The 116,309-nt window shown below is 40.6% G+C and overlaps 12 protein-coding genes across 12 annotated transcripts; all 12 read right to left on the reverse strand.

Annotated features, from left to right (window-relative positions):
* Nucleotides 1-4,618: 4,618 nt before the first annotated feature.
* On the reverse strand, nucleotides 4,619-18,641 carry KRT23 (keratin 23). The gene is made up of 9 exons (XM_069482512.1): nucleotides 18,343-18,641; nucleotides 17,257-18,002; nucleotides 12,482-12,564; nucleotides 11,682-11,838; nucleotides 10,418-10,579; nucleotides 10,210-10,332; nucleotides 7,256-7,476; nucleotides 6,377-6,408; nucleotides 4,619-4,978 (listed from the first exon to the last, which is right to left on the reverse strand). Exons 2-9 carry the CDS (start codon nucleotides 17,650-17,652, stop codon nucleotides 4,884-4,886), a joined length of 1,269 nt encoding a protein of 422 aa, XP_069338613.1. The 5' UTR covers nucleotides 17,653-18,002; nucleotides 18,343-18,641; the 3' UTR covers nucleotides 4,619-4,883.
* Nucleotides 18,642-37,363: 18,722 nt separating this feature from the next.
* Nucleotides 37,364-44,540, reverse strand: KRT39 (keratin 39). Its single transcript, XM_069481363.1, has 7 exons — nucleotides 43,983-44,540; nucleotides 42,649-42,731; nucleotides 41,823-41,979; nucleotides 40,974-41,135; nucleotides 40,734-40,859; nucleotides 39,185-39,405; nucleotides 37,364-37,804 (listed from the first exon to the last, which is right to left on the reverse strand). The coding sequence occupies exons 1-7, from the start codon at nucleotides 44,448-44,450 to the stop codon at nucleotides 37,546-37,548; spliced, it is 1,476 nt and encodes a 491-aa protein (XP_069337464.1). The 5' UTR covers nucleotides 44,451-44,540; the 3' UTR covers nucleotides 37,364-37,545.
* Nucleotides 44,541-49,862: 5,322 nt separating this feature from the next.
* Nucleotides 49,863-54,996, reverse strand: KRT40 (keratin 40). Its single transcript, XM_069483137.1, has 7 exons — nucleotides 54,550-54,996; nucleotides 53,783-53,865; nucleotides 53,369-53,525; nucleotides 52,394-52,555; nucleotides 52,189-52,314; nucleotides 50,476-50,696; nucleotides 49,863-49,962 (listed from the first exon to the last, which is right to left on the reverse strand). Exons 1-7 carry the CDS (start codon nucleotides 54,994-54,996, stop codon nucleotides 49,863-49,865), a joined length of 1,296 nt encoding a protein of 431 aa, XP_069339238.1.
* A 5,187-nt stretch (nucleotides 54,997-60,183) lies between these two features.
* LOC138391554 (keratin-associated protein 3-3-like) lies at nucleotides 60,184-60,480 on the reverse strand. Its single transcript, XM_069481364.1, has one exon. The coding sequence runs from the start codon at nucleotides 60,478-60,480 to the stop codon at nucleotides 60,184-60,186; it is 297 nt and encodes a 98-aa protein (XP_069337465.1).
* Nucleotides 60,481-66,026: 5,546 nt separating this feature from the next.
* Nucleotides 66,027-66,323, reverse strand: LOC138391555 (keratin-associated protein 3-3). Its single transcript, XM_069481365.1, has one exon. The coding sequence runs from the start codon at nucleotides 66,321-66,323 to the stop codon at nucleotides 66,027-66,029; it is 297 nt and encodes a 98-aa protein (XP_069337466.1).
* Nucleotides 66,324-73,218: 6,895 nt separating this feature from the next.
* Nucleotides 73,219-73,515, reverse strand: KRTAP3-1 (keratin associated protein 3-1). Its single transcript, XM_069481366.1, has one exon. It carries the CDS (start codon nucleotides 73,513-73,515, stop codon nucleotides 73,219-73,221), a length of 297 nt encoding a protein of 98 aa, XP_069337467.1.
* A 14,452-nt stretch (nucleotides 73,516-87,967) lies between these two features.
* On the reverse strand, nucleotides 87,968-88,330 carry LOC138391557 (keratin-associated protein 1-3-like). Its single transcript, XM_069481367.1, has one exon. The coding sequence runs from the start codon at nucleotides 88,328-88,330 to the stop codon at nucleotides 87,968-87,970; it is 363 nt and encodes a 120-aa protein (XP_069337468.1).
* A 2,209-nt stretch (nucleotides 88,331-90,539) lies between these two features.
* On the reverse strand, nucleotides 90,540-90,917 carry LOC138391559 (keratin-associated protein 1-3-like). The gene has a single exon (XM_069481368.1). The coding sequence runs from the start codon at nucleotides 90,915-90,917 to the stop codon at nucleotides 90,540-90,542; it is 378 nt and encodes a 125-aa protein (XP_069337469.1).
* Nucleotides 90,918-94,113: 3,196 nt separating this feature from the next.
* Nucleotides 94,114-94,491, reverse strand: LOC138391560 (keratin-associated protein 1-3-like). The gene has a single exon (XM_069481369.1). It carries the CDS (start codon nucleotides 94,489-94,491, stop codon nucleotides 94,114-94,116), a length of 378 nt encoding a protein of 125 aa, XP_069337470.1.
* A 5,752-nt stretch (nucleotides 94,492-100,243) lies between these two features.
* LOC138392374 (keratin, high-sulfur matrix protein, IIIA3-like) lies at nucleotides 100,244-100,627 on the reverse strand. Its single transcript, XM_069483138.1, has one exon. The coding sequence runs from the start codon at nucleotides 100,625-100,627 to the stop codon at nucleotides 100,244-100,246; it is 384 nt and encodes a 127-aa protein (XP_069339239.1).
* Nucleotides 100,628-105,217: 4,590 nt separating this feature from the next.
* On the reverse strand, nucleotides 105,218-105,601 carry LOC138392375 (keratin, high-sulfur matrix protein, IIIA3-like). Its single transcript, XM_069483139.1, has one exon. The coding sequence runs from the start codon at nucleotides 105,599-105,601 to the stop codon at nucleotides 105,218-105,220; it is 384 nt and encodes a 127-aa protein (XP_069339240.1).
* Nucleotides 105,602-110,320: 4,719 nt separating this feature from the next.
* Nucleotides 110,321-110,704, reverse strand: LOC138392376 (keratin, high-sulfur matrix protein, IIIA3-like). The gene has a single exon (XM_069483141.1). The coding sequence runs from the start codon at nucleotides 110,702-110,704 to the stop codon at nucleotides 110,321-110,323; it is 384 nt and encodes a 127-aa protein (XP_069339242.1).
* Between the last annotated feature and the right edge of the window lie 5,605 nt (nucleotides 110,705-116,309).

Raw genomic sequence — 116,309 nt, forward strand, 5'->3', positions numbered from 1 at the left:
GGAGGTCCATTTCAATGTTAAAATAACTAAAATCCTGGTAGAAAGTTTGGTAGCATGTAAATGGACTAGTTCTCCTTAAATCAGTGGTCGTCACTGAGCAAATAGCAGACTCTTCTATATGCAATACTCTTTTTCACTTATCCATTGCTGCATGAAAAACCACCCCGAAACTTACTGGTTTAAAACCATAACTATTTTGTCTGTTTGCAATTCTGTGGGTCAGCATTTTGGATTCAGGCCTGTCTTAGCTCTGCGATGTCTGGGGTCTCAGCTGCATTGGGCCGAATGGCTGGGGACTGGCTAGAATGGCTCCACCAGAGTCAGTCGTATGTCTGGAGCCTCAGTAAAGGCCATTGGCTGGATTCCTCTGGTTTCCTCTGTGTGGCCTTCCCACGAGGCTAGCTTAGACTTCCTCACACAGCATGGTGGCCTCAGGGAAACTGAACTGCTTGCATGGTAGTCGGCTTTCTAGAGGGGCACCCCAAGAAGATAAACCCCAGTGTACAAGCATTTACTAAGCTGCTGCTTATGTCGTGCTTGCTGATGTTCTATTGGTCAAATCGAGTCATACAACCATGCCCAGAGTGAACGTGGGAGGCACTACAGAAAGGCATGGGTGCTGGTGGGATGGACTCACTGGGGCCACCGATATCTACGGCATGCTCAGAAAATGATACCATCACTCAGTATCCATTTGCTCTTGTGAAAGACAAAATAGGTGCATGTGTAACTAGGGTACAATATTGCTTAATGTCCATAAAAGGTATTGTTGGAATTATGTTATTTTTATCCCAAAGAAATGGCATGCTATATTTTTTCACACAGAATAAACTTTTAAAAGTCTGTATGCTAAATATAATCTGTGTTAAATAATTCGCAAAGCCAACAAACAAAAAAAAATCCAGTCTTTAGTACCTGCCTCTGGCTTACTTTTTCCTTGTAATTATTGCCATTTTTACGCGTAGATTGGTTCCAGCTTAAGAGTGCATACCTTAATTTGGCTTTTCTTTAGTTGATATACTTAGAATTGTTATTTTAAATTTGCTATGAGTTTTTAAAAATATATGATGTTTTCTTCAATTCTGATGTTTCCATATGTCAGAGATGCTGGAATGAATAGGAACAAGACCTAAGTCCCAGGAGGGCTCGGCTGACTTTTCTAGTCTTTTGCTTCCTCTCTCTCAAACAAGAACGTTCAATCAATTGATTTCTATCTTTTCATCTAATGCTAATATCTTTTGATTTGAATTTACATGTAATGCCTTGATGAGCCATTGGAGAAATATAAAATTTGCATTTGGGAAATATTAAAACAATTCAATATTTTTAAAGGAAAATCTTGCTTATGTGTTTCCTGAATTAATTTTTTGGCTGGGTGCGGTGGCTCATGCCTGTAATCCTAGCACTCTGGGAGGCTGAGGCGGGAGGATCGCTTGCAGTCAGAAGTTTGAGATCATCCTGAGCAAGAGCAAGAGCCCATCTCTATAAAAAAAGAAAAAAATAGCCAGGCATGGTGGTGTGGGCCTGTAGTTCCAGGTACTCCTGAGGCTGAGGCAGGAGGATCGCTTGTGCCCAGTAGTTTGAGGTTGCAGAGAGCTGTGATGATGCCATTGCATTCTACCCAGGGCTACAGAGCGAGACTCTGTCTCAGTTTAGTCACTTGGATTAGAAATGTTTTCCCTATGAGTCTCTTATTTGCATATATTACTATTTTACTTGGCTGAGGAAAAAAATCTAAGAGGTAAAGTAGATGAGGAGGCTAAAATAACACGGCAAAGTTTCATCATGGAAACTTATTACAGGGGCCTAACACTTTGGCAAAATATTTGATTAAGCACCTGGAAGAGAGTTTACTAGACTTAGGTGGAAGTATTAAATATGTGTGCAGAGTTTTGTGAAATACTTTTTGAAGTATTCATCTTACTTCCAAGTTTTTATTCAGCTGTAATTCCTGGAAGTTGTTCTGCAAAATGAAACTCTAATCACAAGCATTTGGGAGTGACATAAAGGAGGTTCTTATTTTTCTATTAGTTGTCACTAATTCCTATGGAAAGTATCAAAAATTAGTAATATGGGGAAAATACAAACAAATAATAAAGTGCTCACCTGAAGCTACTGAAACAGTAGGTTCTCAAACTTGGCTGGACACTGTAGTTACTTGGGAATATTTAAAACATATTGATGCCTGGGTTTCAGCCTTCAAAAGTCTTGATTTAATTGGTCCAGAATGTGGCCTGGACATTAGAATTTTCTTATCTCCCCAGGTGATCCTGATGTGAGCCAAATGTGAGAACCCTCCACACTAAATAAACTTTCTTGGGTCCCTTTCTCTTACCCACGTTTTGCTGCCTTTTTATGATACAATGGGCAAATATGTTGACATAAATGTTAAATTCCAAATTAATACTTTATACTTCTCTGGATTAGCCAACTATTTGTTTAGTTGGATTTTGGGCAATAGATTGATGATTGCTATTTTTTCAAAGTGTTTCTGGAATGAAAACAGTAGAATTTATTACCACCTCTTTTATGTGGGTTAGGTGTGCACTGGTCAAAACCAAATACAAACAAAAACTTCTCTGGTTGGTAACTCACCTGAACATGCAGGCATTAATCGATCTATAATTTTGAAAGATTTTTGGGCTGATTTAAATGTGAGAGAAAGGTTGTTCTATGTTACCTAGAGCCCAAAATCATGGAATTGTCGCTTTATTCAGGCGGATGGTTTAATTTCTCTCTACTTGCCTCTTCATAGTGAAACAGAGACAATTTCTTATTTACAGTGTAACCAGCCTCTCCAGTTTGTCTGGGACTGAGGAGTTTCCCGGGCAAACTGGGATGAGCTGGTCACCTTAAATGATACTGTGAAAGTTAATAAGACTTTAGAAGATTTTAGGTCCTTGGATAAAAAATTATTCATATGATATGATTTACTATTACCAAATCATATGCAAACTATGATTGCCAATGGACAGTTTAGTGATTGTTTTCTGGTTGATATTATAATTTTATCTTCAGTTGGTCATTTTCTTTTTGAATATTCTTGAAAAGATTTTCTAGCAGTGCTCAAACTTCACCTTGAGAAAAATGTGTATTTTTTGTACATTTTCTAGATTTCAAGAAAGAGGTAATAATGTCCAAAATGGCAGAATGAATTGGTACATTTTTAAAATAGAGAAAAAATTCATTTTTACATCTGCTTTGAGACTATAGTATCCTATTAATATGAGATTCTCTTTAGTAAAATGAAATAGAAAAAGAGAACTAATGAAGTCTGACGTGGATCCATCCTTGCCCAAAATAACACCAAAAGCAGCCACAAACAAATACTGCTCAGAGAAAACTCCTTGAAGATGTTTGTGTGTTATTTTTGAGCCTCCTTGAAATAATCACACAGAAAAGATAAATTTATAATTTTACACCAGGGAATTCATGTATTTTAGTCAAATCAATAATATATTTTTGCAATGATGTGGTTGTTATCCTGGGTTCTTTTTGCCTGATTTCAGATTGTTAGGGACTGGTTTTCTATTCTTTGGGCATTAAGGATCAGAAACACCAATTGTTGCCCTAAAGAGAAGATGAATCCAGTTTTAACAGAAAATATCAAAAGCAATCCTTTCCAAGACAGTACTAAAACACACAGAATATATATATATATGTGTATATATATATATATATATATACATATATATATATATACACACACACACACACACACACACAATACACACACACACACACACACACACATATACAGGGCATTGCCAATGTGTTAGATGACAAGGGCACTCAATTACACCTACTTTTAGTTAAGCGACTGTTACAGGAGCCAGTAGACCTGGATCTAGACCCCACTGCACCAAGTCAGTGAGTGTTTGAGTAAATGCTTTCACTCCTCTGGCCCTCGGTTTATTTGTGAAATGAGAGGTTTTGACTATCCCGTGCCTATGGTCTCTTAAGTATCTTACAATTCTGTGTACAACATACTGCTGATATCTTAATGGATACGTGGATCTCTACTTTCCTTTTCTCCAGGGCAGCTCCTCTGTACCAGCCTCGGAACAATGACCCACACTCCTAGGATGTGAGAAATGGCATCTTCTTCAGAGGGCAGAGGGACAGAGGAGGTCTAGGCACCCACTAGAGCTCAACATAACACTCTGGGTCTTAACATTTGCAATTTGGATCTTGGATGAATCACTTCCTCTTTTAAGGTCTTAATATTCCTCTGTAATGAGGATTTTTTTTTTTTCTGAATCTCGTTTTCTAGCTTTAAATCTCTTTTAAGCTCTTCAGCTTTTTTTCTTTTTTAAAGAGAGATGGAATAATATTTGGTCATCTCGTATTCCCAGTGAGGCTTTCCAGGCTTCCTTTTCTCTGTTTCTTTCCCTCCCTTTCCCCTGGCAGAAGCCTGGAGATCCCCATGGACCACATCTCATGCCTAGGTTGCATGGCTTCAGGGTGACAATGCTGCCCCGTGTTTGGCTGCCGTGGACATGTTTGAAGAATTAAGATCCCTCTGGATCTTTCATGGACAATGCCCTGAGGAACCCTTGTTAGGATGAGACATTGAGGTACTGTCTTGCCTAATGATGTAAAACAAAGACAGGATGCAGCTGGTCTGGAGTTTTATTGGCTACAAAACAGATGCACAACGGGAAGTAGAGCTTTAAACTCATAAGCTCATACTTTGATTCAAAAAGTGCAATATATTAAGAGCATTATGGGAAGTCTGGTGATAGCATTAAGGAGAAAAAACTAAAAGTTTCTGAGTTTGATAACTCCAAGGTTAACTTTTAGGACTCACTCATTAGTATCTGGGCAAGGGCTTTCCATTGGGGGAAAATAGTTTTTACGACAGGCAGAAATTCTCATTGGCCTCATGCACACTTTTGGATCTCATTCACTTGGGAAAGAATTATTCTTCCATTGATGCTCTCTTGTGTGATGGCCTTGATCTTTGGAGCTGCAGACACTGAGGGAAAGAGCACCAGAGAGGTCAGTCACTGCCATGCTCCCCCGACCATATGAACTGTACTCATTTTGGGCTCCCTACCCTCAGCCCCTGAAGGCTCTGTGCCTTCCAAAATGATCACCAAGCAATGTGGTGGGCTCTGCTGCAGTGAAAAGGGATCTCCCCAAGGAGGGTTTTTTCCTTCCACTCTCCAGGAAATGAGGGTCTCTGAACAGTGTCGCCTTCTGGAGGTCAAGACCTTCATCCTTGGTACACCTGATTCAGGATCTAGTCTCTGACCACAAGCACTGGAGGAGTCCCTTCTGCATGTGTGGGCTTTGTAGCACTTGCCCCACAGATCCTATGAGCTTGCAGAACACTAAATGCCATTCAGGGCACCTCACTTTAAAATCTAGAAAGCATGCCATGTGGGGGATAGGTAAGAAGCGAGGGATGTTTATCATGGCTGTTTTCAAAGATCTGACTTACTCGAATAAGTGCCTTGTTGGCACACCAATAAATCAATTCTAGATCATAGGGAAGGATTGAAACCATTAACAGAGATACAAGGGAGAACTCTGTTAAAATCAAACCTCTCTAACAGAAGACTGGGCCATCTCATCGAGTAATGGGTCCCCATCCTTGGACATGTATAAGGAAAGGCTCAAAGACTTTCTGTCATATCTTGCAGAGGGATAGAGTTAGACCAGCTGTGATGATTCCACCAACTCTGATTATCTGAATCTCTAATGCATGAGAACAGGTTTACCACAAACTAATCAGAAAGTACCACTTGTCCCAGACTCTGTTTTGCTGGAATTTTCCAGTGAGATATTAAGGGTAATCTGAGAAAATAAGTTGGCCAGGTCAAAGATGTTTGGGAATACTGGGTTAAACAAAGTAAAACTTTTGTCATTGTGACTTTCTCTGTCTTGTTCCTTTTCTTCCTCAAAGCAGTATTTATTCCATCTTTAACACATTGAAATGCAACACACCTGCTCAAGAAGAGGGTCATGGTACACAGTATTTCCAACTCTATCTGGCCATAGAACATATCTTTCATGATGCTCTGTTCACATCTTTATTCATTAGTGTTCAACAGAACAGAGTTGGAAAAATGATGTGAAATCATTTACACTTAATTTCCTAGGGGGGTTTAGTTAATAAAGATAAAATACTCTTAATTATCATTTTAATCTTCTTTACTGCTTGTAAAGAGCTTTCATATATATTGAGGACAATAATGAGAGCTCACTTCATTCGGTATTACCTAATTCGTTAACTGAAAATTCCTGACCATTTGGGAGTGAAACACAGGACATTTGGGATTACACTAAGAGTTATGACTGCTACAGAATGGATAAACATGCTCATTCATTAAAAGAATAGATTCAAACAATGAAAGAAAATTTTTTTTACCTTTCATGCACGTCTTAGATTCTTCCAATGTCCTATAAAAGTGATAAAGATTAAAGGGCACTTAGTATTAGCCACAATCCTAAAGACTCAGAATGAACTAACTTCGTTTGCCTGCTTGTAAAGTCTCAGCTCTTTAATGAGGATAATTATCTGAGCTCAGCAGTCTCAAGGTCATGAGTTAATGGGAGAAGCTCCCGGATCTGGAAGGTAGTGAGTACCTCCTCAAAACAACCCTGGGGTCAGGGGAGGTCCACCTAACCTCCCCTCCTTTCAGAGCTGCAGGCTTTGCTTCCACTGGGATTCCTTCCAGGGTCCAGGTCTCAAGCTTGGGAACCCTGAGCTTCTCAGATTGTTCGAGCTTTGGTCCAATGACGTTTTGTTTATATATATATATTTTTTAACTTCTAACTTACCCTTCCTCTTGGGTCATAGAATGTATGTGCCCTTTATATGGCCACGTATTGTCTTTTCCTGGGTTTTCAGAAATATCAGACTGAAAATCTAGACATCTCCATCTCTTAGAAGTCTTTTCCTGCGGGTAAGCTAAAACGTTCCTCATCTTCTTTTTTTGGGAGCCAAAATTGTAGGCATTCCCACAGGGAAACACAATAGCCAAAACCTTCTAGCTGTTTTCTTCTAGAGATTTTAATGCACTAATTTTAACTGTCCTGACTGCAAATCTCAGTGTCCTAGGAGTATTAGCTGATTAATTCACATTTGCTGCTTAATCAAATACAACTTGATATAGGTATCTTTTGGAGAAATTTAACATAAATCTTTCTTTCTCTAGAGTGACCATTGCTGACAGAACCTATCAGGGACACGAACACACACCCAAGAGCCCTTTGCCTACTGCTCTCGTGCCAGACTTCGCCTTACCCTTCGCGCTCTCCCTCCAGGAGCTGGCGGTAGGTGGTGATTTCCTTCTCCAGGTGGGTTTTGATGCCCAGGAGCACCCTGTATTCGTTGTTCTGGCGCTCAAGGTCATGGCGCAGCTGCATCAGTTCCTCCTCGTAGTGGGAGATGATCTCTTGCATGTCCTGGAGCTGGCAGGAGTACCGAGACTGGGTTTCTGACAGCGTGTTTTCCAAAGCAGATTTCTGAAAGGGGAAATGATATTTCTTTCGTTAACTGACTGATGGCTTAATTGATTCAATAACACGTGCTTGTTGAATACTTAGCGTATGCCGACTACTCTTCTAGGAGTCCCGGTGGCTGCTGGGGACACCAAGATGACAAGTAGGCTGACTTACAGGTTGGGACTTTTGAAGCCCATTTTCTGGGCATGAAACTGTTGTATCAGGGAGCTCTTGGCAACTCCGTGGCACTCCTGCAGCATTTATTGTCCGTGCTACCCATCTGGGAATGAGGAATCTGCTGCCTTGCTCTGAACCGTTCTTTACCTCCTATGCTTACGCTTCATCTCTGGCTAGATGGAAAACTCCCAGAAGGAGAGAGCAAATGGGACTGCTGTCTTTGTATCTTCAGAGAAGGGTCTCAAAAAAAAAAAAAAAATAGAGGACATCCAGTTAAAGTTGAATTTCAGATGAGCAATGAGTAATTTTTTGGTGTGAAGCATGTCCCAATTATTGTTCCACTATGGCATGGGACACACTTATACTAAAAGAAATCTTTTCTGTTTATTTGAAATTCAAACTAAACTGAGTGTCCTATATTTTAATTGGGGAAATCTAGCAGCTCTAGCCTCTGGCAATGCCTTTTGATTATGACAATGGTAATATATTATCATTTTTGAAGAAATTCTAAAAGCTGTTAAATGAAGTTTCTGGGCTAGGATACAGAGGACCGGGCTCAAGTCCTGGTTTTGTTTGGATTTAGCACCTGCTTTTCTGGAGCACATGACTTTAATCTTAAAGAGAAACTCTTAACTGTGCAGGACACTCTCACTTTATCATGGCTGCTAGTGCAGGGGGCCCCTGATGCCTTTAACCTGGCAGTTAAACCACATTTCCCTGGTCTAATCACTCTCCTATTCTCCCAGAGGGCTGTTTTATGCCTTCTCCTCTGACAGCAATTAGGACAGGACTGCCCCTCGCTCCCCCATTTCTTCCACCCACATACTCGAATCCATGTCCAGGTACTCGCTTCCCTCCGGTTATTATCCATGAGCTGTCGGTGCTCCGGTCATTTCAGCAATTGCTGCCCTTCTTGCATCATCAGTGTTCTCCTTTCTACTAGATCATGCCCACCAGATTTCAAATAGAATAATTCCTCCCGTCTTACAATTTTTCCCTCCTGAAGCCATATCTACCTTTGGCTATCGTCCAAGTGCTCTGCTCTCTTTCATCTATAGCAAAGCTCCTCAAAGAGTCGTTCGTACCTGCCGTTTCGAGTTCCTCTTGACCTCGCTCCAAGGTAGGCTAGGAAGCCCTGCACAATCTGACTCCACTATGACCCCATGACCTTGCTCTTCCTCCCTCCCTCCCTCCCTCCCTCCTCCCTGCCACTTTCCTCTTCTCTGCTGTCTTCCTCCCTTTGTTCACTCACTGCAGCCCTACTGGCTTCCCTGCTGTCCCTCCAACTCACTGGACACACTGATGCCTTGTAGCTTTTGCATTTGCTGTTCCCCCCTCCTGGAACACATCCCATAGCCACGGAAGCACCTTCTCATTTCTATTAGGTCTTTGCTCACTGTCACCCTGACAGTAAAACCTTTCCTGACCACCTGGCAGCTCCTCACTCTGGCACATCTTACCTCCTCCCATGCCTCATTTCTTTGTAGCAGTTTTCTCCATCTGACATATATTTTGATGATTTGCACATTTACAGTCTGTCACTCCCACTAGACTATAAACTCCTTCATTACCGAATCCTCCGTGCTAAGAATACTGCCAGATAGCAGAGTGCATGAAAACGGGTATACATGCCTTGCCCACCTCGCAGGGTCATTGTGAAATAGTGTATGTTAAAATACTTTGAAAGCTGCAAAGCACTATAATTATTTCGGTGCTCATTATCATGGCCTCTGTAGTGTACATTTTTAAAATAAACTCACAGCCAAGACACAGTGCACATTTCTAATGCCTGTTCACCATCATTGATTCATGAAACATAACAGTAATTTGCCATGTGCATCTGCAACAAAAATGAACAAATTGTTTCCTCTCAAGACCAAGGGTAGAGTAGCACTCAGGAATTATATTGATGAATGGTTAGAAGATTCAATAGACTATAAAGGGAATCAAATGATAGACCATATTTAATAAACATTAAATGCTTATGACACTCATGCAAAGCATTTTCTTAAACCATGAGAATGATAGAAAAGACTTGGATGCAAGAACTTAATCACATACATAATGAATAGGCCAGTACTTTGGAGTTAGCCAGACCTGGACTTGCCACCTACCATGTTGACACCAGAATTTCTTTATCTTGGGAGCTGCAGGGGCAGCCTGGTTGTAAGTGGAGAGGGCATGGACAGAGATTATGGGGGTCCAGAATCCTCCCCACAAAATATCACTGGTTTCACCATTGATCACTTATTAGCTGTGTGACCTTGGCCAATTGACTGTTGGAGCTTTGGTCTCCTCATCTGTAAAATGCGGACACTAAGACTTACCTGGAAAGGTCAATGTGAGAATTAATGATATTTAATACAATGAACCACTTTGCACAACATCTGGCACCATCTGGGCACTCAAGACATGATAGCTCTTATTATCATTCTCATCATGAACAATTTGGATAGAAAGTGGAAAGTGAGAGATTGTCCCAAGGGCATCTGGGGTGTTGTGGCCTAGGAGAGAAATCAAGGAAGGCTCTATGGAGGAGGTGATGTGGGGCCCAGGATTTTCCTAGCCCCAACTCACCCTCTTGTACTGTGCCTGCAGGTCAATCTCTAGGGCCTGGAAAGTGCGCTTCAGTTCATGGATGTCACTTTGGCTTCTCTGAACAACTTCTGGACTGGCCACCTCCTGGGATATGGCCGCTGACTGTGGGAACAAGAGAGACAGAAGTGTCAGCATTGGGGCCACATGGGAATGGAACCTTTGGGAAGTTGGGCAACCTGTCTTTTACCTGCTCTTTATACCAAGTGTCCAAGTCCTGGTGCTTCTTCTTTATTATAAGCTCATATTCTTGCCTCATATCCTCCAGGATCTTAATCAGATCTTCCCCCGGAGTTGTATCCACCTTCACATTGACCTTGAAGTCATTTGGCACATGATGCTCCTCCATTTCCTGTTTAATAACAGAGAAAGCAAACGAATCTGCTGTGACGATCACAAGGCTGGATTATTGTGTTGATTGGCAGCAGTAAATGGATCTTTCAAAAACTCAGCTTATGTGGTCGCTACACTTTTGCTGGTTTGGTTTGGTTTCTCAGTTATTACTTTTTGATGACAAAACATTATATGCATTTTTTCCTCTAATAATTTTACAAAATAAAGAATAGCACGAGACAGGTAAGTGAATAGCCTCTGTGATTACTGACTTTGTCCCTGGTTGAAAATATTTCAGAAAGAATTATGCTTGCACAGTGTGTGAAGTCCTCTTCAGCAAATGTTCATTGGTGAAGTGACCACACAATTAATTAAGCAGTTGAACATTTCGGGTTTTACACCACAGCTTTTAGGAAACAGTTCAGTAAACAAAAGCCAGAAAGTGTACTGGCTTTCCAAATCTTGTCAATGCCTTATGACTCTGCAGGGCTGACGCCCATAGGTTTTCATAAAAACCAAGCAAGCACAGGACAGGTTTAATTAACAATCATTATCTAACCAGCTATTCGGAAACTGGGCTCTTTGATGTTCAGAAGCAATTCTGTTTGCTTAAAATGGGAATTGTTTTTCTATTATTTTATCAGAGTCTCAGGGACTTGAGATGGATGGCAACTTTCTAAAAGTCAGTTAAATGCCCCTGGAAATCAGAATTCTTCATTTTTGTCGTGAATCATATTTATCTTGGTCTGTAGCAGATTCTGTTTATTCTATTGTTCCCCAATTTGCTTCATATTAGGTCAATGAAGGAAGTTCATTCTCACACATTTCTTCTTACAGTATCGTATTAACAAATACATCTAAGTAAACATTGTTTAACAAAACTGTTGACCAGCTCATCATTAATTATAATCGCATTTTGGTTTTTATATTTGACGTGTGAATAAACTTGACATTGGAAAAATTAAATATTTATATTTTTATGATTAGGTAGGTCGAAGGACACTAAGCCTGGCATCCAGGTGGTGGTTTCTTCTGCAGCTATTGAATTGCTCTGAAATGTGCAGGTGAAGAGCTGTGCTCATTACCAGGTGCCCCCGGGGTGGGGGGCGGGGGGGTTCTACCTGTTCGTGGCGCTTCTTCATGAGGATGAGCTCTTTCCTCATTCCCTCCACCTCCTGCTCCAGGTCTGTTGTGATGATGGTCAGATTGTCCAGGGTCTTTCGGAGGCCCTCAAGTTCAATTTCCAAGTCTTTCTTGAAAGAGTGCTCATTTTCATACCTTTGGTTAGGAGGAAGAGAAGAGTGCACCTGTTGTTGGAAGGCCATGGTCTTTGAAAGGATTTACCTTAATTTAGAGGTGAATCTCTTACTTTTTAGGTTTAATGAGGAAAAAATGAATACCTACAGGATACCCTTTCTATGTTTGTTTCATGCTATGCTTTTCTATGATGGTGAGTCCGTGTCAATTTTTACACTGAGTAGGAAGAATCGAATAATAAATAGCCATATACCCATCACCTGGATTTAGCAACCTTTAGTATTTTGCCATATTTGCTTCATCTATATTCCTTGCTGAAGTATTTCAAAGCAAATTATAGCTATGATGACATTTTATCACTAAATACTTCAGAATGTATGCTTTAAGAAAAAGATATTTTTCTAAATAAGTATAATATTTATCATACCTAAAATTAATAATAGCTCTTTAATATCATCTAATTCTTGATTCATATTGAAATTTCCCCATGCTCTATGTTTATATCTGGTTTATTTAAACTAGGGTCCATTCAAGTACCACACCTTGCATTTGTTGTTGCTTTGCCTTTTAATTATAAGATTTTAGATGTGGGTAATGGGAAGATGATTTTCGTTTTCTAAAGCAAACAAACAAAAACCTGTACAACACTGAAGAAGAAACATACTTGAGGCTGAAGTCGTCCACGGCCATCCTGGCATTGTCAATGAGAAGAATCATCTGAGCATTGCTCATCTTACCATCCACTATCTGTAAAACACGCATCGAGAGTTATTTCAGGTGGACACACCCACACAAAATGACTGCATTCTGTTCTCTAGTTTCCTGGGTGTTTGACTGGTCAGCACAGACAATTTCTTTTTCTGGCAGTGAAATGATGAATAATAACCAAATCAATAAATATTTATTGAGCACATACTAGGTGCAAAGCACAGAATGATTTTTATAGTAAGAATTTGTTGTGTAGTCAATTTCACTGTCTTTTCTTTTACATTGAGTTTTGACAGTCTGGGATTGATGCAACTGCTGAAAGAATGATGTAGGAAGGGGAAGGATTTGTAATGGTTCAAAATATCTTCTACCTTTTTAGTGTTATGAACATGGCATAGCATTTTGCTTAAGCTCATTCACATCTGACGATATTAAAAGGACTTTGGGTCCTGACTCTTTTCTTATTGTGACTATTAGTTCAGCTCTCTGAAAGTACGATAATTATTTTAGATGTGAACATAATTCTCACTAGTGATAGCATTCACATTTCCAATCAGTGTTACTGAGCAAAACTGACAAGCTAATTTTAAATGTATTTTATAATAGTCATCACATAGCACAATTTTTTTTTTTGCACAAAGTGACTATAGCCATACATGTAGCTTGTAGGTATGTGTATGTGTTTGTAACTTATTCTTTGATGAGAAGGTTCCAATTGTAGCTATTAAAATATTAACTGAAATAATTCTTTACCATCTAATGAAGCTGCTTAATAATATGTAATGGTGATAAAGCCTCCAGTTAAAGACTTTCACTAGATGGTTATATAATTTTTTATCCTAAAAAGAAAAATACTGTTGAAAGCATTTACCTGAGCAATTGTGTGTGTGTGAGTTTGTGTGTATATATGATTTAGAAGTACTTCTAGGTATGTTATATGCAGAGAAGTCGTGCACATATGATGCATGTCACTGTCTTTAGGAAAACGGGGTAAAAGATGTCTCATTGTCAAAAGTATAATAATACTTTTGCACCAAGTATTGAGCTGAACTAGAAACTGGGAGCTTTTCTCTGTCTGGCTCAGTTCCTGATCATCTGCATGGATTTGGGCCAGTCAGTCCACTCCCTGGGCTTCAGTTTCATCACTTGTTAGATAAGGAGTTTGTACTAGAAACAGGTGACCTTAGAGGTCTTAGCTCTAAACTTCTGTGATTTAGTTGGAGTCAGAGAATCCTGTGACATTCCCATTGTATTTATACAGTTGATTCCTTTATTTAGAAAGGATTTTCTTAGGACAAAGCTATAACTGAATACAAAGGCACCTTTTAAAAATCTGGTCCTATTTAAAGCTCCACTGATCACATGGAATTTGGTATCATGAATGCACAATGGCAGGACGCAGAGACGGTAGGAGCACTGGGTCTGGGACTCGAAGAGCAGGGCCTGGGGTCCTGCTGCCGCGCTCACTAGCTGAGCTCGGCTGCGTTGCGGCGTCCTCATCTATAAAATGGCGATAGGAATAGCCACTTCATCAAAGAGTTACGAAAATTAGAAGAGATTAAATGAAATAATGTAATATAACATATTCTTGGCATATTATGCTCTGAAAAATGAGTTGAAACTGAATTAGTTTAGAAAAGTGTACATTATACAGCTTTCTTTTTAAAAATCTAGCACTTTTGTAATTAGAGCCAATGACTGCATTGGATACATCCCCAGGTTTTATATGTTGAGATGCGTCCTCGAACTTTTGTTGTTTGTGGTGGGAAATAGCTAGGCTGGCTGCCCCTGCCCAAATTCCTTCTTCCTCTTATGGGATTCCAGATGATATTATGATGTCTTTCTTTGCTCTCAGAAAGGATACTGTAGGTATTTCCTTGTCTCCCTACAATGCTGCTTAGGGAAATCCTTACCAATACTCTCGCCTCCAGATCCCTTATTATTCGTATTATCTAAGTACATGCAAAATGAAATGTAACTTCATCCCAAAATGCCTGGGGGCCCCTGGGAGAAGCCTTACTTCCTTGTGCACTGAATTACTGTATTTGACACATACTGGGAGGTATTGCTTGACATCCAGAGAAGCCTTTCCCTATATATTCCACAGAATCGGAAAATAAAAAAAACCATCTGTGGGCTCATTTGGCATTTCTGAGTTAAATTGGGTTAAATTCATTGCAAAGCCCACATCAAACCAACGTTCTCATAGTACGTGAGTGTGAGATCTGAAATGTGCTTGATATAGAGCACATTTAAAACTATCTCCCACTCTTCAGACCTACTTGATAACAGTATTATGATATAACCACTATTTCTGAGACAGCCTTCATGGTAATAAATGGATAAAGATGGATTAAAAAATAATATATGAGACATAGAGTTTGCATTGAATGTTGTAATTAATCACCTGAATTCTCCCCAAGGCCCTGAGTTCCTTCTTTTAAAATCTAGTTGATATATTAGCACAGTATTGTTGCTCCAGGGTGTATGATCTCCTACCATGGAGAGGAAAATAGAATTTTTGACTGTAAACCAAAATGCCAAATACAGTAAGTACTACTGAGACTCATTCAAGGAGTTTTATTTATGATAGCCCTATGGGCTATGTATGAGTCTGGATGTCAGAAGATTGGATTAATTTTTGAACTCAATTGCTTATTGACTTTTTGAGTAATATTTAATATCTCTAGAGTAAGAGTAGAAGAGAGCTGTGTCTACTTAGAGCATTTCATCAAGACCCAGGAAGGGGCAGCCCCAGGCAACTGTGGGATCTCTTTGGGTCTCTGTTTTCTCATCTGCAAATGGGGGAGGTTGGGATAGATGGACAATCTCAACTTCAAAGAGTTGCTTTCTTTAAATGCAGAGAAAATGTAACACCTGAAGTAAAAATCCAGAAAAGAGTGGAATTTGAAACTGAAGAAGCTTCCTGTTTAATCTCAGATCCCAGAATCCCCGGCCATCTGGCAAGCTGCACGGCGCCCCCCTCCCTGAATTGCACCCACTCACTTTCCTCAATTATTTTCCCAAGAATTTGGACAACCACTTGGCCTCAGTCTCCTTATCTATAAATTGGGGACAAAAATATCTGCTTTACAGAGCTGTGAGGATGAAATGAGACAATATGTATGAAATACATGTTGCATGATTAATAATGAAGATATAATGCATTATCTTTATTAATAATGAGTATCATTTTTGTATGAGGTAGGCTGGTCAGCACCACACTGCGGTGGGATTTACATGGCCACTAGAAACAGACCTGGGTTAGAATCCCACCTCTGCCTCTTGCTGGTGGCTTTGAATGGCTATTACACGTTTTTGAGCTTCAGTTTCCTTCCAGGGTTGTTGCGGGAATTAAATTAGATGATATAGAACATTTCCATCATTGCAGAAAGCTCTTGGACAGCATTGCTATGTGTATTAAATACCCAGTGTGATGCCTGGGCATATAATAAGTGCTCAGCAAATGTTTCCCTCCCTTTTCTCCCTTTCTTTTTTTCTTCCTTTTTCTGCTAGCTCCTAAATTATTTGACCAGGCCTAACCTCACATTTCTTTTGGGAGTCACGTTCTCAGCTCTCTAGTTGTCAAAATCTTCTATTCTCTCCATTCTAAAACCAAAGCAACTTTATTAAACCAAAAACACGATGAGGACTGTTGAGTCACCTTGTTTTTTTTCATAAAGACAACCATGCAGTATATAGTTAAGGTAATTACACAGTCAGTTATTAGGTTGATTATTCAATAATTAGGGTTCATTACAAGGACAGATTTATATTATCTTGGTTGGTTCTTCCTACATTCAAGCAAGGATGACTGAGTGTTGTGAAATAATATGGTCCAAATATTAGAAACCTGCGATGCCCTTTGTAGGGCAGGATAAATCATGATCTTACAAAGAATTTTCTGGGACTGCTTAAAATAAGAGGGAAGTTAGGTAGCTTTAAAAAACAACCTGTGAGAGGATTGGATTCCCTCTACTTCTAGCTAATGTTATGAAATGGCCAAGAAGGTATGTGCTTAGCTTTTTCGGGTATTTGGTTAAAAAGTTATTTCTTTTATGAAGAAGGTCTCCATGGCCCATCCCAAGATTCTAAAAATTATGCTCATTTTATTATTTGTTCTAGCAATATGCCATTGCCAGAACTCTGAGCAACTCTATCTTCTAGCAGCCCCCAAAAAGAAACATCCAGGGATGTCACAGTGATCGACCTGCTAGTACAGTGAAAACCTTTAGGTTTAATCTCCAGAATGGTATAACTCAGCCTTTTGTTGGCGGATAACCTCACTGTCGCCAGGACTTTGAGGTGGAGCAGAACTGATGTAATGAGAAAGTAAACAGTCCCCTGGCCTTGTGCACGGAGCATGCGACTCGAATACCAGCCCTTGTCATCACCCTGACATTGCTGGGTCATAAGTGATACTGAACAGCGCTGGTTGCCTCATGGTTTAGATTTTTCTTTTGCTGTATGAAAAATCAGGCCATCTCGTTTTAAAAATAATCTATAGTACTTTTGTAATTTTTGCTGCCTTCTTTTTCTGTGTAATTCACGTATAGGAGATTCGTTATACAAAACAGATTTTCTCAAGTCCAAATTAAAAACCTCTGTGCACAATTACTTTAAGCTCTTTTGCCATTTTCCTAGAAACTGTCTTTTGTACTGATTTCTCCTCCTGGGGGTCCTCTGGCAATGCAGCCCCATCTCGAGCTCCAGGGTCACCCAGCATCTTACCTGCTCCTGCAGGCGGTTGATGTTTTCCTCATATTGGGAGTAATCTTTCCGACTGCCAGGGTCTCTCTGCTGATGCCACTTCAGGATGCGGTTTTCAAGCTTCACGTTGGCCTCTTCCAGGGCGCGCACCTTGTCCAGGTAGGAGGCCAGGCGGTCGTTGAGGTTCTGCATGGTGGCCTTCCCGTTCCCGCCCAGGAGGGAACTGCCTCTTCCAGGCCCCCAAGCCCCTCCATGGGACAGGCAGCTTGGCGTGGTGTAGGAAAGGGAGATGCGGACACCCCCCGCGCCGCCGTGGACGCTGGGAGCCCGGGGGAAGCACCTGGCCTGGCCCCAGCCTCTGCCGGTGCCATGGAAGGAGGCCAAGGTGGTCTGCCTGAAGCTGTGGCTGGAGTTCATGGTCCCATCTGCATTTGGGGCAGGGCTGGGCTCCGCTCCACTCCCTGGCACCACAGAACTGAGCTGCCTCAGACTGCCCTGATGGTTTTATGCCCTTTGCTGTGGGAGTTCCCTGCTCTGACAATTGTACCAACAAGATCATATCATTGTGCAACATGTGTTTCCTCTTGGTCAATGCTAAAGTGCCCTGGGCCTTTACACACATTGTTGTTGTTTAGAACCACATCAATATGACAGTTTGCTTCCTCCCTCCCAGTTGTAACCCGGGGGTGTGGCCCACGACATCAGGTGGGTATTAGTCTCAGGTGTCTTTCTAATCTTTCCGTGGAGTTTTTCCATTGTACATTTATCTAAAAAGGTCAGATCAAGGTCCACAAAAAGATTATTTGGTGTATTATAGATTTTCTTTTGGAAAACAGATACTAAAACCACAAATACACACATCCTCTCCCCACCCCCAAATAAACAAGCCCCAGCTTTAAAGGGAGGGTTTGAGAGACTCATAAAGGAAGAGCCGGCTCTGAACAGGACCCAGGTCCCGGAATAAAACCATTGAGCTGAGGAAACAGAAGATTCTGAATATCTGATGTCTCTGTGGCAGGTGCTGTTTAATGGAAAGTAATTTCAAAGGACTTGCTCTTAAGAACAAACCCTCAATTAGAGTTATAATTAATTAATGAATGGCCGAGCCTTCTGCTTCCAGGGTGCCTTTCATCCCAGCACACCTCAAAACCAAACAACTCCGGTGTGTGCTCAGGGAACGTCCCTTGGCCTGGGAGGAATGCAGCCGCGGTCGGCAGCCCTGTCCCTGCAGTGGCTCTGCAGTGGCTGGGTTCTGTGTGTCTGTGACCCGCGGAGGAATGGTGGAAAACAGGAAATGTGCCACGGGTTGTCAAACGTGCTTGATGGATCTTCCACTTTGTCTGCCAAGGTAAAGGTTAGAGGGAATAAAGAAGTAGTCTGGGGGTGGGGGCCACGTGCTGGTTACTGGCAGCTAGATTTAAAGGGAACTTAGAAATAAAGTGTCAGCGTAAGTTAAATGGAGGTGTACACTATATTTATGGATTGGAAGACTCAATATTTAAAAATGTGCCTTCATTCATTTACATCTTGAGGATGTTGAGCACAAATTTAATGACGTACAGTAGGTTTTAAGGTGGGATTTAAGTGGCAATATTGTGTTGTATGGGAGTTAAGTACTTTGGCTGTGAAGTCAAGGCCTTTAGCCTTCCTGGGTCCAAGCCATTAATTTGACAGATGAGGAAACCGAGGCCTGTGAGGGGTGGGTATGGTGAGGACAAACTACGGGTTAGAGGCAGAGCCAGGACAGGATACTTCCCACCACATGGCACTGTTATCTTGAGTTGAATCTTGACAGGGTCCTGTGTGGCACTTCTCTTTCATAATGATAATGGGACTCACCAGTTGATGTAGCACTTTGATTTCTTTATTTAATCCCCATAACAACTTGGTGTCGCGGGGCAAGGTTGTTGTCCCCATTCGGCAGATAAAGAGTCAGCAGCTCCTAGGGGTGAACGATTCAGAGCTGATTTGTATACACAGTGAAATTGAGCACATGGATTCTTAGCTGTCACTGCCTGAGTCTGTACTGTCCCCTCTGCCTGGAAAGTCACTCACCCCTGCTTCTCCTGTAGTTCAAGAGTCAGCTCCATCCACAATCATTTTCTGAATCCTCCAGCATGCATTGGGTGCCCCTTCTAGGGGGAAGCTGCCTCTTATGCATCCCAAGACCTTGCAGAGGGGCAGACAGCGTGGCATCCCCACCCATGGTGGAAGCTGGGAGCCGCCGGCCAGGCCCAGCCACCTCCTGTGACTGGGATGACATCCACCCCATGCTTTCACCCACCACTGCATTTGTCACACGCCTCTGGGACTGCAGGTTTCTTGAAAGCAGGTTTTACGCCTTCCGTCTTTCAAGCACCAAAGTCTGGCTTCTTGTGGGCATTTTGTAAATGTGTAACTCAGTAATGAACTTTGTAGAGTCAGGATTTTAACTTAGGTCCTCTGATGCCATCACCTCCTGCTCCTTTTTAGGACTGTGAGTTATAGAACCAGAGAGCAGGAAAAAGCCTCTTCTGGGAGTGGGCCCACCATCCGCAAGGACAGAACTACTTCTAATTACAAATAAAACCACAGAAAGCACACCAGCCCTGCTCCTCCTACGCTATGACAAACCTTTATCAAGGAGAATCCTCTAGATGTTTTTCATCTCTCCATGGACAAGGTGGAAAAATTTAGCCAAGACTCAAGGAAGCTTGGGGGAGTGTTAGAAGGAATGCCCATGGTCACGCACACCTCCGACATGAGAAAAAGACAAAAGGGAGATGTGATATAAGGAGAGCAAATGAGGGAGACTTGGTTGGACGTGTGGGGGCAAGCAGTGTTCTGATGCATGTGGATAGTTCTTGGTCATCAAGGTCATGGTTGGTTTCTGTTCCCATGGGCCAGCCTCATAAAGGAAGACAACATCCACTGCTGGTACGGGCAAGGGCCGGGCTAAACACCCTTTCCCTATGTTCTCCCACGAATGTCTACAATGGAATTGATGTTTCCCTGCTCTTTTCAGGTGTGTCTGAGTGGCAGTGACTTAGCCCCATAAATTTGGCGCATGTCTCATTGCATGTCAGTGTGTGGGAGTTTGATTTATAGGGGTTGACCTTGAGCAAAATATTTCTTATATCATAGCAGGACCAGCGTAGAGAAAAACTGGTGGTGAGATTTGAGAGGACTGGGGAGAAACAATCTCTTCTAGTACTATCACACGATGATTTTCCTTATAACTTCTAATGCATGGAGTTCTACCAGATTTTAAAAGAACATGAAAGTACAAGAAAAAAGATTAAAAAAAAAAAAAAAAACAATTCCACCACATAGACACAACCATTGGTGACATTTGGTGAACATCATTTCAGATACTCCCTGTGTACATACTGGAAGACATAAGGATGGCTAGACCAATTTTATAAAAAGGAGCTCATACATTTATTCTACTTTAGAAAGAATTAAGTCAATTAAAATTTTTAAATTGGCAAATAATAAACTAAAATGAATTCACCTTAGTCACATACTTTTTACAGAATTTTTAAACTTTCATCACATTCTTTTAAATTTTACATTTTTAAGAAGAGTAAAATGATCGATATTTGTGGAATCACAGAACTAGGAAGAGGCTCAACAAGAAGTCATTTGTTGTTTGGGGATTTTTTGATAGAGGCCAATCTCCCTGGGGTTATGTGATATCTCATTGTGGTTTTGATTTGCATTTCTCTGGTGATTAGAGATGTTGAGCATTTTTTTATATGTTTGCTGGCCATTATTCTGTCTTCTTTTGAAAAGTTTCTGTTCATTTCCTTTGCCCATTTATTGATGGGGTTGTTTGATTTTTTAAAGTTCTAGATAGATTCTTGTTATCAGCCCTTTATCGGATGTATAGAGAGCAAATATTTTCTCCCATTCTGTAGGCTGTCTATTCATTCTGATGATAGTTTCCTTGGCTATACAAAAGATTTTTAATTTGCTCAGATCCCATTTATTTATTTTTGTTGCTGCAGTGATGGCTTTGGGGGACTTCTTCAAAAATTCTTTGCCTATGCAGATGTCTGAAAGGATCTTCCCAACATCTTCTTCTAGAATTCTTAAGGTCTCATGCCTTAGGTTTAAGTCTGTTATCCATCTTGAATTGATTTTTGTGAGAGGTGAGAGTTGGGGATCCAGTTTCATGCTTCTGCATATAGCTATCCAGTTTTCCCAGCACCATTTATTGAAAAGAGATTCTTTTCCCCAGTGAGGATGTGGAGAGACAGGAACACTCTTACACTGCTGGTGGGACTGCAAATTAGTGCAACCTCTGTGGAAAAGAATTTGGAGATACCTCAAAGAGCTAAAAATAGAAATGCCTTTTGATCCAGCAATAGCTCTATTAGGTATCTACCCAAAAGAGCAAAAGACATTCTATAATAAAGACATCTGCACCCGAATGTTTATGGCAGCACAATTCACTATTGCAAGGATGTGGAAACAACCCAAGTGCCTGTCAATTCATGAGTGGATTATTCAAATTTGGTATATGTATACAATGGAATATTACTCAATTATAAGAAACGACAGTGATCTAGCACCTCTTATGCTTTCCTGGATTGAGCTTGAGCCCATTTCCGCAGTGAGGTATCACAAGGTTGGACGAATAGCCTCCACATGTTCTCGCCGGGCACTAACTGATCAACACTATGGTGCTCACACAGTAGTAATATTCTCCAGGGATTAAGGGGTTGGGGGCGGGTACACTCACAACTAATGGACATGGTGAACATTGTAGAGGGGAAGGGCATGCCTCTAATCCTTGCTTGGGTGAGACAAAGACATAAAATATAACCCAAATGTTTGTACCCTCATAATATCCTGAAATAAAAAAAAAAGTCATTTATTGCAGGTTTCTGCTTTTAGGTAGGTCAACAGCAGATGGCTGAATTTATTTTTAAACTATTTTTAAAGAACTTGAGGGATGAAGGCTACTGCTGCTTTCTTAGTAAATGTCCAATATTTAGTTATTTTTGGGGGGTAATGAGCATTTCACCTGCAATATGGTTTGGTGACTTTTTTTGTGTTTCTGTTGAGTTCAAATTGTTCAGAATCAGAATTATTCTCCTTTGCATGACCTTCTGGATAAAAGATTTTTAAATTTTTACCTTTTCACATTTGGTCCATCTTTCTGATGAACTGAGATGTCATTAAAGGGAGTGGGTATTTTGTAGGAGAGGTTGGGTGGGGAGCGAATGAATGGGGTTGCAAGCAGGGACTTCAGAGGTCAAAAGGGAGCCCTGACAGCAGTTCGTGTCATTAGCTGGGAGCACAGTCTGTTTGTGCCTTTCAAAGACAATCACTCCATCACTGGAGTGTTTTATAGGCACCTCTTCTTTATAGGGTGAGAGGAACGGCCAAAATGACTCCCAAATATATTTTTACTGTGCATGACATTTCAGAACAGATAAGCAGTAGGTCTGCAGGCAAAATTGCTATGTCATTATCCTGTGATTTGGAGGGTTACATAAAAAGATTAGACACTCATAGAAATAACACTGCTTCTGCGTTGCCACCAGATTGGACATTTTATAACTACCTCAGTTTACCAAACTGTGGCCGCGTACAACAGAAAAAAACCCATTTTCTCATATTTCTATTTTTTCAGGAAAAAGGGGCCAACAGATAGAAGATTTGCATTACGAAGTATTCAATACAGTATTTAGAACTAGGAGGAAAACAAGAGTCAACTTAACGTTGCTTCCAAATAGTATCTGTATACAGGGACTGACATACAAGGAAAAATAATTTTAAAAACCACACACAGGTAAAAAAGGTTTTAAGACCACAGAAGGAAATTTTCTCGAAGGGTAGGTAATGAGACAACTATGGTGGGTACCTTTCTTAATTCGATTTTTAAAAGCAGGAAAGAATTAGCAAAGGATGCAGAGGTGTACAGGGTCTTGTAAGTGACCACCAAGGAAGAGTATTTGGGACCGTAAGAGAAGAGTTAGGAAATTCGAAGAGGCAAAAATATCAGAGTAAAGAAAGAAGAGGCAGATTTCAATTAAATAGGGTCTGTATTTATAGAAGCCAAATCATCAAGTATTTATTAAGGTCCTGATCTGTGTTAATACAGTTCTAAGTGATTTGCACACACACACACACACGAATGAAAGACGTTTGCTGCCCATGGTGCATAGCGAACAACTGCCTGGTTATCCCACCCTTAGCTGTCAGAAGGCTTAAAGGCCAAGGCTGTGGCTGTCTCACCTTTTAATTCCCCAGTATTTCCAGCTGATGGCAGGCCCTGGGTAAATGTTTGCTAAACTTGGTCTTGGGAGGAATAGAAAGCAGTAGTGGATTGTGTGGAATAGACTTAGTGAGATGGAAATGAGAAGAAAAGAAAGATGATTGTGGGCAGATGTAGTTGAAAGCTATAAGCTCTCCAAAGGTGTGGGTAGGGAAGGCCAAAGGCTGATATAGGACTCTCGTCATCTCCTACCCCCAAACTATGCATTTGTCTCTAATTTCAGTGTTGGTGAAATTCCATGGCTACAGAACATTTGAATTAAAATCCTCTAATTTAGTTTATTCAATTATTAATTTTATTGAGAGTTGACTATAGAGGTGCTCTGGTTTTGTAAATAGACTAACGAGACACAATTCCTACTTTTAAGGACTCTCCAGTCTCTGAACTTGAGGGTTGGTTTTGTTTTGTTTTTTTTGTGGATCCAGTATTTTGCGAAATGATACAACTTGTTAATGAGGATCTGCTCTGGGGTGCTTAGGAGCGGTTACTGATCTTTATCTATTTTTACCTTGAATTCAGAGTGGCCAGTGTTGAGGGAGACACAGCAATTTATCATCGCCAACAGAGAAAGCCTTTTTTCCCCGGTTGTCAAGATCTTTTCACCTGGTTGAGATGAAGTCATCATCATTTGAGTGACATATTTGTCATTCAATTCCTTGGTATAAGCCTGGGAAGAATGGGTTGACCTAGCCCATGAGACTGGGGGTTGAACCTCATTTATCATTTTCACTTTCAGAAAAGGAGGCCCACCTCCTCCCTCCTTCCAGCTTCCTTTTCCAGCTACACCAAACCTTTCTGAGAAGGCAAGAGATGATGTTGCAGCTAGATAACTTCTTTGAAAAGAGCTTCAGGACAGTCTGACTTAAGCCTGGCTTTAGAAAGATCCTTAAGTCCTTTTGTGCTACTTTTGGCATGCCACCAGGCCTGCTGGGGTGATTTTGTTCATCTAAGGCCACCGAAGAAAAACAGATCCCCACTAATGGGTGGGAAGTGCTATTGCAAGTGAAATGATTTCACTCTTCTTTCTCTTCCTGTTATCATCTTAATCCAGAACATGATAGGCAGTCAAATAAATCCTTTACACAAAGAGTGTTGTAATTAATAATCCTTGAGCCAACCTCAGTGCTCACTGGGCGTTACTTTCTCTTGCCATATAAGGAGACATTTGGAGCCACTGTGGTTTGCTGAGGCATCGTCTCATGCAATTTGCTGAAATCTTGTCCGTGTAGGTTTCACCTTGAGCCCAGCGTGGATCACGTCGTAGCAGGGTCAGTGTCCGGAGGGCTGTGGGCAGGTCCTTGCCCATCAGGATTCTTCCCCACCTGACAATTGTTGGTGTCTGAAATTCAAACATGTATTTGTTTGCTTCACCAAAATATTGCTTCTTAATTCAAAGGCAAACCTTAATTGCATTGCTTGCCTTTGCATTCATTCATTTAACAAAATTTACTGAGTGCCTGCCCTGAGTGAGTGGAGTGGACAGGGTGAGATGAAGCTGGTGACACATGCAGATGCGGGGACGTTCCAGGATTTCTCAGCACTGCTGAGTATCTCGAACTTCAACATAAGAGACGTGGGAAACCACAGGAAGGTTGTAAGCAGGAGAGTACCGAGCCGTGGTCATACTGGTAATTCACAAAGCTCACCCTGGCTGTCTTGTGGAGAATGAATGAAAGTAAGAGTGCGGACTGTGGACAGCTGGGAGGCTCCTGCCCCATCCAGAAGAAAGGCGATAGTGGTGTGCTTACTATTTTTGATTCATTTAGTGAAATATGCAGGGGCATTCGAGTGATAGCACAGCATTAACTACTTTTCTGCCATGAAAAAGAAGACATTATGATAAAATTCAATTTATTACAGACTTTTATGGCACCCGGGTTGTGTATATGCTGCGTGTACTATTCAATGGGATTATATAATAGACACAGTATTTATAATGCTGTCTCTTTTTTTTTTTTTTTTTTTTTTTTTTTTGAGACAGAGTCTCACTTTGTTGCCTGGGCTAGAGTGAGTGCCGTGGCGTCAGCCTAGCTCACAGCAACCTCAAACTCCTGGGCTCAAGCAATCCTCCTGCCTCAGCCTCCCAAGTAGCTGGGACTACAGGCATGCACCACCATGCCCGGCTAATTTTTTCTATATATATTTTAGTTGGCCAGATAATTTCTTTCTATTTTTAGTAGAGACGGGGTCTCACTCTTGCTCAGGCTGTTCTCGAACAACTGACCTCGAGCGATCCACCCGCCTCGGCCTCCCAGAGTGCTAGGATTACAGGCGTGAGCCATCGCGCCCGGCATTGCTGTCTTAAACAGTACAGGTTTGATGTCTATCCTATTCCATATGTTTTTAGACAGCAAGTAGGGTAATCACATGTTTTGTCACAGTATTCTTTGGTTCAAGGCTCTCAACTTGTTTTAAGGACAAGTGACTGCCATGATGGCTTCTTTTTCTCATAGGTGAAAGAAGTGAAACAGCAATAGGAGAAAGACTTGCTTTTCCTGCGTGTGTCCAGTGAGTCAGTGGCAGAGGCGCCCCAGAGCCCAGCCCCTGTAAAACCCCCGCTTCGTATTTCATCCGTGTGCTGACAGAGTCTTCATGCGTGTTTAGTATCTTTGCACACTTACTTCTAGGTTTCTCCCCTCTGTATTCATGAATGCCGTTCTTACCTACTTTACTGCTTATAAATGACTAATCACGATGTGACTTTTAATTTGGGAAGCAGGGTTATTCTTTCTCCTTCTCTCCTTTCTTTTGGTTTAGAATGCTCGCTTTTCTTTCCAGTTTCAAAGAATTTCTTTTCTTTCTTAAAATCACCTTGATGATGATGTTTTCTACATCTTTGTTGCAGGGCAGACTAGTGGAAAGGATTTGGGGCCGGGAGTTAAAGTCCCTGCTCTGTTATTAACCCACCTGGCGACCTTAACCTCTCTGGTCTCCATGTTCTTACCATGAAAATGAGATTACCGACCACCTTTCCTGTAATTTACAGGGTTGTTGTGGGGAGTGAATAAGTTAAGGTACATACATAAGCTTTGTAATGTGTAATAACATATGCTAGCTATGTATTAATAATAGGTATGTACTGTGTATACATGAGCCTTGTATTCTATATGTAATGCAGATACTTGATCTATGTAATCTGCAGGTGATATACACACATGATCTGTGTAATCTGTAGGTAATATACATATACAAGCTATGTAATAGATCTGTAGTGTGCATCCATGAGCTTCATAATCTGTAGACTGCTGTGCACAGATGAGGGCAGAGGAGGGGGATGATCGTAAACACCCCTGGTCTACCTGGTAGTCTCATGACTCCAGAGAGACCAGTGAAGTTCTCAGGAAGCGACAAGGACTAGATTAAAAATTCTAGTGTAAAAGGCATACTTCTGTCTCCAGATGAATTTAAAGAGAAACATTAACTGCAGTTTACATTTTATAAACATAGTCCATGTAAAGGACAGAGTAGATTTATGCTGACGAGTGCTCTGGTTACCAGCTTTAAACTCAAATCCCAGCTCTGCCATCTGCTACCCAACCCCCCAGTCCTCAATTCCCACTGCTGTGAACTAACATTAATACTCAGCCCTGATTGATAGAGTTATTGTGGGAATGAAAGTGGATAATCTATGCATTCAGTATAAAAAGTGCTCAGTAGTACTGTTATTAAAATGTGTGTGTGTGTGTGAGAGAGAGAGAGAGAAAGAGAGAGAGAAATAAGCATATATGTCTCTATGTTCTGGTTTTGGATACAGTTTGCTGAGAAGTTATCTATTTTTTATAGAATGTTCTATACTTATAGAATTTATTTTAATGTCCTTTGTGCCTTTTACATTCTCACTTCTCTATATAAATTATATCCTAAATATGGGTCCCAATTTCTTTGTTTTGGTATAGTTTATTCTTACTCTGATTATGTTATCTGTTTAAAATTATTTGTATTTTAGGATGGGCACTATTTTTATTCTGAGGAAGTTTCCAGAACATTCCATATATTACATTGTGTTATAATAACTGGGGCTTAAGGTAGGGAGGAACACAGGGAACACATCTTAGTTCTTCCCTAGGAAGTCTTGACTTTGTCTTACTTTTCTGAGCAGGAGAAAGACATTCCCGAATGCCTTTGGTTAGGTCTGGCTCCCGTCTTTCCCTTCCATCCCTCTCTCTTCCTCCTTTCCCCCGTGGACCCGGCACTTTCTCTCTCTGTTTGTGCTCTTCTTTCTGTCCTGGAGTTATGGTGGCCAAAACTGTCTGGAAGAACAGAATCATTCCAGCTAGTTGTCTTTTTTCTTTTGCCCTGAGAACATAACAAGTCACTAAGGGAATACATTCTTGCAAAGTGTATATTGATTTAAAGGAAAAAAAAAAAAAAAAAAAAGAGGAAGAGGCAGCATTGTATGGTCTGGAGTTCCACAGTCCCAGGTTTGAATCCAGGCTCTGACACTATCTGTGTGACCCTCTCCTGCCTCACATTCCTCATCTGCAAAATGAGCAGTTGTGTAGAAAATGCACATAGAGAACACTTAACACTTTGGCATGTTGTAAATGCTCAGTAAATGTTAATTGCTATTACTGTTGCTATAAAAAGATGACCCTCCAGAAGGTTATGGAGTATGTTTACATCTTCAAACTGTTAGTTAACACATAGCCTTAAACATATATTATCAATTGTGTTCCCTGAGGCTTCAAGTACAACATGGAAACTTGATTGGTTGGTGAATTTAAACACTTGTGACTTCATTACTGTACACATCAATCTCCAGTTTTGGTCTTGGTGTTTTACAGATGTGGTACATGGGGATCGCTTGTTCTCTCTCTCTCTCTCTCCCCCACCCTTACTCCCTCTCTTGGTTTTCTTTGGTTTAATTGTAAGTAAGAGTGGTAGGCAGAATAATGGCACCCCAAAGGTGTCCACATCCTAATACCTAAAACCTTAACTAGACTATGTTACATGGCAAAAGGGAATTAAGGTGGTGAATGGAATTAAGGTTGCTAATCAGCTGGCCTTAAAATAGGGACACTATCTTGAATTATTCGGGGGGGGGGGATCCAATATAGTCATGAGTGTCTTCGAAAGTAGAAGAGGGAGGTAGAAGACTCAGTGAGTGTTGGAGAAGGAGATGTTAAGAGCGATGTTAAGAGTGATAAGGCTGCTGACTTTGAAGATGGAAGGGGACACAAGCCAAAAATTGTGGGCAGCCCCTAGAAGCTGGAAAAGGCAAGAAAACAAATTCTCCCCTAGGGCCTCCAGGAAGGAGCACAGCCCTGCCCACACTTTGATTTTAGCACATTGAGACCTGAGTTAGACTTCTAAAATCGAGAACAGTAAGATAATAAATTTGTATAGTTTTGAGCCACTAATTTGGGGGTAATGTTTTACATGTAGTGAAAGTAGAAAATTAATACAGCAAGTGTGAGTTTGTTGTGGGGGGAACAGAATAGGGACTGTGGGGGACTGATTTTTGCAGAGGATTAAATCAAGGTGAATGGAATATTTTTCCACATTATTCATAAATATTTTTTCAATATACATACTTAGTATAGATCTAGTGACTTTATTTCATAAAGCCTGAATTAGCCAAACATAGGCAGATTTTTTCTTACTTGCAAATTAATTTATATAATATAGCTCACAAAATTATAGAATTTAAATCACATCTAATTAAACATGTCACAAATAACCTTTACAGAAAAGCATAAAATTGCACAAAATCGAGGCTGTTCCTGAAGACCCAGGACACGTGGGCACCATAATCAGGTCAGATGTGAATTACGGGTCTTTTATATTCAACCCAAGCCCATCTCCCTCCTGCTCTCATCCTCTGTCCACAGCTCTGCAGCTCCTCTGTGGCCCTTCCTCTCAGACAGAGCTCTCGGAACCATGCGTTTCTTCATCACTAATTGTTGTTTACTACACAGGCTTCAGATTGTTGCTATGAAGAGACGGTGCTGTAACTGGGACACAGGACATGATCCCTGCAACCTAGTCCCCTGTACGTTCTGTGCCACTTGGGTGAGCACCACATGACCTCTTGGTTCTTTTCATTCCGCAGTCACGGAGCATTCCTGTTTTGCTCCTTCCTCCTCCTCCTTATTTTGTCTGTTTCTCCCAGCACCTCCCCTGAATTCACAGACATATAATAACATCTTCTACTTCTATCTAAACCTAATACGTTTGATTTCACTTCTGATTATTACCCTCCCCCCAACAATTTTTAGCCTTTCTTAAAAGAGATGCTGGAGATGGACTTTGGATATCCCATCCTATCTGTTTTGTGTCCTGTTAATCTTGGGATGGGTCAAAAACCAGAAAGTCCTCTGCAGCTTTGGCAACCCACAATTGCTGATGAAGCCACAAGCTGTTGGATGTGTGGGCATCTGGCAGCTGTTGTTTTGACCCTGTGTTTACCATGAATACAAGCAGGCTTAGAAAGGAGACCTACGCTTTCCTGATGCTTGTCCAATCAAGACCTCTTGCTTTTATGTCTAGTGGAGCAGAGCTATACTGTGCCAATCTTCAAACAATAAACTTCACATGATGCCAACAACCTAACTGCTGTGGTTAGAAGGAGATGAGATGGATGTGCCATCGGGTTAGGTCATCTGGTCTCCAAGGCAGAGCTGCACAGGGCGATGCTCCTTTGTGCAGTCACAGTGGTCTATGTATGTTCCAAGGCTGGTGAGTTTAGACTGGTGGGTTGATAGTGCACCAGAAACAAATGGGTTCTCAGGAGCTGACTCACAGTAACCTAACTTTTAAGTGCCAGAGGAAACTAAGTCAGAATACAAACGTCTTAATTTAACACTGAGAGATGATCCATTCTGCAACCATAGAGTTCCCAACTATAAATCAGAGCACCTTCTTTGTTGTACCTGAGAATTAGAGAGACCACATTGTAATATGAAGGTCTTTTGGCAAAAATGGAACCAGAAGAGAGATGTGGGGTCTTAAGACATGAGACGTGAAGAACATCCCCAACTCTACATGTGCTTACATGGTTGGGTTCAGTGTCACTCCTTCCTTGATTGGGCTGGACACTGTTGAGTTGTGTTTTTAGGGTTCACTTTCGTTAGACCTCCATGACAAACATTATTTCCTTAACTCTTTATGTCTTTGATTAGGCTGCATATATTACATTGTCATTCTTGAGTAGTGACTTAAGTGATGGGGTATTTGGAGGATAGAAGATATGAGTTTGTTTAAATTTTGACTTCATTTACTAACTGTGTGACAATGAGCAAATTACTTAACTTTCATAAGCTTTGGTTCACTTGTAAATAAAGTGGGACTAACCATAGTATCATAGGGTATTGTGAGAAGTGAGTGAAATAATTCCTGTAAAGCATTTAGTGCCATGTCTCAGACATAATGTTCAATCAATTTCTAATTGAATAGAAGAAGCATTGCTCTTCCTACTTTCTGGCCCTAAGAGACACTGTGGCTTCGGCACGTGTCTAATCACTTTACGTGTTGGCTATTCTATGTCAACTCTGAGAGTTTTGCAGAAGCTCCCCTACTGCTTTCTCTATTGACTCCATAGTTTGACTCCAGAAAAGACTGGGGACATGAGGGGCAAGGACAACAGATGTTGTGCTAGGAGAAGGGCCATCAGTCCTATCTGAACTGCCCTGCCCCACTTCCATTCTCCACAAAAGTGATCTAGTTACAGGGCTGACTTCAGACTGTTCTCCCTCCTCCTCCTGCACTGTCTTCTTCCTACTGGCTGCAAAGAGTGTGAAGGTTGATAAGTTATGAGGTGCCCTTTACAACTGAGATCCATAATATTCTGGAAAATAGAAGAGTTGTACCTGCGTGTGGTGTTTACTTTGGGCCATTGTGGGACTCAGCTTTCTATTAAAAAAGGAAGGTTCCATCCTTAATCTAGGACTTTCATTAGTTATCAGGATGGCTGTGCCTGACTATGCCATTGTTGGTTAGTGCAAGTAAAATAATTCATTAGCTCTAGTGTTGTTTTGCCAGTTGAACGTAAGCTTCTCTAAGCAGCCTAATGCAACCCCACTGACAATGTTACTGGGTGCCAGGTGTGCTCTAAGAACTTTGCATACATCAATTAATGTCATCATCTCAAGCCTGGGAAGTAGATGCTATTAATAGCCCCGTTTTAAAGATGAGGAAATAGAGGTTAAGTAACTTGTCCAAGATCTCACAGGAGGTGGCAGGACTGGGAATCAGAACCAACTGGTCTAGATTCATGTATCTGTTCTTTTTTCTTTTATGCTTTGATACTTTTTAATACAACTTTTTTTAAATTTCAGAATATTACAGTGGTACAAATGTTTAGGTTACATATATCGCCTTTGCCCCGCCCGAATCAGAGCTACAAGCATCATCCCCTAGACAGTGAGCACTAGACCCATTAGGTGTGACTATACCCATCCCTCCCTCCCCTCAACCTGCCTGACACCCAATGAATGTTACTACTATATGTGCGCATAAGTGTTGATCAATTAATACTAATTTGATGCTCTTAGTCAGTGTGTAATTCTGCTTTTGAAACAGAGATGGCCAAAGTTCTCTTCTAGCTTTTTCCACTGCCTTCGTGGAGGCTACTTGTTCTGAATTTTCATCCTGGTCTCCTTTCATCCTCCACTTACAGAGTCCCCCTAAGTGGGTTGTGGTTTTATTTCCCCTCCACTGGGAGACGCCTTTCTGCAACCACAGCACTGTGCTGGGAGGTGGGAGGGGGTGTTGCTTGAATAGTGTCAGTGACGGAGGAGGGTACAGCTATTTTTTTCTGGTGGGTCAGTGGAAAATGAGCTGACAAACACTTATCTCCTTCTGAAGCACAGAGAGACAACCTTTTTACTCTTCCATATAGTTGGGGATAGGTAGTTCTCTACACCCAACTACACCAATTTAGAGAAATTCAGCCCAAAGTGACCAAAGTGTGGTCTCTTTCTAGCTCTTCTGGGTTTGTAGAGTTAAGTGGCTTCTCCAAGGGCCACAAATATAAATACCAAGTAGGTAGGGACAACCCTCTCCCGGGTAACTCTCAGCTACCTGCTGGGCCCACTGGGCCTCCTTAAGGAGCTGTGATATCAAAGATTTTTGCTCCTGGCTTAGGAGAAAGAAGTTCTTGATTTTTTTTTTGTTTGTTTCTGTTTTTTAGAGAAAGAAACAGAGAAGGGAGCCCCCAAACTGCTTTTCTCCTAGAAAATAGTAAGGGAACTTATTGCTGGTGTTGTTTTCTCTAGGTGCCACTGGTATGTCCACTTTGATTGTTATGTTGTTCCAGAAAGCAGGAGGAGGGAAGATCCAGAAAACACATTCAGAAACTTTGCTACTCTGATACTTCTTTGGGATGTTTAGAAATATTGACATATTATACATTTTTCTCATATGTACATAAGTGGTAGTATATGGCTTAAAAGCTTTGCCTAGGAAATCTCTCTGAATATGCTGCTCAACCTGAAAGGATAATTCCAGTTAAAATAAACCTTTTCAGTGTTGCCATATAAGGTTGTTCCCATTTGGACTGGGTGCGTGGGTTGTGCCTATGAAGTCTGTGAATCAGGCATGAACACACTGACCAGATATTTCTAGCCAGCCAAATAGCCAAAGGATTCATTTCCTATAAAAGACATTTGATTACAGTGTTGAAACAATGCATTCCAGGCTTGCTCATACTGATACTGACCTGTGGCTCTGGGTCGTGAATGCTGATTGCCTCAGCCTAAAAATGCTTCCTAACATGGGTGATGCTATTCAATTCTCTTCTGGGACACTTTTCTTTTCTCCTAAATTTTAATCTTTCCCTCTCTCTTTCATTTGGGGAGGGTGTTTGCTTTTACAATGCTTTTTATTATAAAAAGTTTAATTTCAAATGAAAACAGAATTAGGATGAACGTACTCAGGTAACTGGTTCATTTTTCTCCATGCTTGATAAATGGAAATTATAGAACCTTAATTATAATATTAACAACATAGAGTCATTAGCTTCTAAAGTACCTAAAGATCTCATTGATGCCACCCAGTTGGCTTTAAAAGACATGAAGGGGTGGGGGACATTATTTCTGGTGTCATTTCCTATTTATAGACACAGAAAACTAGACATGGCCAGTGGAGTAACATCAGAGCTTATAAAAGAAACTAAGGATATTAGATCTGAAATCTGAAGAGTCCATGGTGAGTGCCCAGAGTCCAATCACAGGGAAGCCAAATGATGCTTCTGAAAACTGGAGCCCAAGGTCACAGTCTTGTGGTCCAGTGTTGTCTCCATTAGATGTCACTCCACGGCTGTGCACTACAAATGTGGTGGGGAGTGACAGGCAGAGGGAAGAACGCCATGTAGCCATGGACCAGCTGTCTTTTTGGGCTCCAGATTCTTGCTTTCTGATACGAAAAAGGCTATTAGCTTCCATCAAAATACCTTCCTAATTCTAAAATTCATGTAGTCTCTGCATTTCTGGATGAAGAGACCAATCCATGCTAATGGCACAAAGACTCCCTGGAGGGTTTCTCACCGGAAGCAGTGCTGAGCCAGCTGGAGAAGGTGCTTTGAAGAGTTGGAAAACAAGCTGTTGCTATTGTGGACTATTTCTGTCCTTGGGGACTGGTTATATAATGTACCAGGTGCTATTTTGACCTCCCTAAGGAAATCAGAATACTTAAAATTCAATCTCATTCTTGTGTGGCATCAGATAAGTCCTTTAACTTTTCTGTCCAGCAGTTTCCTCATCTGTTCGGTGGGGCTGTTAATAGTATCTACTTCATGGTGGTGTCGTGAGGACTAAATGAGTTAATGATATTTATTAAATTGTTATTGATTAACCCGATTTTATAAACAGGTGGATATATATGTAGAGGAAGAATTATCTGTGAGTGTGGTTATCTATAAGCCATGTCAGAATCTAAAAGAGACTCAAAAAATTATCAATCATCCAGATCTTTAAGCCAAAAATCACTCGTCCATTATAAAGCAGTAGCTTTTAATGCAATGCAGACACTTCGGTGAGACTCCTGTTAAAATTTGGATTCCCAGGTCCCACTCCTGGAAATACCAATGCAGGAGGTTGGGGGTAGGGCCCAGGAATCTGAATTCTACAAGCTTCCCAAGGGGTTTTGGCTTGCAGGTAGGTGGCTTTGGGGTCACACTGAGAAATCCTGGTGGAAAGTCACGTAAGGGGTTACCTACCACTAAATGAACTCTTGAAGACAAGTTTCTGGGCAGCCTCTTTTGAGCAGCAGTTGCTGGCATTGACCTTGGGAAGTAAGGGTAGGGAGGCTGGGGGCCGTGTGCTGAGGCAGGTGATGGGGGCAGTTGAAGGGTGAGAAGCCAAGGGTAGGGGGAAGCGTGGTTACTCCCATATCTGGAAGAGCCTAAACCAGCTTTGACATTAAGTGGAGCCAATAAGAAATTTCCAAAATTTTGGAAAACATGTATCTCAGATATCTTGTTTGTTTAGAAATATAATCATGGACCCTCGCAGTGAGTAACAGAGGAAGGATTTGAACTCAAGCTCTAGAGACCATGCTGTTTCCTGATTCACAGTTGTCTTTGGAGCTGTGCTAAAATCATGCTTCTATGAAATGCTTTCTTTCCCTTCCCACAAGCCCCTTTTCTACTCCAGCTGCGGACCTTTGCAGACCTAGGTAACAAAACCTTGAACTCCCTCCCGTGGCTGTAGAGGATACTTATTTAGCTTCCTAATAAAAATCCAGACTTCTTATTCTCTTTAAAAGATTTGCCCACATGCGTACAAGGTCCAGCAGATGATTTTACATTCTCTTACACAAAGAAGACACTTAAAAAAACTGTAAGGCTTCGAGTGGCTAAATCCCCTCTTTACTGTGCAGCTTATAGTAACTTATTTATGTATTTATTACCATGAAAGGCATGGAGGATACTTTGCTCTGAGTGGGAGGAAGTCGTCTTATTTCTGGGATAAATTGAGAATGGCATGCTGCATCACCCCAAGGTTACCTTGAGTCCCGTGAGGTTCCTAAAGCCTAATTTTGTTGGAATCAGAAGCTCAGAGCAGATTTTCATGTTGATGGTGTGTATCAAGATTCAGCCAGGCCTGGCACTGAACCAGACGGGAAGGAAGAAGGCATTGATGGAAATGACTGTCTGGTTTTCAATTTAGGGAATAAGAACTCCCTTCTGTGAAGCACCTTACACATTACAAGATACATTCTCCATCGTTATCCCCGGGAATGCTTCCAGCCGTGTGGCAGGCGGGGCCTGTATTGCTACATCCTTTTACTCAAGGTCATACACACAGGCTGGGTTGAGATTCCGTTCCCAGGTTTTCTGAGTCCGGGTTCCACACTCTTTCCACACTGCATCCTGCAGTCTGAGATGTATGCAATTGAGTACTGACCGGAGGAACCCTGCCCATTCAGATGAGAGAGAAATTATTGATAGAAAAGCGATCATTCTGGGAGTTCTGCATTCCATTTGCTTAGTGTAAGTTGCTACTTGTCTGGAGGAAGTAAATTGCTGAGCTGTGAGTTAAACAACGCGTGTGTCTTTGATGTGGGCATCAGGCGTTGACTGATACCTGATACATACCCTAAGAATTAAGAAATGCTTTATTGAGTAGAATTGTGGGCTTGATCACAGGAGACCTTGTTCTTTTTTTTCTTTTCCAAACACTAAACACTATTAAAACTCCAAAATCATGACTGGATAACTAAATTCATGGAGAAAGAATCTTAAAATGAGATAATAATGACAAAATTAGGTCTAAGTCTATAGCTAAAAGCAAAGATTATATAAAAGTAACATGCGTGTAGTGCTTTTCAGTGTTCAAAGACAATTCTTAAACAATTTCATTTGATCTTCACAACAACCCTGTGAAATAGGCATGATTCTTATTTAACAAACAAGGAAATTAAATTTGATGAAGGCTAAATGTTTTTTCCCCCAGGTCACAGTTGGCAGATGGCAAGTTTAGGACTTCAGGGCTTTCGACTCCACACTCTGCATTTGATTTGGAATTATTTACTAAAACCCCTGGAAATGTCCAATAATTTTTGTAGGAAATGACTTGCATATTCTGTAACTCTACTTAAGAAGCTGTGATAATGGCTGGTACAGAAACAATGACTTCTCACATTGGGACTGCCTTATCCTTGCAAGCAACAGCTATTCACTGTTGCTTTTTTTGTAACACTTGTGAATAAGTCCATTCTTCTCTGGTGAGTAGACTCAAGCAGGAGTCTAAGCTATTTTTTCATTGTCACCCATCACAGGGAGGGAGAGAGGCAGGGCTTATGTCTTGAGAGTTCCAGCTACATGTCCCTTGTCAAACAATCAGGACAAACTCCCATTCCCTAAAGAACAGAAAGAGAAATAGCACACATTTAATGAAAGAACCCATGCTATTTCTTCAAAATGCTCCAAATTCATTCCCCACAACTATATCTGATTCTCAAAGAAAATATCTGGAGAGTCTAATGGTTCACAAAGTTTTGGAGAACATGGACATCTTTAAAAATATCTTAGAGGAGGTCAAGTGTGTTAGTACAGGTAACTAATAATTGCAACAGCAGAGTTCAGTGGGATCCAGACTGGTGACTGTCTCTTCAAGGAAACTAAATATTAAAGGTCTTTTCCCCTGTTCATATACTGTTCCATGTAGGCTTCTTCCTGTATCCAAAGGAGCTTAGAAGGGAAGGTTATAGCTTTTCACCTTCATGCGCCAATGACCAAAGACAATCCTAAACTTGTCTGACTGGCTCTAAGGAGGAACATAAGTAAACAAGGGAGAAACCTGCCCATCAGTCACCTGCGGAGTCAAGCAATGTAGGCCATCTTCCTGGGCGATTACAAATTCATTCCCATCCCTTGGATAAATGTAAGATGTCCTTCCAGCGAAATGTAATTTATTATCTTGTTGGCAGCAGCCAGTTAGGGAAGGAGCAGAATCGAAGCCATTCTACCTGGCCGTGGGGACCCACTGTAGTAGTAAGAAACTAAGTACCTTAAGGGACTGGGGAGTTCTTAAACCTCTCTGGCAGGAGCATGTATTGGCCTCTCTTTCATGAGTGTGGGTCATTTTCATCACCTTGGGGCGTTAGACTTTGGCAGGTCTGATGATGTAGCAAGGCTGCACGTGCTCGTGAGAAGAAATGACCTTCCCATCCTTAATCTCCTTGGTGATGGTGAATATTTTAACCAGTATCCGGGACAGGGGTTCACAGGCACTGCGGGGCTTGAGGACACCACGGGGGGCTGAGGCTGTGCAAACTGGAGCCGCACATTCTGTGGCTCTGGCCTTACAGGGTATGCAAGTGAAAAGCTCACATTTGGTGGCACACGCGTTACAGGGAAGCCTAAGGAAAAAACAGAATTTTAGCTGTGATTGAGGGAAGGCAATAATGGTCATAGAGAAATATGGTAGTGGCTACTTTTTCAATATTTGTCACTCAAATCAAGTACTTCCATATCCTCATGCATGTACTTTATACTATAGTTAGTAGAAGAAAAAAATGATGAGATCCATTGGAAAGCAGTGTCCTAGGTTTAGAAGTATTAGATTCTGTGAGTTTCCACTGCAGTCAAGGCCCTAGCATTGTGGAAAGGATACTGCACCAGCAGTCACAGGCTAGGGCGGAGCCCAGCTGTGTCCTTTACCAGCTGATGACCTCAGGTAAGTCAGTTAACCTTCCTGAACTTTAGTTTTTCATCTATGGCATGGATATAATGGGAATTAAACTCACAGAATCAACAGCGATAAGGAACAAGTTGAGAGCCTTATTATCTGAGGAATGGAAATTAATGAGATTTTTTTGTTGTTGAGGAGTGAATCACACTACTAGTGGTGGCCTGAACCCCACCTACAGAAGGGTCCTCAACACGTCATCAGGAAGCTTCAAACTGCCTTCTGGGTGTCTACAAATAGTTTTCAGGGAATTGGAGTATGAAGCAGTTAACAGCAAGCACTCTTTTTATAAACATAATCTTTCTTTGATAATCTGAGGCACTTTGGTATAGTATCATAGCTCCTACGTGATAGTACTGATTAACATTGTGCTAGTGTAATGTGGGCATGTCAGTTAACAGAATGCTGTGAACAGCATTCACCAATTATTGTGGGGAAGGAGGTCTCCTTTGTGATTGTAACTAAGTCTGTGTCTGGAGTGTTAGTTTGGATTGAGTTCCTTATGGGTTGATAAGCATTATAATTTAAAAAATTACAACTTTTATTTAAAAACAGGGGCGAAAACACACATGTGCATATGCTACTATTGGCATCAAGGACTAGTGGCTAGAGAGAGTTAAGGTTTCCACCTGAGCAGAGTGTTCCTCTAAAGGAACCAGGGATGTTCTGTTCAATGTCATGACAATGTCCTGAAAGTCAGACCTTCATCTCAGTGGGGGAAAATCTGTCGCCAGATATGTTCATCTTTGGGGAAACCATTTTTTCTCTGGTAATTTAAATACTCTAAGAATCTAAATAACGTATAAGGAATTAACTTGGTGCATGGACTCTTCAAAACATCTCAGCTCAGCTAACATCTCAAATTTGGACTAGGTTACAATTGTGGGTCTCCCAACGGCACAGCATGAGAGAGTGTGGATGCCTCTGTCCAAAGCTCCCCATCCCTGGCAAGAAGATCATACAAAACACTCATCCACCCATTGCCAGTGGCAGTACATACATATGTGCATTTCTGTTTCTATGTCATACAGGTCATTTTCGTTTTACATACTTGCTGTCCAAGCCCTCCAGGAGGCTGCGGTACGTGGCAATCTCACACTCCAGCCGGGACTTGATGTCCAGCAGACTCTCATATTCTTGGTTCTGCCTTTCCAGGGCACACCGAATCTCTGCCAGCTGAGCCTCTAGGTTATCGATCAGACACTGGATCTGGGTCAGCAGGGCAGTATAGTGGGCCTCGATCTCCGTCAGGATGCATTCCTGGGAATCTCTCTACCATGGGGGAGGAAAATAGGATTTATAATGATGATGCCTTTAAGCCCAGGTCACCTGTGATTTGTGTCATTTTAACCAGTGGTTTCCTTGTGTCAGGACTAATGGATCGCCAAGCCCTTTTATCACCTTCTGACCAAATAAATCCAAAAGCAAAATTATCAACTATGCCAAAGTTTGCATTCCTTAATCCTCTCTTCTCTTCTTTCTTGATCACCTGATAATCTCCCACCATATTCTCCTACTTAGGAGAGAAAAAATGTCTCAACTTACTACACACCCAGGCATTAAAAAACATCATCATGGCACCTCATTCAATGAGTGTTCCTACCTTAAAAGGGAAGTGAGCAACATTTAACCATAAACAATTCCCTCACCAAATCAATTGCTTTATATATAAAATATAAACGTTGAAACTTTGATGAGTAAAGTTCTTTCCTGTTATTGCATTCTGTAAGTCTATGGGTAATGGTAGGATTTTAGGTTTTAATAACCTATTATTTGCATGATTATCCCAATTTTTATAGATGAGAAAACTGAGGTTCAAGAGGTTCAATGCGTTGTCCAAGGTCACATGAGAAGCTGGTGACAAAACCAGTTTGGGGCAAGGTCTTCCTAATGCCCACCTTCCTAAAACCCTTCCTAGCAAAACATTTAATTGATTTCCTACTTCACAGAGGCAGTACCATGATGCAGAAGCAGTACTGGCTTTGGAATCTGGATTCTGGCTCAGACTCTTATTGCTTTTGTGACTTTGGACAAGTTACTTAATGCCTCAGAATCTCCACGTCTCCATCTGTAAAATAGGTGAGATGAAACTTATCTTGGATTTGGCTTGGGAAAATCACCTTAGCTCTTGGAGCCGCATCTGTAAATTGGCTAATAACCATGCCACCTCCCTCATAAGATTGTTTTATAAATCTAATACGATAGCTTGTAAAAATGCTTTGCATGTAATAAAATGCTCTCTTAGTATTTCCCAAAGTGTACTCCATGAATCATTATTGCCATGAGATGCTCTATTAAAAAAAGGGAATCCACAATCAAATAAGCTTTGGAATGCTGAATACCATGGATTCCCTTCTTGGAGATTCATGGTTTATATCAGCTTATGAAAGGCTCACAGGAAAGCACCCTGTTTAACCTTTGTTTAATCCAGCATTTTCCAGACTTATTTGACCACAAAGTCTTTTTTTTGGCCATAGACCCTTTTAACAAACGGAGGAACTGTTGTTCTTGGAGACACAGTTTGGGAAATACTGTGACACACAGGGGTCAGGGGCTGTCGCCATCATTGCTGAGCTAGGCTCGGTCAGCTTGCTGGGTACCATTCGGTGCTGAGCCTGCAGTTCAACCTCCAGAGCATTCGCGGTGCGTCTCAGTTCTACAATCTCCTTCTGGCAGCATTGCTGCTGCTCAGAGCTGGTCACCACCTGCTGATTCAGCTCCTCCATCTGAAACACAGCCCAAGACCATGGATGTTATGGGAGGAAAACACAACTTTGATTAAAGAGCCCTGGAAATGACAACATCAGCTTCTTGTTTTTGACTCTTTTAACTCTCCCCACCTGCGTGTTGAACCATTGTTCCACATCTTTACGGTTTGTCTCCATGATGGACTCGTATTGACATCTTATTTCTTGTAGAATCTGGTTTAGGTCCACAGAAGAGGCAGCAGTCACTTCGATGTGAAGCCTGTCCCCAAGCTGGCTCTGTAAGGAATCGATTTCCTATGGAGAGAAAAGGAACGTGAAGTTAGTTGGTAGACAGATGACTCCCTTATGTTCCTGTTTCAGTCTAGCAGTAATAATTGAGCTTACTTGTGTCTGAAATACAGCCCCTAGTAAAGGAATACATGATTGGTTTATAGGTGTTACTGAAATGCTATAAAATGATTTAATGCTACTTCAGATAGGATCGTATGTTCAAATTTGTGCAAAATTAAAAGGAATTGAGTAGCAAGATCAGAATTCCAGAGAATTTAGATCATCTCTAGAGATGGGTAATGGGTGACACAGCGAAAAGGTGGAATTCATAATGCGAGACCATAGTTTCTATGATGCCAATGTGGGCTTGTGCCAGTATTGACTTGTACCAACAGGAGGTGACAGAAGTCTGTGCAGGGATGTCCACTCACATGGGAAGCCCGTGAGGACAGAAAAATGGGCTTCCTTCCTTCTCACAGAAAATCTGGAAGGGATGATGGGCGTTTTCCTACCCAACGTGGCTCCAGACACTGTGTTGTAGCCAATGGATTTAAAATACTACTTGGAACCAGAGGTAGTAGCAGTAGGTGTTATCAGGGCTAAAACTAGAGTAGTATCTAGTGAGGATACCCTCTACCGAGTACAACTTAAAGGAATTGATGCTATTTTTAGAGGCTAAGCTTGTGATGATGCTCTTGGTCTTTCTCTAACCTCTCTGTGGCTGTTCTTGAGGCAAAGGAGCTCCTCCTTCAGAGACTGGACTTGTGCCTCCAGGTCAGCCTTGCCCAGGGTCAGTGCATTCAGGATCTGCTTCAGGCTGTTGGCATCTGCCTCCACCAGCTGGCGTAGGGACACCTCAGCTTCATACCTTTAAAAACCAGATGTGAAAAGGAAGACATTAGCAAGGAGATGGTGCAAACCAACCAAGCAGAGCTCCCTTCTGCATTTTCCTCTGGGCAGCTCATTTAGTGTATTTCTATCGAGGGTTTTATTCTCTTTAGAGGTAAAACCACTTGATAAATATCCTGATGTAATCACCATTCCTAAATTAGTTTGCCAGGGTAATGCTACATTGCTATTCTTTGAGATGAGAGAATTTATCCTCCTTCCTTTGTCCCTAGAGGAAATGTGGTATAAGTAAAAAGAAAAAAAGCACTGGGTCCAAACTTGGGTCCAAGTTTTGTCTCTGTCTTGGCCTAGTTATATACCTTTGGATAAGTAATGTAACCTCATTAAACAACAGTTTTCTCTCCTTAAATGGGATAACAATATATTAGCCCTACCTGTCTTACTGAACAGGTAACTATGCAGATAGTCAGATGGGTTCATGTGTTAGAAACTATAGGTACTGTAGTTATCAGTCTCCATCATTTATTGAATTTGAAAGTCTTTATGGGGCCAGTGCCAACATGGTATGGGGCAGGAGGGTTAGTAGGCTTGGGGATATCGTATTGGGAGTGGGTAGGTCATTACTGGGACTGTCTAGGTGAGACTCAGGGTGAGTTCTGTCATCAATGACAGCGTTGGGTGAGCTTACTTGGCTCTCAAGTCATCTGCAGCCAGTTTGGTGTTGTCAATTTGTGAGACCAGTCTGGAATTCTCAGCCTTGGTACACAAGATCTAGAATTAAGAGATTGTACACACAAATGAGACAAACACCAGGATCTCCTTCTTTAAGAACCAAGGGGCTTGTGTGTGTTTCAATTGACAGGGGAAGGCTAATTGGACTTTTTATTAATCTTCATAGCTATGCTCAGGATGCTTGGAAATCTTTAGAAAGTCAGAGTTCTTGTTATTTTCCTAAAAGACCAGCAAAAATTTACTTAAATAGAAACTTTCGTAGATGTTTTTCTGCTAAAAATATGTAATCCATCCTAAATTTGCATAACATACCACGATCTATTAGAATGTAAACTCTGTGAAGGCAGAGACTTTTTAAAGTCCACCAACATTTTCCTGGAGCCTAGAACAATGTTTGCAGATTGTTGTTGGTGCTCAGTAAATATTTGCTGAACAAATATAACTGAATAAATCCAGATGTGTAGCAGCAGTATCTAACTCTGAATAAGAAACTTAGGTTTGTTTGGTATAGAAACAAACTAAACAATTAGGAGATGATAAAATAAGCACACGAAGAGAAAAAGGTGGTGATAGTTACAAAATGGATACAAATGAAACTGTTTAGGAACTTATTAAAACAAAATTCATTTTCTCAGATCCCCATTTTCTTATTTTTATTAAAGAAATGGTAGCACCTTGTTGTTAACATATTTTCGTCCTGAGTTATCTGGTTGTAACAGTAGAGTGTATCTTTGGAAAAAGGAAAAACTGTAAAACTCTGAGTGTTGGCTCAAGATGACAATTTCACTCAAGAGATTTTCTTTTTCTTTTCTTTTCTTTTCTTTTTTTTTTTTTTTTTTTGAGACAGTCTTGCTCTGTTGCCCGGGCTAGAGTGTCGTGGTGTCAGCCTAGCTCACAGCAACCTCAAACTCCTGGGCTCAAGCGATCCTCCTGCCTCAGCCTCCCGAGTAGCTGGGACTACAGGCATGCACCATCATGCCCGGCTAATTTTTCTATATATATATTTTTAGCTGTCCATATAATTTCTTTCTATTTTTTTAGTAGAGACGGGCTCTCGCTCTTGCTCAGGCTGGTCTCGAACTCCTGAGCTCAATCGATCCACCCGCCTCAGCCTCTCAGAGTGCTAGGATTACAGCAGTGAGCCACCACGCCCAGCCAAGAGATTTTCTTATACTTAAAAAAAAAGCTTTTCAGCATAAAATGAACTAAAAATATTAGAGTTTAGCAATTCACTTTTGCTTGGAGACCATCCATTCACAACTTGATTAAACAGGTTCCTAAGACCCTTACCTTCTGCTGGAGCTCCTCAATGGCTCTGTAGTAGGACTGGTAGTCAGGACAGAGGACCGGGAGCTCTTTGGTAGACTCTGCCTGGATTTTACACTCCAGTTCGGCGTTCTCTCTTTCCAGCATTTGCACCTTTTCCAGGTAGTTTGCAAGGCGCTCATTCAAGATTTGCATGGTCTCCTTCTCGTGACTGTTGATGCCTTCCCCATACCAGCCACAGTCATCCGGAGAGAGACAGGTGTTGAGGTTTCTTATTACGTAGGTGGGCATGCGACAAAAGCAAGGAGTGGGGTGGCAGCCCTGGTCCTGGGGTGTTCTCAGAACGTGGCCAGGTGGTTGGCAGCTGTTGGCTTCAAGACCACCACGATGGCAGCTGTTGTTAGAAGAGATGGTCCTAAAATTTGTAATCCTAGAGCAGTTTTGGCATGGGGTTGAAGAAGCAGTAGTTGTCGTACAGCCCTTGGTATCCATCGTGCTTGTCTGGCTTTAGTTCGTTTCAAAGTCTGTGGTCACCAGGATGAAAAGCTCGAGCAACCTCAACTGAGTCTAAATTCCAAGCCTTTGGCTTTTTCCTCTTTGAAGTGCTTATATAGCCTTTCCTCTAGGTGGTGTCACAACAGGTGGGATGTTTTCCTTTCTAATGTTTATATCACATCCTATAGGAACATCTCATTAGTCTGCTTTTTACTTGCCTGAGAAGAGTTACTTGTCTCATAAAAGTGTGCATTTAGGCTGTTACTAAGTTATTACCCATCACAACTACTACTTGTCATTGGATCCAGAGCTTCACATCATGTCTTCAAAAGGAACTGTCGTCACAGTGCTAGCAGCATCCGTGATTAAGCAGGTGTGAGTATATCAAGTCCCTTAAGTTCTTGTTGACATCTCTGCCTGGCATAGAGCTTGAACAGGAACAAGTCCACCCTTCTTTTCCTTTCTTCCCTAGAAAAGGGAAACTATTAATGTCTAATAATTATTGGTGAACTTAGAAATCAGTATTCTATTTTGTTCTGTCCAACTGATTTTCTCATTTTATTAATATGTTGGGACACTGTGAGTATGGATTAAAACGTTCATCTTAAGTAAGGCTCTTTTGAAAGGTAATTGCAAGATTCCATGATTTAGCTTTCCATGGAAAGTCTGATTGCTAACAAGAAATTTCTTGAAAAAGAGGCTGGTTACATGTTGGTTTTCCAAAGCCCACATTTTATAACATTTTCAGTACCCAGTGTTTGCTTGTGCTATGACATTAGCTAGAAATTTGTTATGGTGTTGGCTTCTATTGGATATTTAGGTAGGATCTGCTGGAAAGTATGTATATTTGTTCTGAGGAATACTTACTCGGTATTTCCTTAAGAAAGTTACTGCTTGTTCCCGATCCTTTAAAGAGGCTCTAGGGGAGAATCTTTCTCTGGCCTTTTCCAGTTTCTAGAGGCTGTTTACATCCTTGTCTCATGACCCCCTTCTATATTCAAAGCCAGCAAGGGCCACTTGCTTTCTCACTTTGTATCATTCTGACACAAACTCTTCTGCTTCCCTCTTCCACATTTAAGGACTCTTGTGATTGCGTTCGTTCCACCCAGATACTCCAGGATATTCTTCCTGTTTTAAGGTCAGCTGATCAGTAACCTTCCTTCCGCGTTGCCATGTAACCTAACATATTCCAGGTTGTGGGATTAGGATGTGGACATCTTTGGGGGCCCATTATTCTGTACACTCTAGAATGGAAGGGAAGAATCCTACAATTTAGGGTAGCACCAACAAATGTAAAATATGCAGGAATAAATTTAGTTAGAAAGGTATAAGATCCACCTGAATAAAATCTTAAAATATACTGAAGGACATAAAATGAGACTCTATGGAAAGATATATCATGTTCTCGGACAAAAAAATAATATTCATCATTATAAAAATATCAAATTTCCCTATGTAATTTAATTAGAGCCCAATGAATTTATTGAGATCCTCTTGTTTTCAAAATAGATATTTTTTTTTCCAATGAGGAGAGACAATTCTGAAGTTGTGTGAGAAAAATCAAACAAATTGGAATAGCCAGGAAAATTCTGAAAAATAGTCCTTCTGGATAGTAACATCTATTTTAAAGCTTCAATAATTAAAATAGTGTGGTATGGATGCGTGGATAGTCAGACCAATAAAGTAGATTAAGAAGTCTGGAAATATACTCCCAAATAGATTGGGATTTAGTATATGATAAGCATGACATTTAAAATCAATGGGAAAAAGTAGGCCATTATATATACTTTGTGGACAATTCCGTGTCACTCTGGGGGCCGGGGGGTTGGCAGGGAATGTTGAAACCACACCTCATGCCTTACAGTAAGACAAATTATAAGTGGACTAAAGATTCAAATGTGAAAAAATGAAATAATAAATGTGCTAAAAGAATACATAGGATAATTCTTTTATAAATTTGTAGTCAGAAGGCCTTTCCAACAATGACTCAAATTAAGAAACCAAAAAAAAACTGATAAATGTGACTACATAAAATAACAGTGTTTGAACTTGTGCTTGGACACAAAACACAACCTATGAAACCAGAAGACACAATGACAAACTGGGAAAGAGTATTAACAATCACCCCACAGACAGTGACCAGAAAGAAAATACCAAAGGCACTTAAAATAAAAAAAAGTGCTCCATGTCACTCGTTAAAAGAGAAACGCTAATTTAAACTACACTGAGATATCATTTTATTTTTCCACCTATCAGACTGAAAAAAAAAAAAATAAAAGTTTGGTGACAAATGCATTGTACTGTGTACAGTACTCTCATTCATTGCTTGTGGCAGTGTAAATTCATACAAGTTGCTATTATATAAGGTTACTACAATTAAGACAGTGTGATATTGGCATAAAGATTGGTAAATGGATCAATGAGAAAGAATATAGAGTCCAGAAATAGCCTCACTTATATGCGGTGAATTGATTTTTGACAAAGGTCCCAGAGTAAGCCAATGAGAAAGACTAAGCCTTTTCAGTAAATGTTCCTGAATCAAGTAGATAATTATATAGCAACAATTAATACATCTTGATCTCTACATCACACACTATATAAAAATTAATTCAAGATGGATCAAGCACTTAAATGTGAAGGTTATGGTATAAAGTTTTTAGAAGAAAACAGAGGATTATATTCATAACCTTATGCCAGGTGAAGACATCTTACCCCATGGAGGACACTATAATAAGAAGTTTTATCAATTAAGCTTCATCAAAATTATTCTCTTTCTCCACCTATAGTCCCAGCTACTCAGGAGGCTGAGGCGGGAGGTTCGCTTGAGCCTAAGAGTTTGAGGTTGCTGTGAGCTAGGCTGACGCCACAGCACTCTAGCCTGGGCAACAGAGTGAGACTCTGTCTCAAAAAAAAAAAAAAAAAAAAATCTGGGTTGATAGTTTTTTTCTTTTAGCACTTGAAAAACATTGTGCCACTTTCTGTTGGGTTCATGGTACAAATCTGCCATCAATTAAATTGCTTCTATTGGTCAGGTGTCACTTCTCCCTCACTGCTTTCCTGATTTTTTTTTTTTAATTTTTAGATTTAAGAAGTTTGACTGTGATGTGTCTTGGTATGAATTCCTTTGGATTTACCTTTTTGGCTTTGCTTAGTTTCTTGAGTCTGTAGGTTTTTATATTTTTGTCAAATTTGGAAAAGTTTTAGCCTTTATTTCTTCAAATATGTTTTCAGCCCTGTTCCTTTTTCTTCTCCTGTTACAGGACTCTGATGACATGAATGTTAGATCTTCCGATGTCGTCCCAAAGTCCCCTGAGACTCTGTTTTTTATATTATTTTTTCTCTATTTTTCAGATTGGGTGATACCTAGTATTCTATCATCAAATTTTCTGATTTTTTCCCCCTCTAGCTTGCCGGTTCTGCTGTTGAATCCTGCCGTTGAGATGTTTATATTTTGGTTTTTATGGTATTTTTCAGTTCTGAAATTTTCACTCAATTCTTTATATATTCTACTTCTTTGAGACTTTTTTCTAGTTTTTGATTTGTTGTGAGAGTTCATTAAAGCATTGCTTATTGAAGTTATCTTTATGATGGCTGTTTTAAAATCCTTGTCAGATAATTCTAATGTCTTTATCATCTTGGTGTTGAAATCTGTTGATTGTCTTTTCTCATTGAAGTTGAGATTTTTTTTGGTTCTTAGTATGAAGAGTGAGTTTCGATTGAAACCTGGATGTTGGGGTACTATGCTACGAGACTTATTACCGCCAGGTGGGAGTGGAAGTCCAGGTTCTCCACTTGGCCTCCATTGACCCCAGGGTGGTGCTCCTCACTACCATTGGGAGGTGGGACTTTGGGGTCCTCACCTGGCCCTGCTGATCCCACCCTGGCTGGGAGTGGGAGGAGCATCTTGTTTTTGCTCCCCGCGTGACTTTCAGTGACACCGCGTGGGGTTGGCTTTGTTATTGTCAGGTTGGGGTAAGAGTCCTGACTCTCCGGTAGGCCTCCCTGACACCACCGCAGAGGAGAGAGGGAGAAGTGCCTCTTCGCTGCCAGCTGGCCTGCACTGACACTGGGGCAGTGGTGGGGTGCTTCAGTGTCTCACGGTGGGAGTGAAAGTCCTGCAGCCCCAACCTGGCCTTCTCTGACTGCACCCCAGTGGGGGAGTTTGAGTGCCTCATTACAGCTGGTAAGAGGGGAAGTCTAGACTTTGCACTTGCCTTTCATGGTGGGGATGGAGGTAGGCAGAACATTTTTGCCTGTGATGTTGGGCCAAGTTGAGTGGCTATTGTCTAAAGGTTTTCTGTCTTCTAGGCTGCCCCTTTTCTGGTTCTAGAGGGAGCAAGATCTTGGTTTTTTTCTTTTTTCTTTGTTTGCACCTATTGGTGTTTCTGGGTAGTTGGCTGCTTCAGCTCCCACTCTGGGATAGATGAGATAAGAAGAAAATCCAGCTAACCCACCACAGTGTCATCCTTGGTGCTCAAGAGCTTTAGCTGGTCATCTTCCATTTGTTTTATTGTGTAATTTCTAGGGTCTTAGCTATCCTTAGGAGGAGGAAGAGGGAAATGTACATCTACTTCATTTTTCTGGAAGTGGAACTTCTCTACTTTGCTTTTTAAATGTATGAGAATAATTATTCTTATAATCTAACTGTCCAATAACTGACCGATGTACCCTATGGTATAGGATGCAACCACTAAAATGATGGCCACAGGACAGTCCTATGTTTTTATTAGAATTGTATATGCTTAGATGACACAAATGAAAATAAAATGTTGCACAACTGTATGCATATATAAGTATGATCATAACTATGTGGAAAAACCTATCATAAGAGAAAAAACTGGAAGAATGTTCTCCAAAGTATTAACAATGGATGGTTGGTGGATAGAATTATCAGTGATTTTTTTCCCCTTTAATGAGACAAATTTAGAAAAGGAGCATCTACTACTTTTATAATTAAAAATGAAATAAATACGATTATATTCCTGTTTCGTCTCCAAAAGATACATACAACTATCGTCTATGTCCTGAGGCATTTTCCATGGATTAATTCATTTATTTGTGTTTGAGGAGTTAAAAAACATTTTTAGTATGGGTTTATGCAAATTCAAATTATAGTCATCAAATGAATATTATGTCAACAGTAGTAAGCCACAAAGCTATGTTTCCCATGCTGGAGGAATGAAATACATTTAATTTGGAGATTGGCAAGAATGTTCTGTAGGCTCCCAGAACACCATAAATGAGCTGGAAAGAGAAATGATAAAGTGGAGATAGGCTGAGGGTGCCTGGAGGACATGAAAGCCTCTAGACTTGTCTTTCCAGTTTGGATGTCCCTGGTTGAAGCCCCCATCTCCTTTCTAGGACACTGCTGGCTTTGAATCCTCCATCTGCTGTGCTGGTGATTAACATTCACGAACAGCAATTTTCAACTGTGCAAATGACATAGGCCGAGCATGGCTCGCAAGTGTTGCTTGACGTGCACGTTGTAGAACACGGGTTACAGGGAAGCCTGGGGAAAATCAATTGTAAACTAAGCTTAACAAGGGAATCGTGATCAAATGTCAACTCAGAAAAACCATGTCAAAATTTGCCCTACCAATTATGTTCTGAAGAAAACTCTGCAGAATAGCATTCGACCGAAGCCTATTTCATCTCTGGAACCAGAATTGTCATTCATGTTCAATGCAGCAGTGGCAGTTAAATAATATTTTACATGTTTTCTGTGTTTTGCAAATGTTATCTTAAGGCTGCTCCAGATTTCCCTTTGGTGGAAAAAGGAGCAAAGGGAGATGCCCAGCACGAAATGTTATACCTGGTAATTATTCTGCTTTAGAACTTCAGAATGTTTTAGAGCATTTCTATTGTCACGTGCTCAGCCTCAGTTACCCTTCATCTCTCTTTTTAAGATCCCCTAACACACATTAGGGAGGTTTGACCATGGCCAGGCCTTGGGGACACAGGATTCTCCTGCATCAGCCACTCTGTGATTCTAGGGGGTTTCCTGAGCAGCTGTGGAACTCACCTGCTGTCCTCCCCGTCCAGCAGCCTGCGGTACGTGTTGATCTCGCACTCCAGCCGGGCCTTCACATCCAGCAGCACTTGGTACTCCTGGTTCTGCCGCTCTAGGTCGCAGCGGATCTCAGACAGCTGGTTTTCCACGTTATCGATCAGGCACTGAATCTGGGCCAGCTGGGAGCTGTACTGGGCCTCGGTTTCCGCCGCGGTGCATTCCAGAGATTCTGTCTGCAAGAGGAAAACAATGTCCAAAGGATCATAGTGCCAGAATGCCTGTTTTCAAATCCTTGCTCTACCTTTTTCTAGCTGTGTGACCTTGGGGAAATTCCTTAGCTTCTCTGAACCTCAGTTTTATTCTGTATAAAGTGGGGAGTGCAAAGTACCTATCTCATAGGAAGGTTGTGAAAATTAAATGAGTTAATATGTGTAAATCACTTAGAACAGTGCCTGGAAAAATTTTAAGGGTTGTATAAATGTCAGCTATTTTTACTACCACCTATGACTACTGCAACCTGTGACATATTTGTGTGGCTTAAGGACCATCAACAGCATTTTGGAGGAAACACTGAGTTTGGGCTCCTGGTGAGGAGGAGTGTTGTAGGGTGGTTAAGAGAAGAGCTCTGGATACCAGAGGCTGGGAGGCGTGGGCGGGTGGCAGGAGGAAGAGAGGTTGGTTGATGGGTGCAAACATACAGTTAGATAGAAGGAATAAGTTGTGATGTTTGATAGCAGAGTAGGGTGACTATAGTTAACAACGATGTATTGTATATTTCAAATAGCTGTAAGAGAGGACTTGAAATGTACCCAACACATAAAAATGATACACACCCAAGGTGATGACTGCCTTAAATACCCTGACTTGATCATTACACATTCTACACATGCAACAAAATATCATGTGTACCCCATAAATATGTAAAAATATTATGTATCAGTAAAAATAAATAAATGTTTTTTTAAAGAGAGAAGAGGCTTTGGGATCAAATGACCTGGATTCAGCTTCCACTTTTGCCTCTTAGAATTGCATGATCCCTTGCAAGTTAGTTAATCTGAGTCTCAGTTTTCCTCATCTGTGTAATGGGGTAAAGGTATTTACCCTGTATTACCAGTTATTGTGAGGCTTAAATCAGCATGGTGCCCCTCACAAGATGAATGCTCAGCTATTATTTATCTAGGTATTTGGTGCAGGACCTCATGTAATGCACACAATGGTGCTTAACTAGAACTGGTTAATGTAATCTTGAATGCATGGTATTCTCATTGCTTGGGTGGGGTTGGGTGCAATGAAGGGTCAGGTTGTGGTATGGATCTTGGGAAACTTTAGGATAGCTGTAGGCTGAAAAGTTTGATAACTATTCTTTTTTTGGAATACCATGGTGAACTTGGAACATTGGTCTGAATCAAAAGAGAATTAAAGCCCGTTGGAGTGCTTAAGTGCCTTTGGCTCAGGGGTCCCGCTCTTGCTCTGCCCCAGCCTTTCCCTCTCTCCCTGACTCTGGAGGGTGCTGCAGGAGGGTGCTTAAGCCCAGGAGGGAAGGTTAGACAACCTAGGGGGACCACGCGATGCAAGGTGTATACCTGTCTCTCCCGCTTCTAGCTGGCTAAACAGCAGTGCTTGGGAAAGGCGAGGAAATGTAACCCTTGGGTTATGGAAGAAGACGTAGCAGCTCAGGGACCGACTTATCAGGGACACAACCGTAACCGCCTTTGCCTTACGCACCAGGCTTTGCTGTGCCTGGAGCTCGATTTCCAGAGCATTGGCTGTGCGTTTCAGCTCCAAGATCTCCGTCTGGCAGCCCTGCAGCTGCTCGGCGCTGGACAGCTGCTGCCGATTGAGCTCTTCTATCTGAAACACAGGCAGCGTTAGAGAGTTCACACAAGGCAGAAGTCTGGAAGCCTGACAGTTTGTCGCCCCGGGTGCTGACCTGAACAGTGAACCATTCTTCCGCGTCCCTGCGGTTGTTGGTGAGCACCGTTTCGTACTGACAGCGCATCTCATCCAGCACCCGGGTGAGGTCGATGGTGGGGGCAGTGTCCAGCTCCACGCTGAGTCGGTCACCAAGCTGTCCACGAAGCGAGTTGACCTCCTGAAAGTGGAGATGGAGTAAAGAATGTCACAGCGTGGTGGAGGGAAAAAAAAATCAATCTGACACTGAGAAATGGCATCTCATTTCTTTTTTGGAGCAGTGGGTAAGAGTGTGGGATTTTGACTCAGATGGCCTTGGCTGAATCTCTTTTCACCACTTATATGGGTCTCAGTTTCTTCATCTGCCAAATAGGTATAATAATTGTACCTTTTCCAGAAATTTATTGTGAAATATAGAAGAGTCAATATACGTACGGAACTTACAAAAGCCCAGGAGCATAGTAAGGTCTCGTTAAATGTTAGCTATTACTTTCATCAACAAATGTTCAAAGAACAAATATACCTTATTATACACCATCCAGCTTTTCATTTTCCAGCTTCATCGATGTGACATAACCAATCACTTCTATAAATGCAGAATATTTAAAAAGCTGGTCAAATATTAGTCTTTATTCCCTTTTTGAAATGGACTTCGTAGTCTGTGTTCATCTGCCCAGCTTTCACATCCTGCAGCCAGGAGTCGGGTGGCATGAAGCCTCCAAGGAAGGCCATTTGCAGAGTCATTCGCCTCCCCCACAAAAGCAAGGGCAGTCGAAGGGTTTTTGGTTCCTTCATCTGGCACTGGCCAGGGACTAATTCACATCTACATGCAGAGACACACTGGGACCATCAGGCTGAATAGTAATAGGGCCTCAAGTAGTTGTATTCCAGCTTAAGCAACATCTGCCCAAATTCGATTTACATAAACATCAAAATCTATCAGTTTACCTTTCTTACTCTCGGAGTTCTTCAGCGGTGTTGCCCCCTTCCTTACCTCTTCATGGTTTTTCTTCAGGCAAAGGAGATCTTCCTTCAGAGCCTCCACGTGGGCCTCCAGGTCGGATTTGCACAGGGTCAGCTCGTCCAGGATCCCACGCAGGCTGCTGATGTCAGCCTCTAACAGCTGGCGAAGGGACAGCTCACTGTCATACCTTTCGCAGCAAAAGACATAAAGCCCACGCTTACTCTGCTGGACGCTGTGCAAAGCGCACGGGCTACACGGATGATCGACACAGAGGCTCAGGGAAGCCACATGCCATTCCCTTTACATCCTAAATAATGACCAATTCGAGCTTTTAAAACATTCTTCACTTTAAAAATATTATATAGAGAAATTTGGGGGAGCGGGGAGAGAGAGAGAGAGAAATCAGACAACTATAAATTATTTTCAAATTCAAATTAAACTTACTTTGACCTAAAGTCATCAGTGGCCAGTTTGCAGTTGTCAAGCTGTACAGCAAGTCTAGAATTCTCTGCCTTCTTGCACAAGATCTGGAAAGGAAGTCATGTAATATTAACAAATGGTTCTTTGAGAGAAACGTGAGTTTCCATTTAATAGCTATGCCATTAGCTGTTGAATCCTTTGTAAGTTTTTTGAAAGTCTTTATGAGAAAGTATAAAATTGTTTTCAGCCTGCTTTTCTTACTAACCATGCCACTTTGTGAAGAAAACAAGCAGTGCCAATTTAGAAACAAAATAGAGAAATAAAAATGTTTACCATTTTAATGACCTAAGATATTTTGCAATGCTCCTTGGCAGTTGAACACCATTAAAGTTTTCTCTATAAGTTGTTTGTATTATGACTATATTGCCATCCATAATCATAAAAATTCATCAGGGAGAGAAGAAAATGATTACTAGATGAAATTTTATGATCAAAAAGATAATATTTCGAGATCTGTGCAAAAATAATATAAATGTTCAGAAGTGATTTTAGATATGACATAGTTTTTCCCCATTCTATAGCTACAAAGTCTACAGGTACGTGACTTTATTATGGTCACTCAGTAATTAGGGGCAGCTCTGGGGCTGGTGCTGAGGTTTCCTCTATCACAGTAGCTCTTGGAATTCCCCTTTCCCTTGGTTTCCTTCCACAGAATAGCCTCTTCTAGTATAAAGAGAAGGCAGATCACACAGATTGGGATGATGGAGCGTTAGGGGAATGAGACACCGAACCTTTTGTTGGAGATCTTCAATGGTGTCGAAGTAACACTGGTAATCAGGGCACACCAGTGGGATACCCTGTCCGCATTGCTCTCGGATCCTGCATTCCAGCTCTGCGTTGGTCTCCTCCAGGCTGCGCACTTTGTCCAGGTAGTTGGCAAGTCTGTCATTCAGGAACTGCATGGTCTCCTTCTCATTGCTAGTGAACACCCCATCCTCACACCAGGCACAGGTCCCCACCAAGCCCGCGCTATTACAACTCCCAGCGAGGTAGCATGGTGCGAGGCAGCCAGGCAGCAGGCGAGACCTGCATAGGAAGCTGGGGGTCTGGCACCTGGATGCGGCACAGGCGTTGGGGAGACAAGTGGTTTCTGTGGAACAGGTTGAAGCAGGTGCACAGCAGGGAGCCCTGGCACAGGACTCAGGAGAGCAAGGCGCAGGGGAGCAGTCAGAAGTCATCCTTTCAGAAGAGAGGGACAGAAACTGGCTGCAAAACCCCAGTTGCCTTGACTCCAAAACTGTCTTTCCTTCCTGAGACTTTTATATAGGCTCCCAAATGGGTATTTACAGACTGCACCAGATGTTTCCTTTATCACTGTTGGTGCCAGTTTTCACATAAACATTTCATTAGAGTTGTTTATTTACTGAGGAAGAGTTGTATGCCTCATAAACGAGGGATAACTTCGGGTTACTAAATCAGGACTTATACCATTTCCATGTGTCAGTAAGGTAAAATATTTAATCCAGAAAATAGTCATAGAAAGCATTGTCCTTTTGGTAGAATAAGAAAAGAAAGAGAAAACTTGGCCAATCAGTAATTATAGATACAACTTGTTACAAATAAGAAAAATGATATTCCCATAGATTTTGATTCGGTGCATTGATTGCTTGTCTCTTTTCTTAAAATTAACTTTACAACTCATTAAATGACATTTAATGCCACCACCATAAAAATGGTCAGTGTGATTAGCAACCTTACAAATGCTTTTTGTGATCTTAGAGCATGTGCTTAGGTGGTAGAAGAGGGAGGTGTGTGCGGGGTTTGAAGTGTGTGTGTGTGTGTGTGTGTGTGTTCACCACATTTCCCTGTATACAAATCAAAAAATCACTTTACATATCTAATGGGAATAAGTTGTGCCCTGTAGGCCAAAATATAAATTGGTTATCAAGATCTGGAGTCATGATCTTTGACTTCCTAAAGTTTACCTTCTGCACATTTCCAATGTCTTATTTTTAGATCAATTATACTATTTTTTACCTGCATTTCTAATAGAAGGGAAATATAATTTCTAAATTATAATCTTTTACTCTCTTGGGAAACTTTCTGAAGAGGAGCAAGAAAGCCACAGAAGTCTTTTCATCTGAGATCTGTTTTTGCTTGTTTATATATTTGTTTATTTATTTATGAATTCCATGAAAATCAAAAATACTGGAACTTGGGAAATAAAATTCTATAATGTAGGTTCCAAATCTGTAATGCCATTGGATGAAGTCTCTGGTGCAGAACCTGGCAGACAGGAACTTGAGATGTACCTCTTTTGGATTCTGTCTTGAATTTTACTTCTATGAAGCATAACCTATTTCACTTTGCTTGGTTTTAATTGTGATATATATTTCATTTCCAAAGGTGCACAGAGAAAATTGCCTCTATAATCTTTAAGACTCTTATAGGGGGAAAAAAACCACTAATCTGCCAAAGTTAAAAATTTTATGATCCAGAATAAACTTATTTTTTCTCCCTAAATCTGAGTTCAAGGATTAAAAAACACATTTGAAAATCACAAATCTCTGAAAGAAAATTATGATTTCACAGTAACCTAATGAGTCAAAAGAAAAATATCTTTGAAGAGTACCTGTGTCTTGGTTGTCCATCATAGGTTCCAGTTAATTAAAAAGCAGCAACGTAATTGCAGGTAAAATAAGAAATATTTCCTTTTGTCTTGAGCTAATTTCTAGTTGTAAAATGTTGGTTATTATTGTATATATACAGAAGGTATGGCTACTTATTTTGGTCTTAATGAATTATGTAGTGTTGTATAGTGATCTATAGCTATAGTTCCCATCTTAGAATATGGAAATAGCCCAGAATTTATTTCTATAGCATATCATCCTCAGAAGAAAAGAACATTGTGAATAGAGGGAAATAGATGCCATGAAAGGCCATGATAAAAAGATACGGTTGTTTTATTCAATAATTATAGAGTCATTTAATATGCTCTTATCTCAGAACATCCACTTACTGCTGCTGTATTTTTTCTAAAATACAGGCCTATTTTTTGTTCCTCTGCACTTATGAAGTCCAAACTTCCTACTTTGGCAAACATGACCTTCCTTAATCTGGTGCCAATTTATTTTTCTAGGCTCCTTTCCCTGATGCTCTTTCTCACAAATCCTGGCTCCAGCCATCCCTTAAGCTTTGTAGGTCCTCTTTCCAATGTTCTGTTGCCACCCTTTTCCTGGATGAACTCACATGTCAAGACTCAGCTGAAGTGTCACTCAACTGCCTCATGTTGAGATGGGGCCTCTTTCCAAGAGCTTTGCACATACCTCCCCTATAGCACTTGTCATGTTGCTTTTAAAATGTGTATGCATTTTTGTGTTTCTTGATTTTTTTGATAATATCCCCTTTAAGACAAGTGTATCTTATTTGTCTTCTTGGCCCCAGCACATTGAATACAATATAATATAATATAAGAGGTCCTTAATAAATGTTTGCTAAAAATCTGTCCACTCGCCTTAATAGAGGCTTCTGTTTGGATACATGATTCTTTTTATTTTTTTATTTTTGTTTCAGGATGTTATGGGGGTACAAACATTTTGGTTACATATGTTGCCTTTGCCTCACCCAAGCCAGGGCTACAAGTGTGCCCTTCCCTCATGTGGTGTGCACTGCATCCATTAGTTGTGACTTTACCACCCCCCCAGCCCCACCCACGACCAGCACCCAGTGAATATTACTACAATGTGAGCACCTTAGTGTGGATCAGTTTTGATAAAAGCCATTCTCACTGGAGTTAAGTGATATCTCACTGTGGTTTTGATTTGGGTTTCCCTACAGATTAGAGATGTTGAGCATTTTTTCATGTTTTTTGGCCATTAGTTTGTCTTCTTTTGAAAAGTTTCTGTTCATGTCCTTTGCCCATTTTTTTAAAGGAGTTGTTTGATGTTTTTCTTGCTGATTTTCCTGAGTTCTATATAGAGTCTAGTTATCAGCCCTTTATCGGATGTGTAGCATGCAAATATTTTCTCCCATTCTGTAGGTTGTCTATTCACTCTATGGATTGTTTCCTTGGCTGTGCAGAAGCTTTTTAATTTGATCAGGTCCCATTTGTTTATTTTTGTTGCTGCTGTGATTGCCTTTGGGGTCTTCTTGGTAAATTCTTTCCCTAGGACGGTGTCTGTAAGAGTTTTTGTAACATCTTCTAGAATTCTTCTAGTTTCATGCCTTAAGTTTAAGTCTGTTATCCAGCGTGAGTTGATTTTTGTGAGAAGTGAGAGGTGCGGATCCTGTTTCAGTCTTCTACATGTGGCTATGCAATTTTCTCAGAACCGTTTATTGAATAAGGATTCTTTTCCCCAGTATATATTTTTGTCTGCTTTGTCAAAGATTAGATGGCTGTATGAGGATGGTTTTATATCTGGGTTCTCAGTTCTGTTCCATTGGTCTATGTCTCTGTTCTTGTACCCATACCAAGCTGTTTTAATTACTATAGCCTTGTAGTATAGTTTATTATTTAAAAAAATAAAAGTTTAAAATTTCACTTTTCTGGTGAGATAACTTATGTTTTCCACCATTTTTCTTTCACATCTTCTTAATCTTTTCCTTTAAATTCATGAAACTACTTATAACAACTGTTTTCAGATCCTTGTTTACTAATTCTAATGTCTGTGTATCTCTGGAACTATTTTTATTGGTTGCTTTTTTTCTTGGTTATGGATGACATTTTCCTGCTTCTTCACATGTCTGATAATTTTTTGTTATATGCTCTTCATTTTGGATATGTTTTAGGAAATCTTGGATTATCTTACAGAGCTTTGAGTTTTCAGTTTTGTTCTGACCAGAAGTCACTGGCAGCATCTCTTTGTTTTCTCAGGCTTGGTTCTAGACTCTGATAGGGTGGGTGTAATTTGGTGTGTTCCTCAGTCCAGGTTTTGATGCTTATTCTTTTGGTGCACCCTTTCTGGAATATCAATTGAATGTGTGATGTGCTCAGTGAGCTTTTCCCACTCTGGTTGGGCTGGAAATTCAATGTCTTATTAGAAAATTTTAACCTTTGGGATTTCTGTTCAGCTTCTAATCACCCCAGCAGCCAATTTCCACTATGCCCCACAAGCCCTCCACAAGTCCTTAAGAAGAACCTTTATGCAGACTTCTGTACCTATCCACATAAATTTTCTTCCTCTCTGGAACAGCTATCCTACCTCCATTTAGAGATGCCACTGGTGCCTCAAACTTTGCATGTCTAGAGCAGAACACAGGATTTCCGTCTCAAATTCTCTCCTTCTGCTCTGCTCCCATGCTCAGTTGGTGACAAAACCAACTTGTCTCTCTTCCATACCTTCTTCTCCTCCACATCCCTTTGATGACCAGCTCGAGTAACTTTGTCTTTGACTATGTTTTCCCACTTCATCCCTATGGCAACAATCTTAATTGTTCTCAGCTTTATAGTCCCACAGAACTTTACTAATGCTGGTAGTAGAACACTTACTGTGTGTTTTTATTTATAATATAGCAACTGGCATTAAATAAATAATTGTTAACCACATGAAGGAATGAATGGGTATTGTGTTTGTATCTTCCTCACCTGCCAGATGGTCAGCTCATTTTCAGCAGAGACAATAAATACAGGACACATAACAGATTATTATTTAATAAATGTTAGTTCAATAAAGAATGACATTATTGTGTTATACATTTTTTTTCATAAGCAGATCAGGTCATGCGGATTAGTTTATATGTTTTTTCATATTTGGCCTTTGGGTCATGTTCAGTATTTCCCAACCTATCTTAAGCCATTTTTTGGGAGGACAAATCAGAGAAAGTCTACTTGCAAGTATGCTGATATGCTGGACCATCTTATATGCAAGGCCATTTAGTTTTCTTAAAACCGCAAAATAAACAAAAACAGGAAATATTTGTCTATAGTGCTATCCTTTTCAGTTTTACTGATGTTCCCAGTTTTTCTTAAAATGCCAACATTGAGAGTTATGAAGCACATTTAATGAATTAACAGAAATAAACATAAGTAATAGTAGACATTTGTGCTATGCCAGAGATATAAAATTTATTAGGATGATCATGAAGAACTTCCTCAATTTCCAGAAAGATATCACCCAAGACTGGAAACAAAATTTCCAAAGCACCCAAAGAAAGATACACTTTAATATGAAGGAATCAAACAACTTTGGGAAGCCGGCAGGCATCCACCTATTCAACCTGCACTTGGTTACAGGTAGCAGCTACATGGTCATTGAAAGTCTCTACGTTTTGTTTTTTTTTTTTATGGGTGGGGGTTATCAGTGATACTGCCACCCCGTTCCAACTTCTAAAGCATAGTAAATTAGTTGCAGGTGCTGAGACAGGAGAACACTAAAGCTTCTGGGTTGACTCTTTCATTGTCAGGCACTGGGCAGAGTAGCCATGGATCAGCAGGATCTTGGGACGCAGGGGTCACTGCAGGGCTGAATGAAGGTGGTGAGGTTGAGGGTCTCCAGGCCTGGGGTTGGCTGGCTGGAGTTGAGCAGGAAGCAGGAGGGCACACAGGGCTGAGGGATGTGGCAGGGTGGGGGGCAGTTGTCACAGCAGGTTGGCTCCAGTAACCAGACTGTGTGTGGGCAGGTGCTGGGCAGGCAGACTCCGCACCTGCAGCATTTTTCGGAGGAGCAGATGGTGGTGGCGGGTGCGGTGGGGACGCTGCAGCAGCGGGTGACACAGCAAGCCATGGCGTTGGAAGTCTGTGGTTTGTATTGGTTTGGTTGAAAAGAAAGAGGAGGCTTCTGAAGTGTGAATGTCTCTCCTTGCTCTGGGCTCTTATATACCCTCTCCAGTGGGTGTTGGAGCAGCCTGAAGGCTTCTTTCCTGGTTCTTGTTTATGTTAGTGTACCCATTATCCTTAATTGGTTTGACATTTAGATGCCTGTAAAGAGTCTCTATTTTCCTAATTAACTTTTATTTGAGTTCATTGCTAAATCTGAACTGATTACTCTTGCTATTTGTCACTGGAGCACAAACTTTATGAGGTCCCACCAAAGCCTTCTGCTATTATAATTCCAACACCAGCCCTGCTGGGGACTGTTGCGTGACAGCAGATCTGTAATATGTGGGTCTTCTCCCCACTGGGGTTCAGTTTTTATTCTCTTTATCTGTACCAGTTTGTCTGAGAAAGTATTTTTGTTTTAAAGAGTTGAACTTAATTTTAGTGACTTGCTTTGAGCTCTGAGGCTTTTGAAGATCAAAATTACATTAATGTGGAGAAACAATGTTTGAGAAATACGGGCAAACTTTTAAAAAACACTTATTATTCCAGTTTTTACTGTAAGATATTATATATTTACATTAGACATTTGGAAAATAAAATAACTCATCTATAATCTTATCACGAAGAGAAGTTCCCTATTAATATTATATATATATATTTCCCTTTAGTAATTTTTGTATACATTCATCATTTTATTACATTACTGGAATAATATTGTACATAGGTTCTGTAACGTGCATTTTTACTTACAAATATGTATTTTCACTATTTTGTATTCTTAATTATATTTGATAATGTTACTTTTAATATTTGCTACTATTTATCATATCACTGCACTCCTGAGTTACTTAAAAATTTCGTATTATTAAGCATTTAGGTTATTTTCAACTTTTCTCTATGTAATTATGACAATAGACAACACCTGTGTATATAAATCTTTGTACACATTCCTGATTATTTCAGAAACAGAAATAATTACTAGGCAGAATTATAGGGGAAAATGCCAATGTCCAATATTTTTAAGGTCTTCGACATTTATGGCCACACTGATCTCCAGAATGGTTCTATTTATTTTTTGAAATTATCTATGTCCTACAGCTGTGTTTGATTGAGAATGCCTGTTTTCCTATGCCTTCGATGATATTTTATTTAAAAAGTGTTTTCCAATTTGATGGGTATAACAAAATTTCATTATTGTGCTTGTATTTCTTTTATAACTAGTTAGGTTAAAATATTTTCTCATATGTGTATTGGCCAATTATCTTTCTACTGAGAAGAGGCTTGCTTTGTTTCCTTCACTGCTAATTGTGTACAAATTGCATTTTCAGCTTATGTCTACATAGACTAAGTAAAGGAATAACCTAAGGCCACAATACTAAACATCAAGTAAAATTGCTACCAAGGGAAAGTAAAGTTGTAAGCCTGAGATAGATTAATCTGTTGACATTTGATTTTATTCTCTCTCTGTCTCTCTCTCTCTCTTTTGTTTTATACTGTATTGCATTTTCCCCCCACCCCAAATCAAATGTAGCTATGGTAGGAAAGACCTTGCTTCTAGTTCCAGTATACCATTTAGACTTCAGGCATAATTCAGCATTCAAGAAAGAGCACAGGTGGGCTCCTAGCTAATATCCTTATACCTCCAACCATTTCCACTCAGCACAGCCTCATTCAGCCTGCAAGCCCTGGTTCTTCTTACAGTCTTCCCAATTTCTCCTTTAAGTTACTTGTATATCAGTGTGTGGCGGTGGGCACATCTGTATGTTTTCGGAAGGGAGATACAGATCAAGAGGACCCCCTAAGGAGTCACAAGAGCTCTTTACTGCTCCCAGGGGTGCTGGTTACGTCCCTTGCTATGGCAAGTAAGTCCATTTTGGGAGTCTCTTGCTTCTTCTCTGCAAAATAAAAGTAATAATTTCTATATTCTTCCATTCAGAAGATTATTGTGAAGTCGTGATAAAAAGAGTTAAAGTCCATGGATAACCATAAAGTTCTTTACAAATATAAGTTACTATCATTATTGAAGTAAGTTGCAGATCAAACTCAAGGCAAGGTAAAGATCAGAGAAACACAGGGAAAAGAAGAAAAAAAAGAGCTGAAGGGTAAGTGAGAGAGCAGCCTTTTAGGAAATAGTAAACATTGATCTTAGATATTCACATCAATAAATAAATGTTAAGTTTGTACCTATAATTAGAGAAAGTGGCTGTTGCATAAATTAATAAATTTGAAAAAGTTCTCGATGGCTCTGCTTGAAAAAAGAGGATTCATAACATCTGCTTGTGTCCCTGGATGCTCCCCAGATTTATCTTTGCATGAATACCTGCCAAACCGTGTGCCCTGTTACTTTGAATTCATTAATATCTCACTCGTTATTTTATTTTTTTGTTCCGTTTTTAATTTTTTCCACATTTATCTTAACTCCGTATCACTCGTTATTTTAAAAAACAATTCAATAGACATTTATTGAGCAGTTACCATGTGCCAGGCACTGTGCTGAATGTTGGAGATACAGCAGTGAACAAAATAGGCATCATCCTGCCCTCATGGAATTTATAGTCTAGTGGAAGGGTTTATCACACACGTAATATATTATACATTGCTGCTATTATATATTATAATAGGAAGCACAAAGGTAAGATTCTAAGAGAAATAAATAAATAGAAATTGTTTCTGACATTTTAAGGAAACATTACAAATAAAAAAACAGCCTGCAGACCCTACCCTCACAATTAGAATTTCATGGCAGAAAGATATCAGTCTCTTATCTAGAATGCAGTATTACTTTGAGTTCACCTTAAAAGTTTAAAGAAATTGTTACTGTTTATCGAGGGCATCATGTTTCTCTAATTATAAATAAGACCTAAGGTTACAGATTAGATACAGTTATAAAGTAACAAGTTTATGATAATAAACTCTTCTCTTTTATTGACAGGGCTTACAGTACTTTATTAAAATTTATTTTCTGTGCAGTGATCTAAGAGACCTGGCGATTCCTCTCCTTTGTTTACAATTGAAGGTAGTCCTGGAGAGGTGGGATAATTTGCCTTAGACAGCCTGGGGACTGATGCGTTAACAACTAAATATAGGACCTATTGGGACTGAGCTACCTTTTATGTGGTTAAAAATGGAAGTTCAAACTATGCGTCAGAGATACTAAACATTTTAGTTTTAAAGACAAAGGGTATTTTTTTCCCTTTAAGCCAATGCAGGAAAAACATGGTGATTCTTGATGAGATGGTAGATTTTCAAAGTGCTAAAAATCTAGACACACACACACACACACACACACACACACATATGCACACACACATCCAAGAACTTGCCTGGTTTTAATTGCACCTTTCTGTAGTCAATGGGGGTATCTGGGCCAGTGAAGATGTAAGTCAAAGATTGATAATGAAAAGAAACAGTTAGAAGCAAAATATGATTGTTAGTCTCTTTCTTCAAATCTTTCATTGCTTTGAGGTTTCGGCCCCTATGCTTTGGGGAGCCCCCACTTCAGGGTCTTTGTATTTCTCTCCTCTTTCCCTCACTCTCTTTTCCCCGTCTTCAATGCATCCTCCACTCCTACAGTCATTCCCAATTACCAATGACAAACGCCAAGCGCTCCATGACTATTTCTCATCCCGGACACTGAATCACCGAATCTGGGTTTTAGTTACTGTTCCTGTGTGCTTGCATGGCCTGCTGCCCACCCCCCAGGCATAGCAGGAACCATGCTGCACTGTAATTAATTTCATACAACATATATAATACACATGTGCGGTGATTATAATAACTCGTCTGTCTCCTTTGCCAGATTTGAGAGAGACTTGAGGGCACTTGAGGTCATAAAATGTCTTTTATCTTCATATCTCTAGCACAAATATGGTGCCTGGCACAGGGGAAACACTCAAAAACTACTGGCCAAATGATGAGTAAATGGACTAAATCTCTTGTCGACCGTGTCCTGGGCTGTGTCCCATCAACCCCGTGGTTGCTAAGTTCTGTTCATGCAAAGCTGAACTGCTGCTAAGCTTGTGGGATCCTCTGAGAATTTTCTTTCTGGAGAGACTGACAGGTGCATTGAGGACATTTGAAAACATGTTTGTTTAAAAGCATTTGCTTCACGCCTTCCTTGCCCTACCTTTTTTTTTCTGCACATGCACTCTTTTGGTTTTATTTCGGTGCTTTTCCAGATTTACACTTGTGGCTTTATATATGTATTGTGTGTGTGTATATATTTATGTGTTATATATGTATTGCATAACATATGTACATATTCTCTCTAGGCTTGGAAAGAGAATCTGCATGAGATAAAATTAAGTAGGTTGATAAGATTAAGTAAAATTAAGTACTGAATTAAATGACATTTAATCAGAGTTTTAGCTCTAGCTGTCAACCTGTCACCTGAAAACTATTAGCATTCTGTTAATTCCTGGGATAGAATTTCTGTGCTGAGTATGGTTCCTAGTAGAGATATGTTCCTAGTGCTTTATTACTTGAGTTGACCACTATGATTTCTCTCTAAGGGAAAATGAAATCAAATTAGGTAGGCCCATTAAATGACCCAGATTTTAGAATTAAATATTAATACCTGCCAATTTTAATCTATGAGCCAACATACCCTTTTTTTTCTATTATAATCGGATGTGGATTTTGTTAGAGAATCCTGCACTTTTTATTTCTCTTGCATATTTGAAGTTAATGTCATAACTGTGTTCATTCAGCTCTGCCTCTGTTAGTATCAGAGGCCCCGTGATGTGTGGTGGAAAGAATTGGGCTTTGGAGTGAGACACACAAGAGGCTCAGTTCTGGATTTCTTAGTAACTAACTTTAGGGCTTGGAGAATGTTGAATAACTCTTAAAGCTTCATTTTTCCCCCATCTGTTAGTGCTATTTTAAGGATTAAGTGAATGATTCACCCAGCAAAGAGTAGGTAAATGAATGTTGGCTTGTCCCAGAATTGTATTTGTCTGAGGAAGAGGAGAGAAGAAAAAGTGAACATAAAAGATACTCAATGAAACATTAGCAAAGCCATGTTGTTAGCAAGAATGTTAGTCATTCTTCCAATAGATTCTCTTTTTAAAAATTAAAATAATCATCTTATCTTTATCTTTTTAAAATGGATGAAATATACTAAGAGTGCTAACATAAACAAAGAACACATCTTGCCAGAGAAATAAAGTTTATTGTAAAACCCATCAAAAAATTCTTTTTCCTCTATGAAAATATCCAATACAAGAAATGAGATCCATGAAGTAACATGACCAAGAAAATATAGTCTGAGGTCTTAAAGATTTCAATAATATTTTGATAATAGAAGACATTCACCTGGACAAATGAACCAAGTGGTTATTCAGCCAAATAACCGAAATTTCTTGATTTTTTTCCATGAAAGTCAACAGTAAAATTTTCATATCTGGGCCATCTGGTCTACCTTAACATCTGATAAACTACTGAGGCAAGAGAATACTGAATAGACAGCTTCTGGGTTCTTCGTTGTCAGGCACTGGGCAAAGCAGCCATGGATCAGCAAGATCTTGGGACACAGGGGTCACCGCAGGGCTGAGTGAAGGTGGTGAGGTTGAGGGTCTCCAGGCCTGGGGTTGGCTGGCTGGAGTTGAGCAGGAAGCAGGAGGGCACACAGGGCTGAGGGATGTGGCAGGGTGGGGGGCAGTTGTCACAGCAGGTTGGCTCCAGTAACCAGACTGTGTGCGGGCAGGTGCTGGGCAGGCAGACTCCACACCTGCAGCATTTTTCGGAGGAGCAGATGGTGGTGGCGGGTGCGGTGGGGACGCTGCAGCAGCGGGTGACACAGCAAGCCATGGCGTTGGGAGTCTGGTTTGCTTTGGTTTCTTAGAAAGATGAGGTTTCCCAGGTACAAATGTCTTCTCTCTCTTTGGGGCTCTTATATACCCTCCCCAGTGGGTGCTGGTCCAACCAGAAGGCTTCCTGTCCTTATTTTTGTTTATGGCATTCCTTTTTCCCTAAGATTCTATAATCAGTTTGGCATTTCCTTGTCCATTAAGAGTTCCTGCTCTTAGTAAATTAAACATGTTTTTGACTCATCAACTTGTCATTTTTGTCATAAGAACATCACATTTTATCTTCACAGGGTTTTGGCATGCCAAACCTTACACACATTATGGGTAATAAGCCCAAATGACAATTCAGCTATAATTTCATAGGCTAAAATTGTCTTGTTTTTCCCCCTTAATTTTAAATAATATGGATAAAAGGACGTGATTTCTAATTATTAATTTCAGAACAAGCAAGTCAAATAATTAACTGGACTATTTTTAACTCAGTATAATCAACAAGGATATGGCTATTTACAGATGAATGTTTCATATGACTGTATGCCTCTCAGATGTATATGCATTATTTATTGATGATATAATTCAGGTTCTACTGAGCAACCAAGGCAATAGAATGGCATAGGATGAAACTCTTTTTCATTACATTTAATAAGTCTATAGGGAATTTACAGAGTTTGTATTACTCTATGGGTTTTTCATTAAATTTAATAAGTCTATAGGGAATTTACAGAGTTTGTATTACTCTATGGGTTTTTTTTTCCTAAAAATGTGTATTCTGAAAGTTATGCCAATCTTGTAATGAGTCAAAGTATAAATTCACTGGATCAAAAAATCTGCCCAGTTGCTGTCCTTTGTTGAAAGTATCATTAAAAGAAAACCACTCTAGCCTTCATTCATTTTCACAAATAAATAAAAAAAATTAAAAAAAAATTTTAAAATAGGATGAAGTAGGAATTGAAGGAGAAATGATAAGATTCACAAAATAACTGGGTTTTAGAAGGGGATCTCGTCTAACGCAATTTAGAACTATGGCCATTTGTAGAAATCAGGTTTTTACTGACTTACTCCTGCTCATACAGGCAGGTGCTGGGCAGGCAGACTCCACATTGACAGTATATGTCAGAGGAGCAGACGGTGGTGCCCTGGCCAGTAGGGACACTGCGGCATCCTTGGAAACAGGAATCACAGCAAGACATGGCAATAGTGGATCAGGTAGACGTTTTGTTGCAAAGGAAGGTTTTCTTTTATAAAGTTGACTTCTGTGGGTCTTTTGTATCCACCTATCTCAGGAAACATGGCTTCCATCTGTCACAATGTTGGACAGAACATCCCTGTTGTTCCCATAATCCTACACAAATAAGTCACTAACCTCTTGTGTATCAGCCATGGGAGGTGCTTTCCTTCAGTTTTATTTGGTTATGTTGCTATGTTCAAACCTGCTCCCTGTTGCAGTTTCAAGATGGTGTCGGTGTAGTTCTCCACTTACTCACATGTAAACGCATCCATATCTACCCTGGATTTCCTCTTTTCTGCTAACCAGAATTTCTTCTTACAAGTGATCACTGCTGAATGTGAAGAATCAAGAGCGATTTCTCTAAGAACTAAGAAATGATCCTTCTCAAATTGTGTGCCCTTGAAATATTTGGGAAGTCAAAACCGGTGGGACTTTTTTTTCCTACCAGATTCACCTTGGTATCTTTGCATGGGTTTGATGGAGTAAATAAATATTGAAGTTATACAACATAATCTTGTTTGAGAAGTGCAGAGCCTGCTAGATGATTTTCTATACGATTAGCTACATTATTTAGACGTGCATTTATATAGAAACATAAATAAGCTCTTAATCTTACAAATGACTGGTTGTTTTAACTGCAAGTTGTGACAAATTAAAACACAGGTTCATGAGATAATATAGGGGCTGAAAAATGAGCTTGCATCTCTTTGCAAAACAGCATGGAAAGTTTTTTCTTTTCAGAAAACCCAAACTGCTGACTTGCCTATTCTATTTTTCAAAACCATTCACAAAGCTGATAATTGCCTCTTGTCAAACAGATACTTTTCAAAATTCCTCCCACTTTATTCAGTTGTATTGTTAACATGTCATGGCTAAAGCTAGTATGTGACTATAGTGAAGAATACTCACCAGCAAATCTATTCATTGTAAGTCACAAATTTGTTGAATCTCCAATATATGCTGAAGAGTGTGGTGGAGGCACAGAAAAATAGAAGACATGGTTCCCGTCCTCTGGGAGTACATGGTCTGACAGAAGAGGCTATAAATCCCTTTGCATTTGATTCAAACAACATATAACTGAGTGCTTGGCAAGGTAATATAAGGAGTTTCAGAGCTCGGTTTGAATCATGATTATAACTTACAAGTTATAAGACATAGATCAAGTCATTTAGCTTCTGTGAGCTTTAGTTTCCTCAACTACAGATTTGGGAAAAGTAATAACTACCAATTATAGTCCCATTGCAAGAGTTAAATAAATATTAAATGAGAATTGCTTATGTAAATCAGTCAGCCTAGTGTGTGGCATAATAGAGTTATTCAATAAATGGCAGGTTCTCCTGTGGGTACTGTGAGGATTCCCATAAGAGAAAATGCTATGAAAGAGGGCTGAATGATCGAAGAAGCCTTCAGGGAAGGTTTGGATTAAGTCACTTTTGATCAGAAATGCTTAGAAGACAGGAATGCGTATTTTAGGCAAGAAAAACAAAGGCTTTTTCTATGACACTGTCCTGCTGCCACTCTCAGTCCTGTCCCTAGTAGAGTTGGCCATTTCCATCTTTGTGCCTCTGAACCCTATATCCACCCGTAACACTTTGCTGCATTTCTTTGCACACATGTTGGTTCTCTTTATGAGATTGCAATCCCCTTTATAGCAGGAACATTGCTTTACTCATCTTGGTATCTCCAGCATCTAGCATAATGCCTGGATTATGGCTGGGATCTGGAAGCTGGAAACACATAGACTACTTAAGGAAGGAAGTTTGGAAAATAATGATAACCAGCACTTATTGCCTAATTTTGTGTTAAGTTCACTCAGGAAAACAAACAAGATAAGCTTCATGCAAAGTATTTCAATAGAGAGACTCTTAATACAGGGAATTTGTTAAACAGGTATGGGAGGACTGAAATAGCAATAAAGGGAAACCGAAGCAACATAGGAAGCAGCTACCAGCTTGAGGGCTGGAGAATTACGAGAAGGAGTTGGAGTTATTTGAACTAGAAACTTGGAAGAGTGACCCTGTGCGACAGGACTCAGACTAGTAGACACTGCCCAGGTGGTGTTCTTATTTCAAAAAAGCTCAGAGAGGCCCTGGGGAGCCAGGGTTCACATCCCTGCAGGGAGGGATCACCACTCTGTGGAGGCTGGTGTTTGTGGGAGGTGCAATGAAGCTGAATTTTTAGATTCCTAAAAGAAGCTGGGGACTAGAAACTTCTGCTATTGCCAAACTTCTGTTTCTGGGGCAACGAGACCCTTCTTCCTTCCTCAGGACTTGCAGTGTCTTTCTAGCACCCTCTATTGGGGGAACCTTGGAGAAAACCAGCCAAAAGAACCATGTAGAGTCTTCATCCTGGCATCACAAAGCAGAGTATAAAAAGGTGGACTTACAGGTTGACAATCGGCACACATCATTCTAAGGGCTGTGCTTGTTTTAATTAATTGAGTCTTCATGGAAGTTTTAGGAGGGACATACCATTTTTAATCTTATTTAGCAGTTGGCCACGTAACTAATAAGCGACAGAGGTAGGATTTAAAGCAAGGCAGTCTTTCAGAGACCACTGTCTTGGCCATTATATAGGAGGTATCGTTATGACTGGAGTGTAAGCTACACGTTGCCCTAAGATTGGTAGCAGGTAAGATTTGGTGAGAATGACTGAACCAGGTCATTGAGGGTCTTGAGAGCCACACTGAAGAGTTTAGCCTTGATTCAGTAAAAGCAAAACTCTCTAGTGCTAGTGCTATGAACAATTCAACTCAACCAATATTTATAAAGGGCCACAGACTTGGTGTGTCACAGGTACAGTTTGGGTGAGGGAGGGACACAGCATATTTGACTCAAGGTCAGCTAGAAGGCTGTGTCTGTGATCAGGGTCTAGATCAGATTAGGGTCAGTAAGGATAGGAAAAAGGCCTGGCTGTCAGGGACAATTTGAAGAAGAAAAATGAAATACCTTGGTTTTCTATGGTCAAGGATAAGGATTCATTAACTTTAAGGGTATTTGTTTTACCTTGATTATAAAATCTCATCCAGAAAATTAAAAATGTGTTTGAGTTGCCAACCATTCTGCATTTCAATTCAAGGTTAATGACCCAGCCAATATCCCTCCCGTGCTGACATTGCTAGTCAGTATTTAAAGACTGACTTAAAAAATTTGTTCTCACCTTGGGACTGTAAATAGGTTTTCCTGTACTCATTGTAAATACTCATTTTGTCTTATACTATAATCATCACAGAAAAAGCTGGTTTGCTGTTTACAACCAGAAATACAATTTAGAGGCATAGTGGAGAATGTGTTGTCAGGTGGCATCTACCTTCTCCTGAAAAAACACAGACGTGTGTAGTCATATTTCTCTTTGACATATGGCTGTCTGCAGAGGAGGTGAGTGCTTTGGTGTAGTGGAAAGAGAAGGAATTGGGGTTCAGACAGTTGAGGGTTTCATTTCTGCTGTCATTTATGATTTGTGTAACTTTTGCAAGTCCCTTGATCTTTCTCAGCCTATTTCCTCACCTATAAAATGGGGACAATAATGGTAGCTACCTCTTAGAACTTTTGTTAGAAATAAATGAAATAATGCACATAAAGCACCTATTAGTATGTCCAGTAGATATTCACCAAGTCTACTTACTACTAATAAAAGAAGTAAGAGTAATAAGGTGGAGGGAGGCTGTGTGGCGGCTTGGTGTACTTGTTACTTAGAATGCTTCTGGACAGCCTAGAACCATAGAATGTTAAACCTGAAAGTGACTTTAGACATGACCTGGGCGACCAATCCATTTTACTACTTTAAGGCCTGAGACTTAGAGAACTTCAGTGACTTGCTTAGAGTCACAGAGACAGCCCCAGGCAGAGCCAGGACTAAAACGCACAGCTTCCAGTTTCCAGATGGGGCCTTTTAACTAGCCAAGGGCGCTTGAACACTAAAGGCCCATCGTGGTAGTAATAGGACACTTAGAGTTATTTTCAGTATTAAGAATAAACTTGAATTTTTTTTATCCCTTACTAGGGATAAACATGAAACTTCTTTGCTTTTGACTAGAAAAAGAGGTAGGTTGCCATGGTAACAGGGTGACTGAGGAGATGAATTTGTGGTTATCATAAAAGGTTTGTCCTATGAGGAATTGTATGTTTTTTTTTTCCTGTCAGAATTGTGTGACTATTTCTGGCATGTAGAGAATACTGCATTGTGGTCTGATATTTTAAGTATATTTCAACGACATGATATTATATGTCACTCAGACTAGTAAACTTCTAGGCATAATCATTACTAATGTAAATCAATGTAAGCCTTTTTTGAGGGAGCAAAGAATACTCAATAAATGTACTCATCATGAAATTGGTATTAATTGGTCAACACTTATGTGCACATATAGTAGTAACATTCATCAGGTGTCGGGCAGGTGGGGGAGATGGGTACATTCACACCTAATGGGTGCCATGTGCCCCGTCTGGGGGATGGACATGCTTGTAGTGTGACTCAAGTGGGGCAAAGGCAATATATGTAACCTAAATATTTGTACCCCCGTAATATTCTGAAACAAAAAAATAAATGGCAATATTCATTTAAAATTGATTTTTCTGGAAGATAGTACATAGCAAGAAATGAATACAAATACTTCCCCAAATTGCTTTGCATTGGGAGCTTGGAATTTCATTGACTATGACTAAGAGAGTCACATGACACCAGCACAATGATCAATTTGTTCAGTCAATTAAGGAAGAAAGAAAAATTGATGTTAGAATCAATGGAAACTAAAATCAAATATGTTTAAAATATTATATTAATCTTTAGACTCTAGGGCAGTATTTGGCACAGTGGATGTCTTAAAAAAATCTATTGGCCGGGCGCGGTGGCTCACGCCTGTAATCCTAGCACTCTGGGAGGCCGAGGCGGGTGGATCGCTCGAGGTCAGGAGTTCGAGACCAGCCTGAGCAAGAGTGAGACCCCGTCTCTACTAAAAATAGAAAGAAATTATCTGGCCAACTAAAATATATATATACAAAAAATTAGCCGGGCATGGTGGCGCATGCCTGTAGTCCCAGCTAATCGGGAGGCTGAGGCAGGAGGATCGCTTAAGCCCAGGAGTCTGAGGTTGCTGTGAGCTAGACTGACGCCACGGCACTCACTCTAGCCCGGGCAACAGAGCGAGACTCTGTCTCAAAAAAAAAAAAAAAAAAAAAAAAAAAATCTATTGACTAAAAAAGATCCTAAAAGTGACCAACCAAATATTTCACTTTGTTACCTATCACAAAGAACCAATATGTAATTTTTCAGTGAATTCCACCATAAGAACTCTTCTTCTGCTGGGGTAAACCTGGGGTTGTATGATAAACTGCTGTTCAGGGTTAGGTAGCCATTTTACTTCCCTAAGAAATAACATGGAAATAAATAGTCGTGAGGCCATATTTGCTAAGCCCGAAGGAAGTTTATTGATAAATAGTCAAAATGGTTATTTCTCAAAGAGTAATGAAATAGCCTAAAAGATAGAAAGGAGGTCTCCAGCACTACCCAAAGGAGCAGAGAATTAAGAAGTTGAGCAAATTCATGAACACGTGGTCCCGGGCACTGGGTTAGCTTCAGCCTGGATGTGGGCAGTGGCGAGTGTCGAAGGCCAGATGATGCGGGGGGTGTTGAGAAACCGCATCACTGAACCGTGGGGAGACTCGGCTGGTTAACAGGAGGGCTCACAGGGACCTTCACAGCTAGGCTGAACATAGGTCGTCAGGTTGATGCCACTCAGTCCGGGCGTTGGGTGGCTAGAGTTGAGCAGCCAGCACGATGGCACGTAGATGTCAGGCTCGCAGCAGGGTGGGGGGCAGGTGTCACAGCAGGTGGGCTGAAGGAGGCTGATCTCATGTGGGCAGGTGCTGGGCAGGCAGACTCCGCACCGGCAGCATTTTTCAGAGGAGCAGATGGTGGTGGCGGGGGCGGTGGGGACACTGCAGCAGCGGGGAACACAGCAAGCCATGGTGTCGGGAGTTGGGTTTTGGTTGGGTCGAGAGAAGTCTCTTTGTGTCTCGATGCTTCTCTCCTCTGCCCCAGCTCTTATATACCCGTCCCCCTGGGCGTTGGCCTATTACCAAGATTTTTCCCCCCCCATTTTTCAGTTTATAGCTATCTCCATAAAAACTATCTAATTACTTAAGTGTTTATTACCTACGACACACTGCACACCTCATAAAAGGGATTTAGGTTGTTTTGTTGTCAAATTAGGACTCTTCACACTGCCCGTGTGTCATTGCACAGAGAGCTTCATTTCAGCCTTCAAAGGCACCGGGCCATTATCTGCCAATCATTACACATCATTAGTGATGATTTGGTATGCCAGGTATCTGCACGTTTCTGCAGGTCTTCCCACTTTTTTTGTTTCCTTTTCAGATGAAGTGATAAGTGGGTTTTTTTGATGGCTGTTGTATCAGCGACCGAACATCGCTATGTGATCATTTAGGCCCCCTGGCTGAAAAGAGATACAATTTTTAGATTTAGCCCCTTTGTGGCTCTGAAAAGCTGCATGAAGATGAATGGATGGGATCTACAGAGAAGTAGATTTTGCTTCTGCGTAAAGAAGCGTTGTATAACAGAGCTGTTAAAAATCATTTGTTCTCCATCCCCTTCAGACACACTTTGAACCGTAACTTGGCAGGGACGTGCAGATGGTAGTCAAGACCTGCACGGGCCAGAAGGCTGGTTGCCCTTTGAAATTCCACGCAACCGTGTTAGGAATTAAGATTATTTATGACCAAAAAACCTAGTGGTATTGGGCCATTCAGAAGCTAAATAGTGCAGTATTTTCCAGAGTAAATGCCATGAAGACATGTTCCAAGGGGCTTGAAAGGATTTTCCAGTAACCAAGTTTGGGAAGTACCGACTTCTTCACTGGTCAGGCTTTAAGAGATCTTATTAATAATATGCTAAAGTGCTCTGTGACTTTTCTTTTTTCTTTTTTAATTTCAGAGTATTACAGGGGTACAAACATTTAGGTTACATATATTGCCTTTCCCTTGCCTGAGTCAGAGCTACAAGTGTGCCCATCCCCCAGACAGTACACACCACATCCATTAGGTGTGAATATATCCATCGCCTCCGCCCCTCCACCTGCCCAACACCTGATGAATCTTATTACTATATGTGCACATAAGTGTTGATCAATTAGTACCAATGTGATGGTGAGTACATGTGGTACTTTTTTTTCCCATTCTTGTGATACTTCACTTAGCAGGATGAGCTCCAGCTCCATCCAGGATAATACAAGAGGTGCTAGTTCACCATTGTTTTCTGTGGCTGAGTAGTGCTCCATGGTATACATGTACCACATTTTATTAATCCACTCATGTATTAATGGGCACTTGGGTTGTTTCCACATCTTTGCAATTGTGAATTGTGGTGCTATAAACATTCAAGTGCAGATGTCTTTTTTATGGAATGTCTTTTTTTCCTTTGGGTAGATGTCCAGTAATGAGATTGCTGGAACAAATGGATTTTTCAATATAGAGATATAGCATGTATTTTTCTCCAAACTCACTTGACCATAGACTCCTTTTTGTATGTTCATTTTCATAGATTAGCTTTATAGATCAGTGTTCCATGGAGCATACTTGGGGAGATTTAGCAATGCTTTATCGGTTATGTTGTCCAGGAGAACAGAGACATTTCCAACTTACACCGAAAACTAAAATCTTAATAAGATTTTTAATATAAACAAAGGCATAAAATTGAGTATGATGTTTTAGAATGACTTTAGAGTAGGAAAAATATTAAACTGGTAAAACCTTCAGAAATAGCTTACTTTGAAAGGCTTAAAAACATGCATATATTCTCTTGACCCATTTTTCAGATAAAATGGCTCAAACTCTAAAGATAAGTAGAAAATTGCACAACATGTAGAATCAGAAGCAAATGAGATGCAAATCAGCAAGACGATGGATCAAAAAATGCTTAGCACGAAACCACTTTTATTTTAGCCGTTTTCTTAATAGAATGATTTTGTGGTTTGGGATCCCTGTGCTAGAATTTGCATATCTTAGTTCAGTCAGACACTCACTGATTGAACAGCTGTTGTAAGCTGGGTATCATGCAAAAGGAAGCAAATAGGCTTCTGCCTTTAAGGGGGTCAAAGAGAAAAAAAGACACTGAAATAAACTGGCAAATGAAACATGGGATGATATTCATTCACTTTTTTCATTTATTAATTCATTCAACAAAATGCCCATCACCATACTAGGTGCTGGAAAACTCAGGTTTTCCGGGTAATAATGTGGAGGTTTAGAGGTAGGAGCCACTGACTGTATCTGGAAGATTTAGGGAGCCCTTCGCAAAAAAATAACACTTATGTGGATCTTGAAGGGCAAATATGAGGTTAGCAGGCAGAAAGGAAAAGGAAGGGGATTTCAGCAAGTAAAATAGTTTGAGAAGCAAAATGCCATGATGTGCTCATGGAATGGTAAAAAGTGCTGACTGGTTAAAGCATAGATTCTGGATCTGATTGTAGGGAGACTTTCCAGGGGAACGATGAGAAATGACATTGGGAAGGTGGGTTAATGCCACAGTAGGAAGAATTTGTACTGTGCTTAGTATCCTATGCTAAGGGTTTTGAACGTTATCTTACAGGCAATAGACATTAACCAAAGGTTGTTAAGTAGATATGTGACATGACTGGATTTGTATTTTGGAAAGATACTGTATTTTTTGAGCGGAGGCCCATCAAAGTCACCATTGTCATTTGCTAAGTACTAGATACTGTGCTTTACGTGCACCATCTCATACAATTCTCACAACAGCCTTATGATGTATGCAGTGCTATTATCCTTGCCATTTTACAGACAGGAAAGCTCAAGCATAGGCAGGCTAGGTAACTAGTGAGTGAGTAGCTGGCATTTGAAGCCACGCAGTGTGGCTCCAGATTTCATGCTCTAAACCACTGTGCCAGGTTCTCTTTTTCTGACTAGAGTGAAGAAGACCCTCTAGTTCAGTTGAGTGTGAGATTGGTAGGAAGGACAGAACCAGGTCATTGAAGTCTTGAGGCCATAGGGGAGTGGATTTTAAGGGCTATTTTCTTAACCAAAATACTATGGTGTATAAATTTGAAAACAGGGACAATGATTGGGAAGCTATTTGGATGTTCTGGGGCAGTGAGGAGGAAGGTATTATTTCTGTCTTGGAGGGCATCAGAGTTTAGTGAGAAAGGAGAAGAGGGATTTATCTGGGATTTCCCCTCACATCATTCAGTTTTTAGGGACCACTATCTAGGTGATATATCATTTTCCATAATACAACTAATATTCTTGCTTCTAAGATAACTGGGACAGTAATACTCCACTAATACTTGGCATTTCTTGAACATATGTGCCAGGCATAGTGCTAAGTATTTTAGGCACATCTTCTTCCTGATGTCTTATAACCCTGTAAGATCAGGATGATTACTATACCCATTTCCCAGATGATAAAACTGAGAGTAAGGATATTAAGCAATGATTCTAAAGTCACACGGATAGTGAGTGATGGCTCATCTAACAGCAATAGTTCACACAAATAAAATCAATATTTTTGTGGAATTAATTTATATATAATTATAGATGATGTTAATTCACTTTTTCCATTTATTAGCTCATTCAACAAAATGCCCATCACCATACTAGGTACTAAACCAATAGCAATAAACAGGTCAGATAAGATCCTTGATGTCAAGGTGTTTATTCTAGCGGAGGAAACAGACAAAGAGAAAGTAAACAAATGAACAAGTAAGAACTTCAGACAGTGACAAGTGCCAGGAAATGTGTCTACTTTGGTTAGGGGACGTCTTTGCCAGGGTGGCTGGAGTATAGCAAAGAGGAGTGTGATAGGAGATGAGGTCAAAGAAGTAGGCAGGTGGCAGACCATGTAGGATTTTCCAGGTTGTTCTACAGGGTTTGGATTTGTTCTCAGGGTTTTGAGAACCCACTGGATGGCATAAAGAAGGGCATAAGATATAATTTATGCTTTAAGGAAAATGAATTGCAGCAGAGCCAAAGTGGAAACAGGCAGGCCTAGTAAGTGGTCCAGGTGAGAGGATGGACAGTTGATGCTAGCAGTTGGTGAACGGGTAAGAGTTGATAGAGTTTGGAAGACATTTTTGAAAGTAGAGATGGGAGATCATGCTGATTGAGAGGATGTGTGGAGAGAGAGGCCAAAGGTCATGTCTAGGTGTCAGATTTACTCAGAGGTGAGGATGAGAGGATATCTGAGCAGAAAAGCTGTGGTCTGGGGTGATAGGGAAGGGTCAACGATGAGTTCAGTTTGGACCTGCAGAGAGAGAGCAGGAGTACGAGAACATGCAGCCTGAAGCCAGGAGAAAGAACAGAGCTGGAGGTGAAGATTTAGGAGGCTCCAACATACAAATGAAACTTTTGCTTACTGCAAAGATCTTGGACTGAGAATGAGATGATCACTTTTATGTGCGTTAGTCACAGTTTATTGTGAGCCTCTTTGTGCCTTACCCACATCCATCTCCCAACAACTGGGTGGATTTCCGGGTTGCTGTTGGGAAAACCCTCCTACGATGGCACCTCCTGAGTCAGCAGGAATGTCAGGAAGCTTCACACTTTGGGACCAACTCAATTTTCTTGAAGCCTGTTGGAGTGCTTCCTCCCTTCGCAAAAGCAGGATATGGACACCTTTTAAGTTTGTCATCCTAATTAACATGCCTGGAAGTAAAAGCATTCGGTCTTTATTTCCTGAATTGCATGATCTTTTAAGTTGCTGCTGGATACTGATTATAATATAGACTGGAAGAAAGAATGGCTGGTATCAGGGCTGCTTGTTGACGTCAATCTATTCATTGTGGAATGTCTGCTTTGCTGTTTGAGGAGCTTTTAGGCAGAGGATTCTGGGCTTGGGCTAAATGGGGGACTTTGGGGGTCTCCTCTAGTTGCTCAGATTTTTTTTCCAGTTTGTGATTATAGTCAAGTCTGATATAACTCTTGCCACCTTATTAGCCTACACTGAACATTACTCTCAGATTGGATGTCCTTAACAGGGAAGTAGTGGGGTTTTCCATCTGAGGACAGCTGATATTCACTATAGTTGTGCAGGTGTATGTGACCTAAAGGTGGGATGGCTCTTCTACTTTGTCTCATGTGGACATGTATGATCCCGTGGCAACATGCAGAGCCAATCTCATAGCATCCAGGCACATGGCACATGCAATATTCTTGCAAGTTGTTGCTTAGCCCACTTATGCTGGCTGTAAATGTTGCCTATTTTTCTTGGGGAACCTAGGCTTTCAGTTTAATTCTCATATATTATTGGAGGCTTCAGAGTGTCCAGATAGCAACAGCGAATTACACAGTTAAGTAATGTATAAATATGGGTTAATTAAAATTAATCTGGTTGGGAAAATGGACATTCGATTTGAGTGCCTAATATATGCCAGACACTGGGAAAATAAAATTTTCTATTGTTTACTATGTGAAATATAATATTGAGATATTTCAACTTATAATTATTCCACATAAACTTTGAGTTTTTCATCCTTGGAATTCTTTGCTAACAATAGTTGTATCTAATAATTTTATTTTGTATCAGAGATTTTTTCCTGCATTGGTTGGACAAATCTGACTAATGGATTCAACTAAATTAACCACTGGTTTTCCAAAGAGCTCCTGTAGTATTTGAAGTTCTTTTGAATTAAGAGACAAATGTGATGTATTTAAATATCAGCTGATGTTACTATTTTAAAATATGTTTTGAGTTGTTAGCTTAGTTTACTAAATATACAGCTGGCTATATAACAATAGCAAACCCTTGTACAGACCTTTCTATGTAACAGATGTTTTTAAGTGCTTTGCATGTATTATGTCATTTAATTCTTATAACAGCCCTTTGAGGTTGGTATTAAAGTTGTCCTCCCTTTTACAGATAAGGGAAACTGAGGCATAGAGCAGTAAGTAAGTTGCTCAAGGGCAATAGCTGGTAAATGGGGGAACTGGAATCTCAATCATCTGGCTCCAGAGTCTGTATTCTTAATCACTATAATCTATAATCTCTCCATTATTGATTATCATATTTTTAAAGATAAAAACATAATTTCATTTATTTCAACTCATCTTTGCTGAGCACCTGTTATTTGTCTTGTACTGTGCTAGGAGATTTAGGGCATTGAAGGACAAGCAGGACACAGGTGTACTCTCAAGTTCCTTAGAATCTGCTGGGGCTCCCCAGGTACAGAGGACTTGAATACAAGGCAGAGGAGCAGGAAAGGCATTCCAGCTGTAAGGAGCAGTAGCAATGAATGCGCAGAAGTGGAAAAGAACAAATTGTCATTAGGAAATACTAAAGAATGCACTGTGCCTAGAGAATAATCACATGAGATAAAAGCAAGAGGAAGAGAGTCTTGACTCCCAGGATGAGAAGTTTGAACTTAATTAGGTTTGAACTTAATTGAGAGCCATGGCATATGTTTTCTGCAGCAGGGAAGTTACCTCATTAATCTCCTCATGTGTAATTATGGCTAATGTTACTATCACATTGATAGGATGTTTGAGGAATAAATTAAATAATGCAGTGAAATGTGTAATGCAGTGTCTGGAACATAGTAAGTGTTCAGGAAATGGTTCTAATAGGTGTGGTAGTAATTAAATAAACTGAGGGAAGCTGGAGTCTTTTCTGTCGTTTTCAGGTGTTCTTTCTCTCCAAAAATGGGGTTATCTAGGGGTAAGTTCAGGAGTTTAACTTTCCAGTTTTTCATGCCTGGAAAGTCCATCTGTCATAGTTTTCACCACTACTTTTGTAGCCAGTGGAGACCCCAGCTCCAAAACGGGAAGGGCCAGTGCCTCTCAGTTTTGCCTTGCTGGAACCCTGAGAGACCATTAGGAAGCAGTGGCTGCTTCTCACATGCTCTCTGCCATGCTGCCTTTCTGTGGAGGCAGTCGTCACAACCCCAGTAGGATTTAGTACTCAGAGGGGAAGCAATCCTCTGTCAGCTTGAGATTGAATTCTTCCCCGTGCTGTACTTCTCGTCAATTCTTCCCCGTGCTGTACTTCTCGTTACTATCTGTGATTTATATGACGTGATGGAATTTACATGTAAATACAGTTAGAAATTTACCTGGAGAATAAGATGTATTGAAACAGTTTATAATCATAGTTGGTCAGTGTTCTCGAGTAGAAATTTAGCTTCTGGGTCAGTTGAGAAGAAGTGTGTGAAGAAAGAAGAGAGCAGAAAAGAAGGCTGATGACTTGAGGAAAAAATTACCCCAAATCTTAAGGATACTTTGAGTTTTAAGAGTGTGAATGAGTTGGATAAAGGACCAACTATTCAAATGGAGTAAAACATCACCTTGAGCAATCCTCTTTCTAGCTTTTTGTTTGTTTGTTTAAAGCTAGTTCCTACACATGAGTGTCTGGTTGTTGCTATCCTCTCAACAGCCCAAAAGGGTTTTCTGCTCCTAAAAACATACACTTGAATGGAGAGGAGTAATTGACAAAAAATTATTTTATGAGCACCTACGATGTGCCAGGCATATTACTGTGAGTAACATCATTTGATACTCACAGCAATCCTGTGATATACTTGAACCCCCATTTGATATACAAGATAAAAACTGACTTCTGAGAAGCTATTATACAAGACTCATCTAAGGTCACAGTCAGTGAGTGAGTAGATTTGGGATTTCAAACTCAAGTCCTCTGATTTCTTTTCTCATCCCACTCTCTGTCCCTCCTACCATTAAAACCATCTTTAGAGCGATCACAGTATACAACCTATACTCAAAACGAACATGATAAGTTGTTTGTTTTGCTTATTACATGTTAACATGTAAAACAAGTGTTTAGTATTGCTTCCAATCTCAGCTCCTGGGTCACTTTAATTTCTATTCCCAACTTCCATGCAATTCTTTTTCATTTTGGTCTCTTCTGATCACTAAAACAATAAGTGTTGAAGTAAAGTTTAAAAATACTAACCTCAGGATTTCCTGAATTCTGTCTTTAGGATTCTATTATTTCATCTCCTTCACTCCCTCCTGAGTAGGAAACCTTGAATTTCTTCTCTTTCGAGCTCTTTGTTGCTGTTGTTCTCAAACTCTGTCATTTCTAACTCTTCTCAAACTGCCTCATGCTTCTGACCTCAGTTGTTCTGAAAATCGTGAGTACATTCACTTCTTCATCCCACAATATTATCACCCACTAGGATTTTTTTCCCAGGTTTACAGGTCTCACCTTGTGAACAAGGTAATATTATCTTACAGATAATATAGTTCTCTACGCTGGCCCCATCCAGACCAAGATTCCTCTGATCCTTTGGAGAAGAGATTTGATTTGTTTCATCCAACTAAAATAAATACTATATGAAAATTTTGAGAAAGCAAGAGTCTTAAAATTTTGTATGTTAAATATTAACCCATTAAAAGCCAAGAATTTAAATTTTAGGATCATGCTGTGTATCAATCCTCTTTCTCTGTCTCATATTTATAATGGAGGAATGAAGAAGAAGAAAAAAAAGAATGTGCTTAGAAATGAATAGGCCGGACATAGATTTATTCTTGGTATTTGGATTAGTCTTTCTCAACCTCACAAAAACAATTTTACTTAACTCTCAAATCCCCTGTCTTACCCAAGGCTTTCATGCTTTAGTTGATGTGATGATTCAGTGTTTTCTCTCTTCAAGTTTCTCAAAATCTGTTTGTGTCTTTGGGCTTTTAAAGTTAATGTGTCTAGTGGCATTTAATGGAATAATCATGATGGAAAGCAGGGTTCTTAAATCGGAGTTATGATTTTGGGGACAAGTCGGTAATTAGCAAAGGGCTGGTCTGCAGTCAGTGCTCCCTGGCACAGCCCACTTTCCATGGAAGGCTTTGATAGACATGGTGGCACTTTCTTAACTACAAAGCTAAATGGTGCTGAGCAATCTTTCTAGTTTCTCAACCAGATTCCATTAGGCTTAAAATGTTGTAATTCCCTCACCTCCAAAGCTCAGAGACTAATTTTTCAGCTATGGTGATTAACCAAAGGGAATAAGTGAAAAGTCTGAACAAATGGTTGACTACATAATCTGAGTTTTTACAGGTAATAAGAGTCTAACAATTACGATCCAGCCAGGGGACAAGAAACACAACCATGATTTGGATTGAATAAATTTTATATTAAGAATTATCAACTAAATTGTTAGCTAGATAACTGAAAGGGTTAAAAGAGGACCCTAAGGTACCACAAGTAAAAACTGCAGAAAGCCCTAGTTTTGAAGGGAAGAAGGAAGGAATTAAAATTTAGGAACCTAGAAAGGGGGTTGCCCTGTGCAACTGAAACTCAGATGTTTTAGGAGAGGACTGGCTGGTGCTGGTGACTCTCGGGGGCACAATGAAGCTGGTGAGAAAACTGCAAACCGAATTCAGGTGCTGCTGTGGTCGGGATCTGCACCTGCTGCAGTGAAGCAGCATTACTGGGGTGGTAACCCCGGGATCTCTTAGCATACAGGAAGCCCCAGTGAAGCAGAAGGAAGGAACAAGTCCCTTCCGCCTCTTCTAGCCTTGCCGTTTCCCTCTATCTCCCCCTAGTGGCAAAGCCTAACAGAGCCTTGCAGAGCACCTGCGGCAGCATCACAAAGCCCTGCACAGAAAGGAGGGCGTGGCGTCGAGAAAGAGTAGCTCAACAACTGGCACAAAGACTAACTTCTTCTGAAGGCCACGGCTTCCAAAATAGCCCTTTTTAGATTTGCTGACTCTCCCCACTCCATTCTTTATTTTCAGTTCCTTAATTTCACTGTTTCTTCATTTGTTTGGGGGTCAGACTTGGATTCATATTTCAGTTTTTACTTATGAGCTGTGTGACTGTAAGCAAACTATTTAACCTCTTTTAGGTTGAATGTACTCACCCACAAAACCAAAATAACAATATCTATTTCATGGGATAGATATAAGTATTCAATGAAATTAGGTTCAAGTGAAGTTTACTTAACCCGTGGTACAGCACGTGGTACTAAACAAAGGGAGAAAAGAGAAGAAAAACAAGCAAGGAAAAAAATGTGTGTAGTTTCTACAATTGGTCACGAGGCTATAGTTGGTATTCATCACACTCTCTTTCTGAAACCCTTTTCATGTTTCCTTTACCCTCAGCCAGAACCTCAACTGGTTGGGGTTCTTCACCTGGGGGGTTAAACCTTCATTCCTGAAGGTTCTGAATCCACAGTCATCCTGCCTGTTTTTGTTTTAGTAGTTTTTCACTAACTTTTACCAAGCACCAAGATAATACCCTGGGTTCCTGATACAGTCTTTTTTTCTCCCATTGCAGAGCAGGAGCCCACATTTCCTCTTGGGATCCAGGATCAATTACAAAATCTGGTAATCTCCTTTTTTATACGTGGTTCAATGACATGAGGAGCCCAAAATAGTCAGGTGGTGGTCTCAACTTCCAATCCATTGTTTTACCTCTTAGCGGAAGCATTTTTTCCTTCGGAACAAAGACCTCTAAACCAGCAGCAGAGCTCAAAGCTGTAGGTGTAAGAAGCAAGAAAATAAAATCTACAACTCTACAACTGTATTATGAGGTTTAATAGTGAGAGAAGTTACTCTCACTCCTACCCTTTAATTCTGGCTGTGAGAGACACAGTCTTATATATTAGTCTCGGAGTCAAAGCATATTCTGCAGCCTGTAGAGAACCATATCCTTTCAGTGTATCATCTCCCAATTAGTGCCAGAACAGTCTTCAGGAGGCCTTTCAACCTCTTTGTATGACCAGCTACTTTTGGGTGATGACATATGTTGTAACACCTGATAATTCCACAGGTATGGACCTATTGCTGCTTTTTGTTTGCTGTGCTGATCAGAATTGGTGGTGAAATATCATGACGGTAAATAAAACATTCCTTAAGCCAGGCAGGTGGTTCAGGGAATGCATATCTATATCCAGAATGCCTCTTTCTCATAAGTCAAATCTCTGCCTGCTCCATAATGGAAGGGGTTGAATGTAGTCAACGTACTACCCGCTGTGTAGCTGGGTCCCCCAGGGGATGGTGCCAGATTAGGAGCTCATTGTTGAAGTCTGCTTTTGGCAGGTCAAGTACTCATTACTAGAGGTATTCAGGTCAATGCCGGGGAAAGGGAGGCTACATTGTTGAGCCCATGTATAACCCCTATTGCTGCCACCATAGCCACTTTGTACATGGCTAGAACATGCCACTTTGTCCACCTGGTTATTGAGAGCCTCCTCTGTCATGGCTGCCCTAGACTTTCTTGCCTCCAACATTCTAATCCTGATCTTCCCAAGTCTTTGTCCAGCCAAACCATTAGCAAGTGCCTGTGAGTTACTGTGGGTATGTACTTCCAGCTTGTCTTAGTCTGGACATGGAGCAGCTAGCAAAGCAGCAAGGTGGTTTGAAGAGAGCCATCACCAGCATTGCAAAGCTGAGCCTAGAATTGAGAGGGCAGACTTATGAGGCCATAACTTAATTAGCACAGAGTAAGTTAGTCTAAAGCCCACAGCTTCCAAAATAGTCATCTTTAATTTTTTTTTTCTTTCTTTCTTTCTTTCTTTTTTTTTTTTTTTTTTTTAGAGATGGGGTCTTGCTCTTGCTCAGGCTGGTTTCGAACTCCTGAGCTCAAACGATCCGCCCGCCTCGGCCTCCCAAAGTGCTAGGATCACAGGTGTGAGCCACCGCATCCGGCCCAACAATCATCTTTAAATCTTGTAAACTTACCCACACCTTTCTTTACTTCCAATTCCTTAATTTAATTCTCTCTTCATGAATTTTAGAGTCAGACAGAGTTCCATTCAGATTTCAGTTTTTATATTTTAAACTTATGAGCTATGTGACTATAAGCAAGCTCTTTAACCTCTTTTAGACTTATTTTCCCCATCTACAAGCCAGGATAACAATATCTATTTCACAGGATCGATACAAGTGTTACACAAAGTGAAACTCACATGAAGTATATTAGCATGTGATACTAACAAGGCCACTGGTGGTTCCCTCTTTCCTTCTTGTGTATCTTCCCCATCATTCTTCCTCCTTTTCTTTCCTGTCTCTTGTCCCCTCTCTTTTTCATTGTGTCTTCTCTCTGTCTTTTCTCCTCTGTTTTGTTCTTTTCTCCTCCTTTTCATTATTTCTTCCATCTTTTTATACATCAATCCACCCCTATCACTTTTATTGTCCACCTACCTTCACATGGTCAATGATCCTCCACAAAAGAAAGGCTCCCACTTTTACTTTGGAATTTGAATTTTATGTCTTTTTGCCATCACTGAACTATTCAGGGTACCTCAAGTCTACTTAGGTGTCATATATAGGTCGTTGCCATTTTGAGAGCTTTCTGCAGTCTATTGCATAGTGTAATGGTTAGGAATGTGCTAGGTTTTAAGTTTTGAAAAAGCTAAAAAATATTGGCTTGATCAAATAGGGCCTATTCTTTTCACAGGTAGGAAGTTGCTAGTATTCATTCAGATGCTCAACTACATCAGGATCAGTGTCTCTTTCATTCTCTTGGGATTTTGCAACTCCGGGCATTGTATCTGTGTTTCAAGTAAGAAGAGTTGGGATGAAGAGGACATGAGAGCACCAGCAATGCATGTCCCTTTCACCAAGAAAGGAAAGCTTTCTCAGAGGCCATTTCATTGTATAAATGTACCACAGTTTATCTGTTTGCCTATTGAAAAGCATCTTGGTTCCTCTCAATTTTTGGTAATTACAGATAAAGCTGCTCTAAACATTCACGTGCAGGTCTTGGTGCAGAATAAATTTTCAGCTCATTTGGGTAAATACCTAGGAACACAGTTGTTGGATTAGGCAGTAAGCCTCTGTTTAGCTTTGTAAGAAAGTTCTAAACTATCTTCCAAGGTGGCTGTATCATTTTGTGTTCCCAGCAGCAATGAATAAGAGTTCCTGTTGCTCCATACATCCTTGCCGGCATTTGATGTTGTCCTTGCTTTGGATTAAGCCATTCTAATCAGTTGTAGGTTGGGCTCATTTTTACTCCTTTTCTCTCCATTTGGAATGACCTCCTTGGCCCATTCAAAGTCACCTTCTTGTGAAACTCTCCCTGGTGCTGCCCCCACTGCAAAGCCCCTGCTGGTCCCAAAGTGAAGTGATCTCTTCCTTTTTGAAATCCTGTTTCTGGCCCTCTGTCATCTTTTCTGCAGTGTACATAATCAATATATTACTTCCCATAGCGGTGACAATCCAAAGCCTCTGCACAACTTCTGAAAGTTCCTGGAGCATTACTTTCTTGTGGTCTCCCTACTCTGTTTGGCTCCTGGGCCGTTTTCCATCTTCCCACGAATCTACCCCAACGCAAAACTCAGCTCCTTCATCGGTTTTCAGAGGAACGTTGACCCACTCTGAGGATTGTGTTCTCTTTTCTCCTCACTCCCTATTGGAGTAAAACTATTCCTCTGTCTCATAGGTAATTGTTTCACATCCATCTCTTACATTTCCAGGGCTGCCATCGCGCATGTCCCATGGAGATATACCTAGTGTCAGGTGGCCTATCAAGGCATATTGGCACAGAGGAATCCATACCCGTAAGAGGAATTCTACCAACTGCTAAGACTATACAACTCATCTCATTACATTTGATGCAGCTATTTTCATAATATCTTTTTTTTCTTTCTGAATAGTAAGATATTCAGGGATAAGAATTAACTATGCATATTCTGATCTCTGTTGTCCCTGCTTTAGAAGTGGCAGTCAATACATTTTTATCGAATGAATGAATGAATTCACTCTATATGACTTCACTCTCTGTGAAAAAGAAACAAATGAACTTCTTTCAAGTAGACATTCTTGAATTATAAGCATTCTCAAATTATAAATCATGGGATGTAGAAGTAGCAACAGACCATGGTTTGTTTGCCCAGTGTATAACATTTATTAAGAAATGACAGAAGACATTGTATCACAGATATAAGTGAAATAGCCAACAGGCAAAATCATTCTGCTCCAAAAACCAAGGAAGGGATCAGATGTTAAAATGTGGAAAATCTAGCCTACTTCTTGGTTCAGAAGCTGAATGTTGGCTGGAGGGCTTCTATACTCTCTGTTGACATCTGAGGAATGCCACTTGGCTATATGTTGGTGCCTTTGATCTTGGAAAAAAATGTAGGTAAATAGAAGATAAAAATAGATCGTAAATCAGGGAAAAAGTTAGACTGTGGACAGTTCTCGTGGATAAATTCCAGAATATATCAGTGATTTTTAATCTTGCAGAAATAGCAGAAATTGTATATCCAAAGTAACTTGATGATCAGCAAGTGAGTGTGCAGTGTTTTCGCATCCCCAGTGAAGGGTCAAGGTGTTCATTGTAGAATGGAATCAGATAGAACTGTGAGGCTTAGATACTCTGTAGCCTCCACAACAGAAAATGAAAGAGAATTCTAAGAACTTGGTCCGGTGGTCAAGAGAAGAATAGTTCAGAGATACTGTGTCCTGGACAATTGAAAATCAGCAACCTGGCTTTTAGCAGATGGGCTCGCAGCAGGTGGGCTCGCAGCAGCAGAGTGGCCGGCAGCTGGACTGTCCACAGTAGGATGGGCGGCAGCAGGAGGCCTGGGCATGGTGCAGCTGGCAGCAGGATGGGGGTGTGCAGCTCACCACGCAGGAGGGGGGCAGGAAGGTGCCCTCCACGCGGCAGTCAGGGCGGCACCACCTGGTGCGGGAGCTCACAGCTCCACAGCCAACCTCCTGGCCACAGCCAGTGCCACAGGAGCTGGTTTGGCAGAAGCTTGGCTGGCAGCAGGTTGGCTGGTAGCAGCTGGAGCCACAGGTGCCACAGCTGGAGAAGCTGGGAAATCCGCAGAAGCTGGTGGAGCAGCAGGACATGGTGTCAGGAGTTGGGTTGAGCGTTGGGTTGCTCCAAGGAGTTTCTGAGTTTTGGCAGTGGCTTCCACATCAGCCCTTTTATATATCTGAGCCAGCTGATGTTTACAAAATTCTTAACATATTTTCCTTGTTTTCATTTCAATTTGTTGCTCAGTGGTCTTCCAGTTGGCTTACACTGAAATACATATGACACATTATGAGCAGCAATTTAGAAATTACTTTGTTTTATAGTTTCATTGGGACTCCTCATACTAGTCCTTTGCTCTTTGGAATATGTTTGTGGTTTCCCATGTTCAAAGAGTTCTCCCATTTTAGCCCAAGTAAACACCCTCATTTTTCATGATAATTATTCCATGTGATAATCTATCCAGAGTACTAAGGTTAAGGGTAATTGTGATGTTATTTTTCCCTCCTGGAGGAATTCTATTGAATTTAGGACATTCACCAAACTAAAGAAGTGCTTTTGGTCACACATAATTCAAAACTTCCACCTCATTTACTCCAACATCATGGCAAATTACCATTTATAGTTCCTTTAATTTCAACCAATTTGAAATGTGTAAATGTTATTTATGTTCCAGGCCAGAAATCTTTTCTTGTGAACCAAATGATAGAGCATATAGGGAGGTATCCAGCAGAGTGCTTAGCTTCTGGTAGAATCTTAATAAGTGTTTATTGAACCTGATTCAATGAATGTTGATTGACTGGGTGGAGTAAAGAGCATGATTCATGAATGTCAGCACCAGTCATAAATGATTAAACAGAACATTCAAGCTATAGTACGTCTCATGAAGAAGCCTTGTGATTTGTTGTAAAAAGAGACTAGGAAATGTTGAATTATTTTTTTTCTGGATTTAATAATTGAATCAAGGCTCAGGAAAAAACATCTAGGACTTATGTATGACATTTTGAAGAATATACCACCTAGCATCTACTTTATTCTTCTCTGAAATCCACGATATCATGTGTGATCCATCATTGCTACCCATTAAACCATAGAGGTAAGTGCTGGGAGCTTGTAAATAACTTGGAAAATATGTTTCTTATGTGTCCTGTATTTGTGCATTTTGTATATTATACTCAAATGCTTAATGAAGGATTTAAAAATTGAATGGTAAAGCTGTTTTTTTGTTGTTGTTCTAGGTTTGTGTTAACTTCTAAAAAGACCATCTTTCAAGTTGGGTTGCAAAGTGCAAAATATAATACAGTGGTTTTAGATTTCTAATGCATCTATCTGACAAATGATGATGGTAGAACTCACTGGCTGCTCTTCACAGGTGTTTGTTCTACTCTCATTCAGACCAGAGATACACTTTATCCAGTAAATGAAGGTGAATGTTTGGAGTTGAAGTTTAGAGAACAATTTGGGATCAGTGGGAAGAATGTGATAGGCTAAGGTATGGGAATTAAGTCTAAATGCTCTTGGAAAATAGTATCTGGCAGATATTTTTAAATCTATTTAGTAGGTAATACAATTTCTTTAGACATTGGGCCTGAATGAAGGAGAACATCTGGAATATTAAATGGAAGGAAACTAAAGATGGCATAAACACCTCTAGGTAGGAATCTATGTCTGTGACCAACCTGAAAATTTTAGCTAAAAGTGGCTTTATTGATCTAGACCTAATCATAATACATTAGAGCATTGAAGTATTTGAATAATTATAAAGATTATTTAATTCACAGAGCATTTTATTAACACATGGATTCAAGCATAATTTAATTTGTATTTAATCCTCCTGGTTTACTTTGTGTTTATGCCTTGGGATTATTAGCAAAATGCAAACGTACTCTTGTATTCCAGCTATAGGAAGACAGGCTTAAAGGTAGAAGGAGGACATAACTCAGTTTATTTTGCACATTAAAACATTTTATTTGAAATTAATAGGGGGCATAAGGAGAAAGCAGGTCTGAAGATGCATGGGGATCAGGAAATAGGGAGGGGACCAGAGAAATCACTGAAATGAAGAACGATCCCATCTTGGTCCCCTGCTCAAGCAGGGCAGGGTATCCAGAACACTGATTCGTATGTTTCAGTGAACTGATTCAGCACATCCACTGGCATCCTTACTCCAGAGTTTCATTATCTCTGAGGGGCTTAGCAGCATCATGATACTTGGCATCCAAGTAAAATTGAACACTTCTTCAGAGATCAGTGCGGTTTTGTTGTGCTTCCCCTTTCGTTCTTAAGTAATCAGCAACCTGGCTTTCAACATGTGGGCTCACAGCAGGTGGGCTCGCAGCAGCAGAGTGGGCGGCAGCTGGACTGTCCACAGTAGGATGGGCGGCAGCAGGAGGCCTGGGCATGGTGCAGCTGGCAGCAGGATGGGGGTGTGCAGCTCACCACGCAGGAGGCGGGCAGGAAGGTGCCCTCCACGCGGCAGTCAGGGCGACACCACCTGGTGCGGGAGCTCACGGCTCCACAGCCAACCTCCTGGCCACAGCCAGTGCCACAGGAGCTGGTCTGGCAGCAGCTTGGCTGGCAGCGGGTGGTCTGGCAGCAGCTTGGCTGGTAGCAGCTGGAGCCACAGGTGCCACAGTTGGAGAAGCTGGGAAATCCGCAGAAGCTGGTGGAGCAGCAGGCCATGGTGTCAGGAGATGGGTTGAGAATTGTACTGTTAAGAGAGATTTCTGAGTTTGGACTCTACCTTCTGTATCTGTCCTTTTATATATTCCGTAGTGCTGCATATTTACTTAACACCTTTCTTTGATGTCAAATGCAAAGTCTGTCTCTGATTGGCTAACGCCTGAGTTGTTTAGAAAATTAAAAATAGCATTTCATTAGCCTGATTTGGCCACTGGTCAATTAAGTCTCATCATGTTTCTTTTTTGCCCTCTGGACTAAGTGAGGGCTTGTCATGGAAGCCAGTCACAGTAGTGCCTCTTTGTGTAAGTCACATGACAGACTACACTTGAGCTAAGCGTTGCCCTGGCTCCCTTTGTCATACTTGTCCTTTAATGACCTTATGCAGGGTTTATCTAAACTGATTTTCTTCCTAAGTGGTCACTCAATCATGATCATAATTTTATAAACAATTTGTCCATACCTGGAAAGATTCATATTAGAGTCATCAAAACATAAGCTATAATCTGATTTATCAATTTCCAAACCAAGTGTGCCTTTCTATGATTAGTTTGTGTAAGTTATACAATCCTTAGAGTTTTAACTAATATTCTTGCCTTCAGTCATTGATGTATGTATTACCAACGAAAACCTTTAATTAAACTTTTGCTTGTAGATTATTTTTTGACTCTATTAAATTAAAAATACATGCTAGTAATAAATACACTTGTAGCAGGTCAAACAGCACAGAGACATACAAAGAAAAATTAATATCTTTCCCCCTCCACAAACACACATGCATCCCTTCCAAAACTAGCACTCCAGACATGATCAGTATTAACAGTTTGGTGCATATTCTTTGGCACCTCTATCCCTGTTTTTGCAAATATAAACTAGCCTATTTCAGTAAAGTTTGGGTCTCCTATGCATATTTATAATTAAAAAATTTTTAATTGTGGTGAAATATAACAACATAAAAATCTATGTTCACCATTTAAACCATTTATGTTAACCATCTTAACAATTTTTAAATGGTCTTGTCACCCTTATTGAAAATCATTTGACCATATTCACATGCAGAAGAATGAAATTAGACTATTATCTCACACCATGTATAAAAATCAACATAAACTAGATTAAAGACTGAACCATAAGACCTAAAATGATAAAACTACTAGAAGAAAACATAGAGGAAAAGCTCCATGACATTTATCTGGGCAATGAGTTTTTGGACATGAACTCAAAAGCACTGGCAAAATAAGCAAAAATAGACAAATGGGATTACAACAAACTAAGAAGCTTCTTCACAGCCAATAAAACAATCAACAAAGTGAAGAGACAACCTACAGAATGGGAGAAAATATTTGCAAACCATATATCTGAGAAGGAGTTGATATCCAAATCACATAAGAAACTTCAAACAATTCAAAACCTTTAGTAAGAAAACAAATAACCTAATTTAAAAATGGGCAATGGATCTGAATAGACATTTCTCAAGAGAAGACATACAAATGGCCAACAGGTGTATGAAAAATGCTCAAAATCACTAATCGAGAATGCAAATTAAAACCGCAATGAGGTATCATCTCATACCTGTTAGAACGGTTATTATCAAAAAGGCAAAAAATAACAAAGTGTTGGGGAGGATGTGAAGAAAAGGGAATCCTGGTGTACTGTTGGTGAAAATGTAAATTAGTACAGCCTTTACGGAAAACAATGTGAAAGTTCCTCAAAAAATTAAAAATAAAATTGCCATATAATCCAGAAATCCTATTTCTGTGTATATATCTGAAGGAAAGTAAATCAGTATTCTGAAGAGACATCTGTACTTCCATGTTCATTGTAGCGTCATTCCCAACAGCCAAGATATGGAAGCAACCCGAGTGTTCATCATTGAATGAATGGATAAAGAAACTGTAACACACACACACATTATTGATTACGGTACTGAAGACAGTGGTGTTGCATATCAGATCTCTGTTTCTGGCACTGTTTTCAACATCTTCCTCAGTGCAAAATTTAAGGTATGACATATTATTTGAGAATCCTACTCCTCTTCCACAGAATGAAGACTAATCCAAACATTCTCTGACCTCCCCTAAATAAATTAAGAAAATAAAGTTTATTTTATTTCACTCAATATGATGTTCTCCAAGTTTATCCATGTTGTAGTACGTGACAAAATTCCCTTCTTTTTAAAGACTGAATAGTATTCCATTGTGTGTATATACCACATTTGCTTATTACTTACTGTCTTTGGTTTTTGTTACTTCATTTAAGTTATGGGATCCAGACCATTCCAGTACCACTTGACTTTTGTTTAACACAGATATTCAGAATTATTTTGCTTTAAGATGCCATTGTTCTGATTTTCTAGTTACAAGTTTTGGGGGTTCTCCCCATTCGTTCATCTCCATTTTACTAGTTCTCTAATCCAGTTGCAATGCCTCAACTAGATTCGTAAGAGCCAAGACATAATTGGTGTACCAGTCAAATGAACACACCATTCTTGCCTAGGGCTTCTGTGCTTCTGTTCTGGGCTCCCATCCTAGTGACCTCAACTGGACAACACGTAAACTCCAACAACCTCTTCTCACCCCCAACTTTTATCCTAAACCAAGTAGCAAGATCTAAGATCTATCTCTTCTCTCCTGTTTGGCAACTTGGCATTGTGTGTGTGTGTGTGTATGTGTGTGTGTGTGTGTGTGTGTTTCAGGGCCTAAGCCCTTCTGTACTTTTAATCATATATTTTGGCCACAAAATATTGGACTATTTAATGGCAAAACAAAGGAAAACCACTTTTAAATATCATTATTAAAAAATAAAGAAAACCATAGTGTCATGCCATATTGAGATTTTGGAAAAATCTCAGTACCCCAATATTCTTAGCAAATTGCAAAGAAAAGAAAATTCTAACAACTTCATCATTGAAGAGATAAAAAAATTTTATTAAATCCAAGTCCCAATGAACTGTTGAAATATTTATAGTAAAATATAACATAACCCTTTTCACATCATAGGACTTCCACTGGTATCTAGATCAGTGAAAGATTTTTGGTCTTTCTTTGTAAATGAACTTGTGTCCTAGGGAAATTGTGTCGCTGTGTGACAAGAGGCTGCAAGCTGGGTTACAGGTATTGGAGTTCAGAAGTTTGTTGGGGCTCTACATTGGTTATCGTTGAGGTGCCATCTTCTCAGGATTCCTATCAGAAGGAGGTTTTCAACAGGTGGGCTCACAGCAGGTGGGCTCGCAGCAGCAGAGTGGGCGGCAGCTGGACTGTCCACAGTAGGATGGGCGGCAGCAGGAGGCCTGGGCATGGTGCAGCTGGCAGCAGGATGGGGGTGTGCAGCTCACCACGCAGGAGGGGGGCAGGAAGGTGCCCTCCACGCGGCAGTCAGGGCGGCACCACCTGGTGCGGGAGCTCACAGCTCCACAGCCAACCTCCTGGCCACAGCCAGTGCCACAGGAGCTGGTCTGGCAGCAGCTTGGCTGGCAGCGGGTGGTCTGGCAGCAGCTTGGCTGGTAGCAGCTGGAGCCACAGGTGCCACAGTTGGAGAAGCTGGGAAATCCGCAGAAGCTGGTGGAGCAGCAGGCCATGGTGTCAGGAGTTGGGTTGGGTTGCTCCAAGGAGTTTCTGAGTTATGACTGCTTATTCTACCTCGGCCGGGCCTTTTATAAGCCTTGGCCAGTTCCTCTATGTGTGATGGACAACATTTTTATCTTGTTACTCTTTAAACTAGCTTTTTTAGAGCCCTCTGATTGTACAAATGCTGAGTTATTTTAAATGTATCTTCAAATTGGTTTTTCCTTATTGCTCAGCTAATACTCACTGATGTTTGACCTTGGTAGAAATGTTAATGCTTTGTTTCCAAACAATGCTGTAATTTCCACTTGAGCCTCAGCCTCAGTTTTGTGCTTGTGGTTGTATCACCTGACAGTGACTCTCACCTATGAGATGATGTGATTTTGTGGTCATAGCCACCAAACTTCAAGTCTCTAGAAAAGAATTGTTAACCATGACTGTCCTTCATGTAAGACTATCTTTATATTTTTTAGATTAATAAGATTATAGTCTCTACAATCAGCCAGATAGAACCTCTGATAAACTTCATATTTATAGAAATTCATAGGTCTCTCCAGAAATTGAGTATGTCCAATTTCTATGATCTACCCTGAACTTCAGACATTTATACTTGAGGACACATTTATCACTAAGGAGGATATATGAAACAAAACCTGTTCCATTCCAATTTATCTTAAAAGAGAGGCTAAAATTCACATCTAGAAATTGGAAAAAAAAATCGCAAAATATTTAAAGTGAAATTTACACTTCTCTGTGAAAGATAAAAATCACTGCTATATGACTTATCTAGATAGTATTTAATTTCTCAAAGGCAGGATTTACCTTTAATTTATGTCATTTTATGTTACTACACCATGTCTTCTATGAACTATTACACCAAAGAGCATGACAACTGAATTTAGGAAGAGGAACCAATAAAAAAAAAAAAGCAGGAGTCAGAAAATACTTTTATCTGCTTTATAAAGCAGGTTAGGAAATGGGTGATCAAATATGGTTCAATAGTTATAGTAAATGCAAAGCAATTAGGATAAATTTTAGCAAAATAAAAGTTAAAACAATTCCTGGTGATTGCCAAAAGAAACAATGTGATTTTCCAGTGGGAGTTTAGAGTTACATGAGATGAAATGAAAAAAAGTGGTGATCAAAAAATATGTGGTTGCTACTTGTGGTAGGTTTATTTCTCCTCTGCAATCATGAGTAGAAGTACATGGCTAGCTTTTTTGAGGTGGTAGTATTTGTTCCTACAGCAATAGAATTACATTAGAATGTGCTTCATGCTAGTTTTAGTAAAGATGTTCACATCATATGGTAACTATGACTGTAGGTATGAAGTTGAAAAATGGTTGTATATAGTCATTGAATATTAGAGATCAAAAACTTAGTAATCATCTTGTTCAACCACTTAATTTTATAGGCATAAAAACTGACATCAGCCTTATTATAAATAGCACATGTTTATTAAATGTATCCTACTATGCACAGAGCATTAAAGGCTTATATAGAAAGTAAGACCCAACCTGTCTGTCTCATATCTTGCTCTAGTGCACAAACCAATGTAGTACCAATAGGAGAGATTAACCAGGGAAAAGAGTTGAATATAGACCCATTCAGCCTCAAAGTTCTAAATTGAAACATTGATGTTGTAGCATGGACCACTTTTAATTTGCCCTCAGCATCAATTGATGAAAAAGTGGGCCACATTGGCTAAAACTGGTCCAAACTGGCTGAAACCAAACCAAACCAGCTGAAACCAGATCCAACCTACTGCACAAGTTCGAGCCAGTTCAAACCAGCTGGAACTGGACTAAACTGGCCAAGACTGAGATGGGACAAAACCAGCTGAGACCAGTGTAACCTGGCTCAAACTGATTGAAACCAGTTGAAACTGGTTCTAACTGGTCAAACCCCATCTAGACCAACTGAAATTGGCTTGAACCAATTCAACCAGTCAAAACTGGTTGAAGCCTTTTGTAATCAGCTGAAACCAGCTGAAACCAGCTCTGGCTGGCTGAAACTAGCTCAGATCAGCTGAAGCCAGTTGAAGCTGGCAGAAACCAGTTGACATCTATTCAATTCCATTTACAATAGATACAAAGAAATACCTAGGAAGGGCTAAACTTAACCAAAGAAAGGAAAGATGTCTACAAGGAAACCTATGAAACACTAATGAAAGTGGCCAAGTGCAGTGGCTCACACCTGTAATCCCAGCACTTTGGGAGGCCCAGGTGGGAGGATGGCTTTAGGCCAGGAATTCAAGACCAGCCTGGACAACATAGTGAGAACTCAACTCTACAAAATGCTTTTTAAAAAGTGCCTATAGTCCTAGCTACTTGGGAGGCTAAAGCAGGAGGATTGCTTGAGCCCAGGAGTTCCAGGTTGTAGTGAGCTATGATTGCACCACTGCATTGCAGCCTGGGTAACAGAACCAGACACTGTATCTATAAAAAAAAACAAACAAAAAACCTAATGAAAGAAATTGGAAGAGGACACAAAAAAGTGGCAAGATATCCCATGCTCATGGATTGGAAGAATTAACATTGTTAAAATGTCTATACCACCTAGACCAATCCACAGGCACAATGCCATCCCTATCAAAATACCAATGAAATTCTTTACAGAAATCAAAAAACAATCCTAAATTTCATATGGAATCACAAAAGACCCTGAATAGCTAAAGCAATCTTGAACAAAAAGAACCAAATTATAACCCAATATGAAAAAAGGGTGAATGTTTGAGGTGATAGAAGTCTTGATTACCCTGATTGATCATTGCACATTGTATACATGTAGCAAAATATCACGTGTCCCAAAAATATCTTCGATTATGCTATATCAATGAAAAAATACAGGAAATTCAAAATTAAAATAAAATAATGGAAAAGATTGACAAATTGGATTATATTAAAATTAAGAACTTTTGTTCATCAAAAGACATTATTAAGAGCCAGGAAACAGTAGGAGAAGGTATTTGTAACATATACAACTGATAAACATCAAATCAACAAGAGAAAGATAAACAACTCACAAGAAAAGTGGGCAAGAGTCTTAAATAGGCACTTCACAAAAGAGACTATCAAATGGCCAAGCACCAAAGATGGTTCCATTCATATCACATCAAGGCCATAAACATGAGCTTCAGAGTTGGGCAGATCTGGGTTCTAGGCCCACTTCTGTGGTCTGTGACCTTGGGCAAATTTCTTAATTTCTCTAAGCCTCAATTTCCTCATCTGTAATATGGGAATTGTTATAGGCTGAATTGTGTCTCCCCACAAATTCATATGTTGAAACCCTGACCTCCAGAACCTTAGAATGTGACTGTATTTGGAGATACAACCTTTAAGGAGATAGTTAAGTTCATCCACAGATAGATGTTTAGGTTGTCTCCCTTTTTCAGCTATTATGAATGCTAGGAGCATGTGTGAGTTTTTTGTAGACATGTTTTTTATTCTTTTGTGGGTCATACAATAACTCTAGATAACCTGCCCATTCTAAAATGATATTCCAGTATACAAGAGAATAAAACCACAAAAAAAAAAAATCTTCCCTTGACTCGGCTAGCATCTCACATTGGCATCTTCACTCATTCATTCTCTTTCCTGCCAAATTTCTTAGTCCTACATCATTCCTTCCTTAACTCTTGAATTTGGTTTCTGGAAATAAGTAGCTTTTTCTCCATCTTCAGTCCCCTTGAATTCTCTGCTGGAAGTGACCATGTATGCAGCAAGTGCTTAGCACATGCCAGATATTTCTTAAACTCTTCTCCATGTGCTTCTAGCACATGGCTGTCCTTCCTCATCATGGTCTGCCTCGGTGGCTTCTCTTCCAGAGGCCAGCTTTTCCTCCAGATTGTGCTTTTATGCTTATTTTCTTTCCTCCCTCTACTCTGTCCTGCAATGCCCTCTTCTGTTCCAGGATGTCAATATTTTTATTATATCCTCTAAAGGCTATATCTCCCATCTTGTCTTCTCTCCCAGGGCTGATTAGGCGATTGCAAACTCAGCACGGTAGATTCATTTCTCCCCAAACTGCTTCCTCCTGATTTCCCAGTCCAATGGAGTGGTAGTGCCTTCTCTAATGCACTGGGCTTCAGGGTCTCAACCACCATCAACTTTGCCTCTCCTTTCCCTGGAGGTCGGGTGGTGGGTCCTGTTCATCCCCTTCTGACTCTTCTTTCCTCTCCCCTCTCAGGACTGTTGTGTCACCCTAACACAGTCCCCTTACCTCTTCAGTCCTACGGAGATTTCAAAAACTTACAGTCACTTTGCTTCTCAGTCCATCCCACATCAGCCCCCAGATTCATTTTTTAGAGCACAGCCCTAATCAGGCACTGTCAGGCTCCAAAGCCTCCTGTGGCTCCCTATTGCCTATCGGATTAAGTCTAAACTCCTCAACTGGGCTCTGGATCAACCTAACTTTACAACATTATCTTGTACCACCATTTTAATAAACTGGACTCCTGTGCTTCTTGCACTCGCCACACTGTTGTTCTTGCTGCATCTCCAACCAGATGTTTCCCTTTCCTCACTCTCTCATTTAAAGTTCAACCCAAATTCATCTGTGAGCCTCAGGGAAAGGCAAATCAAAACCACAATGAGATATCACCTCACCGTAGTTAGGATGACTATTATCAAAAAGACAAAAAATAACAAATGCTGGCATGGATGTGGAAAAAGGGGTACACATATACATTGCTGGTGGGAATGTAAATTAGCACACTCGCTATAGAAAACAGTATGGAGGCCTCAAAAAATTTGAAAAAGAACCTCTGTATGATCCAGCGATCCCACTCTTGGGTATATATCCAAAGGACATGAGATCAGTTTATTGAAGAGATATCTGTACTCTCATGTCTATTGTGGCATTCTTCACAATAGCCAAAATACGGGACAACCTAAATGTCCATCAACAGATGAATAAAGGAAAGGTAGTGTGTGTGTGTATGTGTATGTGTATATACACACACAATGGAATATTATTGAAAAAATGAAATCCTGTCATTCGTGGCAGTGTGGATGAATCTGGAGGGCATTATGTTAAGTGAAATATGCCAGACACAGAAAGACAAATACCTCCTATGTGAAATCTAAAGAAGTCGATCTCACAGAAGCAGAGAGTAGAATAGTGGTTACTAGAGGCTGAGAAGAATAGGAGGGAGAAGGGACTAGGGAGAGATTGGTCTGTGGGAACAAAGTTACAGTTAGGTGGTAGGACTAAATTCTGGAGTTGCAATCCACAAGGGTGACTATGGTTAATGATATTGTATTGTGCATCTCCAAATAGCTAGAGAGGATTTTAAATACTCTTACCATAAAGAAAGGATAAATGTGTGAGGTGATGGATGTGCCAGACACTCTGCTTTGATTATTACACAATGTGTACATGTATTGAAACATCCCACCCTGCCCCATAAATGTGCACACTTACGTGTCAATTCTTAAAAAAATAAAAAATGCAATCAATAGATTTAATTTAAAAACTTAGAAGGAGTAAACAAAACCAAAATTGTGTTTGCAAGGCCAAAGAAGAGAAGTTTATTAGAAAATAAACATGCCACAAGACGTAAGCTCAAAGATGGGAAGAAGGAAATCACTTCTGTTACAAGGACTTGGGAACAGCCCAAGTCTTAACACATGAGCCTGGGTCTCCGTGCACAGACTGGTTGATTAGGGTCTTGATGGCTCAGGGCAGGAGGTGTGTTAGGTAGAGAAATGGGAGTGTCACTTTCTCAGAAGGTTGATTGCTTGCTGCAGGCAGTCGGTGCGGGGCTCAGCAGCAGGGGGAGGTCCTGCAGGTGGTGCGGCAGGGGGCCGGCTGGCAGCAGGGGGGCCGGCAGCAGGGGGACTGCACAAGGACAGGCTGGCAGCTGCTGGTGGCCCAGCAGCAGGGGCGGCAGACCACGGCCGTGCACGACGTGGGGCAGCAGGCGATGGGCCGGCAGCAGCCCTCCTGCAGGCCGCAGGGGTCACAGCACACGGGGCGGCGGCAGGGCTCACAGATGGGGCGCGTGCAGCGGGGCACGAAGGTCACTGGGCGGCACACGGTGGTCTGGCAGGACACTGGGCGGCAGCAGCAGGGGTCGCGCCAGGACTGGAAGCAGCCTCCTCCGCAGCTCAGGGAGGAGAAGCTGGGGCCACAGCAGGAGCCGGTCATGGTGGTGTGTGGGGCTGGGCTGGGGTGTTGAGAGGAGCTGGGTGTGCTCAGGTGTGATGTCCTCCCCTGCTCTGGGCCCTTTATATACCCTGGCCAGGTGTGATGACCCCTCTTGTGTATCTTTTGGGCAATTAAATAGAATTTTGTTTTGACTAATGGTTGCTTGTGACATACTCATTATCTCATTAAAGAACTCTCCTTGCATCTCTACTTATGGATGTATTTATTCACTGTGTTCATCCTGAAAATCTAAGAACTCATGGTTATTTGAGATGATGGCAGCTTTTGATGTTTGTTTTGAATAGATAGCACTGGATTAAATCTGGGCACAGTGATCCTAAAAGAACGTCAGTGTTTAAAAGAAACCAAACAGAGAGGAGCATGACTATGTTACACTGCTATGACTAGAGCCTGTCCTGGCCCCTCTCCTGGAAGCAGCTCATGTGAATCAGGCAGATGTTAGACACGTCCTTCCATGTGGCTTCCTTGGAAATACATTTATCACTTGATATAGTAGAACAGATATACCCTGGGTAGGACAGCAGCTCATATACTTGTATAGGGAAGACAAACATTTATTTTTGTAAACCAGGTAAGTACTGGAATAAAACATCCAAGACTGCCTTGCATTTTTTTCTTTTCTTTAACTCAGGTTAACTCTGGCCTTTCTGGTCATAAAATGCTAATTTTTATCTCTGAAACGTGACATTTTTTTACACTTGCCTTTCTTGTGTATGTAATGGAGAGTTGTGTAATGGGAAGTTTTTCTTAATATACCTTGGCATGGGTGCAATGACTATCCAGTGACAAGGTGTAGGTTTTTTCAATCAACATTGCAAACGCATACAGTGCTCTGTTTGGGGGAGGCGCACTGGGAGCCGCACAGTTGTTCTGCTGTAGCATTGCTAAAAATGTACTCTCCAGGAAGTGTTGCCAGGGGCAATTTAGGAACTGCAGGGTGGTGGTGGGTGGGGAACAGCCTCCTTACTTTCCAGCTTTACCCCTCTATTATTCACCCCACGGTGAATCACCTTAGGAGCATTCCCATCATTCAAAAGAATGTGCCTTGGGCCCCAAGATCTAAAGCTCCCCAAATGGAATTTCAAACATAATTTCAAAACTTTAAAAGGAACGTAGATTGACTTAGCACACAGTCACAATGAAGGAAACAGAGGAGAGAGAAATCAGGCACAGTTTCATCTCTAAAGACCTTTGACTCTTTCGTGTTTCACATTCATCCCTTTATTCATAGACATGGGATATTTTTCAAAGTGGTAACCAGACCCTACATTAAAAAATCGTGTATTCTACTCTTTTCAGTACATGTCATCTCATAATTGGTTTTCATGCTGCTGTGGAGTCTTTGTGATGACCACATTCTGGGCAATGGAAGCCTCTTTCCAGAAGACACATAAAAAATGTGCAGTGACCAGGACAGATTTCTCTACTGCACTTCTGGCCCAAAGTCATTCCAGAGAGATTTGTCTCTTCCCTTCATAAAGGTCCACAAAGACAGTCTGCGAGTCACTCAGCAAACTCTCCTCGTGTTCATTCACGCTAGCACACCTATCCCCACCCCACCGCCAAACTTCATTTTCAGGCAGAGCACGTATGAGTCACGCTTCAGTTATTCCTGCCACAGAGGTGTGAGAGCACAGCTCTGCAGTGTGACACTGGTGGCGAGTCACATCCTAGTTTCTGATTCCACTTATCCTGAAACCAGACAACACTCATTGAAAGCTCAGCCACATACAGGCTGTGTGTCCATAATAATAGTACATAATAGTATGTATCAGGGTTGTTGAGAGGATTAAATGAGCTAATATTTATTAAGCACCAAGAACAGTGTCTTTGTGTTTGTTAAATAAACAAAATATTTTAAAAGGTTATGTTATGTGGGTGCCTTGTAAATTCTAAATTTTTAAATTTAGAACAAAGACCAACGTATTCAATAGGGCAAATGGCCAGTTTTCTGCTCAGTCACCAAAGAATACACATTAAATAGAATTATTAAATGGTGTGTTTCATGAATAGCGTGAAATAAAATAAAAACGCTGGAAGGAAGATGTAGAACTCCCTCTCATTGAGCACTGATCTCTGTTAAGGGGGGTCAGGCTGTCACTGAGCCCAGAGGAGGTACGTCTGTCGGGATTGGGAGTAATGGCATGTGCCCTACTGAGCACCCCATAGCCCATGCAATACAGAGTGGGGTCTTAGAGAAACATCCTTAACATAAGCCTTAAAACAAATTTAGACAGATTCCTAGTGATGATAACATATTTTGCATGACATCATCATCCAACAATAACATTATGAACACATTTTAATGTGAAAAATATTGTCTTATGTTCTCAATGCTTGGTTGTCTGTACAAATGGAGAAAAACAATTGTACCTATAATCTAAAATAGTTAGCAATTTTTAAAAAATCCTTAATTTGGAACGTATCAAATGTGTACCTCATTTTATGCAATTGAGATGATCCTAAAATATTAAAATATAAATTCAGTGTTTAATAATTTGACATTTTAAAGATATCAGAGAAGTCCATTATATATAACATAGAGGTATATCTTTCACTTAAAAAGAGATGTCTTTAGCAATACAAACAGCTGCTGTCTAATTTATATGCTTTAAATCCATTTAGAATTTGATAGGTAGGTTTTTAAAAGCAGAGCATAATCATGAGAAAGATTTAACTATATTTCCCATAAAATAGTTATGGCTTTTAGACATTTCATTTTATTAAAAATAAAATAAATGCTTATTTAAGATATAAAATTAAGAATAATCTAAAGTAAAAAAGCAAATATCCCCAGTTACTATTAGATTTTCTTGCATAATTTTCCAGATTATTTTTTTAGGCACAAACACACATAGAACCCAAAAAACACCTTTTTTTATCCCAAAATAGTTTTATATTTTACAATTTACCTTTTTTTTAAAACTTTAAGTATATGCCATGGACAATTGCATGATATTTCCTAACAGGTTTACTATCTTCACCTATTTTTAACTATTTTTGTTATTTCTTTTATATTTATATTGCTTATACTATGTATTTGACTTTTTTCTTATTTATACCTCATCACCGTAAATAGATTATAACCTCTTTGAAGCAGGGGCTATTTTATTCCTTTGTATTCCCACAGAGGGGTCAACTCAGGGCCTCATTCATAGTAGATGTTCAATAAATACATGTAAATTGACAGTGGGCAATTAATTTGCTTGGAAAATGCCATGAATGTGCAGTTTCTGAGAGCCAGGGTGGATTTACTTCTCACAAAAGTTTGCTTTGTAAATAACATTCTAAGTACCAATTCTCAAACACAGAAAAGGAAATGCATTATCTGAAGTAGCAGTTGTACTTGGGCACTGCAAAGGGTGGAATGTGCTGGAAACTTAGTCCCAATGCAACAGTGTTGGGAGGTGGGACTTTTCAGAGGGGATTAGGTCACGAGGGCAGAGCCCTCAAGGACTAATGCTGTTACCATGGAGTGGGCTGGTTACCACGGGAGTGTGGTCCTGATAAAAAGGTGAATTCAGCCCCCTTCCTTCTCTCTCTCCCTCTCTCTCCCCCTCTCTCTCATTCTCTTCCCTTCTGCCTTTCGCCATGAAATGACAAAACAAGAAGTCTCTTTCCAGATATAGGCACCTCAACCTTGGACTTCCCAGCCTCTGGAACTGTAAGAAATAAACCTCTGTTTTTTATAAATCACCCAGTCTCAGGTATTTTGTTACATTAATAGCAGCGCAAAACAGATTAAGACAGGCACAAAAGACAAAAGAACACTGAGGGGCAATGTTTTACTTAAAGGTCTACCGTCAGGAAACTTGTATTCTCTGGGGTCTTTTCTGAACATCTGTGATTATAATTACATTATATTAGTAAGTAATTATTTAATCTTTCATTACTTGTCTTTCTCTGACTTCAAAAACAGAGGTGATTGGCCAGGTGACGCCTAAGGCTCCTTCCACCGCTGATCTGCTGGGCTTTCTGTGAATGTCAGAGCTGTAAACACACCATCGGCCTGGGAGTAAAAGTGTCAACCCAAAGGCAGCCTCTTCTTGTGTCCCTTGCTGTGGGACATTTTTCAGGTGTCTGATCAGTGCCTGGAATTCTGGACACGAGTGACTCTAAAGTCGTGAAGATACTGTCATCATCCTCATCCAGCTACTGTGCTCCACAAAGGCCATTTATAATGATTATAAGAAACTACTCAGACCTAGGATATTTCAGAGAATCATTTAAGAGAATAATTATGCATCTTGCTTTGAATATCTCTGACTGACAGAGAGAGACCATCTATCAAGAGGAAAGACCACGAAGACCATGATAGCTATGCTAGGAGTATTAAGTTTATTGGAAAACAGACAACATGATATGGGAGTTAGACTGGGGACCTAAGAGGAGAGAAGATTCTTTGCCAGTAGTTGGTCGCAAAGGTGTCTTCAATGCACAGTGTGAGCCAGTTTGAAGAGACAGGAAATGGGCTTCTCGAGAAAATGCATGTTATTCTGCCATGAAGCCCTGAAGGGAAGCAGGAGGGACCTTGACATTTACTGGGGACTCTCAGTGACAAGGAGTTGCTCAGCAGCAGGGGGAGGTCCTGCAGGTGGTGCGGCAGGGGGCCGGCTGGCAGCAGGGGGGCCGGCAGCAGGGGGACTGCACAAGGACAGGCTGGCAGCTGCTGGTGGCCCAGCAGCAGGGGCGGCAGACCACGGCCGTGCACGATGTGGGGCAGCAGGCGATGGGCCGGCAGCAGCCCTCCTGCAGGCCGCAGGGGTCACAGCACACGGGGCGGCGGCAGGGCTCACAGATGGGGCGCGTGCAGCGGGGCACGAAGGTCACTGGGCGGCACACGGTGGTCTGGCAGGACACTGGGCGGCAGCAGCAGGGGTCGCGCCAGGACTGGAAGCAGCCTCCCCCGCAGCTCAGGGAGGAGAAGCTGGGGCCACAGCAGGAGCCGGTCATGGTGGTGTGTGGGGCTGGGCTGGGGTGTTGAGAGGAGCTGGGTGTGCTCAGGTGTGATGTCCTCCCCTGCTCTGGGCCCTTTATATACCCTGGCCAGGTGTGATGACCCTCAGGACACAAGGTCATTTCATTGCTTTTGTTTGTTCCTTCTGAAATAACACTGGCAGGTTAGTAAGTTCCCTAGACGTCTTGTAGGTGCTCGGGTACTCATAAGAGACTGTTTTCTGTATTTAATGGAGATCCATTATATTTTGCTATTTATGGCTCAAACATGAACTTAATGACCCTAACTTCAAAGCCTCCAATTATCATTATAATTCAATGATGCTTTTGCCAGTTGTTGTTTTGATAGCAGAAAGTGGCTGTCAAGCTCTTAGCTTACTCACTAGTGGTGGAAATGAACCCCTCAAGTTGTTAGCATCCTTTTCCATTGCTAAGCTTCCTGGGAAAAACAAGTTGAGCATAATGCTACTGGAATATTTTTAAAATCAGGATTTGTCAGTAAAAGAATTTTCCATCTTTTTGTTTTTTGGAGCTACAGGAATGGATTTTAGCAGGCCTCCACCACCAGTGGTTTTTGTCTTAGATACCTGGTCATTGATTTTCATGGTTATCTGTTCCCAAACCAAGGTGAATTTCATTATTTATCATCTTCATGATAACCAGTATCATTGAGTTCTAACCATATTCCAAGCTTCATGATACAAGCATTAATTTATTCTTCGGAGCATTCCTATGATGTAGATATTGTTTATTCCTCATTTTACACATCAGGAGCAAGATAAGTGACTTGCCCAAGGTCATACACCTAGTAAGTGTTGGAGCCAATATTCCAAAAACATCTGTGGGAACATTATTTTAAGCCCCAAAAGCTAAAGAACTAATTGTAGCTAAAAATGGATTGTGGGTACCACATTCCCAGCTGTTAAGGAATGTCTATTTCATTTAGGAATTTTAACAGTATATTTACTTTGAAAACAATTATTATTTATGACATGGCTAATTTTTAGAGTCACTTGAAAGGACTCTATGTCTCACCAATATCCTCAGGAAAATGGGAAGAATTATCTCCCACTCAGCCTTCTAAAAATCACAAAACATACCGTAAGGAGATAGCGTCACAATTGGATACAATTGAGTGGTTACAGGGCACTTTGAACAAAGCCACCGTATGGTGAGGGTCAAAGAGCCTGAGCCTGTCTGGATGAAGGTTGCAGTTTTCCAGTGCAACAGCCCCGTCTGGCCCATGCAGTGTCTCTATCTCTCTTTGTTCCATGCTTGAGCTGATTTCTGCTTATGGAATCAATTGTGATTTTTAATTGCTTCAAACTCTCTGGACTTGTAGGAAAATTATGTCGCTTAGCCATTTTGTAGTCCTGGTCTCTTGAGTTCCTTGGTTCTGACCTTTTCTTTACAACTAAGTCTGCTCTAGATCTGTGGTTGAAGATTCAATTCTTTTTTTTTTTTTTTTTGTGACTCTCACTCTGTCACCTGAGCTAGAGTGTTGTGGCATCAGCTTAGCTCACAGCAACCTCAAACTCCTGGGCTCAAGCGATTGTTCTGCCCCAGCCTCCCGAGTAGCTGGGACACCCAGCTAATTTTTCTAGTTTTAGTAGAGACGGGGTCTCACTATTGTTCACTGTTACTTGTTGTTGCTGGTCTCGAACTCCTGACCTCAAGCGATCAATCTGTGGTTAAAGGTTCAAGTTTAAGCCTTCTTGATGATCACGCTGCTTGCACAGTACCTTACAGGCTTACCCACACCTGTGCTAGCCACTGTGGCCAACTGGGGCATGGGTTACTGTGGAAACAAACAAGATTTAATAATCATGAGTTTGGGAGGAAACAAAGCATTCTCTATCGGAGAAAACATTGTAAGAAAGGGCAGTCTCTAGAAAGTTAACAAGAAGAATTCTGAGAGGAGGAAAGCAGATGTAGTTAGAAAATTTTTAAATGATGATCAAGAATATGTAGAAAGAAATTTGACTCGTAAGTCTTTTCATTGATAAACTATCAAACTCCTTGTGCACATACTGAAAATCCAAAAGTTTTGAATATCATACACTTCTTTTTGAGAACCTTTTAGCATATTTCAAGGAAAAATGCTTTCTGCACGAGGTAGCTTATTGTTTTATTTTAAAAATATACATGTCTAGTGTGAGTTGACAGTTGGGGGAGGATGATGATGTCTTCCTCTCTTCCAAACCCCTTAGAGTTTATTCATTCCATCATTGAAGAAATCATTTCTGATTATATTCTATGTGCCAAACATTGTGCAGGTCAGTGGGAATCCAGTGGTGAACAAAGTCAATGGAGACCCCCATGCTCACAAAGCTTACCCTGCCTCACTTCTCTCAACAGGCAGGAAGATATGCCCAGGCACACAAGCTGAACATTCCAAAAGACTCTTCAATCAGATGTTGAGAACCCAAAACATATTTCTCAGGGAAACAATAGTGGTTAGTATTCCTGACCAGCCTAAAAGTGTTTAACAATATCAAAAACATATCCAGTATGGATTAATGTTATCACTATTTCAGCCACATTGGCATTGTTTCAATAGTAAAATGTACCTGGAGTTCAAAACTAACATGATTCCAACCATGGCTACATTTCTCCCTGTCTTCTCAGCAGCAGTAAGGGTAACTGAGTCCAAGCTTGTACCACTTGCCGCTTGGACAGCCAATAAGTTGAGAGAAGAGGTGTTGGGGCAGGGAAAGCAACTTTTATTTGGCGAGCCAGCTAATGGAGAAGATGGCAGACTAGTGTCCCAAGAACCATCTTAAGTTAGTAGGAACTTCAGCCTCCTTTTTACATTAAGGGAAAAGAGAAAAGGGGGAGGGGATTGCAAGAGGGAATCAGCAAGGGTCTGGGGAGGTTGCAAACGTCTTTGTTCTTGGTCAGTTAACTTTGGAGGCTGTGGGTCAGGTCACAATGTTCATATAAATCTTTAACATGGCACTGTTAACTTGTGTGCATGCTTTCCTTACCTCCCTGGGAATTAGTTTTGGAAAAGGGATGGTTATCAGCTTTCTTCTAAGGTTGAACTTACAAACTAAATTTTTCCTATAATTAGCTGGCCCTACATGCAGAGCTAAGCAGAAACTTTTAACCTAAAGGATGTTATTGCAGGGGGTCAGAAGCAAAATGGAGCTAGTCATGCCAAGCCTCCCTTCCACCATTATAATTTCTCTACTGTCAACATTTTATTCCACAACTTTGTGGAATTGGGGCAACAGGGTGTTATCTCTCATCTGGCTATTCCCTGATGGGCAGGGTTAACAAGGGGACACTGTGGAACGAAGCTGTTTGCCCTGATTAAGGAAATGTTCTCTAGTGTCTTTTTGTGCAATAATGATCATCAGCATCTCCTTCTCGCTTTGCTGGTTGTGTTCAGACCTGCACAGCTCTTGGTTATAGAACATATAATAACTTTTGCTAGTATGTATATTATTATAACTAAAAGAAGAACAGTGAGGACTAATTTAAGAATGTCTCTTAGGATTGAGTGAATTCCACTAGGCATCCGAGACAGTAAGTCTGCAAACCAGTCTCTGAGAGTATAAAGACTAAACTAGCTTCTGTGTTCTAAGGTTTGTTGGAGCCAGGTAGCCTGTTGTCTCATTTTGTCAATATGGGTCTCTAGTTTAGAGGAGGAATTAATATAAGTGTAACAGGTAGTAGTAGTCACCGTATAGACTCATCTTTGTTCTGTAAACATATAGTTTAGGGCAATGCAGTTATTAAGCACTATTTTAGCAAGGGAATGTAATGATTTTGGTAGACTAGTAAGAACAAGAGTGGTTTTATTAGCAATGATGTTTAAAGTCTTAGGCAAGTTTCTCAATATATGTTGATGAGTAGCTACACCCCACTAGAGAAGGAAGGAGTAGTCAAAGAAATATTTATCTCTGTCTGGAATTTTCCCTAGGAGATCCCCAGGTACTATTTGACATCAATCACTGCAAGTTTTCTGCACTGGGGAAAAATGGGGTAGTAACTTAAGCTTCCTCCTCCTTATCTTGTGTGTGGATTATTTATGAGTCAAGTTGATAATCAGAGACACCTGCTATAGTCTCACTATTTCCTCAGCATCACCACAAAACCTGTGGCTCAAAATACGATGGTGCATTGCATGAGATGATCTAAATTATTTGAATTGCTATTAAAATTACAGACCTTGCACCTGAATTTTTTCCTATTTTACAGCTCAAAAAAATGGCCCTTAGAAAATCCTCCCTTTCATTCTTCTAATTCTGCATACACTAACGTGGCTAGAAACAAGCTTTTGAAGATTAATAAAAGACACATATTTGCATCCCCAGAAATAAGATTTTATTTTTTTCATGCAAAAACACAGCATAAAAATAATATTATCTTGGAAAAAAATATCCCATCTGAGGACCCTGAAATAGTAGAAAAAGGATAATGAGTCCACGGGATAGAGCTCTTTTCAAGAGGAACTTTGATCTTTGCTCACTCATTTTTTTTTTTCTAAGCCAGGAATTCAAATGATGAAAGCTGGAATTTTTCTAAAGATCATCAAAGAGGGCCAGGATTAGCTGCACAATTATGTGGGAAGATAGAAAGGATGTTATTGTTGAATTAGTTGTTTAAGAACAGGTAAGTTGCAAAGGTGGAGTCTCTCATTTGATCCGGAAGGGGCAGGAATAAATTGCACAGGATTAGAAGCAGCTGGGAGTGTTTCCTGTTGGGGTCTCAGCAGCAGGGGGAGGTCCTGCAGGTGGTGCGGCAGGGGGCCGGCTGGCAGCAGGGGGGCCGGCAGCAGGGGGACTGCACAAGGACAGGCTGGCAGCTGCTGGTGGCCCAGCAGCAGGGGCGGCAGACCACGGCCGTGCACGACGTGGGGCAGCAGGCGATGGGCCGGCAGCAGCCCTCCTGCAGGCCGCAGGGGTCACAGCACACGGGGCGGCGGCAGGGCTCACAGATGGGGCGCGTGCAGCGGGGCACGAAGGTCACTGGGCGGCACACGGTGGTCTGGCAGGACACTGGGCGGCAGCAGCAGGGGTCGCGCCAGGACTGGAAGCAGCCTCCTCCGCAGCTCAGGGAGGAGAAGCTGGGGCCACAGCAGGAGCCGGTCATGGTGGTGTGGGGGGCTGGACTGGGGTGTTGAGAGGAGCTGGGTGTGCTCAGGTGTGATGTCCTCCTCCTGCTCTGGGCCCTTTATATACCCTGGCCAGGTGTGATGACCCTCAGGACACAAGGTCATTTCCTGGAGTTGTGGTTGCCCTTTGAAATGATAACTCTGGATTCAAAGGCTGATGCAGCAATTCCCAAATCACTAAAGGATGCTTTCCTTTCTGTCTGCTTTCTCCCTTGAAATGAATACTTGATGGTTTAGATCATCAGAAAAATTACTCATCTATCAGCCAGTCCTTCTAGACCATGTCGTGTGACAAGTTGACAGTTTGAAGAATCCACTGGCACACCATCGCACTTTTCCTCTTGTTCCCTGTCCGTGATGAGACCTGAGACTGTGATGTTCGTGAGTCACAGGCCTGGTTTCTGATTGGCTTTGAGATGAAGCAAGAATTTCTAAAAACCGAAAATGGTTCATAAAAGATGTGTATCTATTCTGCTATGGAAAGAATGGCTCAGTGCTTCTGTAAACCAACATATTGCTTCACTTTGTTTATAAGAAAATAATCACCAAAGCCACTTGAGTGATTTTATTTTAGTAATCTGAGTTGGTCTAAAACTCATAAACACTCAGGAGACACTTACTATGCAAATGGTATTATACTATTTGGAGGTGGAGTGGGAAAGGAAAGAAAAATATGGTAAATTCTGAATAGTTTCCTATCGCAGTAATTTTAGGAAGGCAAGATAAGGGTAAATAAAACAATTAAAGGGAAAAGACTTTTCAGGAACAATAAGGTCAAACTAAATGAGGATTTTATTCATCCTGTGCCCTTTTCAATGCCCTTCCCTGGTTATGGTCTTGGAAATAAAATTGAAATTGGGATATTTCTTGCCTTCTAGATGTGACATAAACACTTGATATTAAATTCTTCAGAATCCTTTGAGAATATTTATGAAAGAATCAGTTATCTTTCTTTAGTGGGTGCTTTGGTTTGTTGGCTGAGGGTGTTGATTGTTTATGAGGTGTGAAGGTGGAATTATGAAAAAGAGGAATTGAGTGATCTGGTAACTGATAAAATAGTTCTGTATTTTTCAGCCACAGCTAAGAGGAGTGGGGATATACAAAATAAATTCAGAGTTGGAAGGTAGGTTGAAGATAACATTGTCCAAAGGTTGCCAAAGGCCTTCAGGTCAAATTTGCCTCTGAGGTGTGTTGTGTTTTGTGTGTTTATTTTTTTTATACACCGGTTGGTCCACCATAGCCCTGATACTTGAAGGCCTTTGAGTTTATGAGCCATCATAGTCCGTTATAGTTTTTGGTGGACCAGATTTATGAAATGATTTCTGCAAGGTCATATGATAAAAGAGTGGCAAAGCTTTAGCAATACCCCAGGTCTTTGCTTGAGTATAAACATTGGTCAGTGACTCCTAGTCTTTTTCCACTTCTGAGTCACTCAAAATAGAGAACATGTGGCAGTAGTTATTAATAATTCTATTCCATCTAGTGAAATAAGCACTTGCTTGATATATAGTTCAGTATACTCTTCTTTGTTTTAGAATGTATACAGTATGTATATGTACATAGAAAACATGCCAACATTAGGAATAGAAATATGTCTGTAAACTCACTGCCTTTGTTAATTAACAAAAGGACATAGTACTAAAATTTTTGTTTCCTAAAATTACAGACTGTCAGAAACCTGCTTTTCCAAGTCACTTCAGTAAGAAGGAAACACCTCACTCTTGCCTGGGCAGGATCTAAGTCACTTTGACACGGAGAAGCAGCCTCAGTATCCAATCCAGGTGCAGAGTTTCAGACAAAAGACTTTCAGACAACACCCCACATTTGCCGTAACCAGGCAGTTTCCAGTGAAAGAGAACCCTGAGTCTATTTCACAGCCCAGTCCCGGTGTTAATTCTTTTGCACGTAGCCTTGTTTTACCTTGAGCCTATCAAAATGCTACTTCACGTAATTTTGCCAGAACTCCACCATTCCTCAAAATCCTATAACATTTCTCTTCCTTTTGGTAGGATGCCTCATGGTCCTCAGCTGTGTGGGCTTCCTTGCTGCAACACAATTAATAGATTTAAGCTTACTGGACAAGGGCTGTGTCCCTGGTGTTAACCACATGGGCATTTTTTAGTCATATTATTCAAGTTCTACACATTCTGTGAATGTGTAATCACCAGAGTGGAAACATGTGAATCTTAACCACAGGGATAATAAATCGTGAGATTTCTGTGGTTGGATTGAAAAAGAATGTAGTGATGGTGACATTTTGTGCCAGTGAGCCACGCCCTCATCTTAAGAGTCTCATCAATGGTATTTTTTTAGGAACAGACTTGGGGGCCACTGAATGTGGGGAAACTTTTTAAAATTCTGAAAACAAGAATATGCATTCCCTGGGGAATTCATTCTCAGAAATAATCTTTAAAATATCTTCCAATTATAAGAGTCAGAGATGGGATGCGGAAGATTGAAGGGAAAAGGGCAGGAGGAGGATGGGGAAGACAGAGAAGGGTTCAAATCCTTCCTCCACCAGTTCACAGTTGTCTAACTTAGAGCCAATGACTTACTCTCAAACCAGTTTTCCCATCTGTAAAATGGGCAGAGTCTTTGGTGCCTGCTCTTCTTCATAGCCTGGTTTAATCATAAAATCCATACAAACATGGAAGACAGAGGCAGATATAATTAATTGAAAAGAGAAAATATTTTAGTTGGAAAAGAAAAACTAAATGATCAGGGAACTGGTGGAATTTGTCTCTGGAATTCAAAAAAATATAAGTATCTCTTCTGAATAGTTTAGAACTAGATATTCGTCTGCCTAAAGTCAGGGAAGACTAAGCCAGGTAATCTTTTGGGGTCTATTGCAGCTTTTAGTTGTTTAATTCCCCTGAATGGTTCGGTGTGACAGAATCTAACTATCAGCTGCATGTATTTTGCCCAGCCCTTCTTTTCTCCTGATGCTAAACTCCTATTCATAAATCCTGTAATCTAGGATTCATTCCTACGGACTTGCAGAACCAATTTTTAAAGCTCCCTTTCATTCTGAGACAGCCTTAATCTGATGCCAAATTATTGTGTTTTTTTTTTTTTTGCCTTCTTTATTATTTGTTTCTGCCAGTAGATGTGGACTGTCCTGAAAAAATTACAGTTTAAGTGTGGTTAGTAAAGCCTTCCCCCAAATTCTTTCCCACTCAAGATGATTTGATATGACTTGATAGCCTATTTGATACAGTGATGTTCAAATGCACTACTAGGAAGAGAAATGAATGGTGTTGGGTGCTGAGTAGGAGTTGGCACTTTACATACATCAGAAGTCATAAAAGTCATCTAACTTTCCCAGCGATCTACATTGATAAGAGTTAATTTTTCCATTTTGCAGATAGGTTAATTTACACTGATGCTGAAGCTTTTGCTTTAAATATCTACCTTTTAGAATTCTTGTTGGAAAGACAATTACCCTCCAATTTAATTGGATTCAATAAATAGAAATCAAATACCAACTATGTACTAAATATTGAGCTCAGTTCTGGGAGCTGAAATACATTAACTGTGGTCACTTCCTTGGAGGCAGAATGATAGATAATTTCAATACAATGACCTATAGAGAGGGAGGTAAGCTCAAGAGCTATTGGAATATGGTAGGGACATCTAGCTTAGCCTGGTCTGTGTGTGCATTTGCACGCATACATGCATGTGTGCTTGTGTGTTTGTGTGGAGCAGGGGTTAGGACAGGACTACTGGAGAAGACTAAGGTGATTCTTGGAAATGAATCAGAGTTAGATAGGTGAAGGAGGTAGAGGATAGGGGTGGGTGAAAGACTATTCCAGATAAGTGAAAGAACATGAGCAAAAGCAAAGACGTTCCAAAACTGCAAATGTTCAGTCACTATGAGAAGTTCAGGATTGCTTGAAACAAAATTTAGTGGCGAGCGTGAGACGTGGATCTGGAGAGATGTGCCAAGGACAGGCATCAGTGGGCCCAGTGTGAACATATGTCCTACCCCCGTGGGCAGTCTGAGAACTAGTCTAGCTCCATGGTGCCACCTTCAAATACTTATACTGGGGTTGCCAGCGCCTCTCTCTTTTCCATTCCTGTCGTCGTCATCATCTCCATCGTCTTCCTCTTTGCTCTGCTTCCTGTTTGTTCTTTGCCTTGCCTTCCCCTCCACATTTTCTTTAGTCCCCTGTCTCTTCCTTCTCATCTCTTTTATGCTGATGTAATTTTATTCCACCCATGAGAAACTCAAGGTGCTTTCTTTTTTTTTTTTTTTTTTTTTTTTTTTTTTTTTTTTTGAGACAGAGTCTCACTTTGTTGCCCAGGCTAGAGTGAGTGCCGTGGCGTCAGCTTAGCTCACAGCAACCTCAGACTCCTCGGCTTAAGCGATCCTACTGCCTCAGCCTCCCGAGTAGCTGGGACTACAGGCATGCGCCACTATGCCCGGCTAATTTTTTCTATATAGAATTTTAGTTGTCCATATAATGTCTTTCTATTTTTAGTAGAGACGGGGTCTCGCTCAGGCTGGTCTCGAACTCCTGACCTTGAGCAATCCACCCGCCTCGGCCTCCCAGAGTGCTAGGATTACAGGTGTGAGCCACCGCGCCCGGCCTCAAGGTGCTTTCTTTTTGCACTTTCACTTAAAGGCATTTCTCCTCTAAATCAATCCAGCCTAGCAGATGCTGTTTCAATTTTATTACTATATTCCCCCCCGCCTTTTTTTAACTTTGAGTGTTTGCATTATGGCTTATGATGATACATATTCTTGGAAGGTTCCAGGGCCACCCTTCTTAACCCCTAAGGAGCTCAAATCTGGGTCTTCCTCTGAGATACTGGTCCTGAAATTCTAATGTGCATGAGAATCATATGGGAGTGATAATATAAAATGCACATTCTTGGACCCCATTCCCAGAGATTTTGATTTATTAGGTTTAAGTTGGGGCCTAAGAATGCGCATTTTAATAGGTATCCCAGGAGATTCTAATATGGGAGATGTGTGGACCATATTTTGCAAAACACCACTCCAAGGGCTGTGGTAAGAAGGTACAATGTGCTGTGCTGGTGTGTCTACTGCCAGCGGCCATTCTGGGCTTAGCATGAGCTATTCCCACTCCTTCTACCCTTCTTCACTAACATAGTGTTTATTTTTTCTATCCCATCCAGGGATGGGAAACTTGAGCTGGATCCTTGAGTGTGGCCTTTTGACCAAATCCAAATTTTACAGAACAAATCCTTTAAAAGGGATTTGTTCTGTGAAGTTTGGATTAAGTTGAGGGGCCAGACTTGGGGATCTGAGAGCCACATGCGGCCTTCAGGCCACAAGCTCCTCACCCCAGCACGGGATTGCTATGGATGAGGTTTTGCTTAGGTCAAGCTTTGGTTCCTTTATGCAGATTCTGAAATCCTACTCATTTGTGTACCCTAACAAACAAGTACCAATGAATGAATCATGGAGCAGCGCAGTTTGCGATGCCAGGAAACGGTAGTTTATTGACAACAGTGAGCAACACATTACAAAAGATAATGGGGAGAGTTTGAGTAGCCAAACCCATCAGAGCCCAAGATGGGTTTGCAAAGTCCACTCTGGGAACTTTTAAAGGTCGA

Source organism: Eulemur rufifrons, chromosome 9 (genome assembly GCF_041146395.1).
Source record: "Eulemur rufifrons isolate Redbay chromosome 9, OSU_ERuf_1, whole genome shotgun sequence".
NCBI classification, from domain to species: domain Eukaryota; kingdom Metazoa; phylum Chordata; class Mammalia; order Primates; family Lemuridae; genus Eulemur; species Eulemur rufifrons.

Excerpts from the sequence above, each read along its gene's own strand:
- LOC138391555 (XM_069481365.1), bottom strand. The coding sequence starts at position 66,323 with ATGGCTTGCTGTGTCACCCGCTGCTGCAGCGTCCCCACCGCACCCGCC.
- KRT40 (XM_069483137.1), bottom strand. The coding sequence starts at position 54,996 with ATGACTTCTGACTGCTCCCCTGCGCCTTGCTCTCCTGAGTCCTGTGCC. Across the intron at positions 53,526-53,782 it reads ACTGATGACTTTAGGTCAAA|GTATGACAGTGAGCTGTCCC; the intron begins GTAAGTTTAATT and ends TTGCTGCGAAAG. Across the intron at positions 52,315-52,393 it reads AAGAATGGTTCACTGTTCAG|ATAGAAGAGCTCAATCGGCA; the intron begins GTCAGCACCCGG and ends CCTGTGTTTCAG.
- KRT39 (XM_069481363.1), bottom strand. The coding sequence starts at position 44,450 with ATGGATACCAAGGGCTGTACGACAACTACTGCTTCTTCAACCCCATGC. Across the intron at positions 41,136-41,822 it reads TCAAGAACAGCCACAGAGAG|GAAATCGATTCCTTACAGAG; the intron begins GTTAGAGAAAGA and ends TTCTCTCCATAG. Across the intron at positions 39,406-40,733 it reads TGCAGGCTCAGCACCGAATG|AGAGATTCCCAGGAATGCAT; the intron begins GTACCCAGCAAG and ends CCCCCATGGTAG.
- KRT23 (XM_069482512.1), bottom strand. The coding sequence starts at position 17,652 with ATGAACTCCAGCCACAGCTTCAGGCAGACCACCTTGGCCTCCTTCCAT. Across the intron at positions 11,839-12,481 it reads GTGGACGACTTCAGCCTCAA|GTATGAAAATGAGCACTCTT; the intron begins GTATGTTTCTTC and ends TCCTAACCAAAG. Across the intron at positions 10,580-11,681 it reads TGAAGAAGCGCCACGAACAG|GAAATGGAGGAGCATCATGT; the intron begins GTAGAACCCCCC and ends GTTATTAAACAG.
- LOC138392375 (XM_069483139.1), bottom strand. The coding sequence starts at position 105,601 with ATGACCGGCTCCTGCTGTGGCCCCAGCTTCTCCTCCCTGAGCTGCGGG.
- KRTAP3-1 (XM_069481366.1), bottom strand. The coding sequence starts at position 73,515 with ATGGCTTGCTGTGTTCCCCGCTGCTGCAGTGTCCCCACCGCCCCCGCC.
- LOC138391560 (XM_069481369.1), bottom strand. The coding sequence starts at position 94,491 with ATGGCCTGCTGCTCCACCAGCTTCTGCGGATTTCCCAGCTTCTCCAAC.
- LOC138391554 (XM_069481364.1), bottom strand. The coding sequence starts at position 60,480 with ATGGCTTGCTGTGTCACCCGCTGCTGCAGCGTCCCCACCGCACCCGCC.
- LOC138391557 (XM_069481367.1), bottom strand. The coding sequence starts at position 88,330 with ATGTCCTGCTGCTCCACCAGCTTCTGCGGATTTCCCAGCTTCTCCAGC.
- LOC138392374 (XM_069483138.1), bottom strand. The coding sequence starts at position 100,627 with ATGACCGGCTCCTGCTGTGGCCCCAGCTTCTCCTCCCTGAGCTGCGGA.
- LOC138391559 (XM_069481368.1), bottom strand. The coding sequence starts at position 90,917 with ATGGCCTGCTGCTCCACCAGCTTCTGCGGATTTCCCAGCTTCTCCAAC.
- LOC138392376 (XM_069483141.1), bottom strand. The coding sequence starts at position 110,704 with ATGACCGGCTCCTGCTGTGGCCCCAGCTTCTCCTCCCTGAGCTGCGGA.